This window comes from Tinamus guttatus, unplaced genomic scaffold (assembly GCF_059628265.1).
Source record: "Tinamus guttatus ecotype Peru unplaced genomic scaffold, ASM5962826v1 Tinamus_guttatus_pri_ptg000240l, whole genome shotgun sequence".
NCBI lineage: Eukaryota > Metazoa > Chordata > Aves > Tinamiformes > Tinamidae > Tinamus > Tinamus guttatus.
In genome coordinates, this window is record NW_028288774.1 from 6,631,024 (window position 1) to 6,756,818 (window position 125,795).

The following is a 125,795-nucleotide window of genomic DNA, read 5'->3' on the forward strand; positions in this document are numbered from 1 at the left end:
GAACAGATTCATCTAGGAAAACACTAAGCTGGAAATGCCAAGTTAATTAGCCCTCATGCATAATTTGTTTTTAAAAATACATTGCCATCTCCTTCTGGAGGAACAAAATCCTATCTTTCTCTACTGCTTGCCTGAAAAGTCAATCCTAAAAAATGTCCCTGGAGCCTAAATTGAGAGGCAATGTAGTGTTTTCAGTAGAGAAACTCTCTGTGAGTAAAAGGAGCTTAAAAATCTGCAAATTCCCTCTTTCAAGCTGGGGAGGCAGTAGCCTGGCAGGGCACTGCGCAGAGCCAACTGCTTCCCTGCCCCATTGAGTACCAGGAAGGGCCCCTGAAAAAAATCCCCATCATTATCCTGATGCCCTGATCCTCACGGGCCCAGGGTAACAGAGGCTGCAAGGCACTGGGGCTGGACTTCACATTGCAGTCAGGTATTCTGAAAGGTCTCTTGGATCAAGGCATGACCAGTGATTCATTCCGAACTGCATTTTTTTTCTCTCTAAATTAATAGCTGAAGCAGCCTGCTGTTTCTCAGATGGCACCTACCTGCCCTCGAGCTTCTGCGCGCTCTCCATGATACAGCGTGTGTGTTTGGCTGTTATTAAATGGCTGGTAGCACTCTGCTCCATCGGATGTGTTTGTGGAGGAAGGGAGCAGCTGCAGGGCCCAGGCAGCCCTGGGAGCTCCCATCTTCCGCAGAGATAACACCAAGTGTATATTCTATTTGCTGTACTCTTCTTTCTGTGCAAGGCCAGCTGCTTTATGGAGAGCTGATGCGCAGCGGGTTGCCCCAGGGGCAGCCCTGGCTTTGAAACGCGGCCGCAGTGAGACGCGGTGGTGGCGGCAGAGCGCGGCACGCGCGGCCCACGGCTCGGCCTGAGCGCGGTGGGGAGGCCCTGCGCCCGTTTCACCCCTCGTCCCGCGCGGGCGCCGAGCTGAAGCTGCCGCTCTCCTCACGGTGCAAAGGCAACCGCCGGCAGACGCAAAAGCTCCGCAGAGGCCAGTCAGGGCGCTGGTGAAAATGAACTCCAAGAGCTCGCTGCAAACAAGTAATTGGCATGTGCAGGATGCAAGCAAATAAACAGCAATAACGATTAAACTTTATTTAGATTTAATTTGATACTCAGCACAACAACAAGCACAGAAAGAATGAAGTGCCAAAATACCAAACTCATAGCATATAAAATAATCAAATATATTTCATATTTAGTAATATATTTCCACGACAAATTCATGGGATGCCGTAGGCAGCCCAACTCTGTGTGTATATAGCTATGATATATAAAATACTGTATGTAGAGAAAGCACTGGAACATATCACCAAAATAGAAAATAGCTCAAAATACGGATACTCCAGGTCTGCTAGTAATACCCAATACTGGAAAAGGGCTCAAACCCACAGCGGGAGGTCGAGCTCTGGCTGTGAAGCCGACGGAGGCGGGAGGCAGCTGCACGGGGTGTTACTGGCCGGGACTGGAAGCCCCAGTGCTCTGGCTAAGCAGCCGCGAGGGCTGCAGTCCTGGGCACGGGCCCTGGCAAAGCTCCCCGGGGCAGAGCTGCCGCACAGCACCCAGATGTTATTCCGGATTTTAAAGGTGCCACTGTATGAGTTGGTGGGAATCAATTCCCATTAGCTCCAACTGCACAGAGCTGCAGGGTTGCAACTGCTCTGGTCCTCAAGGGAGCTGCAGGCCAAGTGGAAACCCGCTGCCACAGGGCAGAAACGCAGCAGAAAACACTGCTCTTGGCAAAGCCTCCCACTCGTCCTGAGGGTGAGCAAGGTCCATCTTGTACTTACAGATCCCGGGCAACTTGTAACAAGATATAAAAATATGGCATTGCTTCACGACAGGCCTCGAAAGCTCTGCATCTCTTGCTTTCTGCCCTGTAAAATTTTGTGCTCTCTGTGGGGCTGCTCCCGCACCACTGAGGCACAGCTCAGCCCCGGATAACGCTGTGGCTGCCGCTCCGCACGGAGCCGCCGCTCTGCACGGAGCCACAGCTGCAGCCCTCGGGATACGGCAGCAGTGCTGTGGCAAAGAGCAGGAACTGAAACCCGCGGGTGGCATCAGCCCGGTTACGTTGCTACAAGTAACTGCCTGCTAACGGCCATGGGAGGGTGGCAGTACCAATTAAGTGAGTACAAATTCTTAGCTTCTGGAAAAATCATTAATAAAAATTTCATCCTGATAGCTGCTGATCACAGCTGAATACAACTACTCAGAGGAGACCATTAGAAAAAGTGTTTTTCTTATCAGAAGAAATTCGTAAGGTTTGTCTGAGTGTTCATAATAAAGAGGGCGCTATATAGAAAAGTCCAGAAAATAAGCACACGTTTGTTTCTCAAAACCCATAGATATACATGACAATATCTCTAAGTTACTGGCTACTGAAGAGGATTTCATTTAGCTAAACTCAAGCTGTAGCCTAGTTTAAGTGTTTCCAAAGCAGCACATTGTTGTTTCCTCTGGAACAGCTGCACAGAGGGTCTTTGATATCAAGCTCTCGTTTAGGGGCATTTCGATTTCTCCTTATGCCTCCGAAGCACTGAAATAGGATGGAAAAAAAAAAAAGACATTTCTTTTAGTAGGAGTTTGGTATGAGGAGGAATAAACGGCCTCGAAGGCAGGAGCAGCAGCAGCAAGAAATGCTGCTGCAGGAGTGCAGCCGTGGCAGAGCCGCAGGGCTCCCACGTCGCGTTTCAAAGGCGACGGCGCAGGCGGCGCTGGCCCACGCGGGGTCTTGCCCACGGCTCAAGCAAAGGCCTGTTCAGAGGCACTTCCCCGAGGCCGCTCCTGCAAACAGCTGCCTTTGCTCTCCCGTGGTGGCTGCAGAGAAAGCGGCAGCGCGGAGGACGCCGGACCGCGCAGGCTGGCGGGAAGGCTCCCGGTTTGGCCCGCTCGGCTCCGCGTTGCGAAGGACTCACCGCTCGGCCGCCGCCGCCGCGTCGCCCTCCGCAAAAGGGATCTCTGCCCTGCCGGCCTGCCCCAGGACCAGGTGCTGCTTCTCCATGTTGATGATACACTGTAAATAACAAAGCCCTTCATGTAAGAGAGAAAACTGCAATCTGCAGTGGCCCTGGTAAATGCCCTGGCGCAGGAACCTCCTCACCTTCAGAGACTTCAGCGTCTGCAGCCCCAAGGAAAAGGGTTTCTCATTGTCTTCTGAAAAACACGTGTATTCAGACTTGTACATGCAAAAGATCCCTGGTGCTCTTTGCAAGCATTGCCCCCCTTCCCAGATGGCTGCCTGCTAAACACTGAGCAGTTTACACAGGGACTGAGCTGCCCTGGAGGGGACAAGGCAGCCAGAGCAGGAGGGGGAAGGAGCCTGGTGGGGCAGCCGGCTCCTGCGAGCAGCTTCTCCCCTGCCCGGACCGGCCGCGCTTACCCACGACGAGGGCGGCGCACTCCACGGACACGGCTCCCAGCGCCAGCACCAGCCCGTCCACCCGGCCGATCGCCCGCACGTCGTGCGGCAGCGAAACCCTCTCCTCGTCGCTGCTGAAGGCCTTGAGGTGCTCCGATAACCTGCACAGTGAAAACGGAAACTGCCCACGTGCCGCCCATCTGGGAAGGGGCAAACTGCATCTGATGGGTCCTGTGTGCTCTGGGCCCCTGGCCTGCCCCTATTCCCTGCTGATCCCTGCTTTCCCGGTGAGTTATCTGCGGTGATCTGGCTACGGTCAGCAGCAGATAATCCACCTTGGATTGCAACAGACTTCCAAGGTATGGCCTTGGGGTTTGTGCAAGGATCAGACCGTGCACAAAGCAGAACTTGGATTGTACTTAACAACTCGCTGCTTCTCTTTATCCAGAGAATCCTTTCCTACGCTTCCTCAAGACTTGAGAAGTCGCTAATCTACAGTTTGTCTAGCGCAGGGCAGCGGGAGCAGCACCGCTCCGCCTGGACTTCCCTCACGGGGGCATTTTTGTGTCGGTGCCTCGCAGCCAGGGCAGCGCGCGGCTCGCGCCTACCAGCGGCCGTTGTCAGAGGAAGCGCTGACTTAAAAACCCTGTTGCATCCCCAAAGAGGAAGAAGGGATATCTCAAGTACAGTAACTTCTCCTATCTACTTTCCATGAGCTATTTTGCACTGATACAGTAGTACTGATGAATTCTTCAGCTTTAGTTTGTGTTTTAAATTGAACTAGAGCCCAATACAGTCAGAGGCAATAATTCCTCTCTCAGATGAAAGCTCCATTTATTCTTGTTTGCCTAAGCAGAGGTGAGGGGATGAGCCCGGAGGGCACCAGGACACGCTGCAAAACAAGTTGTAGAGAGAGGATGCGCCAGGCTCGCGCTGGCATGAGGCGCTGCCCGCGCCGCCGGCCTCCCTGCTCCCGCGGGATGGACCTGGGACGCAGGACAGAAATGCAGCGCCGGGAGCAGACACTCACCCCAGCCGGTCGAGGCAGGCAGACGAGATGAGGTTGAACTGCGAGCCGGTGTCCACCACGGCCTTCAGCTCCTTGCCGGCACACTGTGAGGAGCCAGAAAGCCACACATGGCGGGAGAGGAAGGAGAGGGACTCGGTTACGGGCCCGCACCCTGCGAACGCAGCCCTCCCCACGGCCCCAGGAGGGGTGTCCGAAAGCCCTTGTGCCGATAGCGGAGCAGGGACGGTAGCAGCACGCGGACGTGCCTGGGCGAGCAGCGCGGCACCCTGGCCACGCGCAGCCCCCACCGCTCTGCCTCGCGCCCCGCGGCGTGCGCGGGAGGACAGGGCTGCTCCAGTGCTGCGGGTGGCTACGTCGTTGTTAGAACCAGCTTTCTCTGCTGCAGCTAAACAGAGATTTGACCAAACAACGTCTTTGTTGAAGATGTCCGTGGCTAACTAAGGGCTGTGTTAATATAACACATTACACTAGCATCCCAAGTGGGAAAACCAGGGAATCGGGCGCACCGCTCGAGCCTGTCAGAAATCCCCTGGACGTGAGGGAGGGAGCGTTACCTGGCAGCTCACCACGATGAGCTCCTCCTCCTCCGTCCTCCCGGGGCTGCCTGGCTGGGTCTGATTCGGCTTACCGGGGATATCGTTCTTGGGAGCCCAGGTGCCTCGGCCGCTTCGTAGTTTTGATAAGTTTGTTTCCATCAGGCGCCTCTGCAGGATACTATGCGGTTGCTTTAGGGACAAGCAGAAGAGACGGGAGGATGAAGCAAGCGGAGGGCAGCACGGCCGCGCTCCCGCCACCCGACCCTGCAGCTCTCACGCGGGCGCCGCCTCAGGCACCCGCTCGCCTCAGGATTAGGGGCTTGCGCCTCGTTCCTGACCAAGCGTGTTCCTCGTAGGCTAAGCCGCCTGGTTATTGCTTAAGTGCTGGCTTACCTGAGTTGAAACAAACAGAGCCACTTTGCATTGGCAAGGAAATAACCCTCAATGTTAACCAGGCTTTGGAGGATGGTTTTGCTTTTCCCACTTCAGATTCAACGTCTGATTTCTAAATAGGAATCAAAACAAGTCTGGGTTCTCAAAGGTGCCGTTTCAGCTGAAACCACCCCAAACTGTTGATAGGAATATCAGGAATTCTGCAACAACCTGAGAAGAAGTAACGAATTACCTTCCCGACTACACGCACCAGCTGATCATGAGAAGGGCCTCCTGACGTGGGGCCTGCACGCGGAGGCTGTCGCCAGCGCTGCTGACGCAGGACGCAGCCGAGGCCCATCCCGCCTCCGGCGACGCTCCTCGCGCAGAAGCCAGGAGGCCGAGCTGGGGTGCACAAGGCTACGATGGGGGCCAGCCCCCAAGGCACAGCTGCAAGAAGATGGCTAGAAATCCTCTTTATCGACAGACCCTGCATGGCCTTCAGACCAGGATCTGCTCTAATATAAGACTTTTGCTCTGCCTCTCTTGCCTCCACGTAGCAATGCAGCTGGCAGGAGTGAGCCCCGGGTGCTCAGCCTTGCCATGGGAGAGGAGGAGGAGAGAGAAAGTCCCCCGGGGAAAGGACGTGCCCGGGCATCCCCATATTCACAGGTCCTTTCCTTGCTGCTGATGTCGTTTTCACTGTCTCTGCGACACGCATGCCCCGCTCAATACCACCACCGACAGCTTGCCCAAAGCCTTTTTGTGTTTGACATTAGTCATGGACAGATGCATGTACCCTGCTGGGGGTGAAATGACTCTGCCTCACGATCTGCTTATTCCTCTGCCTGGCTAAGCTTCCCCCGTTACACTGCCCTTTCCTTATGATTTTAATTGGACGACAGCAAAACCTTCTTTTCTTCTCATTTGCGAGCATTTGCCTTCATATTAAATATTCCTGTGTACCTGCAAAGGTATCTGAAGCAATAAGCCTCCTAATTCTGAGGGAATTTCATTGGGATTAGGATCCTTCTGAAAACCCCAGGCTCTCGTTCTCTGAGCAGGCACCCTTGACCTGAATGCTTCATCTCTGAAATGTGCTGCGCAGCACGTTAAATAACAGCACTTACAGGAGACTAATGTAACCTGGCATCTTCCAAAAATAACTGAAGCAATACTGGTGCTTCAGAGTCTGCTGTGGGCACAACACTCATAGTCAAACCAGATGTGACCAAAGAGATCAGGCAGATGCAGTAGATACTAGTGGTCCCTGGAACATAATTTCCCCCCCACTTTTCACTGTTCTTACTTCTGTGACTTGGAAGGGAACAAGATTTCATCCTGATTTTCATTTGCAGATGCTCTGCCTGCCTGGCACTCCTGAGAGCAGGTACTGTGTAAAGGGGATAATGTACCTGTGCTCACAGCACCTGGAAGGAAATTCAGACCCTGCACTATGCCGCCTCCTCTACTTGCAAAAAATAACCAGGCAAACCACCACGCTGCTCAGGTGAACTCCCTTCTTCCCAATAAAATCAGTGAGACTAAACTACAGAAAATGCTATTACTGAGGTTGATTAAAAGTGGGCAGACTGGCTTCACTATTAATGGTGCAAATTCTGCACTGAAAGATGAAGAAAACCAGTTCAGAAATGAGTGCTCTCCTAGATGAAGCAGAAGCAAGACGTGCAAAACCAGAAATGCTAACACAAGAAAGGCTACACATGTGAGCAAAAAAGCCAGATGGGGTTTGCTGACAGTGGATGGTGTATCCTTATTATCCTTAATATTTTCCTGCAGTTCCAATACACATTTGGAAGGTTTATCCCTCACATTAAAAATAAATAAATAAATAAACATTAGAAGTTGGAGACATAGATGGATGAAGTTCCCAGCTGACTTGTTTGGTCACTGCCTCCATCCAGGCCCTATCAGCTGCGTTTGGGACTGACAGAAATTTTCGACCAGCTGTAATCCAGGGCAGCCTGGCTGCTCTGTTGATCTGCCTGGTCCAAAACGCAACGCCAAGGTTCTTTGCCAAGAACATGCTAGAGAAGAACAAGTCACCACATCCTCATCATTGCTGTTTTGACTGTGATTTATCATTGATCTCAACCTTAAAAAAAATAAAACAAACAAACAAACAAACACAGAAAACCCCACAACTTACCACAAGTTCTACAGGATATTAACCAGCTCCATTTATGGTTTCTCAAGTGAAAAGTAGAGATGCTCACAGCCTGAACTGTGGTGAGGGCCTGGTTTTACGAATCTTACATGGCACCCATCACTGAAAGAACAAAAATCCAGCAGCATTCAGCAAACAGGAGCTGCCGCCAGAAACGGGACCATCTTTTGTTGATGCTTGTTCTTGTGAAAGCCCCGGCGATTCCTGCCTTCAGGGGGAGAAATGTTGCTCACGTCATGCTCCAGTACATAAATAATGTAGCAAAATGGAGTTGAAATGATTCCCTGCAGCACCATTCTGTCCAAGACTGTGAATTAGTTTGCTTTAACTTGTATTTCCCTTGACTTCTGTGTGTAACAGAGCAAGGAATGTTAGTCACAGAGATGACTCAAATGATGGATTCGTGCTTCGGTAAACAGATAATGTGCCAGGGGACATTTGCAAATGCACATTTTGCTGAAAAACTGCAAGCAGACCGTGTATGAAAGGAAAAGCAGGAAAACCTCTCCATGGAGAGAGATCTCTATGTCAGTAGTGGTCCCTTTCAGTTTAGGTCGGCAGGTACCTAACGCTGGTAATGCTGGCACCAATGCTTAATGCAACCCAGATGATCATAGAATCACAGAATGCTTAAGGTTGGAAGGGACCTCTAGAGATCATCTAGTCCAACCCCCCTGCACACGCAGGGTCACCTAGAGCACGTGGCACAGGACTGCGTCCGAGCGGGTTCTGAAGATCTCCAGAGAAGGAGACTCCACAACCTCTCTGGGCAGCCTGTTCCTCTGTCACTCTCACTGTTAAGAAATTTTTGCTTAAGTTCCTGCAATGATCAAGCACTATCGCTCAAGAGCTTTATGAACAAAGTGCTATATGCCACTGTATATGCAAAAAAAAAAGTTATTTCCTGGCATTGTCTGGCACGATATAAACATCAATCATGAATGTTTTCCTAAAATATCCCCCTCTCCATCCCTGAGAACTTTGCAAAAAACAAAACAACCCTCTCCCCACCTCCCAAAAAAGAGTGGAAGCCTAAAATGAGTTCTTTTTTGTGTCCATCAAAACCAGAAATAACTCAACCCAATTCTGTTTCCCGCTAGCTCACACATAAACGAGCAGTCGCAACTCGCAGCACGTGTCTCCTGGGCCGGGTTTCCCATTGCTTTGGCTGGACCTCACAACAACAAGACCCTTCCAAGTGGTTTCTCGGAGGGCTCTCCCTTCCGAGAGCCTCACACCAGGTCTGTCATCTCCTTTGCACCTGAGCAGAATGGAGAAGTTTTAACACGCAAGAACCCATTGATCTCTCTGTTTCCCATCCCTCAGCCAAATCCACCTCTTCTTCCACCATCCTCCGCCTGAGCAGCACGAGTGGCTGTTTGGAGGCCTCGCTCCGTAGCGCGAGGGGACGGTGCCTGTCCCTGCTCGGTGCTGCTTTCAGCACGCGTTGCGCCGTGCGGAGCCGCGCGCCTGCGCGTGTCCGTGAGCCGCTAAGGCGACGCTAGCGACCGTACGGGTGCCCACGCGCTCCTGTATTCCCTGCAAGGTGACTGCCCCCGGGCTGCCAGCTTTGCCACGCAGATGCAAAGGGTGAAGCCTCCTACGTCAGAGCCAACCAGGGCCTCTCGGACCAGAAGTAAATGGGCCGTAAATCAGGAAATATTGATTGATACGCGCTAAAAGGGCAGAGAACAGAAAATTCAGCACAATGAGGCAGCAAAATAAATTATTCAAGGCCCTGCAAGAGCAGCTTTTCCTTCCCCTTGCTCTCCCTCACCTCTCCGCACCCTGTCCCTCTGCTCTTGCCACAGGCAGCGTCAGGAGTGAAGCTTGTGGTCGCGGCACCACGCGGGGCACCGTGAGCTGCTTGTCCAGCCCCTCTGCTCGCTCTTCACCACAGGCTCCAGGACACACAACCTGGGGGGCACTTCCCTAACTGCCAGGGAAGGCCAGACCTGGGCAAGGTCCCTGGGCTGCCCCTTTATGTTCCGTGTGGCCCCAGCCCAGTGCTGCAGTAAGTGCGGTAGTTCTCAGTGATTGGGAAGGAAGGGGACCTCTTTCTGCCCTTCTTGGAGGCTTTCACGCATTGCTTGGCACTAGGTACAGGAGATACGTCCTGACACGAGGAAGCGCTGCCAAGCAGGACGATTTTCCGCGCTGTGCTTTGTCGATGGGATACACAGGGCCTTCCCTGAGCACTCGGCCCCAGAGCGGGAGCTGGGGCATGGCCATGCCCAGAGCTGCTGCCTCCGCTCGGCACACACCAAGGACTTGCTCTCCACCTCGCTGGCCCGAGGGAAGTTTCACATAAAAGAGGCAGATCAGAAACGTGGTGCATGAAGACTCTAGTGAACGTGAAGAGCACCAACAAGCACAAGTGCTTCTGAGCCCTGCCTAGAAAACTGGAAGTCTGGTGGAGTGTGCTCTGCGACACTGCAGAGAACAGAAGTCTGTGAGAATGTGCTCTTATTTTATACAGATAGACACCAGACTTGGAGAGAGTTGGCAGCTGCAGGAGCACTGTGCTGACAAGCACCCAAGATCTAGCGCGAGTTATTGCAAAGACTCCCTGGGCACATGCACCCTGCACCCCCAAGGCTGCCCCACCTGCACGGGGAGCCGTGGGGATGCGCTGGTGCTGCAGCACAGAGAGGGCCCCGGTGCTCCCAGCAGGGCAGGGCAGGAGCCGGCGCAGGCGGGAAGGCCCCGGCAGGCGCTCGCCCCGGGCCTGCGCTCCCGCTCGCTCGCGTCCGGGACCCACGCGGGTTATTTGGCCTCTGTGCTCGTGCAAAGAACAGCAAGGAGGAGAGCCCTGCACCTGGACAGGGTGCAGCTGCAGCGGGGAAGGTCCGCGCGGCTCCTGCCAGGCCCTCCCTCCCGCAGCAGCCACTGCGGCCCAGGGATGCAAAACGTCTCCAGTGTGGAAAAGCACTGCCGTGAGCAACGCAGAGAACGCCAAACTCATCCCACGTATTGCACGTGGACGGAGCCAGGGCAGAGCCAGCTGAGCAGGAGGACAGTGTTAGAACAAAATGACCCTGCTACTAATAAAAAGCATCACCTTTTTCATTAAATCTACATCAAACCTTAAGAAAGGAGACTTACTCTTTGTCACCAGCAGCAAAATTGTGAAAGAATTGGTGGGGGGAGATAGGAGACTTCCCCCGTAGGGCATATTTCCTATAAAATATTTCCTAGGTTTTGCTCCTTTCCACTAGAATTTTTCATATCACACTTGGGCATTTGCCATTAGCGAAAGCTCAGACATTTGTGCACGTTAATATTTAGACAAGCTCCTAGCCCCTGGACATGATGGAGGATGTTACATACCAGCTACAGGATCACATGGATCATGACATGTGCATATATTTAAAAGCTAGAATCAAGTATCTCTGTTAAAAAATGCATAAGTTGTCATCAAATTGTAATTTTAGTAAATTCATATTTTGAATTACTAGTGACTGCATTAGACTGAACTTTAATGAATGTGCTGAGCATATTTATTATATGCACGCACCACAGAGAAATACATGTATGTATGTATGTATTATATGAAGCCATTTTGATTTACTGTGATTCGGGAGTATTGTGTGCTGAAAACAGCAGCCCCTTTTCTGACATTTGTGCAATGCAAACAAAAACAAAACAAAAAAGCATTTAGAGCTGAATGCAACTAGCCAAAAGCAGCATTGGTGATTCCTAACATGATATTTCTACTGCTTTTCTTCATACACAAAAGCCTCCTCCTTATGCCCATTTCCACAAGCAACAAACTTATAGCCTCAACAATAAACTGACATTAAGAACAAGGTGGGGGGAAAAAAGAAAACAAAACAGACGCTGACACACCAGCCTCTTCAATGCCTCGGGTTCCTTTCAGCAAACGGAATAAATCTTACGGTATCTTTCGAAGTGCCCAGCTTCTTCAGCCCGTCCAGAGGGAGGAGGTCTGCGGAGTCCTTGTGAATGAACTGCACCGCCTGCTTCATGCGCCGCTGCTGCCGCAGGGACGCGGCCTCCCGCAGCTCCACTTCTTTCCTGCTCGGCTCCGCCAGGACCCCGGAGCAGAACATGTTGCCGCGCGGGGCCCGCTCCGCGGCGGAGGCGCCTGTGCGGGGGGCGCGCGGGGAAGGGCTGCGTCGCGGCGCTTTATAGCGGCGCGCGGTGACGCGCGGGGCGCAGCAGGTGCTGCCGCCGGTGCCGCGCGGGAAGGAGGGGAGGGCGGCTGCGGCGCTGCACGGCGGCCGCCCCGCTGCAGGCGCCAGCGCCACGGGCACCTCCTGCGCCGCCCTGCAGCTCGCAGCGCTCTGGGGCGCCCGCTCTCCCCGGGCAGGAGGTGCCGACCCACGCGGGCACCTTCGGCCCTGCTTCCTGCGGGACCCGAGGCGCCTTCAGGACAGCAGCGAGTTCGCGCGGGCTGTGCCTTTCACCACAGATAAACAGCTTTGTTGTCAAAAGGAGCGGAGCGCTTTGAGTGCCGCAGCTTAGGGAGCGGACCCAGTCACTTGTGTGAACCTCTCCCATCCCCTAGCAAGGGAAAGGGAGCGGGGAGCCACCGCAAAACACTTCAGAAAGGACCAAGGTTAAGGTGGGTGAGAAGGGGACAAAAGCCATCTCTCTCTGAGGGCAGCAAGGGAAGGACGTTTCTCTCCTCTTGCAGGGCCTGAGCTGCTCCGGAAAGTTAAATACAGGCAAGTAATGAAAATGCCAGACTAGCAAAGTGGCTTTAAGGCGCAGAGCCACAAAGCCTCTGTCCTGTGGAGCTGCCCCGTCCCCCGCGCAGGGCTGCAGCTCGGAGCCGAGCGGGGAGCGGATGGGACAGGGCTGGATCCATCCCTGGGGCAGCTGGCCCAGCCCCGGCACCTGCGGCCCCGCTGCCGCCCGGCGCAGAGGCCCAGCCACCTGCCCCGGCTTCGTGACGCATCTCGGACACGGGGCTGCTCAGCGCGAGCGCCTTGGAGGAGCCTGCGCCAGGGCAGACCGAGAGCAGCAGCGCGGGGAGGCTGGGCAGGCAGCAGGGCTGCACGGGGCTCCCAGGAGGCCCCAGCTCCTCTGTGCGTGGCCTTGGAGAAAGAGGGAAACTCAGAGGAGGGCGCAGCAGAGTGGAAAACACGACCCCGTTGTCTCGCAGCCCCACGAAAGGCCGCAGTGCCTGAGTCAGCCAGCGCGCACGCCGGGTCCCTGACTGCAGGGCGACAGCGAGGCCGATGGCTCCAACAAGGACGCGGTTTTTCCTCCCTGCACTGACTTGGCTCATCACGCAACAGGGTCCTTGTTCCACCGCAAGGACACGTGTCCCAGGGGATAAGGGCACCTTATTCTTCACCTTGGGAACTGTTTGGCACTTGGCTAAACAAAGATGACCGTGACCACGCTCCCCCAAGGCAAAGGAAGGGAGAAGGAACAGAGCGACTTCTACCGAACCCAGAAGACAGTTTCTGATGCAAAGGCCCCTGGTGGAGGGGATCCTGTGGGGCCTCTCAGTGAACACTCAGTCCACTGGCAAAGCAGCCCCAAGCACGTAGAGCGCTGGAAGTGCTCTTCATACTCCAGCACCAACACGCAACCTACATTTTAATTTAGCAAACAAGCTTTTTTATCAGTCTTACAATTTCACTTCCACCATATGTTATAAATACACTCTATGCCAACAGATAAGAAAATCTACACAGTGCTTTAGAGTGTTATACGAGCAAAGGACTCTCATCCTGACGTTTAATCCTGGGAAGGAGGAAGAGCAGTAAATCATCTGCTCCAACTATGCAGGCTCCACACTGAAACACCAGGCCAGTGCGGACACTTTGAACACACAGGTTAACTTTCAGGTTAACTGCTGCTTGTGCCAGTTTAGGCAGGGATATCGCTCCCTCCCAACGTGCTGTGCCAAACGCAGAGCCGCCTTCAGCACCTCTCATTCCGCTCACTGGAGACAGGAGCATCCCCGGCCACTGCTCCTCGCTCCAGAACAGCCCCAGCGAGCAGGAAAGTCTTTGTTTCCCAGCTCTGAAGTGGCACGTGCGCTTCCTTCGCACAGTGTAACATGAGGACTCCAACCAGCCTCCAGGTAAGAAGTGCCCTGCGCAGCTTTGCGCCGCCCGCCTGGTACCGCAGCAGGACAACGCGGGAAGCGGCACTGAGCGCGGGAGGGAGCCCCCGGGCAGGGAGGACCTGGGGATGGAGCTGTGTGTCCTGCCCCCATGGGGAACCCAGCGAGCCAAACCGGCCATCGCAGAGCCGCTCCGGGGCCGCCCGGCCATGGGAGCCGCTCCGTGGCTCGTGCCCGCGCAGCACCCTGGCACACGTGTAGCTTGAGCAGCGTAAGGAAAGAAAAGCTGCATGGTTTTGCTCACAACTGTTTCATCACCTCTCTCAATGAAGAGAAACAGAGCAAGTAGACAAAGAAAGAAGTGGGTCAGCCCCTTTTCTCTCTCTTTTTTAATGATTTCTCATCTTTCTTTAAAAAGAAGTGTTTTGTTAGTACTTGCCATACTTTGAAGAGCTGTCCCAGAAAACTCAGAAGGAGAGGGCAGAGCAGGACAGTTCCACAGAAACAACAAAAGCAAGAGCTCCCAGAAAGAATAATTTTCCCCAGCACAAAGACAAAACTCCAGAGGAAGGAGTCGCTTTTAAAGGGAAGAATGTGAGGAGCCTGAAGAAATGAAACTACAATAGGTGGTACCAAAATAATAAACGATTCTGTCCATCAGAGCAGGATATAAGGGTCAGCTTCACCATATTCAGGCAAAAAAATGTAATAGTCTAGAGACAGAAAATGGAATAATCCAGAGACTTTTTTTTTCTCTAGAAGAGCGAGAGAGAAAACTCTAGAATGATTTAGAGAGTGCCTCAGTAATCATTTACAGAAAAGGCGCATTGGTAAAGATGGAAAAATCTCACAACGTGCAATCGTGCCGTGAGGCCGGGGTTCCCGGGAGCTTCCTGCCGCTGTGCCGGGTCGCTCTGCACCCGCCGCCCCCGAGCCGAGGGCGCTGGGGACCAGGGCCCCTGCGCAGCCTCTGGGGGCCGCGTCCCAGCACTGCGGCGCCGGCCCCTTCCGTGCTGCGGGGACCTGCTCGGAGGGACACGGCGGAGCCGGCGGCTGACGGGAACGAGACTGGGGCGCTGCGCAGCTCCCCGTAGGGGCTGCTCTTACTCTGCCTTTCCAGTCTGCTCCACGGGGAGCACCGGCAGATGGACGAGTCTCAGGAGTAGAAAATGTTGCGCGCACCAAAGCCAGAGCCCAGAATGGCAAGCCTTGCACGAGCTGCTCTGCCTGCGCTCCTCGCGGTGTGGGGAGGCTGAAAGACACTTCTGAAATGAGCGTGCAGGAATCCAGGGCCAGGGAACCAGCGTATCCCAGTGTCTCCTGGGAGGTTGATTGGACACTGTTAAAGCGGCCGCTGGGGACCTCAGCGATGGCCAGCTCAGGGCTACGAGCTGGTCCCCACGGGGCTCCCACGCAGCTAAAACGCCACCGAGAGCTGCTTTCCTTGTGCTTCCCACGCGGAGGGCGCTCCTGCCTCTTCCCGAGCTGCCCCCAGCCTGGCTTCCCTCAGGCGCTGCGCGGAGCCAGGGGGCAGGGGACACTCCTGCCCCACATGTATTACGCTGAGCTCTGCTTATTCTTTGCAATAATACCATTATGCCAGCATACCATTTTCATAATTATTCATTTTGAGAAACACTAATAGCTGCTATTCTCACCCTCCCACATGCACGCTCCAGCTAAAGCGCAAATATTTATTTTGAAGTTGGCTACACCTATATTCAAAGTGCCAACCATAACTGCATCATTCAGGCTTCCCGAGTCCCGGTGGACTTCACTTCCCTGCCTATCCCGCAAAAGGCAGCCTGTGTGCTGGAGGCTCCCTCCGATGCTGGGGCGCTCCACGCCATAAATTTTACATTCAGGTCATTAAAGACATAGGAGGGATCTTGTTAAAAGTTAAGTCAAAAACTGTGCGAGTCATGTCACGCTACCCAAACCTGGCTTCCCTTCTGCTTTTCTCTTTCCACAAGCCTCACACACGGCGAGGCCGAGGAGCAGCCCAGTGAGGGCAGCGAGGGAGCTCCAGGGCGGCTGAAGAAGGGAAGTTTCTGAGCTCTTAACTGCAGGAGGAAGAGGGCGCTCGGTCACTGCATTTCGGGTCTGCTCCTACTGTAGCGTGGCAGAAGCTGCCAAGGAGTAACAGGGAGCCTGTCCTGGCTCCGACAGGCAGGGTTGGGTGGTGGGATGCTGCCTCCGCCGGAGCAGCAGGTACTGCTGATACCAACAACCAGCCACTGCGGGAGCAAGAACTGCGCACACTGTTCCTCTAAAAACGTGATGCTGTTTTCGCCCTGCATCTCTTCCTTGCCTATTCAGCAACTCCCTCATCTTCTGCAGCCTGAGGGACACATATGCAGCGCACACCCGGTGCAAAGCGCCAGTAACGCCGGCAGGCCGCAGTGTTTCAGCTTTTGGTGGAGACAAGGAAGTCCATTCTGGACTAACTGCTCCGCTTCGACACATTTGGGCACCTGCTTAAACTCTTTGCTGAACAGGGGTTACAAGCAGCAGCTCTCTGGGCAAAACTGCTTCTTCCAGCGTGGTAAAAAGCACACTCCTCCGCACGTGAAACATCCACGCTCACGCAAAACCACACCGGATAGTTATAGCAGGGGTAGCTACAATGCTAAGGCCTTTGCCGTGCCTCATGGGCTCCAAGGGCTGTCTGCCCTTGGACACTTAAGAGATTTCTGAATCTCTATCTGCCCATGATAGAGCAAAGCCATTTCCCCGCGCCCGAGACGCGTCCTGCTGCCCGGTGGCTGCGGTGGTTTTCACTAACGCCATCTTCGCTGTGGGCCGGTGCCTTGGGCGCTGCCAAGGCTGCTGCTGCGGCAGCACCGCAGGCCAGCGGTGCCACATGGGGACAGCTCTGAACACAGGAGCAGGGTGCCGGGAGAAGCAAGGGATGCCCGAAGGGGAGGCTGGGCTGGCATGGAAGTGTCCCCGTGGTATTCCCCGCTCCAGGGACGCTCAGTGCTAAGTCCTCTAAGGAGTTATTCAGACCCTTTAAAAGCCTTCACATTGCAAAGCTCTCAAGACCATGTTTCTGGAACATGGCTAGGAAGGTCAGTGCTGAAACACTACTGCTTTTTGAAAGGTTCTTGTATGTCAGACTGTTTACCAGGTGATGGTGACAAAAATAATATGGCATCTCCAGTGACAAAAACTTGAGCAGTTTCCCAGCTCTTCTGCAAAAGCCCTGAAAACAAGTGCTATGTCAGCTTTGTGTCTGTGCAGGGTTCACCAAGGAACAACATCCTTACTGCATACCTTAAAAGACTGACTGCAAATTTCTTCTGCCTCTACCAGCATATTCATAGAGGGATTCAGGCTGACAAATATTTCCACTTCCTTATAGAGCCCCAACCTAAGGCAGCTTTGCATCCCTCCTTCAGAGGGCAGAGGAGGGACTAGATTGTTTTTCATCAACTCTTTACAGAGTTTGGAATTGTTCCGATTTCCCTTTGGAAAAAAATCAATTATTAAGTCAGGATTTGATTTGCTTTAACCTCCAAAATATCATTAATGCAAATTAAAATTTGAGTCTAACATATTTTACAGTATCCATTTAAGATAAAAATATGATTTATAACAACGTCAGAGGTCAGCACGGTGTTAGTCAAACACAGGATCTCTCACCTCTGTGGCGCTCCTGTGTGTATTTATGAAGCCAAGACTGCAACGCTCTCAAGTGCGGCCAGTCTAAGTGATGACCATTGTACCCCCTCCACACAGCACCCTCAGACCTGCAGCCACTCACAACCCATAAGACGTAACGAGACACGTTACTGGATACTCAGTGCTAATATTTGCTAACACACGGGACCATCAACAGTACTTCAGTGCAACTCTCCTAACAGAGAGGTTGTGTTTGCCAGCTTGTGGTTTGGTTAAATATCTCCACCTTCAAGTCCAGCGAACTGAGAGATACTTTAGCTCACGCTATTTCTGAAAAGGAGGCCCACTTTCCCGGGAGAGCGGGAGCACGCGCGCGGGGGGACAGATGGTGCTATTGATTACCTGTGCTCCGAGGCTCTCCTGCCCTCCCGGAGGCGCGACCGGCTGCGAGAGCGGCCGCTCGGCCGCTGCGCGGGTCAGGCTGCGACCGAGCCGAGCGGGAAAGCCGAGTTGCCCTGGAAAGATGGAGGAAAGCAGTTGCTGGTTACGCACGGCTTTATTTCCGAAAATCAGTGTTCAGAGGCCACTCTTGACAACGGCAAGACCTGAATAACTAGAAGATGGGGTTTGAAACAGGTCAGGCAGATCGCCAGAATCGCTCGCTGTTCTCAGAAGTAAATAACATCTGTGAATTTAGGCATTCACAGTCTGTTTCCTCCAGCTTCCTCTGTGGTTTATTCTGCCTGCAAGTCCTAACTCGCAACCTACACATTTCCTCACGGCGTCCAGTTCACGAGAGGGTTTCCTCCCACCGCATGCTGAATAGGAGTCAATACCTGGCCCAGTAGCATGGGCATTTCTAGACCTCAAGTCTGTATTTTGCAAGTACAAAATAATGCAAATTATGAGCAATGACATTTCACTCTTGGCTCCTGCAGTGGACCAGGCAATGCTCATTTAGACTGCACCGGAGCTGCAGAAGTCTGGGTAGCAGGAAACATTTCCTCAGTGCGTTCATGTGTCCGAGCAAGACGACAAAAACGCACTTGATCCATCTCTGGTAATGAAGCTCCCAGTTCCAGCAGACAGTTTTAAGCCTCCACTGCCAGAGATCTCAAACAAAACCCATCACTGTTTGTCAGCTTGGGCTGTAGGGGCTTTTTTTCCTGGGGGCCACACGCTGCCCTCTCGCAGGAAGCCTTGCAGATGGTGCCACCACAGCCTTGGCGCAGCCGCCTCACACGGTGCAGGCGACACAGGCAGCCCGGGAGCTGCCTCCTCGTGCGGCCCTGCGGCGCAGGGTCCCGCCGGGGCGTTGGGTCCCACCGGGCGCGTTGGGTGCCTCCTTGCACAGCCTCACAGCGCAGGGTCCTGCCGGGCGCGTTGGGTGCAGCGCTGCAGCCTGCTCATGCCACCCGCGCTGCCTTGGGCCCGGGGTGACGCGCTAGCCCACGGGGACGGCCGGGCCTGCAGAGCTGAACATTCAGCTCCCCGAGCTGAGCTTCCTTCTTCCGCTGAATGAAGTTTCTGTTCTCGGCATGGATAAGCCTTTTCAGGGGGTTGTTTTTGTAAGTTTATGGAGAGAATTAGCACCTAGAGGAGCAGGGGCGCAATGCTGCGCTGCATGAGCCAGCTAGGCCTCCTGAGCACTTTTCTGCCAGTCTTTTTCCCCCACTAACTGGTACCTCTCTGCTTTTCCACACAACCCCTCACATCAGCACTGCAGCAGCATAAGCAAACTGGGAGGCCATCCAAATCTATATGTAGGTTTGGGCCATACAATGGCTTGTTTTCTGAACATACACACGTTGAAATCCCAGTTTTTGGAGCATCTTTGTAATTTCCATATTCATCCCCAGAAGAATCATAATCCCCTCTCCTTGGGTACCCCCAGGCTTCTAGCTATGCCTTGCCTCTTTACACAAAGCTGTTCTGGATTTTGCCCTGAGCAGGACCATTCCCATCGCACACACTGAGGTGTATCTATGTGTTTCAGACACCTTTATCCTTCTCCATCTTCTGAATTTAATTCCAGACAAAGATTCTCCATCTACTCAGAAACTCATGCTCTGCACCATTCTTCCTAGCACAGCAAGTGGGAAGGCAGGCATGGAAAACAAACTCCAACCACCACTGCTCTACAGTGTCCAGGGCACAGAGGATAAAACTGTTACTCTAAGCATAGTCAAGCATAAACCTAACCTGGTACTTAACTTTTCGTGGATGTTTGTAGGGATCTGGGCCCGATATGAAACACTCGAACTACCAAACTACCGACACGCTTGTGTCTCGAGTGACTGCTTCAGAGCATTTCAGGGCTTCCAGTGCAACTTCTCTCCCTTAAAACCAAGAAACACTCATTTCCTGATCCCCAGAATGGTCACACATGGGAAAATTCAGAGATTATTAAAATCCAGGTTTGTAAGTCTACAGTGCCTACTGAAGCAAACCTACCATTGAAAAAAAGCAGGCTGCAGTTGTGCTGTCAAATTTAGTATTTGCCTGCATGGGGGAATTTCTTGAATGAATTCTGTATTTATACACACATTTCAGTGTGGAAAAAGATTTCAAGGTCTTTTTTCCAGTTTATTTTTCTTCATGTGTGCTAAATGGGCCTTGCTACATGGGCCTCAACAAACTTTATTACTATCCAAAATGTGTTTAATCGCAGCAACAGCTGCAGTAACAAATATTTATTAAAACCGGGAAAGTTTCTTCCTTTTTAACTATCTTATTAAATTTCCTTTAAATGTTAAAAGAAAGCGGTAACATGCAGAAAGTCATACATAATTTCTACTGACTTGAAGGGAACTGAATGACCTGACCTGCAGATGGAACCTGTGCCCTGAACACTCTTCAGCTCCTTCCATTTCTCTCCCTGTGGGTGCACTATCTTCATCATTGCTCAGGGGCCTTTTGCACTGGTGAGCACGACACACGTTGCAGTAAGCAGAGCTCCGAGCTACAGGGTGAAAGTCTGCCCTGCAAGAGAAAGGATTCAGCTTCAGCAGTGCCTAGAAACAAACCTGCTCGTACCATGCCTGGATTTGACTCTGGAGTTTTAAAAAGTACCTAGGTGTGCAAGGCCGCTGCTGGAAGAGATAGGCAAGGAGCAAGCGGAGCAGCATTAAGGAAACATAGGAGGTATTTTGCACATTTCAGTTGTGACAGGTTTCATATTCAGCATCTATTACATTTACTCAATGTCACCTACAAGGCCTGATAAGAAAGCATTTACACTTTAGTTTATTTAATTCAGAAACATTTGTGGGCCACTGCCCTTGCAGTCTGTTCCCAAGGATTATTGTAATACCAATTCTTCCGGCTTACTCACATTAGACCTCTCCTGATTCCTTGGATTTAAATGAGCCAGATTTTGCTCTTTGTGTTCCTCTCCTACTTATTCTTGTTGCACAACATCAAAAGGTCCCAAGCAGGATTTCTGCCCCTACTTTTCTGGAAATGTTGAAGATACTGCAAATTGATATTTCCTGTCCTAGAAGGTGCCCTGCAGCCTGGCACATGGCAGCATTCACAGCTTCAGGGAGAGTATTTGAATGACAGAGTTTGGGGCTGCCACTATCCTGTAGTCGTTACACTTTTCTGAAGTCCTGTACAGCATTTGCTTTGCTGTCTTTTCATACTGACCAGTGTCAGCTAACAACTGAATTACACCATTGCCTCTTCCAGAAGTTCTCCAAATGAACCTGGATGACTACATTCATTTTAATACAAATCAGTTCCCGTTACTGTGAACAAAGCAAGCCGAGAGTCATTCAGAAAGTAATAAAATACTTCACAGTTATTTTAGCTCTTTCATTCTGTCTTCATACAGCCCGTCAAGCTTGTTTATATCAGAATTATTTTTAGCACAATTACTACATTAACTGATAAGGATAATGTTGGTCTTACAGAGGCCAGAAACACGTGCATCACTAAATATACCAAAAAAAAAAAAAAGTGTCCATGTGCAGGCTGTATAGATGCAGGCTAACAGTATATTACATATAACAAAATATTATGGCAGGCAGATGTTCCCAGGATATTAAGACTACCTGATGTGAGGTATCTTGTAGCACAGCCCTTAATATGCACACAGAACTATTATTCAGCACAGCAAAGACAACTGAACATATTACCCAATGTTCTCATGCAACTAAAAGGTCACTGGTTTAGTTCTCTTATTAAAAGTCTGAAACATTTTACATTAATTTACAGTCATCAAAAAGATCCCTAAGAGTACTTCACATAGGTGACCCAGTTAACGCTAATTACTATTTCAAAAGTTAAATCCTGTTGTATAAGGCTAAACAGCTCTTGAATTATTTCTTGCCAAAATACAACATCAGTCTACAACAATGTAAAAATTTCTGAAGAGCAACTACCCTTGCTATGTAGGAACACCACCAAGCATTACAGCTTTCTGCCACAGCTGCCACTTCTTCCAGCGTTGAAGACTGCAGCATTCCCTCTTCGCTTTGGACTGCGCACACAGTATCTACTGTAAAAGGGGAAGCTTCATTCTTAATATTCAAATTAATGGTAACGGAAGAGCTTCCAAGACATTTACTTTTTATCAAAAAAAAAAAAAAAGGCCCCACTTGCTCAAACGACATCAAAACTGCCTCGTGCCATGGGGCAAGAGAGAGGCAAAGCTGAGATCCCGTGGGCAGGCCTAGGGTGAGATGCTGGTCCCAGAGGAGTCGCGCAGAGCTGGGACACCAGCGTGCCCAGGTGCAGCACAGCAAATCCTGTGCTCTCAACGTTTGGACGTTGCACAACTTTCTTCTCAAACATTTGTTGAAACCCATCACTCCAGTCTGTGTGATATTCAGCAACGCAAGAAGGAGCTGCCCAAAGCCAAAGCCTTGGCGTGAGGGAATTCAGTGGGAAGCGGCTCGCTTGCCTGGGGAGCGCAGCCAAGCCACCGCAGTGCCCGCACGCGGCTCGTGTGATCGCGCAGCACCAGGCCCTCGGGGCGACCGCTGTGGCCTTCGCCCGCGCTGAGGAGCTGCAGCACCGCACACGGGTGGCTGTGGGTCACCACAACCCACGGACACGCTGTGCCCGCCGCAGAGCCACAGGCAGCACTGGGGCTGGGCCCCGCAGACGCTAGGGCGGCCACCTCAAGGCGTCGCTGGGAGCTCGGCCCAGCGACATGTTCACCACAGGCATCGCATGCCCAAGCCACAGGCAGTGCCTGAGCCCAAGCAGAAGCCCCAGCACAGCGAGCCTGGACACATTTCTCCTCTGGGCAGCAGCATTAGCAGCTCCTCTCCTCCAGCCAGCCCATGGCAGCACTGTGGGGAACCCAGCACATGTCTCAAGGGGTCTCCTGCCCAGCGGTGGCCTGAGAGCTGCCCCTCCCCGTATGACAAGCTACAGTGTCTTGCATGCTGCAGAACAAGGCTCCCATAAGGTGACACCACAGCAAGGCTGCTTTTGGCGGCATTTATTTGCTTCTAGCAATGTATGGAACAGACTCAGACCCTGGTTCTGGATGGGTGTTTCATCTATAGCACTGCAAATGTGGTATTAATCACATACAACAGTTAAATACCACATGCCAGTTAAATACCACGTGCCAATGAAACCCAGAGCGCCCTCACTCCAAGCCATAGCAAGGGGCACAACCAGCCTGGCTGCACTGCAGAATTTTGCTACCTTTCCCAAAGGGGCACATGGAGGAAGTTTGACACCTGCTGTGTCACTCAGAACATTGCCCTGTTCAGAAAGAAACAGGTTGCAAGTCCAAGCAAGCAGTTTGAGGCCCTCTCCCTTCCAGACACAAGGTCCAGAGAGAGCACCCCACTGCAGAAACAGTTTGCAGGGCTGGAGGACAATGATGTAACATAAGCAGCCAGAAAAGCACTCAGACAACAAAAACATTTTGATCAATGTAGTTGTCCTTACAGATCCTTTCAGAATAACCTTCTCTCAAAAACAACTTGAGGAGAAGGACCCAAGCTCGAGCAACCAGGAACTGCTGTTTGCCCCAGACTTGCTCTATGACCTCAGTCTGGTAGAGTATCTTCACCCATCCACTCTCTCCAGCAAGGTGCTCAGACAAGATGAAGACTATGAAGACTGAGGCCCATATAAGAACTTTATACAGATTTAAACCATGATGTACAAGCGCATAATCTGCATGCAAAACCTGCATGTAAAATGAGGCTCATGAGTTCAGCTGTAGGTGCTCAGAAGACAGAGCTTTATAGTATTTTGAAGAGGCAGTGCCTCATTCTGACCCAGTTCTATGCACAGGGAAAGAGCACTGGGACTTCACAGAGGATCTGCTCCATCGCAGCGTTCACAGTCCGGCCAAAATGGAAGTATCCAGTAGGTCAGGATCTGTTGTCCATTACTGTGACACACAACTTTTACCCTGGTGTTATTCCATTTAAACCAATGTACCATCAGTGTGGATATGGAGAAACACAGTGTAATCCAGAGCATTCAATCTAATATTTCAACACTTTACTTATTTCTCCATATGCCACATACAACATAGTTAGAAGAAAATGACATCTTGTGCAATCCTTGGACTCACTGGTTTAGATTAAAAACATTTCCATCTTAGCTCTGAATTTTCTGCACAACAAAAGTTCACAGAGATATCAATCTTGTCCTCACTTTCAGTGAAGCTAAATGTGAACCTCACTTTGTCAAAGTAATGTGCATTTATGGCAACACACCCACTGCTTCGCCAGTCGGTCCTCAGTAGCTTTTAGAATTATTGATTAAGCACCAGAGCTCTACAGACTTCTGCTGGCACCATCCAATTACAGAAATTATAGTCAGTCTCTAATATGCACATCCATGAAGTATCATGGGTACCCAAAAGGTATCATCTGGAAAAGGAATCAAAATTCTGGTCATGAAAATATTTATATTAACTGGGAAAGCCAAACTCTGCCAAGAGCAGAACTGACTGGTAAGCTTTCCCAGAATTTCTCCACACCACTGAGCAAAACAGAAAGCAGCATCTCTGTGCATGCCCAGGGGTGGTTAGTACTTCAAGTACAGGACCAGCTATTTGTAAGGCCTCAAAAATCTGGAAACTTTAGAGCGCAGCAGCCGTATGAAGGATCTTGGGAACATCTCTCTTGATTCTTGGGCTGTGTACTTGAAGTAGTTTTGTGGATGTGCCAATACATCAAACAGTGCTTTTATCAGCTTCTTATCCTAGAAAAAGGAAAACAGATTTTCCAGTCATAACACAGAAAAGGTAAGGTAAGTATCAACAAAGCTAAATGACCAACTCCACTTCAGTTACAATAATTTTATTTTTCAAGCACTAGTTCTGTAACGTTTTGGAGGCTCCCAGATCTCTAGAGCGAGTTAGATGTTCAGTTCTTGCAGAAAGTCAGTTGAGTGTCACACTCAGCATTAGTGGTGCCAGGACTCTCTCCCTCCTCTTGCCTTCAAGAGCAGTGAAACTCCAAAAGCTGGGGCTAATATCCAGTGAAAGAAGGCTGACATCCCATAATTTGCCCATGCAATTGTCCCCTAACCCAGGGAGAGGAAATCTTTGCTAATCTACAGGCTATAGTAGCAGCAGCACTAGGCTCCACTCAATGAAATGAAATCCCATGTCCTTCAGTTTCTTCACTGATTCCTTTCTACAGAGAGACTTAAGAGGCTATCTTTACTATAAAGAATTACATATGTTCCTAATAGGTCTGACCCACCTTTAATCTCCCTAGACAAAGGGGCTGTTAATGACTGCCTTGCATAAGCAGAGCACATGCTGAGTTAGCACTTGCCTGAAGTAGTAACTTCTCTACTGCAGCAAGGAGCAAATCTAATACCATGCAGGAGGCAACCTCGCTGGCAAAAACTAGGGTCGTTCACAATCAAATGCGACACTTCAAGTGGAAGAAATTTACCTTAAGTATTTCTTGATGATTTTCAGATGCATAAAGTCTACCATCCCGAACAATATCTTCTATTAGCTCTTGATAATCCTCTATGACGAATGCACAGGACAGTCATTTGCAGGTTCATTTCAGTTACATATTCAATATCTCCCTTGGTTACATATGTAAATTCTACCCCCAACAGAATCAGTGGTACTTGGCTCTCGTATTAGCAGTTAAAGTATTTCAAATGCACTTTATTTACAGAAGAGCAAACACTGTTTACTATAAGGCTATAAAGTATATTCTGCCGAGCATTATCAATTGTCAAAAGTGAAGGAAACCATAGGGCACCTAAGACTGTAACACATACTGTAGCCATGTGACCTGCTCCAGTCCAACACCACTAACAAAAAATCTGCAGCTTTCCTATCTTTGTTTCAGTAGGGGAGGGAATGGGCTCTGAGTAGGATAAATCACAGAATGATTGAGGTTAGAAGGACCTCTGGAGATGATGTAGTCCAAAAGCCCCCTGCAAAAGCAGGGTCACCTAGAGCACATTGCACAGGACCATATCTGGCAGAGTGTTTAATATCTCCAGAGAAGGAGACTTCACAACCTCTCAGGAGGTTGCCCTGAGAGGGCAACCTGTTCCAAGGCTCTGCCACCTTCATGGTAAAAGTTTATCCTCATATTCAATTCAGATAGAACTTCCCATATCCCAGTTTGCACCTGTTGCCTCTTGTCCTATCACTGGCCACCACTGAAAATAATCTGGCCCCATCCTCTTGATACCCTTCCTTAATATATTAGTATACACTGAAAAGACCCTCCTCTCAGTCTTCTCCTTTTTTAGGCTAAACAGGCCCAGCTCTCTTAACCTGTCCTCATAAGAGAGATGCTCTAGTGCCCTACTCATCCTTGTAGCCCTACACAGGGTTCATTCCAGTAGTTCCATGTCTTTCTTGTATTGGGGAGCCCAAAACTCTGTCCTCTGCAGCACAGTCACCCACAACAATCACTTGCCGTTTCTCCTGGGCATTCCTGCATGGTAAAGAGTCTGTCAGCCCAGCTGCTTCCCTTGAAGCTATGCCCAGCTCCTCCTCAGTCTGGAGGAGGCTGGACCTGTTCCTCAATTGCAAGTCTTCATAAATAGGAAAAACCTTTCTTCTATAAGAAGTGAACAGTTCCCAGCCTTCTTCTACAGTGTTGCCATTACTGTTTCACACGGCACAAGAGCTCTCCAGAAATTCCACTGCAGCAGGTGGTTGCAGCTTCTGGAGCTGTACGGTCTCTGGAAATAACCCTTGTCTCCTGGTCATCCTCATGGATGCTCCACAGCCTACCGACCTCCTCCTGCAGCTCCTTTCCCTGATGACACACCTCGTCACCAGCAGCACACCGTCTGCAGGAGGGCTGACTGCCAGCCCCGAGACCTGTAGAGGGGAACTCCAAACACTCCCCGCCTGCAAAGCCGAGTAGGCGAGGGCCTCGAGCAGCCTGAGCTGAAAGGAGCACCTGCTGCCAGGTGACAGCCGGTAGCAGCAACACAGTAAGTCACAGCAGCACTTACGAGTGCCCCTAACTAGGGACACTGTGCCCCTGAAGCAACCTGGAATTAGAAAGGCTTAAAAAGACATAAAACACATTCAGGCTGAGTTCTACACTTTGCCTTTATGAGCTGCAGCCCAGAATCCCAGCTCTTGTTTAAGTCTGTGAAAGACTGGGTATATGATTGTACTTAACACCATGGCACAATTCGGAAACCCTTAAGATAGTTTTAAATGAAGACAGCGACTAGAAGCACTCTGATAATGACACTAGCAAGAGGGCTGAACTAGCAGGGTCAAGCAGCCCGCAAGGAGTTACGTGCTGCTGCAGCTGCACTAGTCCACACCACAGTCAGCTGCTCACATCCACCTACCATCATACGTTACGTAGGGAACTTGGAATCCTTTGGCACTGTTCCCTTCATTTGACTTGAACTGGATCCATAGCTTCTTAGACCTCGAAGTGAAAGCTATAGGGCGTTCATAGGTTTGACAGGTTTCATATGTGGTCACAGAATTGGAAGACGCTTTCAAAGAAAACACACAGTTGCCAGTTATCTGACAAAATTTCATGGTAATTGGCAATTAAAAAACAAAAAAAGCAAACAAAAACCAAATGTTCAACTGCCAAATCAATAAAAGCATTAATCTTGGTAGATAGATACCATCAGCTTCAGTATATATTTCAGACTTACAACTCTTGCGCATCACCAGGTAGTCTCCACACTCATCTTCTATTGGCAGAAATATTTCTGGCACCACAATCAGAATACGGCGCTTTGGCGGTGGGTTAATATTCCAAGTGCACTCAGCATTTGCAGGATAGTCCCCTGGATAGTTTGGGGATTCAATATAACCAGTGTAGTCTCCCAGTTCACCTCCGCACTGCCTGTCTGAAAAAGCAGTACAGCATGAAGCACCAGGCAGAGCAAGATCTTCCCGCGGCGCTCTGTACAGTCACTGGGTAATGGGCACACACACTTTGCTGTCTGCACCTAACGCAGCTAAAGCTTCTTTGCCAACTTCACTTCACCCTACTGCCTGCTTCTGCCTTTGTGGATTAATTAGCGTGGAGAAATAAAACACAGGTTTATCTCTGCTAACGTACAAGAGTTGCTAATGAGCAACCCACAGCCAAGCAGCAAGACAGTTGTAAGAGGACGCAAAAATGGTCAGGTGAGGATGCTTCCCTTACTCGTACCCGATAGAGCACTTCATGTAAATGTTCGAAGTCCAACTGGAAGCTGCTCCACACAGATGCCACGTCTGCAGCAGCGCAACAGGGAAGAGCACAGGCCTTCCCTCTGCACACATCAGCCCCTCAGCAAGGCTACAGCACTGTAGCCTTCAATAAGAAGGTAAGGCCCGGGGCAGATGCTTTGCCCAGACTGCCCGGCTTGGCGTGATCCCAACAGGCTGGGCACTGCAGAACCATAAAACACGAATGTGCAAGTGTGACATGCCCAGGGAGCACAGCTTCTGAGTGAGACACATGCAGTTCCAGAAACATGTTTATAAATATATGTATGTAGACATATATTGTTTACACAGGTAACTCCAGAGGTTTTTCTGAGTAGTCTCTTCTCTCCCCTCTGTTTTCTCTTCTTTAGTTTACCCTTGACTTCTCAAACTACAGCTATGATAATCTAGAACAATGTCTCTCTTTGTAAAAGCTTCTTTCAGGGGTTTTCATTAAGGAAAAAAAATGCTTACTAGAGCCAAGGTGATTATTTGAGCCAACTTCTGTTCCTTTCTATAGAAGTAAAAGAAATCATGATGCTGAGAACACAAACTCACTCTGCTATATCACGAGAGAAAAGATTCAATAACAAAACCCAGCGTGACCCTGCAGCCAATGGCAAGACACAACCCTCACTTGCCTCAAGAAGAATGGTGGAACCAGTCTGCAGAGGTGATCTCCTTCGGACCTCAGTAAGTCACTCCTGATGAGATGCAGGTAGGCAGCAAGAGGGGCACCACCACTGCCTTCTCTTCAACCTTCCTGCTGAAGCTCAGTTCAGCCCTTACAGCTACTCTGAATATTTATGACCCAACCTTTTTACTTGTAAGAGATTGTCAAAACATCTTGCTATACTTACTTTTGCATTGTGTTACATTAGTTGACCCATCAAAGTCAGTAGTAGTGTTTCCAGGGCATGAAATACAGTAATTTTGTCCAAACTCAGGCTGATATGTTCCAACTATGCAGCGAATACACCGATGAGTTGTAGTATTGTAAAAATGGCCAGGTGAACACTGAACTGGAAGGTATTTAAAGAGGCAGCATTGTTCAAAAATGAGGCAACAGCAATTTTTACACGCTTTTATAGAGCATATTCTAATTTCAGTGTCTGTGCTATATCCGTGAACTACAAAGCTCATAAAACAGAATTACATTTCCATATTTGAGTTTGCAAAATCACTTTGTCCAAGTTTTTTTAAAAAAATCCCATTTGTAGTATTATAGACCAGTGTGTGGAAGATGGAGTGAGGAAGTCCAGTATGATTTTGTTATGAGGACATTCACCTGAGGAGTGTGTTACCAAGTGTTGGACATAGAAGATGAACTTTGAATGCAAATGCTAAGTAAAACTTTCTGCCTTGCCAGCTTCTACTGAGCTGCATCCTCGAGAGGCCTGTGGTCAGCCCACCATAAGCAGAGATGAAAAGAGTTTGGCCCTCTACAATTTTACATTATACCAATATTAGTGGCTGAACAAGTATATTGCCCTCTTCTCCTCTCATAATCACACACTATCTAGCAATGACTCCTGGTACGGCCACCTTCACCAGATCTGCTATTATTTTATTTCATCATGTCACTCGCATTACCGGGAGACACAAGCAATAGCCCTAACTGAGGGTGCTGAGGGTACCTGCTGCATTACCAAAGCCAGCCCCCACCCTGACACACAAATCTTTTCATAATTCTAACATATTCTATGGAAGATGTAGACAGACAGAAAGGAGGTAAAAAAAATAAAAAGAGCCTATCAACTTCTTGTTCCTTTTATTTGGAATGCAGACAGGAAGATTTTCTTATCTCATTTCAATCTAAGAATATGAGATTCCAACGGCTTTGCTTACATCTCTAATATAATTGTTTTAGTTTGATTTTGCTTAGCTATCCTGCATCTATGCCCATCATCATGTACTGCAACCTGACAGAAAGCAGGCAACAGCGTGGGCCATGGATTATCTTAGCTCGTAACGCACCCCGGCCTTTTCCTTTGCCATTTCAAGTTTGTGTTACTGAGAATATTTTCCGATTCCTTTTGCCTCACTTGGCAAGTTTACCTCTCTTAGCTTGACTTTAAAAATAATTCACTACCTGGCCTTTCAAATGCAGTTTTCTGTGCTGCAGTCTCATTTTCTGTTGCTTTTAATCTTTGCTTGCTCCCGAGCCAACCTTTTCTTGATGAGGTTTTTATTCAGCTAACTCATTCTGGAGTGCTTCCCTACATGTTTTTTCCTCCTCTCCAAATGTTTCAGATACAAGTTCCAAGAAATTTTTGCACCTGTGATTTAAGCAGATTCAGTGTCTCATGTGGCTTTTCATACACGCAAGGCCCTGAGCTCTTCATTCCAGATGATATAAAAATCTCTATTTTAATTCAAAAATCAAGCCTCGTTTACAGACTATTTTCTAACCTGTTGTATTAAATAAATCTGAAATCAGTTCCTCTTATCTTGATCAGAGAGCTTTTTTTTTTCTATTTTTAAATGTATTTACTTTACAAAATTGAGTATGAAATAGCAATGTTTGTGGATTCAGCGTTTCTTCATTGAAGAAATCTGTTAACTATCACATATTACCACAAGCACTAGCTCCTCAACCATAGTGCAAGATTCTTCCATTATGTTGCAATTCCCAGTGTTCTCAACAGCATACATATCTTAAATGATACTGGAGAATTTTATCTGACTGAATTAGCAACAAATATTTGTACCAGAATCTGATTTCCATCTCTTATTTCAACTCTGTACCAACAGATTTTCTATTATCACTTTTTATTCATTGTGATTTTCATAAAAGTGATAGTCTTTTAACCATGCCTTAAGATATCAGGCAACTGTAGCTATTTCTTCTCTCTGTATGCACATGAGTTGTTACTGGTGTTTTCAAAGACAAGTTTAGCTTTTGTAATCTTTTTGTTGTTGTTGTTTAAGATTTTAAGATAACTGCTCACAGGATCTCCTTCCATTCTGAAAGGCACAATCCCACCTGTTTTTCACTTTTGTGAGCCAAACTTTAGGAGCTAATTGCATGACAGCTCCATTATGGTCAAGTTTAGATGGGATCTGTGAGTTACTGCAGAGTTAAGCTGAATTTTGGCTCTTCAAATATCTCCCAAGGCATCCAGGCCAGTTTCATTTAGAACATGAAGAAAACATTTTCTTATTTATCCTCTAGGTCTGCAATATCCTCCTTCACATTTTGAAGCAGGCTGCTGTGCTCAGAATTAAAATGTCATAGAATTGTTGATTTTCCCCGATACTTTTTTCCTCCAGAATTCCCTTCTGTAACTCAGATCAATGACTTGACCAGCCAACTTCTACCTATCTCCCAGCGCCTCCTTGAGTCTTGTATAAAAATCAGTTATGAAAAGACTCGAGGATCCATTGAGTTTCCATGCAGCCAGGCCAAGGCAACTGAGTGGCAGGAGAGATCCTTGAAGCCTTCCTGCTATGCCCATTGGCAGCCAAAGCCACAGCTTTGCCTCAGAGCAGTGCAGCTCATCGTGTCTTGAGCTTACCTTTGGTCTCACAGTCCTGAAACATGGATGCACCGTTGTGTCGCGTTGTGAGCCCTCCTCCGCAGGGAAAGCAGGACACCCGCCCGGCTTCCGGCTGGAATGTTCCAGCGGGGCACGGCAGACAGGGCTTGAAGCCATCAGGGGAGTATTCGCCGGGTGAGCACTGATCTGGAGGAGGAAGGACACACTTGCCTTAACCCCTACCTTAGGGCTGAAGGGAGCTTGCCACCCAGGGCCTGCAACTCCAACATGCAACAGCTCCTCTCTTCCCCAGGGAAGGGTGGGCCTGGGATTCAGAACCAAACACAGGCAACTCACAGGACTCGTTGCATATGCTGCACCCTGTCAAACTGAAATGGGCAACTTCTGGTGCTGCTCAACTCCTCTGTGAGCTGCTAGGGATCTTAGGCTTTGTTGCAAGGCTACCACAGGTGTGTCCAGCAATCTCTGCTAATCTGTATGGTGTGAGCACATAGTCAATCACTAACCCCTCTTTCCAGCTAAAGAGTCCTTGGACCCCTCCAAAATTAAACGATCAACATGGAAACTGAGATGCCAAAAAATGTACTTACCGTTTCCTAACAGCATTTTTTTAATATTAATGATTTTTGGAATATCATAAACACTGATGTTGCCAAATTACATGAGAACCTCAAGCACAATATAGACTTGTGCAAACTTACAAACCTAAGCAGAACACACTCAGACTCTAGCTAGAGAAATTCTCCTGACATTCCTCTGGTTCTGGGTCTCAGGTAGCATTATCTGTGCTCTGAATTGCTGTTTTCTATATGGTATGTAGATATCATTAACCTAAGTAGACTGAATTTACTTAAACGAACACCCTGATATTATGTAAGAAATTCAGGAATATTTATGGGTACCACAAAAAAAAAAGTTTTTCAAACTTTTCACAAAACAACTAAAATTTCCATGCCAGTACTCAGTAACCACTCTGCTTTGGAAGGCACAAAATACTGCTGCAATTCAGCTGCACTGAAAAATCCTTTCCTTTTAAAGAGCTGTTACAATAATAAACTGTTAGTTTTAGTTTATAGCTCCACTAAATCACTCACTGAATAGCTGTTTTGTTAGGAAGTTAAATTGGCCTTGGCTTCATTTCAGGATATACGACTAACAACAAGCATGGCATTAACTACCGGTCATGATCAATGATGAAGAATTTAGTTTATGGCTGATATACTTGGTGGAATAGTGAGCACTCCAGCACTCTTCTTCAGCTTAAAAATAAAATAGAGCTGGTTAAGCATTGCTCTGTAGCTCATCAGTGAAAGCTAACGGGGAAGGAGACCCTCTCAGCTCTTGGTTCCGATTTGTCCACCACATATCACTTCTGCTCTCATAAGGAAACACATTCATTTGCCCCCTAGCTTTTCAAATCTTTCTTGTTTTATAAACATTCCTACAGAATGCTCATCTCTGTACACTGTGCAGCTCAACAAATATGAATGAATTACAGCTTTCATTGCAACACTTCTAACAAGGCAGGGAGAGAGCACTGTTTTCATTTCAGTGACAATGAAAGACATCGAGGTTAGTAAAGGTGATTCTGAGAGGTGCCTACTGACTTCAGGAACCTAGAGTTAAGGAGAAGTCCAGAAATATAAAAATTACTCTGAGTAATACCTAAACCTGAATGCTTCAGGCCCTTAAATTTGCCACTTTCTCTACATGACTACAAAAAATCAAGCTTTCATAAGCTGCACAAGTGTCCAGACAGCTTGATGTGCAAACAGGTCTCCTGTGGATTGCGCCTAATTCCTCCCCATCTTCAATTCGGAGATCTTTCGAAAGGCTCTATAAACCCACTCCAGTACAAAGCAGAGACGATGAGGAAGGCTTGATGCAGAAACTCACAGCACTTACCTGGGCCAAATTTACCATAACAAACAGATCTGATTGACATTAAGCTCAATTATAGGCGCATTCATACAGAAAGAGCACATGAACACAGAAATCATCCCACGGAAATCCATAGGACTGTGCATGGAATTAGGATGGCACAAATGAGTCCCCTCTTAAGAAAACAAAACAAACAAACAAAAAGAATCCTCATCTAAGGCAAATTCAATTCTTGTCAGGGCATTTGCTTAAATAAAGCTACCAAGTTTATGAGCCTCATCTCACAAAAACAGAAACTGCACGGCCCCTTCTGATACAAGGGAGATGCCCACTCCGAAACAAGAGCTAAAGTCTTGCAAATAGCAACATTAAATCAGAGTTCCATGGCTGGCTTTGCTCTTTTTCAGCAACCTGCTTGCTTTGCTCCACATGAACAAAAGAACCAATTGCCTTCACTAGACTTCATTTCTGCAGCCACTTGCTTTGTCTGTCTTCAATGCCCATTAAAACCCTGGTCTCGAATCTCATGCAGCTGTTTTAGGAGAAAAAAAAAATATATATGTGAAAGCTTTTCTGATGCAAAAAACATGAAAGAAAAGAAAGGGGGGGGGTAAAAAAAAAAAAAAGAAAGAGGGAGGCCCACAGGGAACCAGGATTAATAGTTACAAAGACATTTAAAGGCTCTTCCCCTCTTTTCAACACATTAGCCTTTGAGCATTTGCTCCTATAGACAAATGCTGTAGTACTCAGTGGCTAAGAAGGTGAACCTCAAAGGAGGTCATGATCCACCATCTCACCATTTTCTTAAGAACCATGCCTGACTTTATAAGCAAAATCACAAACAATTGATGCAAACTTAGTGAAGCAGCATCCTTGAAGCTATTGTTTTTTAGCAGTACATGCACTTCAGTCACATGAGATTGTGATGTATCTTAAGGATTTATGCCTGAAATCTCTGATTGTGAGAGCAAGCAGGTTAGCAGGCAGAATAGCCATGTTTCTGCTATTTTATAATACACTGGATACACACAGGCAACCTACTTGGCATATTCAGAAAGATGAACTGCCTTGGAAATGATGCCTAATCTGTTTCTGGTGCCTCTCGAGTTTTTATTCTGCACTGTCTCCCACTGTGGACAGTAAGAGTTAAAACAAAGTAAATTGAGAGACCAACTGTAGTTTAGCTTAGTGCTGCAATTGCAGGCTGGTTTCGTAAAGAAAAAGCTGCTAGAGCAGGCACTGTGCTTTCCTTCTTACACAGATGCATCTAATGTTTCAGACAGTGCTCTGCCAAGAGGAATTTGTCACAGGAAGAGCACCAGGACAGGAACTGTCTGAATCAATAAAGCTATATCTAACCTTGTATGCAAGTTTTTTTTTTTAATATATATATATAATATATATATATATATATATATATATAGAGAGAGAGAGAGAGAGAGAGAGAGAGAGAGAGAGAGAGAGAGAGAGAGAACTGAATCCTGTACTCTTAATATCTGCATCATAGATGACTTGCAAGACCTTAAACTTGCTTTGTTCCCTCACTGCTTTCAGGCCAGACTAGGCAAAATCCTTTTCCAAAGTTCTCCACCCATCCTGAGATCACATCCACCAATCACACTGAATCCATCTGCTCACCTGATACCTCTTGCTATAGAGCCATCTTCTCCCTAGAATCATTACCATTCTTACATAAACAGGAGCTCAACCCTGTCCAGTTCTCAGCAGCTCTTCAAAACAATCAGATTCAACAAACAAATTTACTCTCTACCCGTATCTTTTTCCTCTTCTTCTACTCTATTTCCCTTCTGTTCTCTTCTTCCCACTCTGTTTTTTAGCTACTTCTGACTGATAGTGAAAGCAGCAGCAGCAGCTACCACTTCATGCTGCCTTTACCATACTTGCTGGGACAGTTTTCCTGAGAAAATGAAGTTTACATAATAACACTGCCCCTGAGTGCTTTGTGGCTCCTCAGCAACTAGTGAACTTTGTCAAACTTCCGGCAATTTGATGAAGAAGTCAGAGAGGTTTAAAAGATACTAAGTTTCTATAAATTTCATCAAAATACGTGTGGAACATGCAAATGAAGGACAGAGAATCCCATAGTATCCAAGGAAGAAAAAGGCTGAGGGGAAGTTTCATGCTCATATGACGTGACGAGGATATGGTTTTGACAGAGGTTTCAAACATCACCAGCTAATTCTTCTGTTACATGGATCCAAGTTTTTCAAGAATTATCAAAGCCAGGCAGGAAAATCTATTCCAAGGCTGAATGGGTTGCTGCTGGAAGATGTGCTAATTCAGTCTGACAACCATTTTAAAGGCTTGCTGATTCACTAAAGCACTTACATGCTGCATACTCTCTGCAGCCTGAATTAGCCGTCATGGCTGTTAGCGCCCTGTTAAGATAACATCTGACCCTTCTCCTTAACTTTTGTGCTTTGGAAGCATTTATCATGGGCTGCATTATGGTGGTGCCCTCCAGTCCCATGATAATTAAGATTTGCTCAGTGCTGGCCTATAAAACCCTCTATTCTCCATGAATTTATAACTCTGTCAGGAAGATTCTCCAGCACTTAAAGCTTAATCAACAAAGAGAATGCAACTAGCAAAACCTGCTCAGCCTTTTCTTTGGAACAAGGGAGAGAGAAAATGCTCGCAGGCCCAGAAACTGCTACGCTACATATTAAATGTGGTCTTTCATAAATTACATCAGTAATCTTAAGGCAATTGGTGTCTGATGTTAAACCAAATTTTCTACCTTGTAACTTACCATGGGCTGTGCATCATTTAGAAGAAAACACAAAGCACTGAGTTCTTGTTCTACTCTGTAATACGGCAATTACTAATAGTAAAAAAAGATAGAGAAGGGCTATTATCAGCACAAACAGCAGCCCCTACAACTCCACACAGCCATCTTCCTTCCCAGACAAGCTTCCCACTATCCCTTCACACTCATCAGACCTGAGCAAAACCAGCAAAACAGGCACGATGCTCTGTTCCCAATTTATGTTTACTCACCACATCTGTTACCCACATGCAACTGTCCTACGCCACATGATTCCTGTGGCTCCGATAGCTTGAGAGACTTTCTCGCCACTTCATGGTCCATTCCGGAGACGCGAACACGGAAGTGGTCCCTGCTGACCGTCTTCCGTAAGGTTCGGATGGTTTTACGGAACCTCTTTTCAGTCTTTTTTCGTGCACAGCGCACATCACACGTATCTGAAAAGCATCACAGGGGAAAGCTACAATAACTGACCATGCACAGAAATCCACCCAAACGAAAAGACCAGCTAGTGCATATCGCTGAGAAGGCAACTTCTGTGAACAAGTCTGACATCCTTAAGGACAACATCAGCAGCCCACGGAGAAGAAAAAAAAAATCCAAAAAACCCCACCAAACAAACAAAAAACAACAGAACAACAACAACAAAAACAAATCTTTAATCTACAGGCTTCTCTCTGATTTTAAAAACCATCACCATCCTTCATCCTTTTTGAAGCAGAAAAATTAGTTTTCAAAACAGGAGATACTTTTATTATTATTTTGCATAAAGATAGAAATGAAAAATACAGAAATTAAGGAGCAAATGGTAAGAAGCTTCAAACTGCACCTTGGATTATTTTCCAACCAACCTGTCACCTCCTTATGGCTTGTTTCAAGCTCAAAGTCCGCAGTGATAAAAATTTCTCTAGTTGCTGGCAGTCTACTGAAGGGTCCATGAACTTTCTTGCCAGAGCTGCATGTTAGGTTTACATAGCGGAAGCTCTCCATTACTGAATTATGTCTCTCTGTATGAACAAAATTAAAGGAAGCAAAAGCTTGGCCAGCTTATTATTGGACATTCACCAGTGCTCAAATATATTTTGTTTTAAAAATTTCAAGGGGAACAAATGATTAACTCCAGATACTGCTAAACGAAAAATATGGACAGTTTCTTAACTGGCATATTCTCATACAGGATCACTGCTAGGATCACTGCTAGCTGCAGTGCTCAGCCTTCTTCCCCTGGGTTTTGCTAGCAGGGTTCCAACAAACTGCCTCTGCTCCATGCAAAGCATCTTAAAACCATGACACTGCCTGCACCAAGCAGGCCACTCAAGGGGAGTTTTGTACTCAGGTGAAGCATATGAAAAACATGTTGGCTTATAATGGTGTGTCAACTAAGTAGTGCTTGCACATACAGGGCATTAGGAGACTATTATCAAGGTCTGCATGAGGAAACAAGATTTAACTAATGAAGTCTCCCAAATAAGCTTTGGTTTGGAACACATATTCATCACTGAGCATCTAGCATTATTCACTGCTGTTACTTTTTTAAGGACAAAGCAAATGATGTGCTGATTCAACTTATTATTTAGGGTTTTTCTGTTTATTGAGGGTTTTTTTCTGTTTGTTTGTTTTATTTTAACATGTGTGCTTCTCCTCATTTTCTGCTGACTTTTTAAGTTCCCAAACTATACTTTCTGCCTTGAAACAGATGGAAGAGCTGACCTCACTGTCCATCTGGGGCTCCCGAAGTATAAGAGGAAAAGAGGAATGATACTTTGGCACCTGAGTCAGGATAAGAGAAGAGGCCAGGGTCAGCTCCTCTGAGACATCAGACAGCAAGGAAGAGGGAGAAAAAGAAAAGAAGGAGAAAAAGAAGGGGTACAGAAAGAAAAGAAACTCATCAAAAGCATGAAAAGCATAGCTGGTTTTACTCAGAACACACTTTACTGGAAATGGTTCAAACAAAAAAGGAGGAGGACTTTCGTAGAGAGACCTCCCTATATAAACAACCTTTATGGTTGTCACAGGGAAATCCTGTCACTCCAAACTAGTGCTGTAATTCTGGCTGGGAAGGAGCATGGTTGACGAGGTCAGTAGAGAGCAGAAATGTTACAGCCCCTCTAGTGCTTTTCCTATGGTACACTTCCTACCAGTAAGGCACTTGACCCTAAGCTATGACTCTAATCTTACCTGCATTTTTATGCTCATACCTGTTATCATCTGTTCCAGACCTTCTTGAAACATCTCAGTCTTTTTCAAACTACATTTGCCTTCAGATAACTTAAAGGTTACGCTTATCTTGATGGCTGAGGTATCTTCAGGAAGAAATAATGGCATGTTATTATCAAAAATTACTGAAAACTTTGGATAAGCCTAATGTCACATCATAATGATGACTTCAAAAATGCTGATATAAAGTGCAAAATGGTCACCATAGGAGACCTAAAGAAATGCCAGCCTCTTTCTGTTGTGAAGCTGGTTCAGAACTGGAATTGGAGGAAAGTGCTTTGTTTTGTTTTTCAAACTGAGATCAAGTCCAGGCCTGCTACTGGGTAAATTGTGCAAAGGTTGGGTGAAATCAAAGGAAATACTTTAATTCATTTAAAAACTGGCTTATTTTCATATAAAATAGAACTTTTATCCATCTAGCTTCAAATGCCTTCTAAACTTCACTGTCCAGTATCTCAACCTCTATATATAACACACACATTGTTTGTTGCCAGTTGTCCAATTTGGGTATCTAAAAACAAGCATGACACTCCAAGGCCCAGCTGTTCATTTCCTTACTGATCCTTTTCACCTTTCTTGGTTTTAAGTCTTAGTTTAGGTGATGCTGATGAAGCAGTACAAGGAATATCAGAATTTCCTGCTGTAATCAGAAAGTGTTTTCACTTTCTTACAAAAGAAGAGGGAAAAAAAACAGAGTGAGTAACACAGAAAGGAAAAACAGGCAGAAAGTTACTACACCCCTATCATTGTCTATTAAAATTATCCAGACAGATCGTGCAACAGGTAAGTCTAATAATTACCCAGCCAAGTGGATGCATTTGTATTTTGCTGCTTTTTCTTAAGCTGAGAAGAGCTGCCACAGGTAAGGGTGTAGGCATCCTGTGTTCCTAACAGACAGACCATACACACAGTAAAGACACAGGCACCATGCGGACAGCGTGATACACAAGACTTTCTAAATTTGCTCATCTGATTCATCCTCTCCATGTTGTTCAGTTCATCCTCTCCATGTTTTTCAGTTATGCTACCCATCAGATACCACAAATTAGTTTGCCTCTCGCCACGCCACAGAGGGGCTCAGGCGGGAAAGCAGCCCGTGTCCCGCAGCGAGCGCTCAAGGCCGCGCGCCGGCTCCACCGCACGCAGGCCTGGAAGGCCCTCCTGCCACTCAGGCCACTACGCAGTGGTCCAGGGAGCACAGAGAATCCTGCCCTGTCCCCTCCAGTTGTCAGAAGGGAATCTGAGGGTAAAGGGGTTATAAAAGACAGGGAAAGGGGGCCTTCTGGCGACACTGACAGAGATATAGCCCTTCATCTATGGTGAAAGAGGAAAGGTCCCTGCTGATCACCTGCTTCTTGAGGCTTCCACAGGGGTTAGGAGGTTTGCTACTCTTATACTCTCTACACAATCATATGCTGAATTTTGTTCTTCTTGACTTACCAGTAACTACCCGGACATCCGACGAGCAGCTTAAGAAGCATCTATCACTCCCACCACTCTTAATGCAGCGCAGCAATACTTTGGCTGACATATTATCAGGCAGGGGCTCCTTTATTTCTAAACAGGATAAAACAGACACTCACGGGAAAAGTAAAACATCTGCATACGCTCTAAGAAACAGGTGTGCAGCTGCTCATATAGCTACAATCAGAGAGAACCCATGCAATTCGGTATACAATAAATTCTGTGTGGAGAAAGGAGGGAAGGCAGAACAAAAATCACAGGTGGGCCACACAACCTAAGCCATTTTCTTTCAGGTAAAGTTATCATCAGCAAATTTTCTCATGCAGGGAAACAAAAGAAGATAGAAAGAGGAGCTAGATAAAAAGCACAGGAAAGAAAGCATCAAAAACCCTCAAAGTATCTCCTGTTTTTTTTTTTTTTTTTCTTTTGCTTTGTTTACTTGTTTCTTACCAGTTTCAAATTCAGTATCACCATGCTTCATAAAACAGTAAAGCAGAATACAGGGAATGGTGATCCATGCCACTTCACTGGAGAGATCAAGATTTTCAGATTTGACCATAACTGCATGGCTGTCAGACACATCAGAAGTAGAAACATATACTTGCTATGCACCTTACCAACACAATCCTTTTTATTCCAGTGTAATTTGTAGTTAGAGTGACACAGGCATTCATAGTCTCCTGCTGTATTAACACATATCTGTTGGCAACCACCGTTGTTGATGCTACATTCATTAATATCTATAGAGGAAAGGTAAAAATAGTCTTTAAAAAGTAATTCTTGCTAAAGTTCTTCATTCCAACAAAGACCACAAGATGTGCACAAACATTGTTTCGTGTGATCTGGGAAAGATTCTGGGAATTCCATCTGGAATCCCCCCTTGAAATAGTTATGCTTTCCTGGAAATGCTTTGCTAAATGTCAAAATAGCTCAAATGTTGCGGGAAGGGAGATGGCAGGTAGCAAAAACTGCAACACACTATGTTCCTTTCCTGAAGTCTTGCTTGCTGATACAGAATATACCTGACATGATGCCCCAAACTCTGCTACAACAGAAAAACGGGCAGTTCCCTCCTTTACTACCTCTAAAAACCCTTTGGGAACTCTGCCTGAATTTCTGGTTTTAAAGGTTTGTAAGCAGAAGCGTAAAGTCCAGCTGGGAGTCAGGCCCCAGTGGTACCATTGGGGTCGATCTTGAGGCTGATGCTGTTCAATGTCTTCAGCAACACCTACCTCATGGAATAGAGTGCACTTGCAAGAAGTCTGCTCTGCCAGCACAGCCTAGAGCATCTTTTTAACTCACCTCCACAATGCGTGAAGCCATAGAGGGCATATCCTTTGTTGCAAGTACATTCAAAGGTGCCTGGATGATTGATGCACGTGTGGTCACATGTCCGCTCAAAAGAACATTCATCAATGTCTGCAAGTTTTAAAGGGACACATGAGTATCTTGGGGGCTGTCAAGGCAGGACTTCCCAGCTAAAGACAGCACTTCCCAGCTAGCCAAGCTAGATGCACAAATGTGCAGATTTATGTAAACTAAGCAAATAGTCTAGCATAATGAAATAACTTTTAAGAAAAGATTTAGTTTGTCAAACAAGCTTTTTTTTTTTTTTTTTTTTGGCAAATCGGAAAATTGATGTGATATTTTTAACAATTAAAGTAAATTCTCTCTCTCCTATGGGGAAAAAATGTGCCATCAGAAAGTCATTTCTTAAAACAATATCTGGGCAAGGTCTGCAGGAAATAGATTTACAAAACAACAAAAACAACCAACTGAACAAACAAAAACCCCATACTTTCTTTTTTTCCCCATCAAAAACATGGTGCCAAATTTCTAACCCAACAATAATATGCAGTGCCTGAAGCAAGTCTGCTGAAAAGCACTCATTCCTGATACACACCTGAAAACAGAAGACTGGAATAATTTGGTGATTCTTTTTTCCATTAATTTATTACACTGTATACTTCTTCAATACTATGTCTAAAACTTGCTGAAATATCTGTTTCTACCAGTGATTTGCTGGCATTTGAGGCATTATAGTCATTTTACATGCATCTTCTTTGTAAAGTATAATTAGTATAAAAAGCTGATCTTCATCTCGGTGAACTGAACAGTAAAATGACGAAATTCCCATTATTTTCTCCCTAAATGTTTATTACACTGTCAGTCCTTCTCAGCCTGATCCGAAAAGGATGAGAAAGCAAACACTAAGGTGAAATTTCTTATTTGTTAAATCTGTTCAACTTTCTGAAATGCACCAGTAAATGTCAGCTGATTATCTAGCAGATTCACTTGCCCAAGTGACTGTTACATACTAGAGCTCTGACAAAACCACAAAGATCATTTTGATAATTAATGTACTTCAACCGTCTAAACAAGTTTGCTCGCTCTATATGTACAAATCATTATATGGAAAAATACGCTTTGTAAGCCTCATGGAAAAATCCATTATCAGATGTTTCCGCAGTATTTTTAGGGAATAGTGAATCTAGTCCATAGGCCTATGATTTATGAAAGCACATTTTAAAATATATATATATATTATATATATATGTTATATATATATAAATAATAAAGCCATGTCTTTTAAATGTCCCATAAAAAAAGCAATTTCACAGCAAATGGTGAACTAGGCAATAAGAGAGATAATGTTGCTATTTCTCCCTGTAAGTTATTTTAGGATCATTAATAGATGGAAAAAAAATGCGTCATCCTCTTGAAGAGCTTTCTAACATGATGCTGTCTGTATTGCCTCCAGATAATAGTTCACTGTGTCAATGAAACATACCTTGTACCATAGTGTCAAGCCAACATAATTTACTCCACAGCTGCTTTAGAAAAAAAAAAAAAGAAGAAAAAAAAAGAAAAAAAACACTGAAGCATGGAAATTATTCTGGAGTCCATTATCACTTCATCATTGTAGTAAGTATCCAAGCCAAGATGATTTGTCCTACTTTTATGGCTTCCCCAGTGTACATACCTTGACAAGATTTCTCATCTGTTAATAATTTAAATCCTTTTCTGCAGCTGCAATCAAAACTGCCAACCGTGTTTTTACAGAAATGATCGCAGCCTCCATTATTGGACTGGCATTCATCAATATCTGTAACAAAAGCAGCATTTCAGTAAGTTGACAGAGGGCATTCAAGACAGTTTCACTGCCAGATCCAGAAGACCGTCACATCCAATTGGTTGGAGAAATGAGACCGAGCAAGACAACTAGGAAGTTCAGACCCAGCTCCAAGAAGCACCTCGCCCATTCAGCCCCATGACGGTGCTATTTGCTTTAACATATTGCACTCAACTCTGTTTGGGCAAGCGTATTCATAGAAGAACACCTCCCTAAATTCTGTTCAGAAATATGTCGACATCCAACAAATTAGGCATGAAGAGTCCAACCTTTTTTGCCTGATAGAACAGCCTAACATGTAATTATTTGAAAACATGCTAACATATTACCTCCAAGTCTCTTTGTTCATTTCCAATACTCTAATCATCCTTAGAGCTGCTTGGACCAGCATAGATAATTCCACTCCTACTTCCATGTTTGCACTCTCATGTTCACTTACAAACTTTTGTAGTACCCAGCTGCCTATAGGAAGCATAAAGACCGTGGGACTATGTGCTTATAAAACCATGTGTGACTACATCTCCCAATACTCACCTCTGTCACATGCTGCCCTCTTACCAGCTCCCCAAAATGAGGCCACAAATGAGGCAGGGAAACGAGGAGGGGCAGAACAGCAGAGATGCTCTGCATACAATGCGTTTGACACAGCAGAAGGTCCTCACAAGGAAACGGTGCAGTCTGACCTGGCTGCAGTGCACTCTCATATCTCATCATGCACCCCAGCTTTCCGCAGGACACCGGTGATAAATGCACTTAGAGCAAGGGTAGCTACACGCTTGTCCATAAGCACTGAACTCACCTTTACATGTCTTCCCATCAAACTGGAGTGCGAATCCAACAGGACAGCTGCAGTGAACTCCGGTCGATGTATCTTTACAAGTACGATCACAGCCACCGTTATTTACTGCACATGTTTCTAACAGACAAAATATGGCTAAAGTTCGCTCAGGAATATTATAAGGGAAACAAGAAATATCATATGATACAAGGCAGGCTTCCAGGCATAGTGGTATTTGGCCACATTTAGCCTAGCACACACGAGCAAATACTAAATACATGTGTTGGCAAAATCTCTCCCTCAGCTATTCCCATTTTTTTGTGGGAACTCTACAAGTTTGCACATTCTTTTTGGATAGTCTTGTCCTTAAATGCAAATTAAACTCCCACCTCCCTGATGATGAACATTAGTCTATCCCCTTAGGCCCATCCTCAATCCTGGTCTGTTCTTCTGACACTTCCTACCAGTTCTTGGACAGCTGGTTACACTCAGCATTATTAAACCATGCATCTTAAATTCTTTCCTGCCCACTATTGCACGCATTGTGCTCTCACTGAGGGTCACGTCCGTACAGTATCATCCTTCAGCCTTGCAGCCCAGGTGCCATCTTAAATTCAAAGATTTTTCTAACTTCCTATACACAAACTGTGTCTAAATCCTGCCAATCCTCTCCAGGGAACCCTAAATGCAGCCCTCGCTTTCCAACCAAACAGAAATAGCTCACACTTCGGCATTCCTCCTCTTGCGCCTCAGTCAGTCTAACAACCATTTCTCTGGCTGGACAAATACAATTTTATCCAGTACATGTTGATTCTAAAAGCTGCTATCAAGTTAAAGATTATTGTTTATTTTTTTAAAAATCCTCTCTTTGTACTTGTTTTCTGTCCACTTGCTCTCTGCTGCATCAAGCATATGCTACTTATTCTCAAGTTCTGAGACCTGCAGGTTTATTCCATCTTTTCTCTATCATCTCATGCTCAGTATTGGGGGACTGCTTCCAACCTCCATTTGAAGAGAGAGTGCCTCAATTTATTCCTCTTTCCCCTGCCCCTTTCTTTTTTTAGCCACAAAAAAAACTTAATGCTCTTGAAAATAAGACTGTTGGTTTACATGTGTAAATACAGATATAGCAGCCTGGTGCTAGGCCTATACTTTTGGCATTCTCTTCTTCAACCTCCATGCTCTCTGCACCTCTTGCAGTAAGCACAGTAAGTCACCCTAAATAAGGGCTTTTGAGAGAAAAATACCCACTGACCCAGCTGCCCTGAGACCACAGCCGTCTGTTTCGCATGCCAGTGTTTTCCCAGCAGCAACAGACCTTGGCATTCAGGGACAGATATGAAAAGCCCAGCGAGCAGTGAAATGGCCATGTAACCCAACATGCCTCCCCAGACAGAGCCAGCCACTGGGCCTAGTTCTCTTCCTCCTTGCAGAAGTAAACTTTCAGCTGAAGAAAAGCAGCTAAAACCCTGCATCCCTCACCATTAGTTGGCCAATGCAGGAATTCACAGGGGATGCTATTGCATTCCCCAGAAATACATGGTAATTTGAAAGCATTTTGTATTGACAGCCACAACAGTTGATATGGCTTCTTAGACATCTTAGAATAATATTTTTCCTTAAAAAGGAAGTGGTGCATCTTCCAGGCAGAATTCAGCCCAGAGCCATGCTGGCTACACTAAAAAGCAATTCTTCAATATAGAAGGTTTTAGCAAACAGTAAAGTTATTTCAGATAGGCACTTTTACCCATGAGCAATCGTCGCTTTACCCTCTTGTCCACATCAGCTCCTGCTGTAGTGTTACCCTCAGAAATTTCAAGGGCAGCCTCCTCCCTCTCTGTAAAAAAGACAGAAGGAGCGAATGGGTAAAGGTGCCTCAAGAAACCTCATCTAATATCCATGAAAGACAAAGGAGGAGATAGGAGAAAAAGGAGCATAAAAACCCTTCAGTCAAATCCTTCAGTCAAAACCATGAGAACATTTTGCTTTCATTTGCTTCTTAATGACTTATGTGTTTGCCCCAGTATTCGTAAGCTTGACAAAGCAGAAAATATACTCCAGATGTGGTGAAGAGTAGCAAGTTAAAAGAATAGCCATGAATTGCTATGTAAGAACACAGCCTTTATCTAGCAGAGACTAATGCAAGGACTGGCCAGTTATGCCTGAGCATTGATTTCCATCAGCAGGCAACATAGTCTTGCAGAGACTGGAAAAGCTGCAAGTCTTATGCTTTTTCTTAAATGCTGAGTTTATTACAAGCACTGCTTGGTTACATGCTCTGGCCTGTGTTATAGAAGAAACTAATTCTAAAGTATCCTAGAGGAGAAAGGAATCTTCTCTGATTACTGATGGGCCTGCTAGTGATTCAGAGAAACCAGCTCTAATTACAAGCAACAGTATCACTCTGTAGCTGCTTTGACAAAGAAATATTTTTCCTTCCAGGCCTCAGCACAGCTCAAGCAGAGAGCAGCTCCTAAGGGCAGCCTGGGACTCCCCGGTGTGAAGGTATCATCTCAAATTAACACGACCAGCTGTCCCCTGCTGTAAGCCTTTTGAATACCTCGTTCTTTTTTGCATGCTCTGGATTGGCCCATCCAGTCATCAAAACAGTTCACACCACCTTCATTGCTGGAGATGGTGACAGAGGCCAAACAACACTTTTGGCTCCCTCAACTCAGAGGGTACAAGCAGCATGACCAGAGTCACCTTCCTTTTACACTGACATCCTGTAGCAAGCACAGATTGCCTGGACCCAGTGAACTCACTTGTGCCCAAGCAGGTTTCTTAATTCCAAGTTCCTTAATGCTTTCTGCCCATACTATTTATTTGGAGAAGTATCTATCATGCAACACAGCAATGCCACAACACTCTGGTCATCAACAGAAAAGCCCTTCTCTCCACTGTATACTGACCCAGGCAGGTTTTCCCATCCACGTGCATGACATACTTGGGGTGGCATCCACAAACAGGCCCATTATCAGCATCATCGCATGTATGTTGACAGCCACCATTTCCATGATTACATGTTACTAGGAAGAAATTACATATTACATCACACAAGTACTTCCAGCATCTTTGAAAGACTATGTCCAACTTAGTCCATGTTTGGCCATCCTAACATGCCTCTTTCTCTCAAGGATCCTATGGGACTGAAACAGTGCAGAACTCTGCACTGCTGAACCAGGAATTATGGTGTAGCTCCCAAATTACAGATACTTTTGCAACCAACAGATTGCTGCATTAGTGTCCTGCATAGTCACCAGTTATGGTTTAATTCAAATGTACACCATTCAGGTATCCTCCCAGTTTATCTATGATATACCAAATCCCATAGCACTGCAAATAGAACACTGTACAGTTTGGGAAACCATAGGAATATGCAGAACGTTACATACAAATGCAGCTCCTCTGGTTCTTGGACAGCTCGAATCCCGGTCGGCACTCACAGGCAACCCCTCCTTTGGGCGTTTCTCTGCAGATGTGGGCACAGCCATGATCTTTGTTCATGCAGCTCATACCTTCTGCAAAACAGGACAAGCACAACACCATCTGCATCTTCAGCATCTCTATGTGTAGGCAGCAGCCAGATAAAAACATGAATCCCATACAGACACAGCAAACAACCTGTTACTTCTGGGAAAGCTGTACGATGATGGGACAAAAAGCATTGGCTCAGAGACAGGTAACTTGAAAAGCCCAATCCTGCAAAGCCAGTACCCTCCCCAGCCTCATCGGCTCTGATCTTTTATATTCCAATGTGCTTTGATTACAGAATCGAAATAAATCCATTCTCATCCATTTTTCTCATTCAATAATCTCACTATTTATAAAATCTCCCAATTCCTTCTATGATAACTGCAAGGTGGCAGGCAGCTGGCAAGGTCCTTTTCCATAAAGTGAAGTTCTTAACTCTCTGCTTAAAGGAGCTGCCACCCAGCATGGGATGCCTAGAACAGAGGCTCAGAAATCATCCCCGTTTCAATTACTGGAGCTACAGAGCAGATGCCCCAGCAGTGACCAAGTGACTAGACAGACATGCAGGTTGTACCTATGTTGCATCTTATCTCTCTTTTGTTTGTACCACTACATTTTCTTTTTCTTTTTTCCTCCAGTTTCAACAAATACCTCTCGAAATAATCCTACTAGGGGTTATCACACATTTCTGTATTTCTGCATGCTTCCCTAGCTAGCTAGAATGCAATGCAAACTTGTGCACTACAGATACGCTCGGGTATATTGAGGGCACACCTTTACCATTAAATGCACCAAGACTGAACATTTGGCTTTTACAAGACAACATGTTACACCAAAACACTCTTTCTTCTTGGCAAGAACACTTGATGTGAGTGGACTCAGATGTGCTGTACTTAGGCTACGAGGGTTTAACCCATATAATGTCTGATACTGCCTTAACTGAATTAACTTTCACTCAGTTGGGCAGAAGTAGGATCAGATGGAGAATGAACACGGTCACCACTCTGCTAAAAACGGACCACACGAACAATTTCACATCCTACATGTTTTTAAAAAACATGCATAGTCCCTTTTGGAGCCCAATACTAACCGAAACAAAATGCTGTTTTGGCAAGCAGAGGTCAGCTCCTCACCATTATTCCGTGACACTTTGGCTCGGCCCTTGCTCTGCACACAGCTATTCTCACCGTCCCAAGCACGGGCTGCAACAGCACTCTCCCCATAGGAAGGGAGCCTTAAGCAACAAAGGAATGGAAGTTGCAGAGCCCGGATTATTCTGCTCTAGTGGCTTTTTGATTCCTTTCCCACAGTGGGAACTCTGTCGAGGACTCACAAGACAATGACACTTGAAATCCCACAGCACACAGGCACAGCCCGAGGAGCCCACATGAAAGCTGGATGCCATTATCGCGCTGTCAGTCAAAGAACAGGGCAAGCCATAAAGATCACAAATTAGCCTTATTAACTCCTGTGTTTTTGTGACATTTCTGCCTTAAACATGCAATACGATCTGGTCTGTTAATTCAAAGGTGTTAGGAAGTATTAAGAGAATTAGCAGCTTAGTTTCTGTTAACAAAGTTTTTTTTTTGTCTTTGTTGAGCTACCAAAAGGAAAACTGTTCAAAGCAGGTACTTTGGTAAAGTTCACTGACACCGCACAAACGGTTCAAATGCTGCATTGGGGATTGTTCAGTTTTGAGTGAGCAGGATTCAATCACTGCTCCACAGAAAGCTACAAATCCACTTTCAAAAATAGGGCCCATTGTAATAACAAAGCACACACTGCATTACAAGATACATGATGGAAAGCACCAAAACCTAGCTGACCAAAGAGAGAGCATTTGACAGAGAGAGGCATTGCAGGTTCTAACATTTCCTGAGGAGATGCTGCATGTTTCTAAAGGTAAGAGAAGATTCTTTTATTTCTTTCAGCCCCATTTTATAAGTTTGCTTTACAGAAATGTTGGGGCAACTGTAAATGCTGCAGGGCTGCAAACTTCTTCACGGACACAGAATCTCCCAGGTCACACTGTTCCAATGGCAGATTGTGGTCTTAACCCAAAGCACAAGTAAATGTTTTTTGGAAGCCAACAGACACACAACTTCTCAAGCTGGAGATCCTGCCCTGCTGAAACACAAGTCCCCTGAGAAGGACAAGTCTCTTGATGCATCTTTCCTGGCCAAGAGAGCAGAGCGCAGATGCTCTCTGGCCTAGCAATCCACTGAGAACATTAAAGCTCCAGTCAGGGCACCTCTGGATAGGTGCTCAGTAGGACAGAGGACGAGGACACGGGAGGACACCAGAGACTCTCAGAGGCGGCCCCTGCCAGCCCCAGGTCAAGGAGGACACAGTAAAGCCGGGCATCGCAGAAGCGCGGTAGCCTTTTTGCATGCTCTCTACAGCCCCCTGCAACATTTTTTGCAAAAAGCTTTCTGACTGCCACAGTTCATCACAGACACGAGTTCAATAGCAACAGCTGAGAGGGTGCCCTGTGTACCAGTCTGTGCAGCGATTTCAAGTGAGGCCTTCGTTTTGCAGGTCCAAATCACTCCCACCACCTCAGCCCAAAAAGTAAATAGCTATAACCCTGTGACATTTACCAGGAGAGAGTGGCAAGATTTGTCATGAATAGCAATAGCAGTTGCAAGATGTGGGGCATATTTAATAGTGAAAACTCTCATGTGTTCTTTTAAATTTTCATACTTTCTAACAGGCAGGAAGTTAAATAAACATGGATACAAGCTGCACATGCACAGCTGACCTGTCGGCAGGAGCAGCAACCTCCCATAATAAATCCTCACGTGTATAAATGAAGAAAAGCTAACGGAGAGCAGGCAGACAAGGAAAAATTAGGATTGTGCAAAAGACACGAAGACATGGAGTTCATGTGGTCTAAGCACATGAACTCTAGGCAGAACCATCAAACCTTTTTCAAGCATCTCTATGTTTTCGACCAACACAACCAAATTAAGATCAACTTTAATTATTAAACTCACCTCTGATAGCTACCTGATCTCGAGTCCGAGTCCCCTGCCACGGACCTGAAATGGGTGACCAGGAACCCAGAGGATACAAGCAAATGGACTTGGAAAGGTAGGTGAGCCTGAGACATGTGACACCAACCACCCGGATGAATACAGTTGCCTCAAGCCTCCACATTTTTCCTATCTCAACTCTGGCTCTGTAGATGAAGGCCAATATTTCAGACCACTAGGAAGGACCTCTCATCAAGCATGCCCTCTCAACACAGTTGGAAAATAAGGAAGGACATATTCCCTTACATTACAGATAACAAGTGTAACTGTGTAGTGATGGGTTGGATGTAGGTGCCAAATGCAGTTTAAATCAATGCTGTGAGGTCAGCAAAAGAGGACTAAAAAGGCTGTACTCTATGAGGGGCTTATACACTGCAGAGGAAGGAAGAGACCTAGAGATGAGCTGGAGAGGGGAGGAGACCAAAGTGAGAGGAGAGACAGAGCAATGAGATTTGGCTCAAAACAAACCTGTCTAACCAAGAGAAGAAAGGGAGCCCAGTTGAGTATGAGAAGAGTCATGGAAAAAGAACAGGAATAAGGTAAGAACCTTAAAAATAAAAACAACACTTCTGTGTTCTGGTATCAAGACAGACTTTTTTTTTTCCCCATAAAAATATCTTTTTATTTACTTCTTAGAAGAACATGCATTTTATTTCCCTCTTAATTTAGACTCTTTTTTTTTTTGGATAAATAAAAGCAAATGGATAAAACTCTCTTTTGCTCAAAAGCAGAACAGAGGTAGAAGCTCAAATAGACAATTTAGGAAACAAAAAGCAAATCAAAGAAATTCTTTTCTTCTCAAGTGAGAAGAGATACTAGAGTGTACGTAAGAAGAGGCAAAGGAAAAAGAATTGGAAGATTTCCTCTCATGGCATCAGACAAGACAAAGAGTTCGAGCAACCAACTTTTACCCTTAGAATCACCATCCACAAATGCACATAAACAAAACCTGCTGCTAGGAAGGAAGCATGAAAGGGAAAAGCATCGCCCCACCATTGCAGCCTGCTCACATATTGCCTCTCCTGCCTCAGCTCCTGCAGTATCAACCTGGCCTGACAGATCATGAAGTGTCAGAGCAGGTCCCCAGGCAATCAAACCCAGTACCAGAGAGGCTGAGAACACAAATTCTTAATTCAAACAAAAGATCAATTCAGACATGTCAGATGACAACCACTTTGGCACAGTCATCTCTGGATGGCCATATATGTCTCTAAATACCAATCTTTTTACCATGGGGATTTTTAAAATGAGATTTGTTTATTCACGCTCAGATTCCTCTTATAGTCATGCCAGCGATAAGCCTTAGATTAAAGAAAACTTTTCAGCTTTAAATACTTCTTCATATGATACTCACCATATAGTTCAATGGGCAACTCCCTGATCTGAGCAACCACTTTAAAGCATTCCCTAAGGGCCTCCAAAATAATTTTGTTCAACCCAATATCTAATTAGGCATCCAAAGCTCTCTGATCTCTCAAAGGTTGGTTCATAAAGACTTCACTCAAAACAAAGAACCAGATTTGAATACCCTTGGGGCTGACATATAATAAATCTCCTTACTGAAACCTAAATGGAGTACAGGGAGTCTAAAAGGTACCTGAAAGTACAGAAGGTTATTTCCCTGTCACTGAAGTCAATGGAAACAGTCAGAACTTCATTCTCTGAATCAGAAGTTAGCCAGCTACACAACAGAGCACATGAGTACACTGGGAGCACAGCAGCGCAGCTGTTAACGGAAGCACAACACTACAGACATTAGGGTGGGATCAAAGGGGCAGGAGGGATGTGAAGAGTTTTTCAAGTCACTTAGAAGATACAGACACATAGTTGCTTTTAAAATGAGGGAAGACTTCAAGATCCCTCCCCATCTGCGAATAACCTAAACTAAAAATACTTTTGAAGTTGCTTTAGAGATTTTTCAAGATTCTGTGGGAGGGGGGGGGGCGGGGGGAAGCCCTGCTTTGTGTCCAGAAGAAAGCAGCCCATACCTTCTGAGCGGTGAATGCAGGTGTGCTGGTTGTCACTGAGGAAGAACCCTTCCTTACAGCGGCATTCATAGCTCCCCACGGTGTTGACACAAACATGCTGGCAACCCCCGTTGTTGAACGTGCATTCATCTGTATCTGAGAGAAAGAGGGAGAGAGAGATCAGCTTTGTATCTGCCCCACCACAATGGAAGTCACCACCAACAAATTAACACCAAGCCCTCGCCCTGGCAGAGGCTGAACAACATGCAGGAGACCGATTTGCTCGGCACGTAGCCAGCCTGACAGACCAGACGTCCTGAGCCAGACTGCCCTTTTTTCTTTTTTTTTTTTAAACCACCTTTGGAAATGTATTTTTGTTGCTTCTCTTCCCCTCAGTCACAGGGCTCCAAGGAAATCTAGACAATTAACCAGGAAGGTGGAGAAATAACATGGAGGGAGCCAGACACAGCTGCCCTGGCTGCCCCCTCCACCTAGGGGAAGGTGCCATCCTTGCAGGGCACGTGGAGACTGCAGCCACCAGCCAGCAAGCACCTTCACACGCGGGCTCAGCAGCCCCACGCGGCTCTGGCAGGGCTCAGTGTCTCAGGGATACGCATTTGGGCTTCGGATCCATCGAGGCAACAAAAAGTGTTTTTTTGGGTAAGCTCTGAATTCTGAGGCTAAAATAGAACAAGAAAAATACCAACCTCAACATCAGTTTGGATTAAGTAAAAAACACTCATCTTCCTTCTGACTTTCACTGTAGATACAAAGACACACCACATCTGTTCTGATGCTTGGGTTGATTTATTATCTTCCTCCCTCAGCTCTAGCTCATCGCTACTTATGTTAAGGCTGCTGCTGTGCTGCTTAATTGTAGTCAAGGACAAAACCAGAAATGCTTGAAATAGTTTAAGTAGTGCTGATTTTGCAATATTCAGAACTTCACTAAAACCAGAGAATATAGGAAGTCTCTGCTTGCAATATAATCAAGAGAATGAAAAGCAGAAAAATTTCAGCTAAGCTTCTGAATGACACATTCATCCCAGTCTCTAGTTCTTCTGAATTTCATCCCTTAGTAATGGCAGATTTTTGTAACCTCTGCCAGCAAAGAATTTTCCTACCACAATTTTATGAAATGGCAATCTGAAAAGGAAGCAGAAATGCTTAGTACCTTAAAAGCACGATAAAAAACTGCTGAGGCAAAGAACTGGTCTCATTTGCAAGTTCAGATGGAATGCCACATTTGCTCTCTCTTCTGTTCATTGTTTCTGTGCTAATAGTACAGTGTTTTTAAGTTAATGCTTATGCAATTCTGGCATAAAACAGCTGTCAAAGAAAGAAAGAAAGAGAAAGAAAGAAAGAGAGAAAGCCTTTAGAGAAGCATAATGTAGCATTATAACAGATTTAATTTCTACTGAAGGCAATGAGTAAGCCAATTGGATGCAAAAGAACGTGACCTACCATAGCAACGAAAGGAGGACATATCTCCACCACAGAGAAGTGGAGTATTTGAGCTCTACAGTGATGTGAATGTGCAAACAATCATGAATAAACAGCCACCATAAGTCTTCAGTGCAACAGATCTGAACTCCAGCAGATGTTTCTGTCTTGCAGCCCTTGGAAAGCTTACAGAACACCATCTCTTTCCAACAAGTAATTGTCTATTTGGCTAAAACCCAGGCCCACAGCTGAGATCTTCAAAAATCAGGGTTAGAGGAGGGCAACCATGGTGTGAACAAAGTAAATAAACAGATTAAGAGAGGATGTGATCCAATTTGCTCTATGCCATAATATTTATTTAAAGTTTACATCACATCTCAAAATTAGCTGGTCAATGATAAAACTTCATTTTACTGTCAGCAACATTTTTATTTTTAAGTCTGTCATGCAATATTGAGCGGCTTCACAGGAACAGGACTAGGTTGTATCTGTATCTGACTGCAAACCATTCAGCAGAATTATGTTCTAGAGTAGCTACAGGATGGAAAGAGAACACAGCCTTGGGCGGCATTGCAAGAGGCTCATGTTTAGCCCTTCATGCTAACCTCAGCTGAACTCCACTGTATGTTTACACAAAGAAATACAAGATCCCTTTTCCAGGATTTTGAAGCATCAGCAGATATTTTGCTCATCTCTGGGCACTTTTTCTAGTGAAATACTTGATGACTTCACCCTCTCTTCCGCTTGTGCCATGGAACCTGCACCCTGCTGCACTAGGTGCTGGACAGTACCATCACGGTAAAGCCACAAGACCTTACTACCCATTTCTAAAGACTTACACCTGCTGGTCCACAAAAGGAAAGAAACTATCAATGCCTCAAAAATAAACACGCAAAAACAAGCAACAAACAAACAACCTCTGTCTCAGTCCCTTAGCACTTCCATGATGCTCTACCACACAAAGCTACTACACTACAAGTCTCATGTCCCTTCCTCACAGCTTACATCTCATGAAAAGTTCTCATACAATAGAAGTGAAAAGGCCACATGTTCTAGACCTGAAAGAAAAGATTTCTATGCTTAAAAACAAACCTGAGAGCTGACCTTAAAATTTGGAATGGAAAAATGCAATGATACCACATGTTCCTTTCTAGAAACATATTTAGCATAATAATAGGTAACGCTTTACACATTTTAATCTGAAACACTTAGCGGAAACTAGCACAATTACCCAGATGAAGAAAGAGATTCACTAAATAGTCACCCTGAGGTGGCACATCAGCACCTGAAATTCCTTAATTCCAGGGGTAACTTTCTTCTCTAGCTAAGCTGATTCAGCCCAGCCTTTTCCATGGATATGGTTAAAGGATGAAGTTAGCGTGCTTACTCACAGTGTTCATGAGCACGCTTCTTACCCAGGCAGTTGTGGCCATCGTGAGCCAACATGAAGCCATCGTAGCAAGTGCAGCGATAATTTCCAGGGATGTTGAAACACTCGTGCACGCAGCCGCCATTGAGATCGTTATCGCATTCATCAATGTCTACAGGATAAAGCAAAAGTCAATATGATGGATGCCTGCTCAAGCATTATGGACAGTTTGTGATGCAAAAAGGTAAATGTTAACAGCAACCGCTGTCTTAAACCATCATTGTCTTGCAAAAAGGCTATACTTGACATACTATTTGTTGAATGTTTCTAAAAAGTAAGAATTCCTTAAGATCCTCATTTAGCTCTATGTTACAATTTAGTCTTTCTAAAGCTGCAAAAACCTACAAACTAATTACTAGATCAAGTAATCTACTAGATGAAAACAATGCAGTTGGGTCTCCTCTGTTTTTGCAAAAGAGGAATCAATCAGGTGGTGAGACAAATATCTTGTTCAAAATCAGCCTAGGAAATCAATCATCTTCCATATTTTAAACCATTGCTTTTAAATTTCCTTCGTCTCAACAGAAACATTTCATGCCTTCACATGTAATATTGCATGCATTTTTAGTGATCCCATCTTGAAAATGCAGCCACGTGATGAAGAGGATTCAAACACACAAACAAACAAGAAGAGGGGCAAGAGGTGTTAATGAAAAAGCTCCTATATAAAGGCACACTACTCAATGGACAAATGTAAAGGGACACAATCAAAGGGTGATGTGGTAAAAGTATCACACAAGCAATTGATCTGTGGAACTCACTGCTGTGAGATATCACTCGTACCAAACACCTTCATTAAAAAAAAAAAAAAAAAAAAAAAAAGTCTACCTGGCTGGAAACTTCTGTGGTTACAGCATCACTCAATGGGCATACTGCAATATTTCTTTCTCCCTCCTCATTCAACTGATCAGATTTTGGTAAAAAACAAACAAACAAAACCTATAGCTGCTTTGATCTTGTAAACTATCCCGTGTTCCTTCAGCAAACAGTTACGTGTTGAGCAGCTACCAGCCCTGAACCTTTACTTATACCTGTTACACTTATGAAGGGGGAACTGGCAAGAGACGACACCAAGGACTATGGTAAACCATCAAGTCTCCTATTTCTGGGTACTAGTCCAACGATGTGCAATTAGATGTGGATGGACACACATCTGTTTTAATATAACTGGCCAAGCTAAGTATCCTTGGTGCTGACCAGGATTTTTCTAGCCCAGGAGCACATAGAACCTTCTCCCTCATTTATGGAAATGAGATTTTTTTTGTTGGAATCTGTGGCTGACATTTGTGTTCCGCTTAGAGAGCAAAAACTCTGCTTCTGTCTGGCAACTGCCCTCCACTTTGGCTTGCTCACTGCACCAGTCCTACAAAGCACTTGAGGACCTTTCAGGAAGAAAAGGACAGGCACAGCTCCTGGCAGAGGCAGTGTCATGCTTGCATCACTTTACCTTCACATTTCTTCCCTTCACCAGTGTAACCCACTTTGCACATGCACTTGTAGAGCTTCAGGGTGTTTTGGCAAATAGCATCTGGATGACAGTCATCAAGTCCAAGGGCACACTCATCCACATCTGTAGAAAGACACCAGACTCAGAAGGGACATCAGCCAGGGCAAAGCAGGGGTGCCTGGGCACATCGCTGACAAGGTGCTGCAAGGCCCTGCGTGCACGTGCATGCAGCGAGAAAGGTCTGTTAATCTTTATGGTTAACAAAAATAGTCATGGGAAAAGTTCTTGGACACAGCCATGATGTAAGGAAGCATCATCACTTTTAAACTGGCAAGGGAGTTTACAAAAATGTACTTTCATAATCACTACTTCTCCCAAACATGTTAAAAAATGACTTACCATTAAGCAGATGGTTAAATTATTAGTAATTCCTTTTCTTAATATTAAAATAGTATCAGATGAGCAACACTGCCAAAGCGGCTGGCCAGACACCACAACACACAGCATATTGAAGCAAAATATCCACTTGGAAACTCCAGAGTAGAGGAAAGGGGGAGAAAGAGAAACACCAAGAGGAGGAAGTCCTGGAAATGAAGAAGCAAAGACAGAAAAAGAAGAGGAGTTATAGGCAGCAGAAGACATCAGCAGGAGCTTCTCATAATGCAGAGGAGGACTCAGACACAGAAAGAGGAAGACTTCCAGTGACTGGTTAGGAGGAAGAGTTGCAGAAGAAACACCTGCATCAGTTTAAAAAAAGAAAAAAAAAAGCTAAAATGACAAAATGAAATGAAGAGGTATCAGCAGAAAGTGACTCCTGGAATAGTCAACATTTTTATTTTATTCTATTTATTTATTTATTTGGTGAGATCACTTTCTAACTGGGAATTTCAGCCAGCATCTCTCCCACTTACAATCACAGCATTCATCTCTTTTTCCATCTGCAATCACAAAACCCGCCTGTAGGTACCGTACTGGTTGCCAGCTCGGAAAGTATTCAGGTAGTTTGAACTCCTCATGGGGCTTGGCAGCAGGCAGCGCGGCAGCAAGCCAGTGTTATATAAGCAGTGGCACTTTCCTGATGCTCAGGTGCCTGCAGAAGTGATAACTGTGATGGGGGCCTCTCAGAAAGGCAAAAACCACCTGGCAGAATGTGCCTCTAGCGAGAAAAGATGAGCATTAGAAGGAGCAGCGAGCTGAGGGGACATCACATGGGGAGGGTGGAGGGAATTGCTGAGGGGTCTCCAGCCAGCAGGATTCAGGAGAACGGTGCAGGAGGGAAGAATAGATAAGGAAGAAAGGAACTGTTACGTGGGAGCTAGGTGAAAAGCAGCACTAACTGCATGCACGCAGCTTCCGCAGCCTTGCAGAGCGATCTCCCCTCCACAGCCTGGGGAGAGGGGATGCACCTGCCTGCAGCGAGGCAGCTCCCAGGCAAGGACATCGGGAAGGGGGCTCTGCCAGGGCCACGCACAGCGCAAAGGCATCGTCTCGGTCTGGCACGGCACCTGTTCTGCAGCTGCAACTTACTTTTTACATGAAATCCTTGTGATCCACAGCACGTCGCAAAGGACACCGAAAAGCAGCATTAACGCGTACAGCAGCGTACACTAGGGCACGCAGAGAAGAGAAAAACGCCCCCACAGGGACAGTAGCCTGAGCTGAGGAGTTACCCTAGGAAAGGGAGACCGCGAGCAAATATCGCAGTCTTAAACTTGGCAGAGAGGTGGATGCGGAGGAGGCTGCAGAAAGAGTTACTGGGTTTATTCCTCAGCGACCGAACGCAGATTAAGCCCTGATATACGCAGAGTTTGTGTCCCCGCTGCTTCTGCAGAGATGAGACGTTAACCAGCTGCCCTGCCCCGGGCTCAACCCGCTCCGGGGCGGCCCCAGGTAGGAGCCGAAGTGCCCGCAGCCGCCTCGGCAGGCATCCCCCGCCCCCGGCTAACGGCCGCTGCTCCCCAACGGCCGCCACCCCGCCTGCAGCTCCCCCTCTTCCAACGGCCGCTGCTCCTCAACGGCCGCCACCCCGCCTGCAGCTCCCCCTCTTCCAACGGCCGCCGCGTTCCAACGGCCGCCGCCCCGGCCGCAGCTCCCCGAGCTGCAAGGGCCGCCCGCGCGCCCGCAGCTGCTCCCCAGCGGCCGCCACGGAGCCCAGGGCGCCCCGCGCGCAGCGGCCGCGCCGCCCCCAGCCCGCCCGGGTGCCGCCGCCGCGGCGCCTCGGGAGCCGCCCGCGCGCAGACGCCCGCAGCGCCGGGCACCCCGCGCCGCCGAGCGCCGCTCCGGCCGCGGCTCCGCGAGCGCGGCCGCTGTCCAGGGCTGAAGGGGCGGCCCGCGGTCACGCACTCCCTCTCACTCACCGGCGAGGGGCAGGGCGGCAGCGGCGGCGCCCGGCGCGGGCAGCAGCAGGAGCAGCAGCGGCAGCGCCCGCGCCCCCGCCGCAGCGCGGCGGCCGCCGGACCCCATGGCTGGCGCTGCGGCGGTGGCGGCGGCGGCCGCCGCCGGGCGGGAGGAGGCGGCGGAGGGAGGTGTCTGCGGGCGCCCGGCCCGCCTCGCACTGACAGCGGGGCCCGCGCGGGCCGCACCGCCTCCCCGGGCCCGCCCGCCCGCGCCCCCCGCGGAGCCCCCGCCCCGCTCCCGGCGCGGCGCACATGAAAGCGGCCGCGCAGCGCCGGGCGCCGGCACCTGCGCCGCCCCGCGCCGAGCGCGCGGCAAGTGCGTCTGAAGCGGCCGCCCCCGGGGCGCGACAGGCCCCGCGGAGCCCCGGGAGCAGCGCAGCCCGCCCGCCCCGCGGCGCCCGAGGGGGGCAGCCCCGCGCCCGCAGGTAAAGGGGGCCCCGCGGCAAGCGCCGCACCAAGGAGCGCCGGGCAGCGCGCACTGCTCAGCTCCGGAGCTCCCTCCCTTCCCCCCTGCCCCCCGTGCCTTCTTCTCGCTTTTGTTTTGCTCTGTGAGAAATACCAAGCCGTTTCTGCTCCTCGAAGGGGTTTATACACATTAGTAAATCTTCAGAGTGAAACTTTCCCCTCAGCCTTTGTCTTCATTGCCTTAATGGCAGCTATAAATTACCGCTTTCCTTTCTCACTGGAGCATCAGGCTTCATTGCTTTTGAAATGATCAAAGTTATTCTTCCTTTAAAATCCAGTGAGAAACTGCCTATTGTGGGGCAGGGACATTTTCTGCCCAAGTCAAACTCCTCCATAAATGCATAAAGCTGCTCCCTGAACACTCCTCAGCATGGCACCCCAGGCCCAGGCTCCTCTTGCCACAAGAAAGTAATCAAAAATTAACACTTCAATCATTTCTATGATTTTGTGACTAAACAACCACAGCTACAGTGGAAATTCTCCCATCCACAGCGCTTTCCACTGCTGGACATCAGGGTGTCCTTACAAACAACTGTTCTAAATCACCAGAGGAGCAGTTACCCATCAAAGCTCATAACTATGAACTATCTGAAAAGCTGTTTAATATTTCTGGCACTTTCCATTCAAGATTTCTTGGAAGGAACTCAACCAACATTACTTTGATTAAAATTTCTATTGCTATCAGATACAACAACAGATAAAATCCCCTCAAAAAAAAATAAAAAAGGCAAGAAACTAGTACAAGTCACTTACCTGATTCACCAATGATTTCTATAACACAGTAAGAGCAAAGGTTTGTAAAACACAGCACAAAGCTTGTTTAAAAGCTGGAAGCTGCCAACTTTTCACTACCACCAGTGCCACTAGCATCTTATTTGGAAATGCCTGAGCTGGATCAAAAGATCTCAATAGGCAGCTCTGAAAATAAACAGGACAAATATCAAATATTAAATTTATGTTAGTTAATGAATTTTTTCCCGATACATAAGTCTTAGAGTGCTTTGTGAAGGTTAAGTATTGGATGCTAAATTTTAGTTTTGATTATGATGAGGAATTGCCATTAACATCTCTCCCTACAGACAGAAAACAGATAGAGCTTAGACTTGAGTGCAGACATCTTTTGACAGCGTTCTTTAATGGGACTATTTCTATGAAACTGCAGTCACAGTCAGACATGAAGAACAGAGCACAAAGGTCAGTACTGGTACTAGGATCTCGATGCTTGTACAGCGAAGCTAAAGTGGTTGAAGCTGTGCCTTAGAAAAAAAAACTATGATTAAAAAAAAACCCCAAACCCATAGGCAGTCCAGCAAGAAGTCACATAATTTTATTGAGAGGGGAACAGCTTACAGTACTGTAAGCTTGTACAGCTTACGAACCTTTGCAAGCAGTATATGTAAGCAAGATACCCACACAATTATACATACTGACCCCTCCTCCCCAAAACAAAAATAGAAAAAAAAGAAAGCAAAAACACAATAGAGAGTTTTACTTATAGTACTATACAACTTAAGTCTTGGACTGCAAGGGATGCTTTATGCTCTGTATCCCGTGTTAAATTTTGTAACTATAAACAAACATTTAGATGAGGAAATCTACATTGCTATTTCATTCCTACTTGAATCTTGTGAGATCTAGTGGGTCTGCAAGGCTGAGTAACAGGGCACCACACTGACCCAAAATGTAATACAACTGAGGAGACACAAGTGTTTGTGACAGAAGCCAAAACCTCAGCAGTGGCAGAAAACAAAACCAACCAACTAACCAAAAATAGCAGTACTAAGAAAGGGAAAAGAGAAAGGAAAAGACAGAAAAGTGAAAGAATACTTTAGCATGCCTATCAAGTCTTGAACATTGCTTTTCTCTGAGATGAATCACTCTGATCTTAGTATCCAAGAGGCTAATCAGATTGTGGGGATCAACACAAAATAACACAGCTTTAGCAATCAGCATTAAATTTGGCAATTTAACAGTTGCTTTCAGTGGGAGCAGGACCAGCACAAGCATATGGCTTATCTCAAGCACAGATGTGATCTTGAGTAATTTTTCCACAAGAACCTCTCATGTAATTTATACTCCTTGTTTAAGTCTTTCTACGCCACTGGCAGAAAATCTTTTCTGAAATAAACATCACATTCCTTGACTATATTTTAAATGTGGTTGGATCTTTATCTTGGAATACCACTGTCACTGAACTGAGCTAAGAACTTTGTTTATTTCAGGGCTGAATATAAAATGTTTCATGAATGAATATACATTTTTGAGTTAATAGAAACGCTCCCCCCGCCATAAAACTTTTTAGACAGAGCCTGAGGTGATGCAGCAATCTGAGATCTAGGCTTCTCTAATAAAAAGAACTTTTCAGTCACCAGTTATAAGTACCTTTCTAGACACTGTGTGCTGAGACCAGTCAATAGACAAATGTTAGCCTGACTTGTGCTCAAATTGTGCTCACTGAGGCTAATAAACATTATCATTTATCAAATTACCTCAGACCTGACATATGGAAGAACGCTGTGAAGCCAGCAGTTGCTTAACACACTTTACTTACCAAGACCTGTTTTTTTCTTTGCTCCTTCCACTTGCAGGAAATTACAAAGATTCGAGACCATCAGTGACAAAATAAATGCTTTTCGGAAATCACATTTACCTCAGCTTCATCCACATCTCGATGATGCCCACCAGCCATCCTTGGAGAGCCCTTGCAGTAGAGCTACGATGAGCAGACCTAATAAAACCAGAAAAGGAAAAAGACGGCCTGTTCCCTAGAGATCCCAGCTTGGCGTTTTGCACGAGCGCCGCACACCTGGCAGCGGGCATCAAGGCGACCCCTTCACAAGGCCCAGTCTGGCCAAGCCTCAGGTCAACAGCGCCATCTAGGCCGAGCGCGGCGGGCGGGGGCCCGGGCCGCAGGGCGCCCGCTCCGCTCCGCACGAGGGGAACAGGAGCCGGGAAAATAACCCTCCAACACAGACCAGGGCAGAGGAGACTGAAAATATCTCTGTGTAATCAAACTCCTTGCTATTTTTCCCCCTTTTTTAATAAAACATCCAGTGATGATCTCAGACAGATTGACACCAGGTAAACCCCAGCAATCTCAGGCTAGCCCTAACTTGATCGCTGCTCCTATGCGGAGAAAATTGTTTTGTATTCATCAGCCTCAGAACAAAAATTGTCAGAGCCACTGCTCAAAAGCAGGTCAGAATAAGCTAGTGTCTCTGGCTACAGCTAGAGACAGAGACTGCTTGGAACAATGGTATGCTGGGCAGGGAGAGGGGCCCACTGAGCAGATGCATAGAGAACAAAAAACATAGAAAGTAAAAAAAAAAAAATAGTTTCTTGGATAGTTGGATCCCTTTGATCCATTCTGTAGAGATCGTTTTACTAAACATATCTACAAAGACATTTTTGCCTACCAATGTGAACTAGGGCTTATATTTCTAGCTATACATATTACCTCAAGTCAGAAGATGCAAAGGAGATGGGAAGAAATACGTTTATGATCATCCGATCCATCTGATGCCCATTCAAAATGCAAATGATATACTAACTTCAAAGCTACTCATCCACTAAACAAAAGGAGATACTTAAATCTATGAGTCAGGCTTCAAGAATGGATACTGTAAGGAAAAAATACCATATCCACAGCCAGGCCAAAAAAAAAAAAAAAAAGGTAATTAGTCCAATTACAGTTAGAGGCTTTTGAAAATAGCATATTAATGCTATTTCTCATATTAAAAGTTGTATTTTATTGCAATTCAGCACATGTACTATACCCAAGACTGTTCCATATGTCCAAGTTACACTTAGCATCCAATGGACTGGTAGCTTCATCACCATGCATGATCCACCTACCACTCAGGAGTCACCAAACCCCAACTTGTGTCCAACCATTCTAGGTATCTCCAATACCAAAACCCAAACATAATCAAGCCAGTCTTATCTTGCATATTAGGTGAGCGTGTTATATAAAGTACTGAGCATTAGTTCAGGGTGAGCTACCCCATCCAAACTAAAATTTAAATATTTAATAGTAAGAAAGGATTTTAATAGGATCAACTAATCTAATGAGGTCAAAAAGGTTAAATCTGACCCTCTAACACAGACATCCTCTGTGAAATGTCCAGAGGAAAGAAAGTGGTCTTAAATATAATGGAGAGCGCTATAAATGCTTTTTCATTACTATACAATTCAGCAATTTGGGGCCAGAAGAATAAGATGTACTCTGCATCTTTTAAGTTAAATACATGAAAATTTCAGAACAAAGTACATGTGCTTCATTTTCCCCTTCCAAGATTAGGGAAGGTGTACACACACACACACACACACACACACACTCACTCTCACACTCTGCAGACTGAAAGGACACAGGCCAGCCCAGCATGAGTGGCGGTCTGGGTATCACCTTACAGTTTTCTAGCACTACTATGAGACCAAAACAGAATCTTGTTCTGATAAAAAGTAGTGACAAAGGTACGTCTCAGTTTAATAATGAAATAAATAGGACAAAAGTAAAAATAGTCAAAAATTTAATACATGTGCTATGCTTATAAATTATGGAAATAAAACTAATCACAAGATGTCACTAAGTTGTAGGTAATAAAGAAAAGGTGCTACAACATTGTATGAACTCAAAAAAAACTTTGACTCAGCTTCTCATTAGAAGAGAGACAATACCGAGATAAGCTTATACAGTGAAGACCTCTTAAATACATAGCCCTGAACGTCATATGGTAATTTGTGACAATTACAAATTGGCCTGTTAAGTCACATATGCACTTCAAAGTGATTTCACCAGAGGTTTCAAATGAACAGAGATGCCTCTTGGTATTGCCAATTTCCAGCTCTGCAATAAATTAAACTTTCCAAATGCTTGTGTTTTATTGTACAAGTGGACTAAAATTTTCTATGGAAAAACAGAAGCATCCCAAATGAAGCTGATTACAATAACAAGGACCCAAGGTGTTATTGATTCAAAAGAAAAAGGACAAAAATACTTCTTTCTGTCTCTTTAGAAAAGTTAAATCCTGAAATCCCAGTATTTGTTAGCAAGGCTTGTCATTATTCCACTGTGGCAGGGCTATCTTTATTCAGTCATCTGGCCTTCGGGATCCCAGGTCCACCTCTAGTTGCAGTTAGGAGAAATACTACCAGCAACCATATAATAAATTTTGAAATGTTGGTTCAAGTGGAAATATTTTTGCATTATAAACAGTTATTCTAGGTTTTTCATTTAAGCGGGCTGCACTGTAACTTCTAAATTGCAACATAATATAGCCAGTTATATCATAGAAGATTTTTTAAAGACAAACTTACAAAACACAACAATAGGTTAAATAAATAAAAATATCAGTTAAAAAACACACTTAATTTTCTCTGTGCAATTACGTACCAATATGAAAAATATTACTTTGATCTCTGCACATTTCACGGTTCAGTCTCCTGGAATTCACTAAAAATAATACTGACAACAAAAATAAAGGAAAAAGCGATTTGTTGACAAATCAGTGCTTTGGAGCTATTAAAAAAAAAAGCACAAAGAATTTGTAGTTCCCTTGCAGTAGAACAGTGACCCAACATGTTACAAATTAAACATTGGTAATAATGTTAATATATAAAATATTAGTTTAAAAACTATAGAATGACCTTCTTAGCAGAAATGGAGTGTATACATTGGGGTCTATGACATACAGCATATCTGAAGGCAAGTTCACAGAATGCTGAAAGGCTCACTGCACATTTTCTATGGCAAGGAAATATTGCAGCTTTAAAATAAGCTGCACAATACTCATCTCTATCTCTTTCACATGAAAGTGTGTAAAAAGCAAATCAGCAAATAAACTCTAAAATAGATTTATACCAAAATCCTCTTTTTTACATTGAGTTTACAGCTTCTATCCTTTTGCCTGTACTACTATTGGAGTTTCCTTCAAGAAAAGTCAAAGTTGCATTTTGGGGCCATGAACAAGTTCACGATACAACATACTGGCAGACAGAACTTTGCATACTAATGAGATCCACTCCTCACTGCCTCTCCCCACCCTCATTTTTAATTATAAGATATTCATCTATGGGACAAGAGGTCAAATATCAATGCCTTTCACAAGGGATGCCTCCAACGTGATGTTGAACTCCTGCAAGGTCTGCAGCACCCGAATCAAAGAGTTCACAAGCGTATGGTCCTTAATCAGTGCTACTTCTTCATACATCTGTGCTGTGATCGGGCAGTCTGCAAGCAGGGCGATCCAGTGGTGCAAAAGGTGGTCTCTGACAGAGTTACATTTTGCAAATTGGAAAGAAAAATAAAGCAGAGTTAATTTTTTAATCTTTATTTATTTGCATTCTAAATAGGTCTATTGTCTTCTCCATATACTTTAAGGTGGGGAAACAGGAACAATTATGTGTGAGACTTGTTCAAGGAGAAAGCATCCTCATGCGAGAAGCATTTCTAGGTTTTTCCTATTTCACATCAAAAGGAACAGTTCCCAGGAGGTCTGGAAGCCCTAAACAGACCCAAATTCACTGTCCTGTTCTACTCTTTTCATGTCAGAGGCTTCCTACATAGTTCCAATCTCTCTTATACTTCTCCTATAATTAAGAGGGAGCAGGCAGGGAATTCATAAAGGCAGGGAAGAGGAAAGCCTCACTGACTGCTGTTTTTCTGTTCTTTTCACAGATCTTGCTATAGAAGAAGGAAGCTATTAACACTAATTCCTGAATCTTCTCTCCCCACCCAGCTGTTCAGTGCTCTGTGTTGCCTCCTTTCACAGTTCCAAACTTCTCACACTTCAAGTGAATAACAGCTCAAATTGAAAGATGATGTGAACTGTTCTGACTAAGACCATTAAAAGTAATTGTCAAACTTCAGAAACCACCAGTTGAGTGGCTTAATTTTACTAATAGGCAACATCCTTTGCATTTTATTAAAATAATCATAATACAAAAATACCTGGCTCCAAGACACACCAGCATCTGAAACTTCCCATCCTTCCCAATGTTCCTAGGTGTGTTGTTGATAGCAGTGATAAAGCGGCAGAAATTCCTGGCCCTTGTCTGCCAGTTCTCTTCAGAGACCATTTCATTCTGCTCAAGAGTCTCATAATATGTTTGTGCTTTTTCTTAAAAGAATGATCGGAAATGAAATTTCATCAGTGCGTGCAACAGTCCTAGATCTCTGCAATATCATTCTCCAGCATTTGGAATACAATAATTAGAGCGTATACACCTTCAAATCCAGATTAAGTTTTGTATTACCTCAGCATAAAGTTTTCCCCATTAACTGTCTTTCAAACCCATAAAGCTATCCCGATGCCCACATCTGACAGTTGCCAAGTCAGCAGGAACGTTTGTATCATGGAGAGGACAATTGCAATCAAAAGACCTAGATTCAAAGCTTGTCCATGAGTTCCCCAAGTAATCACATTTTTTCCCCTGTTCTCCTGTGTTCCCCACTTCTAAGAGAGGGATTCTACTTTCATTCCTCAGAACAGTGCTAAAATGTAAAATCTATTGCATTTTGACAAGACACAGTAATACGATGAAATAAGAATGATATCAAAATACTTACTCATAACACAGCAATGCTATTAAAGGTAAGTCCTTTTCTAAGAGATGAGTTTCTGTACTCAGATGAGTTATTCAGCTCTAAGTCAAATAAACTAGGCCTCTGTGTTAAAAAATATGTTTATAATCCCTTTTTAATAATGTCTAGTAAGTACCAAGAGCGTTAGATTCATGACTTCTTGTGCTTTACGAGGGAACTCAACTTCTTAGTTATTTTACTGCTTTCACAATCTTCAGTTAAAAAACAGGTTGCCATATTACAATTTACCACCTAATTTAAATCATTCTTTATCACTAGAGAAGCTTGCTTTACACTACTTCTGCTAGCAGAATATAGTGCAATTACAGTACAAGTACAGTGTCAAGTCTGGCAGAAGACAGATGCTCTTTCAACAATAACAGGAGGTAAGAGCCTTTATGTTAATTCAGTTGCTGAAATACCTTCAGCAACTATGCTATTCGCACCAACAGAGACAGTGGCAATGACAAAAGGGAACACAGATGGATCTGTTTTACTCACACTTACCTAAAAAGTCCCAAATAAAGACATTTTTGAAGAGTCTGGGTGATTTAAATCCATGTTGAAACACTTGCTCAAGAGCTGAAACAAGTCCACTTTCTCCACAGAGCAACAGTGTGAGACTGCCTCTCTACCAAGCACACACAGAAAGCACAAACATTTAGCTCACTTTGGCAGCTTGGACACAAACTTGACATAAGCGTTTATTACTGAAACCAGTTTTTAAGTAAATAGATGCTCAAAGTCACAGTTCAGTGCCAAAAAAACAGTCCGAGAAAGGATGGCTCTGTTCTCAACAGTCCTGAGCCTCCAGAAATTTGTTAACTTCCCCAAAAATGAAGCTGAAGAAAGCAGTTTTAGGGACTCCAATAGATTTGTCTTGAAAAGAAGTCACAAAAAGGTCCAATAAAAAGATCATGACCAAGTATTACCACAAAAATGACCACTGTGCAGGAAATTTTAAGAAATATTTTCCACTGTAGCACATCTCAAACTGTTTGCTTGTTGACAAAACAAAATTTAATCCAAACTTTGAATTTTAAGAAAACAACAAATTTGTCTACAGACCATGGTAAATTCTGTTTTGCAAGAACACATTCATTGCATCATGTCTTGGGATTATTCTTTAAATCCCCACATCAACAGAAACTAGACTGCCCATAAATTTGCCACATAACCCCAATCTTTGAAATGGTAGATGCAAAAAGTGGCAGGACATACATGTAAGAATTAATAACTTTCAAGGGATCTCCACCACAGCTCACCAGGACTGAACTGACAGAGAACTTACTGACCTGAAAAACGCACTTCTCTTCCCTGCTCCCACCCGTGAAATAACTGCTATAACAGTTAAGAAAGTCACCTTTACACTACAACAAGCATAGCTTCAAAGTGTTCTGGGAGTCTTTGAGAGCATTATGTTATGAGCAGCCAAGGTGACGCAAAATGTGTAAACAAGCAAATCCACACCTTTGCAGTACTCAGTGCAGATGACAGTGTCAGCTAATCCAAAATACACTAAATAGGTGCCACACTCTTGTCAGTAGAATCCTAATCCTAAGAAGAATTTGACTCATAATACTGAATTAAATTAACATTAAAAACTAGGTACTTGAAGATGTACATCAGTAATTTCAACACTTCAGTTTTGTTCCGTTTAAGGAACAAAAGAGCTTTAGTTTAGCGCTTTCCAGTATGTATTCTCCAATGCTTATTAAATATGATTTGTATGACTGGAGGGCCATTACACAGCACTGTACCTCTTTCTCCGGCTTGTGAAAATGCTTGACAATGCCATTGACAGCTTCACCAATAGCTTCTTGTATCTGACCAGTATTTAATTCTGCAAAACACAAAATATTTTCATTCACTTTAACAGCTTTAGATACAGCACCCGTGGCGCATGAGGCATAATGCACATTACAAGGAAGATGACCACCAGGCGCTGGTATAATCTATGCTTTGACAAAAGTGTGCTGGATTATTGACAATAAAAATACCATTCTATTTTCCTTCACTGTGAAGGCGAAAGTGGAATGGTTTGTTGATATGCTAAAATTGAAACACTACAGCTTTAACATGGCAATAAGAGAAAAGGCTTTTGAGCACCATGTGATTTTTTTTTTTTTTTGCACAGTTTTGGGTCCTTGTCTGAAAGATGCATTTTAATTAGGACCACAAAAATCTGGGAATCCTAGAAATGCTCTGCTGTAAATTCAAGCATGTTTGGGAGCAAAGTAACCAGCTGATTTATCAAAAACCAGATAACCTCAACAGCGAGCTTCACAAGTTCTCTGTGAACTATTGCCCTAAAATACAAAAACCCTACAATTCTGTTTGCAAGCAGCTTTCCACAAAAGATGAGGCAAAGCACTTCCAGCCACCACTCACTTGGCTTGTTGTTTGGCGATATCGCGACCAGCCTCCTGATCATGCTTGGCGACTGCTGCAGCGGAGGAGTCCGGCACTGCCGCTCATCAGCCTCCATGTGGGAAGTCAACAACTCTCCCACAAGGATCCTCTCTAAGCTGCCGTCATCCATGCCCTTTCCAAGCCACCTTCCACAGGGAAACCTGAAAACAGAGCAGGTGTTTGGATGAAGTCCTTCAACCCAGATTCAATTTCATGCCAAAGATCTTCAAGCATAATTGTCAACAACCCCATTCCAGTAGCACAGTTACAAGACACTTTGCTCTCGTCTAGCAGTTAACACTTCTGCCAGCAGAGGGAGCACAAACAAAACCGGTTTTCAGGTCAGTTTTGTACTAATGCTGCAGTAGTTGATGCAAGGATCAAACAGTAAAGGATTTTGTCTTATGTCCCACACAACTTGAAGGCTGCAGAGGGACATGAGCTAGAAGGCAAAAGCCCACGGTATACTGCAGGTGGATGGTGAGATAGAGCTGTGCTTTTATCGAGTATGTTACATTGCAGGCCAAGCATAAAAGAAACGACGTACACTTACACTCCCAAACAGCAGCACACCTACTGAAAGGGGGACACTCAGTCTGCCACTAAGAAGTGCTCATGCTCAGCTTCTCCTTATCACTTTCTCTGAACCAGTGTTGGTAGCAACTTAACTAACTCAAAACTGAACAGCATCCAAACATTGAATTGCCTCATTTAACTACAAACAAGCTGGCACAGGGAACAAAGTGGATGTGTCCACCAATTCCTCATCAACATGAGCATGACAGTTCCTCTAGACAAAGAAAAGGTCAAATCATGTTGTATTTAATATGAATCAATTAATTCTTACTATAATCTTGTTTTGCTTAGTATTTTCATTCTGCAAATAATGAATTCTAACACTCATAAGGCCTTTTATTCCTGCTTGCGTCTAAAGTTCTCTTTATAGCACTTAGTGCCTTAGTATAAAATACCACCTATGTTTTGTGAGCAACACGCTTTAAATAATCATTTTTTTCTTGGTCTCAAGGCAAATTCTTTTTAGGATGCTTAACTGTGAATTCATGTTTTTCACCAGTGTTTGGAGATCAGAAATAACCATCTGCAAACTGAAAATTCTGCTTAGTTTTTATTTACAGTGTCATGACTTGTTTAATGACAGAAGCCAAACTACCTTTCTATGCCTCCAGGTAAAGATATCTGTAACTACAGAAGCCCAGGAGATAAGACCTTTATGATCAAACAAGTCCTGCTATGCCAGCTCCCTGCAGAAGTTCTGCTTACCCAACAACAAAGGTCAGGATGATACTTACTTGTAAGTATGTCCTGTTATTTCATTTCTGACCATAACATATTCCACTAGCCACTTGGCATACAGTCCCGAATTATCATGTCCTATTTGTACTGTGGTCAGTTTTCCCAGGTTTTGGCACTGCAAAATAAACAAAGATTTTGTCAGAGCAAAGAGTGGTATATGTTGAAGGAATGCACTACTGGACAATCTGCAGAGATGGGAAATCAAATGTGGAGCTCATCTCCTGCTCCGATTGTGTGACTGGTTCTGGGTTTTTTTATATTAGGGAGCTGGAGATTTTTCTGCCCTTTTTTTTTTTTTTTTTCTCTTCCCATGCCTTTTTTTGCCTTTGCCTTTTTTTTGGTGGGGAGGGAGGAATAGCTTGCTTTTATTTTAGTTCTGTTTCGATCGCAAACAAAGAATTAGATTTTTAATCTAGTTTATCCAAGTTGACTCTTGGAAGTTTATCCAAGAGTCAAAAAAAAAAAAAAAGAATCTTTTCTGTCTTCACATGCCATAAATGGAGGATATGATACATTTTGTGACGTAAAGATAGAAGTCTTGTCCTACATTGCCCAAAGGATTTGTCAGTAGTTCTGCTCTCCATGTTATTAAACACAAATAATAATTGCTATGCGCCAGCATAGTTAGTATTTGAGACTAATCTCACAGAACACACATCTGAAATGTAACACAAGGTGCTACAGCAAGAGGATAATTTAAAATTGAACAAGTGGAATATGCAGCAAAGCATTGCTTGTATCAAGCAATACAAACCTCAAATGTCATTTCTAGTATATTCCTGGGAACCTGCAGGACACCTGTTTCACCCAGTTCTCCTGAGATACAGATCCAAGGATTGGCTGTAAACATTGAACCACCAAGCTTCTTACTAGGAACAATCAGTATATGGTACGGTATCACTGCAAACACAAGACAAATAAACCTTAACAATGAAAAAGGGTAACTATGTAACCTCTTTTACAAAGAGAGAAAACGATAAGTCATAATAATAGTGCACTATCATGAAATGTTCAAAAAGCTATTTAATCACTCTGGCACTGACTGACAATCAGAAATGCACAAACATGCTAGTATACACACAGTAACCATTAAGAGGTAGACTTGATAGTAAAACATTGTTAAATGACCAAAGAAATATATGGAGCAATGTCTTTAAATGGGTGCAAGCTTTTTTTTTTTGGTCTGTCAGTCTCAAAATGTGATGGTCAACCAAACCTAAGTTTACAGGCAAGGAAGTAGAGAGGTTCGTTCACGTACCCACCACTATGCTGTAGCTCAGTGTGCTACTCAAAGATCAGCCCTATCCAGTGTTTACAGGTGTGTGTATACACACACACACCCTTCTTCCTAACTTTAATTCACATTCAATTACAATGTGAAGCATCTAGTTGTAGGGCTTACTTGTTGCAAGCCCCAGCTTTGACTCAGGAGGCAGAAGGAAATACACATGCTCTCAAATTGCCTAGCATCTCATGCATGGTTTCCTATTAAACAAACTGCTTTTATAACAAAATCCAATTATCTGAATGCTCACAGTGCTTCTTTGCAATATACCCTTTTTTACAGTGCCTAAGTGGGTTATAGTTAAAGCTTTTCAGCCGAGGCATTTAATACATTGCTTCCTAAATGTCTCTTCAGCTGACAGTGGCCTCAGGAAAGCATTCAGTGGTTGGATTTTCTTAAAAGCTTGATGCACATGGCCTTTAAAATGAATTAAAATGTTTCCTTTTTTATTTTCTGTGATGATAGTCTTAAAGTGACAGTTTAACAGAATCTAGAAGACCAGATCTTAGCACTATCCACAAAACTCACCCTCAACAAGGTGTGTTGCATGGAGTCATTTCTCATTTCTCTGCCTATACTTTTGGCTGAGAAATGATTATATGGATAGCCATTCCTCAAGCAAAGATTTGGCTAGAATTATTCTGTAATTCATTTACAGAGCAAATATATGTACTCTATGTTACAAAGAGGCAATGAAGAATGTTTTGCTTAGATCTCTGCTTCCTTTCTCTTTTATACACACAATTAGGGACATAATATACCAAGGATAGCTTTTACCTTGGGGTCAGAGGCAACCATCTACCCTTACCTAGCAATTTGAAAAGTGTTATCAGTCTTTCTTATCCTGAGCTAGTAAAGCAAAAATGCTTGAAAACTCCATAGCATATTAAAGTGTTAGGAATAAGGAACAACATGCAAAAAGTTTTAACGGAGTGCTTCATCCCACACCCGTCTTTTAAGCTACCACTTAAAGGTGTTAAGAGTTCTGGTGCAGTCTTCAGTAGGCAACTTCACTGGCTATCCCTGACTCAGAGATATGTGGCAAATTGAGCTGAGCATTAAAAGAGGAAAATAAAGTACTAGTACATACTAGGAATTGAAAAAAGGCTAACATCCTTATTTTGTTATTTTTTTTTAAATGAATAACCTATACTGGTCTTTCAGAAATCCAAAACAAAAATTGCTCAAGTGTCCTCACTTCATCCAGCTAAAAGAATCAAAGCTGCCACTAATGCACATTTTGTCAGGGTAGAAATAAAAGCCTTCAGTCACACACAGAGAAACATTACTTGTCTCCAGAAAGGATATAAGAAATAGTTACATAGCACATACAGAAGAACACTAGGAAGAAAGTAGAAGCAGGACAAGGAGGGACGTGCTCAAAGGTGCTTAGAAATCTGTATGAAGAACTGTCTCCGGTAAATAGAATTCCAGAAAAAGCAAATACTTACAGACTGTTGTGAAAACATTGGTAAAACAAAAGTAATCAACTGCATTGAATGACAGGAGATGATACAAGAATTGTTCTTTCTCATCATCACAGCGGAGGAATGCATAACGCTTGTAGAGTTTCCTGACAAAGCAAAACAAATAATCTGTCATAGCAACATGACTCTTTCAGTGAAATGTTTTCTATTATGCATATTTATTAAGTAAACTATGAAGAATGTGCAGCAATTACAAGGGACAAGCGATATTTGCAGAGCCAACGGAATTTAATTTGCCAAGAAATGTAGAGATACTGCAAGTCTGAAGTCTGAGTGCATCAGTTCAATAACTTACACTATTTTCCACTACTTAAAACCAAGGTTTGCGTTCATCTAAGGGTTCCCCCTCCTGCCCAAAGAACTTTTAGACTTTCTTGGATAAGATTCTCTGACTTCTTTCTAACATGTGAAGCCTCTGAAGTAAAAAGTTCTCGCAAGCTGCTTCTAAACAGGTAGCCTTGGGGGCAAATGCTCTAGCAATACATGTCACAGAAGAGTTAACACTATTTTTAAAGGATAACATGGCAAACTGGGACAATCTACTTGTATCAGGTTATAGGTGACATCCTAGGGCCTACAGCAACCAACATATTATGATAGGCTATAGATTCAATGTAGATACTAGACAGTTCCTGAAATAATCATAATCAAAAGCATGCAAAGGTGGCCTAATGTCTTCCTATGCCCTTTTTCCAAGATAACAAACTCTCTGCTAGACCTTTAGCATCACACAGAACCCTAAATATTTTTACATGGAGATACCAAAAAAGGCAGCTCCAGTGGCTGCTCACAGGAGTGGAGAGGCTAGCAAATATAAAAGATTGTTTGCAGCTCATTCTTTTATAGTTACCAACATCATTCAAGTACATTAGAGAGCTTAACCCTAACAAGACCTGCAGCAGAAAAACCTTGACAAGAGGGTACCATCTCAGCCTTAAAGTGAAAAACTTGACTGAAAGATATTCCTACTCACTTGCATGCTAGCAACATACACTATTTTTGCTACTTATTGCAACGAATTAACAACAGTGTTGGTGAATAATCCTAAAAGGAGGATGACAAGATGCATCAAAATGAGGCCAGAGGAATCCAAAACACTAAAAAAACAGATAAATGGGTGTTTGCAATGCTGATGCAGCCACGGACAGATTGTTCCTGTCAGGAGGACATGTCAATAATTCCTCCTCATTTCAGTTATCAAATATGTAAAAGACAGCAAGTGGCTCACAAGCCAGAAATTTGCAAAAACAAATCAATGATTCACACACACACAGATATTCTCACTTGCATAACAAATGTAACACCAGAGATTAACATTCAGCACATCTAAAGAGAGAGCCTAAAAACAACATAGCCTGCCTGTAGCCACACAAGTAGCAAATCCACCAGAGTCCTGAGGGTCACCGAGTCTATGTTGCATTTGAACACTCTGAAACACATACTTAGATAGCCTGCCCACGAGACTGTGTGCTCTCCTGCCTTTTCAAACCACACGTGTTTTCCGCTGATCATCACACATTTTTGTGGCTTTTCTGTATGCAGTGTTTCCTAATTCTTTATAGGAACCTAGCAGTGCCAAGTCTTTTTGACTGTCAGAATCCATGCTACCCATTCCAGCTACCTCTATCTTTTGACAATGACTATGAATTTGCAAGATGATCAATAATCAAGAGTCCTTAAGGACACAATTTTAAATGATTGCTATTTGACTGGATCCTTGTGTGTATGTGGATGCACTTATCTTTTCTATCACCTAAACAAGGTAACAGGAGGATGGATAGGCAAGTGAAAAGAATTCCACTTTAGATGCTCTGAGGTCTCACTAGTTTCACAATCCATTCATTGGCTTTTTAACTGGTGTGATCCCACTGCATTTTTTGGACTCTGCAGAGATTATTAGAATGACCCAAGTTACAATGATCATAAAGTATCTGCCACATTCAGAAATGCATCCTCAAGAGCTTCTGCATGAACTCCATAGCAGCAAAGCCGCAAGATTAGCTTAACAGTAAAGCAAAGGCTGTTTCCCCATATATAGATATATAATAACTGAGGTGCACATCAAAACACCAGGGATCTGAAGCCCGAAGTTCCTTCTCTTCCCCAATGCTAGTCCCTTTACAGACTAGAAAGAAACATGTACTTCAATTTTCTTCTATTTTTAGCAAAAGTCAAGAGAATGGGTTAGCTACAATGTCTAACAGTTAGTTACTTCAACAAAAGCTATCAAGTTAACTGTAAAATAACAAACATGATTATTCTTAGAACTTCATTGAGCTTAGCGCTAATGTCTCCACAGATACTTAATGGAACACACTTTTAATTCATGCTGCATAGAATGCCATAATCTTTAACTAGATTATCTCAATAGGCAGTACAAAATTCAGGATTACATAGAATCAGTGTCATTTCTATGCAAGTTGCCCCTTTGCTTGTCACTTTCATTTAAATACATATGTATTTACTGCTGCCTCTCACTGACATGTTTAAGTCTGTTCTAGAAAACCAGAATCTGTCTGACTGATGAATGATGCATTGACAAGTATTGAGAACTTTCTTTTTTTAGTTTTCCTTTTTGGAATGTCCTCTTACATCATTTGTTCTGTATGGGCAAGCACTACCAAATTTAACCTGATCTAGATGTTTCACTCCACTGGAAAGGCCCAACTTCAACTTAGAGATAAAGGCAGGCTTATTAGGTGTCCTCACTCTGTCCCTCAGCTTTTCCTTGCTCACTGTTGGAAAGAAAACAGGAAGGCCGTAGCAACATCAGCAACTTCAACATAATAACAAGACAAGTAAACCTCAAATAAATAGCAATTAGGGGGTCCAGCAGACAAGGCAAAGCCATTTATTAGAAGGTGGTGCGACGGGGACAAGAAGCAAACAAAAGCAGGCAGTGTAGGTGAAGTTGTCTTCAGAAAGCAATCTTTGATTCAAGCTACTGACAATGACCAGGGCCCCCCAAAAGAAACCCCTTAATTCTCAAAGAATAATGCAGTGAACAGTATTCCTCACCTTCTCAACCAGATTTTTGAAAACAACTTGTTCAGATTTTCCCTGAACAAGTTGTTTTCCTAAACATTACTAAATAAATCTCAGATAGTTATTCATAAATAATACTGTTATTACTAAATATGTCCTGAAATATGATTTGCGAAACTATTGACAACAGAATTATTCATGCTTACAAAGTTGTTTTAATGACCACGTTCTTTGGACATCAGCATGGTAATTCTGTTCCTGTGACAAACATTTCCTTTTGCCTTTCAAAGACACATACCGATAAGAAACACTAGGCACAGAGAACTTCAGACAGAATTTAAGCCAGCAGAATCTGGGACTCCTCCAGGTTCAAGCCTTCAGTTTTAAATTTCTGTCCAGTCATTCTCTGTACATCATATAGTCCTCAACTTCTGTCTACAGCAATTACTCTAAATAATTTTGTTCGCCAGCCAAACTCGGGGTTTCAGTCTTCTCATAGCATAAAGATATTTGACTTCATATATGAGCAATAAGTCAAATTTTGAAATGTCTACAAGAATTAACAAGAACAGCAGCTTCATAGTCAAGATTACTTGACTACTACAAAACCATTTCAACCATATGTTTTTAAGCAGGTTATAAACGCAAAAACTTGACAGTTGAGGACAGAGCAAACGAAGCTGAGATACTGTCAATCTTATTTAGTAACAGACAATCATGCTCTAGCATTTTTAGATGGAAATAATTAAAATATGACCAGACTTCGTCTTGAACTTGCTGCCCCAAAATGGGACGCAAAAAGAGACCATCACAGCATTTCTGGCACCCTTCACGGTACTGCATGTACAACATTTATCTGCTCTCTTAAAAATCAGTTTTTGCTGTGGTTTATTTATATGATTTTACATAGCACTGAAAGGGGTTAAGAAAAGATAATCAGCAAATATCTCAGCTGTAGAGACAAAAGTAAATTAACAGACATTTTTTAAGTCACACTAACCAAAACCATGGAAGCAGATCTGGATGTGCCTTCACACTTTTTGCATTGTGATAGAACTACAACCACAATCTAAGCTGCTCTTTTCTATGTATTGTGAAAACACAAGCAAACCAAGGAAAACAAAACAGTTTCTCACAGTTACAGAAAGGGGACCAAGATAAAACATTTGACTCAGCAAAGAATTAAGCCCCACTGGACTTAATCCCTAGCAATTTTTGAAGATCTCAACCTAAAGTTGAATGCCTCCGGCTGACACAGAACTGATTCTGTATCTTAAGAACCCTAACACAGGATCAGAATCACCAAATTGCTCATATGTGGATATGGAGACACCTGGAAGGCCAGTGTGTTCTGTTCCTTTTGCACACTGCTACTCTGATGAAAAAGTCACTTTGCTTTTCAAGCTAGATGGCTAAACAGGCTTAACTTTCATAAGCTGTATTCAAGATAAACCATCTTACTTGGTGAGTTCGTGATCTGAAAGCAGCTGCTTTAGATGCCTAGAGAGCAACTTCTTTTCCATAGACAGCCGAACCCAGGCTCTGGCCTTGCCAACATCTGTTTTGATCTCACTGATGTTCTGTATGTGCCTGAAAGACGACAAAAACAAGACAAAGATGTTTCCCAGTGTTTTCAAAAACTAAGATTTCCTTGAAGCACACTAGCCTACAAAATGAATTTTACCAAAAATGAAAAATAAGGCAAACTATTGTAAAAAGATACAGCAGTCACTTAAGCACTTGTCGGTATCTAAATTCCTTGCATAACTAGTTGAAAAAGAACAAGAGATTGAAAAGAAAACATCTGCAATGCAGTGTCCTATTTACAAAATTCTAAACCAGTCCCAATGGCTACATGACTTAAGAATCATTCTGTACCTTATCACTGCAATATTTACGGCTAAGCACTTTGGAAAATTAAATTCTGTCTTTGTATGCTCAGTAGCAGCTATTCTAACAAACAAGTCAAACGGTGTATTCAAAAAGAACAAGTGTGCCCCTTCAAAATCCTCAATCCACTCCTTCCTACTCCCAAAAAATAGATGTCAAGCAAGAAAAGGGAGAAAAAAACTTTCAAAATGAATTAAGAAATGGTAGGTTGCTGTTTTTATATATTGAAAAAAGCAAACCTAAAAGTTTGTTACACGTACTTTTTCATGCTATAACACCCAGTGTCAGGCAAACCCAGTCTTTAAAATAGTAAGTTCTTTAAACAGCCTTCCTCATTGAGAAGCAAGAATGAGCTCAAAGCTACGTAACCATCTTGGCAATGACGAAGGAAACATTTCCAGGAGGAAGGTGTGGGTGTAGCTTATAAGGCAATACAAAATACTTTATTAAAAAAAAAAAAGTGTCAGGCTATTTCTATCAGCTTAAACTGTGACAATTTAAAATCTGCTCAGGATATAACAGTTTCCAAAAAGGTCAGTGAAAGAATTCATACTGCATCTTTTAAGATGATTTCCCACCCCTCATATGAAACACATATGAGTGTTTCTGTATGAGTTTCTGTATGGTATACCCACATTATGCATAGAAATAAATGTGCAAATCTCATAGGTTTATGTTTTCAAACAAACCTCATATCCTGGACGAGAGAAATTCTAAGAGGTGACATAGCTGGGCTGGCATCTGACTTTCTCCTTTCTGAATCAAGAAGTATTCCTAAATTTAGACAAAAAAAGAAGTTTCTTGTTAGCAGGAATCCATCTAGAGATTAAGTCAACAATTTTTTAAAAAAATAAAAAAAAAGATAAATTATCATCAAATTGCATGTAGAAAGGGGATTTATTATAAAAGGATTTTAGAACCATGCAAGTTGCAGCCCATGCAGCACTCTTCTGCTACTGGTAGCTCACACTTTCTATCCCAGTAGATACTGTGGCATACTTCTATTTCAAACACATAATCCAATATGCTGCTAAACAGACAGTGATGCAGATCTACCCACACTGAGCATTAACACATTAATGAGATTGTTTCATCTGGAACTGGTATGACACCAAATGGCTTAAGATATATACTAATCTGCTATTATTTTTAGAAAATGACCTTATTCTAGCCACTTGAAAAAAACATATAGCACTGATAGAATATGGTGTTCAAAAAGATAGATTACTTAGTACGTTACACATCAGATCTACCACTCTGCACACTTCTACAACACCACTATTATATAAATGAACACATTTTGTATTTATCTATTTTAGGAATTATAATAGATTGTAAGTGAAATTTTTTACTTCAATACCTAATATAAGACATCAATGTGATCCTGAAGAGCTCTGAGGCATTAATGTGATCACGAACAGTTCTGAATCACTTTCTACCACAGCAAGCCTACTGGCACAGCTGGCTTTTAAGACGGTGTAACTAACTTCAGAACATAGCAGACAACTCGGTATGCCTAGGTGTATTCCCCTAGCCACCCGCCTCTGGCGATGAGGGGAAGCTCTGGCACAGCTGAACCTCTGGAGACTCTTAGCGAGCCACGCAGTAACTACGTGTCACAGGGAGGATGACCTATGACAGCAGATCCATTTTAAGGCTTGGGTTTGAATCATCAGCTTTAACCATTGCAGTAGTCTGGTAACAGTGGTGAACAAGTGGGCTCAATCTCAGCAGGTTTATTTTGCAGAAAATATCTTATGACAATACAGCAGATCCACATTAACTCTGAAAGGAATAGAATATCTTATCCAGTTACAGAGGAATGGTATTTTCAGGTAAACAGTTCTTGCATGGTGCAAATTTGCAGAGATCATAGTTGCAGTTTTAAAATCAACTTCTACTAGAAGACAACCTTACCTGAGGAACTGAAACTGCCCGATGTAGCTCTTCTCTGCCTGTTTTCTAGGTAATGTAACAGATGAGACCACAAAGCAGATTTTCCCTAAAATTAAAAGTATATTAGCTGCTATTAAACACAAGATTCCAATTGAAAAGAAATCTTTCAGCTACATATCATATCTGAAAGCACCAGCCATAACAAAAGCTTGCTTTAAGGTATGCTTTCCCCTATTAAAGTCATTGCTAAAAACAGAAGTGAGAAACTAAAGTTGCAGGTGCTCAGGAGCTACCAAAGAGGATGAAATTGCAGAAAGGAAAGCAGTCAAAGCTCTTGGAGTCTAATGATTCGGGTAACAGAACAGCCAGCTAAAGAAAGGGAGCAGGGGAGTTGGACTAGATGATCTCTAGAAGTCCCTTCCAAACTCTACCATTCTGCAAGTATGAGCTACGCTTCATTTCTCATAAAGAGTCAAGATGACCCAAAAAAAAAAAAGAAAAGAAACCCAAAACCCCACACATTTAAAGCCTTGTGAGGCCGTACATGTGAGTGGAGCTTTCAGTCCAATATTGTAACCCAGACCACATGTTTCCTTCTCCCTGTTATCTCCAGCAACAAACTGGCAAAAGATACAGAACCAGTCTGAATAAGCCACCTTAGACCAAGGCGTGCACACCTACTCCCTTCAGGGTGATTCAGGGCTACAGATGCATGTTAACCATTCTCAAAACCTCAAAAAAAAAAAAAAAAACCCCAAAAAAACCACACCCACCCACACACAAAAAAAACACCCACACACCGCACACCCACAGATACACACACCACAGACAGGACAATGCAAGTTTATCAGTAGTAATATTCTACCTTATTAAGACAACTTACAAGTTAAAATTTTGAGTTAATTATTTAGGACTTGATAAGTCTGCAAAGGTTCAAGTCTCACCAATTATGTTGCTTTCTTAAAGATCTGATGCTTTAGCAGAAAATGAGGAGAGTGTTCTCTGGTATGCTAAAAAGATTATTGAATTCACCCTAAAGCCACGGAATACCTTCTGTACTTCAGTACTTGCACAGGGGCTCTCCAGCACATCAATTGCTATTACTTACTCATGAAATTCATCCATATTAATTATCATGTTCCTAAGCTATTTTGTTTTTACATTATTGGAAATCCCAAAAAAAATTAAGAACTGCATTTTATCCTATTACAAGCCCATATCTGTATCTATAACTTTATGCAAAAAGAAACTATGATTGTAAAGCAAGAGCTGTCAATTCAATACTCTCAATTTCATTTAAAAACATCAACATATTTCTTCCTGGAAGTGCAGTAATTACAGTTCAACTCTGCAAGTTAAAAACAAATAAACAAACCACCACCACCCTTAAAAAAATAAAAAATAAAAATCTAATGAGTTCAACTGTGCAATCCACAGTTAACATGAAGAACTAACGGCCATAGGGCCATTAGGCCAAGATATTAGACCTACCCAAATGAAGGGGCCTATCTCCAGAATATAAAATGAAAGCATCTGTTATATTTGTGTTGCAATAATTTTATCAAAAATATGCATTTTGTGGCAGAGCTAAAAATATATACACACAGAGAAGCTCTATATCTTATATATATATCTTACAGATCTAACATGGAAAGCTGAAACACAAGTCTTAAAATCATGAAGATATCCACCAGGGTTGCTTACAGCCAAAATGTCATTTCTGGGAAGACACACACGTACACACACAGTCTAGTGTTCAGCAGTTTGTGGCTGTGGCAAGAACTGCAACAGATCACATAAAAGAGCAAACAAAAGATCCTGCAGCAAACAGATGTCAACAATCAGGACAAACGTAAGAACTCATGCAGCATTTATCTGTCCATTTCCTTGAACATTATGTTACCCTCCTTTAACTTCACCACATAGGAATAATGATGCCAGCCACACCTAAGAGGGAAAGGAAGACAGACCAAGGAAAGCAGTGGGACAGAACAGTCAAGGGAACAACCAAGACTCTCTGAAAGTTCAGACTACTTTGGCCATCAGACCCTACTTTCTACAACTGCACTGCTGCAGTCTGGGCAAAGAAAGGGTGTCAATTCACATAGCTAACGTAGGAGCAACAGGGTTCATCAGCAGGGAAGAGCTAAAAGCATGGATTGGTGGAAGGGAAGCCATCTTCATTACTATGGTCGATCGAAAAAGAAGAGTCTTCCATGGCTCGTTATTGAAAGATAAATATCAATGTAAAGGACAGCAGGCTTTTGCATATTTAATAAAGGCCAGAGTACACAGAGAATTAGTAGCACATTTTTACTGTGGATCATAGTATTAGATGCACTGCACTTCCTCCGTCGGGCCTCTCTTTATTCTACCACAACAGACCATTCAGCACTGCTTGCCAACATCTGCAATCAATCCAAAGCATTAACCTTATGTAGGGTTGACCGTCTGCTGGTCTGAAAGGCCCAAATGTGAGTTGAAGCAGAGTATACTGATGCTCTGTCTTCTAAGATGAAAGCAGTACAGCTTCTATCCTAAGTGATATACAAGAGGGAAGGGAGAGAATCAGACGATAAATCTTTGCATAGAGAAACTACTGCTATACAATTTGAAGGACAATTTGATGGGTGCTTGGGTGCTGGAAATAGATATTGAACTACATCTACCTAGATTATGTACATTTACTTTTTGTTATTCCTTTGTACAAACAAGTAGGAAAGGATATAAGCCTCCCACACTCCATGGAATCCCACAAGCAACTCCAAACAGAGGAGCAAGAGAAACAATCATTCCTTTCATATGTAAAGCAATACCTCTACCTAGTGATCTTGCAAACATCACACAGCTATCTCGCATCATCCAGGAAGAACAGCAAAACAGCAAAAGTTTTACTTTTGGAGATGAAGTTATCTTTCATGAGAATAAATACCCCACACCATATTCCATCAGCTGCACCTTTACTGTACACTATCTTAAAGCCTATGCACCTACAACAGCAAAAGTACTGAGAATACAGAAACAGGTTTAAAAACAACAACAGTAGCAGCAGCCACGGCTAAACGGAATGCAAATAGTTTAAATAGTTTACCTGTTAGACACATCTACATGTAAATCTGCATATACCCCTGTGCAAAAGGCAGAGACAGACAAGGAGACTAACTGACATATAAAAGGCTGGGGACATACAGGTAGTATTTAACACACATTCATATACACACACTAACTTCTGGAAGCAGAGGCAGGAAGGACATACCCTGACTTTTTTAAAAAAAGGTATGTTCTGTAATACACAGGAACATGTGCTCCTTACCTGTTTAACCTGCAGACCATGGCTCCATATCCTTTCCAAGAGATCACACAGACTGGCTATCAGGGTATTCTCTTCCACACCTGTGATATTCACCTCACCATGACCTAGTTCCACTGCTTCTCGACCCATTTTTTCAACCAGCATCCTCTTGGTCTCAAAAAGGACAAGAGAAAAGAGTGTTTTTTTTTTTTTTTTTTAATAAAATGTCCAAGATGATTCACACTTTTTAAACAAACAAAAAAGCATACAACAGTAACTACTTGGCAGAACAACTGTGTATATGTATGCCAACCCCTGTATCTGGTGTAAACAGGCACATTAGCCTGGAGTAATCCAAAAAACATGGACTAGCAGGTCGCTCTGACAAGCCAGAGGCTTAAGCAGCAAGGTCCTGCATCAAAGGCCTTGGGTGACCTCCCATAAGTCAAGCTGCAGGCACAGAATTCATACACTTTAGTGTTAGCCGAAAAACCTCTCGCCAACCCTCACCAATCTCCCAGTCACAATATACACATCATACAGCTACCTGAAGGGAAAAAATGACAAAAGGAGCACTTTTAATTTCTCACTGTCCATGACACTTCATTTTTGATGCTATTTACAGCAAGTCTAAGAGGATTAACATCCCTTGGGCACTTATGCATAGACTTAGCTGGGACACTTTTAGTATTTTAATATTGATACTCCAAGTTGCTTCTTTCTGCCCTTCTCCTCCCTGGTGTTTTCATCTCTTTGTTAATGGGAAGCTCCCTATAGGCATTAGAACTGCATTCCTATAGTGAAAGTGTAAAGTTTATCTCCATAATTTTCATTGACATTAACTGAAGGACATTATTTGGATAACTCTATACACACAAAACTAAAGTGAAATCTAGAAGTGAATGTAAATATATGGTTTTACAAAACAGTTTTATACAATCACTATATTTTCTCTACTGTCTTCTGACAAGAAAACGAAAATGCGTCTATTTAAGAACGCACTCTTTAGTACATCAGTATAAACAGCATCACTTAATTCAGACAAACACATGCTCAAATATATGGTCAAATATATTGGTCTGCTTAATAAAATTCCAGCTCCTTGCAGATTTTTAAATACGTATCTCTTCACTAATATGTTACTACTAGGTAAGTAAATAGGATGCACCCATAAAGCAGAAATGAAAGTAGACAATATTCAACTATATTAGCCACAAAACAACTCAGCAAGGCTAGATATGAGGTGAAAGGTAGTGGTTTCTGCATATTACCTTATTTCGGCATTCTTTCAATAAACCTTCTACAAATTTGCAATTTGTTTGTGCAATTACTGAAGGAGAGAGGTTAGACAATTTGGGCTGCCGAATAGTGCTGCCCAGATTCCTGGCTTCTTGGATATACTTCTGTATGGGAGGAGAAAAGTTACAAACACAGATAAAAGCAAATGAAAATCTTTGTACATGGCTGAATTACAAAACACCTTTCCAGCCCTTTCTCATGGGGATCATGAGAAATGAATCACAGCATCTTCCAAAAGAGCTTCCCCTATCCGCCCCCACCCCCCTTTTTTTGTCCAAAAAAATATTGGGCCAAGATACTTTCACTGGAGTTCAAAGCCTTTTATATGGTTTGATTAGAATTAAAACACACGTTTCTGTACATCACAAACAACAGGATTGCTGCCATGGATATTTAGATGCATAGAGATTTAGTTACTCCCCCCATTGCTGATAATATTCTTGCTATTTTTTCATATAAAATAAAAGCTTGTAATAATCACCTAAACCAAAACTATTGAAACAGCTGACTCTGGTCTTCACGTGGACTGCAAAAACAACTTTGCCTAGACCTTGACAAAATCCAAGACCTGTGCTATGCTCTGCATTTCTGAGAATCTGCTGTTTCTTACCATTTTCACTGGCTCTCAGGAAGCAGCTGCAAAATGCTACTATAGCAGCTCTTAGCTGCAGACCATCTGCATTTTAGAGCAAGTGATTTCCTGATCTCGCAATATTTTGGAGAACTGGTTCTGCTTCTGCTTCTTCCATGAAAAAACTGCCACGATTTCTATCTCGGAGACAAGAACTTAAAAACATTTTGAAAAACCCAAGTCTCAATAGATTGGCTAGGGCGCAGCTAGTTATGAATAAAAGATAAAGGGAAAGGCCTGTACAGGCTCTGAAAAAATACTCGGTACGTGCTCCAGATTAGTAGGTTACTTCCCTAGCCAATACTGAAATAATCAGCAACTGAGAAATTTGTGAACAGGATTGCATTTATCAATTAGAATATGATTTTTGTCCAGAGGGGGAAAAAAAACATATTTTCTCCTTCAGTTTGGCACTAAATAGCTATTATGCTATTTACGCTATGCATCTTTATCCAGAACTATGATTATAATCATATTGTGCATTTGACATACCAGGTAATGCTCTGACATAGATTTTATAGATGGCCTGAAAGGCCAATCATGCTGGTCCCAGGCTAAATATAATTGCAACTGAAGTTCTGACATGAAAAAGTCCAGGTGCTGGCAGGACAGGTTGGTAGCAAAAAGCCAGACAGATCATGTTAAGTGAAAGCGGTAAGCACGTATGAAGTAATAAAAGCAGGCATGCAAAACAGAAAAGGAGAAGAGTGAAGACATGATACAGTACAGAATTCCCAAACATTCAAACATAAAAATTCATAAGTAATGAAGCTGAAAAAGAAAAAACACACAGAAAAACAAAAAACCCCACACACCCAAAGATGGCAGGAACTCTGCCCTTCATTGGGCACACAAAATTTGCAATTAAAAGCTGTCAAGCTTTAATGCCACAGACTTTTGTCAATTATCCCAAACTTTCAAATTGTCCAGAACTTGCAACACTGCATTTTGTGACTGCTGCCTCCTGCTCAAACTGATTTCCCATGTTTACTGGCCCATCAGAAGGGCTCCCTCCCAATTCTTTCAGGCTTAATAGGAAAGTTTCTGGTCCAGCTAGAGAGAAGGGACAATTACACAAACAACATTATGCAAAACCAAAATGGTACAAAATAAAACTCCAGATTCCAGCAGAGATTTGACAGTTGATACCCTCACCTGTGCACGTAATTGCAATTTTTATTCTTAAGAAATTATTTGCCTGGTGCGACAGAGTAACTCTATTAGTGAGCAGTCAGTTAAAAACAGACTAAAAATGTCTGCATTTGCAGACTTAATTGAAATCCTAGAGTTTATGGATACCAAGCATCAAAATTGTTAAAAAGTGGCCATTAGGTTATGAACGAACTGCTGCTCACTTCTGCTTCCAAGTTAAAAGTGCTTTTGAGTTATTGGAGCACAAGGAGCATGTAAAATCCACAAGCTACTTCAAAATCTTTAAATCAGATAGATGACACTTCAGTGCAATTTGCACAAACCAGGAAGAACACTGGAAAAAAAGTATACTGAAGTGCGGTTTAACTCACCATTACCAAAAAGAATAAATTATAATATTAGAGATACTTCATTTTGAAAATGTTATCTTATTTAGAAAAAGCCTAAAAGATGTGAAGATTAAGGTTCTCTCTCCCTCCTTTTTAATACTTGATTAAAAAAAAAAAAAAAAACACTTGGGATGAGACTTTTGTCCTGTGCTCATGTAAAATTGGCCTAACTTCTAGAATTAGGGAACTTTATTTTGGTCAATGAAGGACTAGGAACTTTGTCTTAAGTTCAAACAAGGGCAGGGCAGAAGTGAACTGCCGTTAACTGCCTGGGCTTTCCATAACGGTTAGAGAGCATTATGTATGCAATAAAAATAAGATTGCTGCAGTTGAACAGTTTTCACCTCTCTCTGGTCATTGTCAAGACGCAGATGCTCTGTATGTTGCTTCTGTCTGTCCTTCCGCCTCCACTGTGCAGGAGCGTTTCTTTTTGTCCACCTACGAAAGGAAGAATGTCGTTTAGCCAGCACCAAGTGTTAGGTGAAAAGTAATGGCAATGGGGGAAAATACAAAGTTTCTATTTCACAGTTTATTGAACTTGCCACATGTCCAGCACACCAGACAGCATTCGCTGCAAGCATACACACACATACACACAAAATACCTCAGCAGAGGCAGCTAACCTTAAACACCAAAGAACCCCACAGAAAATAATGTCACAACCACATGGTTTGTATTGTTCCCTCCTTTTATGATATCACGTTACGGTTTGCAACTTTCTCCTCTTTTTTAAGGATGCCCCTAACACATTTGCCAACTCTTAAATGAAGTTCAAGAGGTTGTGCTTTTAAATCAACTGTCCTTAAAAGTAACTTCAAACATAACTTCACACACAATACAGCTTTCTTAAGCAAATTTGCTTCTACAAGTAGAGATATTGAAAACATCTTTATGTTTTTTCAGTTTAAAAAAAAAAAAAAAAGCAGATTTGCTTTCTAGTATCTCAATTTTAACATTACTTTACAGATCTCACCAAGATGCCACACCAGACCTCCCAGCTTACTCACTTGTTGCTTGCTGGTCCAGTGGAAAGGACATCAGACTGAAGCTTGGGAAAAAATCCAAGTTCATATTTTCCTTGTCCAATTTTCATGTCCAGCAAGTGAGGGTGGACTGCAGTGTGGTCAATTTTTGCTAGCCTCAGTTCAATAGCTTTCTCTGAAATAAGACAATTAACTTCCTTGAATGTACTTCTTAAAATCAGAAGTCAACTATAGTCAAACATCCTCAACTAAAAGCATATTTTAAATTTATGAGAAGGAATTTTCTTACTAACCTTAACAGGGATACTTTTACCAGAACATGTTATACACCAAAGCACTGCCACCAAGAGGACAAAAAACATTCAACTCCGCATTAAATTCAAACTGTTCACTAAGCATGCAGAAAAATAGAGTTTAATTATCCTTTACATGAATTTCACCTCAGATTGCTATACACGACTTTCTCCATTATGATATTTAGTTCTCTACTTAAGCATCATACTTCAATACATTTTTGATGTATTAAAGAATTAGTTGATCTAATGCATACAACAGAACCAAGAAATACAGGTTTCTTCTCTTACGTGTCAAAGGAAATGGCTTATCCTTACCAGCCTCATCAATGGTTGTGCATTTCTGATACATAGATGTGCGTAGAGTTGGTGTCCTAACATTTAGCAGCCTAATTTTATCCACTCTAGAATCAAACACTCTCAAAACTGGGTCTTTTTCATCTTCATCATGGCACATAATCTTGTTGTCAATAAAAGATGCAAACATTTGGGTCTCCAGGAATCTTGAGAGGAAAGGTAAGTATGGTTCAGGCTGGTCCGACAAGAAAGATGCCTAGCAGACAAGAGATAAAAGTATGTTTGGGAGTCTGCAGAGATATGGCCAAAACTCAACATTTTTTCTAGTCAAGCATATATTGAAATGCTTTGGAGCCATTCAAAGCCTAGTTTCACTGCACACACTAATTCCACCTCTGAAACAGTCTACAAGAACCCCTTAGCTTGAATTACTACCGCACAGTAACTCTGAAGTTGCAATATTAGCATTCCCTTGATTTTAATAACTATTTTCACAGAATTCCAGCAAACAGCAAAAACAATATTGCATAATATGTGGATACTTGTGGTTGGGTTTAAAACTTAAGTTTCCTGAAATCTTTTCATACAATTTCAAGGCAATCTGATTAGCTTTTTAGCATGCCATGCTGCAAACATGGTCCACAGCCACATTGACTATTCTTCTGTTGTTTTATCTCCAGTAATCCACTCTTACTCCAGTAAAGATATAAATAAAATTTGAAGGAATTGGATCTTGTGTTCCCCTAAGGGATAATGTTTGCTACATTATGTACAGAAATATTCTGTGGGATCACAGTTTTAGTTTCTGAACTGCCCTAGGTTGTCTTATTTCAACCTACTTTATCAAAGTTTTGCATCTGCTCCCGGTTGGTAAACCAAGATTCCTTGTCCTGGCTGGGCTGAATGACAAACACTTCATAATCTGCAAACATCTGCGTGAAGCGGTTGGCAAAAACTTCACGAATCTGAATGTTCAGCTGGTAAATCTTGAACTCTTCTTCATCACACTGAATTTTAAGATCCTTTTTGCTACTGGTCTCTTCTCGCACCTCCAGCTAAATGAGTAAGGAAACAAAAACTGTGTTGTTGCATGGTTGGGTTGGGTATGCAAGATCTAATCTGCCATTAAGGTGCTACTCCTTGAATCAATATTTTAACACCCACCCGCCCCTCCACCATATTTTACAATTTCAAGCACTACAATAAAAATAGCAATATCAAAGAAACTAGAAAAAAAAGCTTGTGTAAGTCATATCCTACCTTAGTACTGGTTGCACTGGATACTCTCAACAATAAAAAACCCACAACCATACAAATAACCACACATATCACATAATTTATTTTACCCTTTAGTCATCTGCATAACTATCTCTGTTTTCTACCATCTCTAGGTAAGGGGTATGGATGTATTTCTTTGTGTAATAAAAATCCTGATTTAGTATTGTTAACATTTAACACATACCAGTTCCCAAATTAAGAGATGCACAGTCAAAAGCAGTTATATACCTAGCAGCCAATTTACCAAGACCCAAGTCCTTAGCAGCATAACACACAATTCATTACTACATAGTTCAGTAATCTTTAATGAGAGAAAAAGCATTTGCAGCTATGTGGGTCAAGATTAAAAAAAAAAACACACCCACAGAAATACAAGATTCAGATATTCAATCATCAACCTTGACTAGAACTGGGTGTCTAGAAAGAGGAATAAAAAAAAGCCACAAGCACTCACAAGCCCACAGAGATGCTGCAGAAAGTGAGATTTAAACTTCATGATTAACTGAATGGCAAGTTTCCCCAATGAAGAGAACCCCATCTTTGGGCCATGACCTCAGGCAACTTGTTACTGCAGCTCCAGAGAAGATGAGAAGAATTTCTTAGCTTACCTTTTCTAGACTCACACCTGTTCTTTTCACGAGGGCCTGGAGTCTTGCAATAGTCTCATTTTCCTTTAGAAGCTCACAGGAGTTCAAAGGTGATCCCGCTATGTTCCCATTTCTTTTATCAGAAACTATGTCGCATGCTCTAAGGCTCTTCATCTTGGAGGCACTCTCACTACAGTGAAGGTTTCCCTCGGGTGGGATTCCAAAAGTCATCAGTATCTCTGATATTTCCTGAATGAACTCAAGTTTATTTGGAAACTGGGGCAAGTCTTCTGGCAACTCAATGAAATGGTTGTCTACATCCACAAAGCACAAGTTCGCCTTGAATTAAATGTAGAAGGAAATACCATTAGAACCAAGCACAAATACCATGTTTTATCTGTGTTTGGGCTTTGTTTCTTCTCCTCTTTTGTTTTTGGCATTGCAAAATCTCTACCAAGTGCTTTCATAATATTAAATATACCACAGCAAGAATCCCATTAATACATGAATTATGTTTGGAAAATTAAGTGTGCAGAAGAAACAATTTTCTGTAGAAACAGCAAAGTTTTTCTTCACTAAAGAATTAAGGTAACTGCCACACTGCTGTTTAGTTTGTCCCTCTCTAAAATCCTTTCACCCACATTAGACAGTACTTCCAATGGAGTCAACAGGTTATTCTAGTGGGCACACCTGAACTCAGGTTCCACTACAGCTTTGCAGCAACAACACAGACCAAGGCACAACAGCTAACAGATACCCAGATATTTCTTATGGTTTCCCAGTAAGTCTAGAAGGATGAAAGGGCTGTCAATATTCAATAAGAAAGAAGGAAACTGAACAGGTTCGATCACATTGCATGAATGATGGGCAATCCTGGAAATCTGAGTGAAATGCACAAGCAGTAAGAGGACAAATAACTTCGGCAGGATTTCATTGCGAGACTAAATCATGGGCAGAGTAGGATAAGCTGCACCAGCTGAGACCCTTTCATGTAAGTAATCTGCTGCTGCAAAAAAATGTCCGTGTTCCCCCCCCCAAATATTTGTGACACTCAGCCTCTCAGCATTTCCACAGAATTAGGATGTCAGTTCTTGTTAAACATGTATCTATTGTGCTCCATTGCTTGAATTTCAACGTTAAAAGAAAAAGATGCAGTACAGACATGGCAAGTGTTGCATGCGCCTGGCAAGGCGGCTCAAGCAGCAGGCTGGGGCTGCGGCTGTCCGTCATCGCTCCTCCTCAAAAGCAGCACCGAGCACACTAGGGTAGCTTCTAAAATGAGGAGAGCTCTGGTGCTTGGGGAAAACACATGAATGCAGGACCCTGCTATAGGCATGAGTTAAATCATCAAAAAACTGAGCCAGCAAATGTTATCCCAGACACCAAGACAATAGAGCCTTGAAGGCAGGCAGGATGTCTGCCAATCCATGCTAAGGGGAAAACAACAACTTTTTAACTGGCCACAAGCTCTCTGAGAAATAGCAGGACAGACAAAAGAAACTCTTCCAGGAAGTAAACTGTGGGATTTATTTATTTATTTTTAGGTCATTCAACTTCTTTCTCTAGAACACTCAAATACCTTTTTATTTGGTGCTCAGGTACTGCTTTTCTCACTAAGAGAAAACCTCCGACCACTACATTCCAAAAAATCAATCACAGATTGTTGAGAGAGACAACATTGTGTGAGAGGCATCTCACACAATGGAATAATCCTCCTGGGACACTATGCTAAGGAACAAGGCTGTCATATGGCAAGTTTAAACACTTTTTTTCTCATATGGAAGCTTATATAATCACAAATAACAGTGTGCACAAGGTACAAGTGTTATAGACTTTAGAAATGTGTATGCAAGTGTTCCTATATCAGATGCTAAAGCCTGATGCTGAGGTCAACAGCAAACCTTTCAGCTGGTTCAGTGGGCTCCAGACTACACACACACCCATCACCTCCAAAGCCTGAAAACAACTGTATTCCTTTAGTTTGACCTCCAGCATAAGGGTCCAAATCCCATACACATTCAGCAATGCCTGAACGGGGCCCATATCCTTCCTTTCAGCTCCACTTAAAATACAGAGGAAATGATCTGGGTTCTACCCAAAGGATATCTAGATAGAAACAGCTTATTCACCGAACAATGAGTACGCTCCCCACCCCACTGACATCCTACAGAGGAAATACTTTCTAATTTAAGCATTAATCCATAACTACATTGTACACAGACGGCTGCCTGCAACGACACAGAGTAGTCAGCTCCCATACCACAATCGTCACTGGCCAAGCTCTGTTGGCCCACGTGCTCTGGCTACAGGTTGCCTACAGGCTTTCAGTTCCCCTCCTGGGCAGATTGAAACATGATTCCAACCATTTTTTTTCCTGCTCAAAAAGTGCTGAAAGACCCAAAGCCATTCAACCACAGCATTCCTACAGTACTTATCACTGTTGTGCTTCATGTCCTGTCTTGCAAATAACCATGCACTTAATGCATATAAGTCATCTACCTATGGGTACATATGTGTTTTTTATTTTTATTTTAAGCATATACAAGGTCACAAGGCTTATGGAAGAAGTGCTGACAGCGGTCCTAAATTCTGCGGAAAGCTCTTGTGCCATTCCTGCAAGCACATGGTGACCTTCTGCATTTGTTAGCACTAGTGCTCTCAAGACAAACCAGAATCTGCAACAGCTACAGCTAAGAGCTGTTTTTCAACAAAAACATGAATTTAACTACCCAAGCTGTTGTTTAAGTTTTCCTCCACTTCAATATTAAAAATGAAGTCAATAAATCTGCCATATTATCAAGGCTTGTCACACAAGCAGATAGTATGAACACACATACAAAAGCAGTCATTATAATTATCATCCTGATCAGGCTGATCTAGACGTAAGATGTGTTGACATCTAGATAAAAAAAGACTTTTCAAAAGATTTCTCTTCTCTAAAACACACAAAAAATAAAGATAACATGTATTATATTATTAGGTTAGAATGGACTAAAATATTTTAAATGGTTAGAATAAGAATACTGAGAATTCATATTTTTATTATGTTAGCAGAGAAATGAATTTTGTTTCAATGTCAAAAAAAAAATCCATCTTTTATCTTTTCCTCAAGGAAAAGGCAATATCCTTGGAATCACTTAATTAAAAACAAGCTTTTAAACAAGATACTATTTTTGTTTAATTTAAAAAGTGCTGGAAGATTCAATTTCACTCAAATTAAGATTAATTTTCACCATTCTCTTGAATAGCAAGAATAGCAAGTAGCTAGATGCACATGAGTAGCAAAATGCACATATGCAAATCCAGAAGCATGAAATGGCCCAGATTAACTTGCCTACTTAGATTATATTGCAAAGCAATTGCAAAAGTTTTATAGGGGAATTCAAAGAAACATCAAAAAACTGTGTCACCTTAGTATTTGCTATGTTTGTGATCTGCAAGAGAGCTAATTTAACCACTTTTGATCAGCCTTACCGATAAACTAGCCACACGTCTGCCAGCAACATCTGAAACAGCGACACGCTCCTCCCTTTCTCTTCCATTTCTGCAGAATCTTATTCTAGTGCTACTTCTACTTACCCTCTTTCTCCTCCAAGTTCCTCAGTGGCCTCAGATGCCGCTACTAGTGAAACCACAATGACAGCCACACATACCGAAAGAGCCCTCAGCAAAAGAGAAGTGCATAAGAGCACAAGTTTAACTTGAAGCATGCTGTATTGCAGATACGTACAAGAAGCTCAAACCTACAGCAAGTCCTGATCTTCATTTTCAAATTTACTGGGCCACAAGCAAACCCTTGGTGAACATCAAAGAATTTCCCATCAGGTACTCTTTCCTGAGGCATTCAAGGATTAGCCAAAACTTGAATTTTGCATTAACTTTGCTAATTTGCTAAAGACTTTAATCTACATCTGCAAAAATGTGAAGTTCAAGGATACAGCTGGGGTTCCTATGGGGTGGTGGAGGGGAAGGAAGGAAGAAAAAAAAAAAAAAAAATCAAGATTCCCATGGTAAAGCATGTCTTCAAGCTCCACCCGAGACATTCTTGGTGTGTTAGACAGACACATGTTCTTCCACAATGCCTTTCAACCAAGAAATGATATTTTCTGTTCAAGCTCACTTTTCTGCTGCTTGTCCAAATTAGACACTATTGTGGTCTCAGATGTCTCATCTACTCATGTAAGTGTATTAGCAACAGAAAGATACCATTTAGGTAATTTCAAGACAAAGACAAAAAACTCTTATTTTTTTTTCCTGCAAAATTCTGAATAAATTTGAAAGAGCAGCTCTTTATATATGCTTTGCAACAAGAGAGGAAAATTCTGATACCTACTGTATCAAGCACCTAGATGCAGGACTTGGATATTAACTCTTCACATAAGCTGGAAAACTACATACAGTTTCAAATATATGCCAAATGTTGGCAATAGCCATCATTATGTATTAATATTCCTTTTGATACTAATACTAAATCTGTCTAAGCACAAATAATGGAATCCACATGTTTTACTGCTGCATGGTGGCACATTTTACGTACTTTCCTTGTCAGTTTCTACATCAGGAATGATGCATTGAGTTTATTTGACTCTTTAAGGTTATCCGAGGGTCTAATGATAGCAACGGTAGATTTGAAATAGTAAAGAATCCATCCCTTCACCTTCCAAATCAATCTATTTTTATACGTTAAAAAACAACTACCTTTATTTAAACCTCCAGGGCAAGCCAATAAAGGTCTTCAAAGACATTTACCTTTCATATAGTTGGGACATCTACTCAAAAATTAAAAACATTAGTTGGAAGCTTTACTGTCATTTTAAAATGAGAAAGCTCTCTTTAGAGAAGGAGTACAATCTTTAAAATATTTTATAATAATAAAAACATCTATGGCACATTAATATTATGTATACTCCACCATTTGCCCTCTATATAAAACTAAAAACCAAACAAAACAAACATCCACAAATTTGTTAGCCTTGTCACAGCACCCAACATTTCATAACATGTAGTCAACCAAAGCAACAGACTGTTTTCATGGCAAGAGTATAAGAGTATACATTAATTTGTTATTAATAATGCCAGTGCATAAAGAGGGTTTTTTATTTATATATATATATATATATATATAAATAAAAGGAGACTAATAAAGGCTTTAGCAGAATAACAACAACAACTTGAAGAGCATTTTTCCTCTGAAATTGCCAGGATAAACAAATGAAAACTATCAGTATATCAGCATGTGGCTTTAAGTAAAAAGAGCAATGTTGGCATGGTGACCAGACTGGAGGTTTACAAAATAATCTTTAGTTTCACAGAGTTTTATAGAGAAGTTTTCTCTGCTAAGCTAAGTTGCAGCACCGCTTGATGTTGAAAAAAAAATGTTTTTTTCTACCTTCTCCTCCAACATATTCCTGCCTCTCCGGTAATATAAATGACACTAGAAGAAAAGGGATGACCAGATGAAGTGACAGAGATCCCAGCACTAACAGGATGCTGTAATCAGCAGCATGTCCCCATTACTTGCCTATATGCCCCTCTGGGAAGCTACACCTACTTCCATGTCATGTACTGCCTACATGTCATGCTGCCACAGATAGTGCTCTAACTGCTCTTGGTTCCCTGACCATTGCAACCCGCCGTTAAATTCTCTCCTGCTAGGTCCATGAAAAGGGTATTTTTGATGTGAGTAGGGATAAAATACCTCTACATAGCCTTAATGTAGCCCCAGTCCCATGGTACGAGTTGCAGAGCCTTTAGGGACCATTTGCTCAGCTAACGCATTATCTGGCGTTAACAGAGCCGCGCTCCAAGGGAGGACTTCCTGAGCACTACCACATTTAACAGGAGCTTGCCCAAACAGATGCTAACATTTTGCTGGCTGAGGTATTCATTTCAGAAGAAAACCCCAGACACGTGTCCAACTGGCTCCCAGTAAACCAGCCCCATCTCAGAAACGCAGTGTAGAGAAACGCAGCCTACTGCTGTGCAGCCAGGAAGCAGCCAAGCAGAGCACTGCAAGTGTTGACCACTCGCCCCACACAGAAGCAGCTGTGTGGCTGCACCACACTTCGCTGCACTTGCTAGCATGACTGGGCTAAATAAATTCTCACTCTGTGGTGACTCAACCAGTCTCTTCTGAAGCACAAAAATGTAATTTCTGTAACCTGCAAGAACACCTAGGAAAATCATTTAAGTTTAATCTTATCATAACACACAATTTCCAGAAGAAGGTTTTTTTTTTTTTTAAATCAACTTCAGCAGATTTTCTCCAGCATTTCCAATCAATAAAACTTTCTCAAATGACAATGAGAACTTTGCAACGGCTGTTAAAGGTATCATTAATTCTTCAGCTCATTTCTCACTTTCCCCAAAGTCACGTACACCACCAAGCTCCTCTCACCTCTTGAGGCAGCTCCAGCTTGGACCTGTCATCCAGCCCATTGGAGTGCAATCCCATCAGGTAAGGGACAGGAGCATCTAGAAAATGAAGGAGGGAGGCTGGAAGAATAGGAACATACACATGCTGCCATTGAAATGGAAACATTAGTGCTGTGATGGTCTCTGCCACAGTCATCAGTCTCTGATAATCTGAAAAAGAGTAAGAAAAATATTCATTTCACAAACATATTTAAGTGAATGTAAGCTAAAGAAATGAGAGGCTGCCTTAAAACAAAAAACCACAAAACCCAGAGCTAGCTGAGCAGCATCTTTAATGAAAGCCCAGACTTGTGTGCCGAAGCCCAGCCTGCTGAAGCAATGAAGAGCTGAACACAAAGTAGGTCATTCCACAAGTCATATGGAAATGAGCAAATTAATTCTTGGCATTCATTAAGTCACTCTCTGCTACTTACACAAGGGTTATACAGGAACACCATTTTGAGCAAGGAAGCAGTATTGTAGGAGGCTAAGAAATAAATTGGAAATGCATTATATTCTCTGTTCTTCTATCTTTCTATGTAAGCCTTGGAAGAGACCCAAGGCATCTGGTATCTCTCAAACGTTTTTTAAATGAGAGTTTAGACTTCTATAAAGAATACTGCATAGGAGGCAACCGAGGACTGGGACTGAAATAACTGTAAAGAAAAAGGTTCAGCTTTATGCTTTGCATTGTATGACTAAAGTCGCAGTTTCAGTTTTTCTCAAAAGTTAAAATGTGGAAACACCTAACTTCTTTGGAGCACTAACTGCACCTGTACAAGATGCATACCAAAAGGTTTACCCTTTCTTTTATTAATTCAGCAGCTGGTGTCTAGAGCTGGGCCAAAATCTCCACCTCCTCTTTTATACTACAGAATCTCTTATGATTTGTGATAATACATATACATGCATCATATAGGATGCAACCCCATAAGCACTCAGGAGTGTGTGGTCTAAATCAAACAAGTGCTAAATTATTCAAATGGTTTTCTTGCAGTCAGGCTTGAAGGACTGTAAAGAATGCTCACAAGACTAAAACAATTCCTACCTTGAGTCATGCTATAAAATACAGTTCAAGCTGTAAATACAGGATGCATTTCTCATGATATTGCAGAAGTATTTAATTCTAATAAAAAACAGAAGGAATAAAGGAAAAAGAAAAAAACAGAAGAAATATTACAAAGAAAAGTTAAGCTCAATTATGCACTGTTTCAGTTATGACTTTAATTCGCTCCTTGCCATCCTCCACTCCTATTTCAGGTGGCAGAAAGGAAAGGCCAAGAAATTAAGTTCCTAGCATTTCATGACATATTTTTTTGGGGAAAAAAAAAAAAAAAAGCTGTAGTCCTTGGGGTATGCACCAGCAAGAACTCAGTACAATTTTTACTAGCTCCAGTCACAACTTTGCAATCCACGTTTTTGAATTTTCCTTTCAGATTAGTCTGTGCCAGTGAAAAATGTTGCTTCACAGAGGTATTTGCCACTGCTCCACACCAGAGCTACTGTTATGGTGATCCTTCAGTCAAAAGGAGTTTGGGCAGCTTAAATGATTTAAAGTCTTTGCTAGCAGCTCTCTTGAACCCAGTAACCACCACAAACAGCAATCTGGAGGAGACAATCATCAGCAAGGGTGGGCCAGTAGGTGGTAACCACTTTCAGTAGTCAAGTTGTTGGTGAAGTGCACGTCTACATCCCTCTTCTGCATGGACCTACGGATCTGCCCACAGTTACTCACTGGCTTGCAGATTTAATCACAGCCTGACTGCAAGGAAGTGATGAATTAATTATAAGCTTTGGGAAGAAGAATCTTATTCCATACTCTATTTTCCTCAGCTTTAAAAGGAACTTTAAAAGTAGCCATAGATGCACAAACATTTCAGCTGGTTCATATTCAGCTTGTTTATCTGAAAGAACAAGTCTCAGAATAGAAACAGTGATTTCCCACTGCACAAAAACCCCTGTCTAATCCTGCTGGCTGATTTAAACACTAATTTTCCTCTCTTTATCATTATGCTAACTTCAGTATTAGCCTTTCAAATTAATTACTAAGCAACATCAATAATTCAGATTTCTCTCCACTTAGTTACCTCCTGCAACCGAGTTATCTGAAAATGCAGGTCTTTGATGCTGGACAGCTACATGACTTGAGTTATTCCAAACTTTTTGGGCTGCACTGTGACAGCCTTCCAGTAACAATAACTACATTCTGCAGCTTTAGGCAGCTTATGAGCTATTGGCAAAAGGACAAAAGCAAGAAGTCTGTGAGCGTGAATCAAAACAACTGAAATTTTTCCTATTTTGTAACTATCCAGAGAGAGTGTGGGGTTTTGCCTTAAAGGCAGCAGCACATTTCTGGTACCAAAGCAATAGAAAGAATTTAAAAATAAAGAGAAGGAAGAAGCATTTCTGCAGTAGTGCTGCTCTTATTTTGAAACTGGGCTATGCTTAGCTATGGAAAGTTTTCTGGCACAAATGAAACTTTGGTACTTTGCCTTGTGTTGGACAAGAGCACCAATAGGAGAAGCTCACCTATGACAAGCATGCTATTTGCATGAAAACTACTTAACTCCTCAATACACAAGAAGTAAAATCTGCTACTTCTTATACATGGCCACATGCTTTAAGACATGGCTGATTTGTTCTTCTAATTGCTGTGTGTAGTTATTTGGTCCTTACTTTGCCTATGAGAAGCAATTTTCATCAGTTATTTGTCTCTAACTACAGTATTTGTCTCTAGTATATCTGGACATTTCTGCTGCTCTGTAAAAAGCAAGCAAGTCCAGAGAAGACAAGCAGAAGGGAGGGATGTTGGTCTAGGACAGGAGCAGTGACGACGAAGGCAGCAATTGTAATTTCTACAAAAACACCAGGACCCACCGCTCCCCACCTCCACTTTCACATGACTGCAAAGTAGTATGTTGGAGCTGATGTTTTATTTTTCATTTCATTGTTGTTAGCTGCTATGAAACATCTGCTCCAAGCAGACTGCACAGCTGTTGGAGCTCTGCATGCGCTTTCCCAAAGAGCTCTTCCTGATCTACAGAGAGCTATGGAATACAATTCACAGATAAAACAGCCATGACATTTCTGGGAATGCCACCCAGAACTGCCTCGTGAGGGCACGACTCCAGCCCTCCCTCACTCAGTGCCACTATCTGCAAGTATTTCTGCCCAATTCCTTGGCCCTGGCTCAGCACTAGCAAGTTGCATAAAAAGTGGTTATTAAGAAACACCCTTGGAAAAAAAATATTTTAAAAAGTCAGAAATTACCTTCCTTAGAAGGTAGATATTTAAGAGAATAAAAGTTCAAAAAGACATAGCTAACATTGCTAGGAATGCATTAAACACACCTGGAGTTTGCCAAAACTGAATGCCCAAAGACAGGAAACAAATTTTTTTTCTACTGAAAAAAGATTTTTCATATAGAAACTACTTGTGAAAAGTTATTGACTGACACTGAACTCTCCTGTCAGGTGTATAGCAGCCCAACTCAGGCAACATTTGGTGCAAGACAAGGGGAATAGCAGAAACAAACTGTCAAAAAGATCCAAACCTACAGGCCTTACATCACATTAATCCTTTCCCTTTGATTTCTAGATATCTGAGCGTATGCGACAGAAATAAATGTGTTCATGACCTATTTAAGCTACTTTCCAAGACTCTGAGCAGCAGCTAATTTAAGAAGTGCCAAGGAAAAGGTTGAACCTTTTAATACAATGTGGAAACAGAACTTAGTAACTAATCCCCAGGTGAAACGAGTACATATAATGCGGTGGCCTGAGAGTAGATCAAGGGACCCTATTTCAATAGCTACATACTGCTTTTTCTGTAGTGCTTCCAACAGGCTAGGCAAAGGCTTTCTCATCCTTTGGTGGGGCAGAGAAATCCACATAAACAAACTCTCTAAACCCCAACCACACAATGTCTAGCCCATTTCTGGAAGAAAAGGAAAAAAAAAAAAAAAAAAAAAAAAAAAGACACACACAGAAAATAAGTTTGTTTCCTAGGCAAGTATTTGTAGTTATTTCAAGGAATAATGAACAAGGCAATTTGACTCTTAAATCCAAAATAGTAATCTTTTCAGAGGTGCAATATGTTTTTTTGCTTGTTTTAATATTTGTATTTCAATAACTACAGTTTTCCTCTGGTGGTTATAAAATTGTGTTTATACAGTGGAACACAGACAAAATGCTTTATTGCAAACACCTTGCTATCACCCTGACCCTACAAGCAAAATCCCTCTTTGACTTCAGTCTATGCACTCATCCCAACAGGCGAACACATCTGTATTTCAGATACAGACGCAGTGAATACTGATAACTACAGATTATACTTTATAAATAGTTTCCATTTGTATTCTGCATATATTTAATAACTCAGTAGAAGAAAATATTGAAAAATATTGAAAACTAACAGATGGAAGTAACACTATGGGCTATCTTAGAATTAATCTTAGGATATTCTAGGGTTCTAGGTTTCTTTATCACTACTGTACAATATAGTGATCAAATTGTAGATAATCTGTCTACTTTAATCCACACCATTATGGATGTGTGGATTTGCACTAACATTAACCAACTGGACAGGAGGAAAAAAAAAAAAAATCTTCTGGCATAACTCTGCATCCTCTGGCTGTGCTAGAGTAACAGGATATAAAACAAGCCAAGGGGTCTCAACAGCCGCAGAATGATTGGGGTTGGAAGGTTTTCTGGAGATCATCTAGACCACCTCCCCCCATGCACAGAGTCACCTAGAACACACTGCACAGGACCACATCCAGGCAGGCTTCAAGTATCTCCAGATAAGGAGACATTCCCAAATCAACACAGATTACTACCACTACCATACTGACTGAAAAAACAGATGCTAACTCACCTTAATTGCTTCCCAACCTCTTTAAAAAAGCACTTAGTTACTTGATTTCAGCAGTACCTGTTTAAGACCTTAATAGAGGCTTGGAATTTAAATTCATTCAAACTAAACCTTTACACATGTTTTTCTTCTGAAGTAAAAACTGTAGTGCAACAAATGAAAGATTATATTTGCCTCATTATTTATTCTTTCAAACCATCTATAAACAGCTATATATCTCTTCAAAGTAAACATGTTGTTTGGCAAAGATAGAGGAAGAACTCAGCTAAGCAGCTGGAGAGAAAACAAGAGAAAGCATGATGCTCTGTCCAAAAGTATAACTTTTTCGAGAGATAACAAAGAGGAAAGGTTTTCTTTTTCTCTTTTCAGTTCATGAATATGTGTCTATATGAAAGCCCAAAACTTTAAATTTAGGGACTAAAAACAGAATCCAAAGCAAGGATCTCTTGGCAGCTACAGAAATTTTCTTAATATCAAAATCTGCAGGCAGATCCATCTGACTGTATTAATACACCAATGTCAAAAAAAAAAAAAAAAAACACACACACACTCTTTAGTAAAGCACCATTCAAGAAATGAGAGAAATATTCCCCCTTGTACCATTACAACTACAAGACAAAAAACAGAAAGCAAGTACTCACGCTGTGAATAAAGTAGTATCTGAAATTCCAAGAGGGCACAGGTAAAGAGCTGAACCACATTTTCTACTCCAAGCAATTCAAAAACTTCTTTAACAGGAAAATCAAACAACGGAAGTTCATTGGTGCTCGGCCTCTGGCAAATAATCGGTCCATAAACACCTGAAAACTTTAACGATCTTCCTGCTGGAGGAAGAGGAACCTCATAGAGAATATTATAGATGTAGCTTTCTAAAGGTAGAGGTGGTGGCTGAGGTGAAGTCACAGCTTGGTAAAGTTGTTCTAGTACTTTCTTACAGGCTTTCATGAAAGACATGGGTGCAATCAGACAGATGCACTTTGAGACATACAGTGTGTCTCTGCTGATGTCATACGAGTTAAAGCGCTGTAGCTTTGAAACAGAAGTGCCATTGCAGTCTCCTGTGCTGCTGCAGCTATCTCTGTCATTTGGGGGTGGAGTATGAAAAATGTCATACTCGGCATTGTGCATATGATACAAGGTCTGCATTGCACTGCAGATCTGCTTGCTAGTGACTTCCTCAAAAAACGTGAGAGAAAATCCAAATGTCCGTGAGCCATCTTCACGAGTAATAATGAAAGAGTGGAACTGAGGTTCTCTGGAATCTGCTTGCGTCTTGAAAGCGAGCCCTTTTGGCATACACAGCTACAACAAGAAAGGGGGTGAGGGGAGAATACTATTAGTTAAAACACTTTTCTCTCCACTTGCCTCCAGAAACATTGGTTAAAATAGGATATAGAATCCACAGGTTGCCCTCACATTTCATTTTAAAATTCCATTGAGCACTACATTACTGCACAGCACAATACTGCCAGAGTTATAAAAGCTAAAGGAATACATTTAAAGTGCTGTATTTGGTTTCTACTGGAACTTGAGTACTTTGTTACTAAACTCAATAGCAACGAAACAGCAAAACTCAAACCTGCCTGAAGAAAAGTATTTTGATCACCAGGACTAGAAACACAACAAAACGGTTACATATTCAGTCTGAATTAAGAAATCACATTGTATTCCAATTAGCAGGAAGAATCTGTGCAAATAAGATTCACTAATCACAAACCAATTTCTCTGGCTGATTTCTAGGCTATAATAAAAGAAGTCATAAGAGAACAAAAGATTGTCCTCAGTTTTAACTTAAATTTCTTCTTCTTTAAAAAGCACTATCCCAAATATACGAAAAGATCTTTTCAACCTACACAATTTAGAATAATTCATCGATGTTTGCCCAGTCCACACTAGGCTTTGCACTGCAGCCTTTTTGTCATGAGAAACACAGACACCTGCACCTGCTAAGGCGCCTTAAGAACAAGCGCCACCGTGCTAGCGATACTGACCATTCCCACGGCGTCCTGGTCGAAGGGGTTCCATTCCACATTCTCAGGATAACGAGCAAGAACTTTGGACTTAAATGTGCGTCTTAAAGGCGTCTGTTCAAAATTTTCCCCTGTAGGTAAAAGAAAAATAGAGGTAAATATTTCATTCACTTTCTAAACACATTCAAACAAAGCCAAGAAGACAGACATCAGTAGGTAGGTGTGATGAAAAGTGAATTAAGCGCGCACAATTCCTTCAAGAGAAACAGAAAATGCAGGAGAGTTAGTTAAGCATGTAATCAAACTGCAGATATTAGCAAGGATTAGCATTGTAATTTTTCTCTGTCATTACATATCCGTGCTTTCCTGAGGTGTGACTATATTGAGCTTGTAGTTATTACAGTAATTCTCCAAGCAACACTTTATATATTTCGGATTCCTGTTAAATGATAGCTAAAGCTTAAGTTTCAGAGGAATCTCCATTTGTTACTGAAGAAAAGGATAAACAGACAAGATGCAAAGAGGATGCAAGTTTAAAATAGTCATACAGGTGGCATTTAATTTCTTCTTTGAGATTTAGAAAAAAAGTGGGTATCCATCATATGTTACAAGAGTTAGCTGCAAAGAGAGAAAGTCCAGGAGGTTAAAAGATTAAGAAACATGTAAACGCCCAGGAAGACAGGGTACCAGAAGAACCAGAAAAATTGTGCTTTTTTCCCCCAACACCTTTTCTTTTACCTTCTGTTGCACTTGAAATGAAACAGCCGGCACCATCTCGGGTTTTAGAGGCCTGTATATACTGGCATAAAGCTATATAACAAATAAAAACAACACTGCATTATAAATTTCATACTGTTGACTGTAATTATGTAGCTAGCACAAACAAGTAAACAGCATAAGTATTTTACATAGTATTAGCATACATACTAGTCTGCTCTCCTAATGTTTTTATACATGTTGGTTATTTTACTGCATGAGCTACAGAGATTTCACAGCAAACATTTCAGATTTAAAAAAAAAAAAAAAAACTTGAAGATCTATGTGTGTGAGAGAAGCTCATTGCTCCTGTATTTATAAATTTATAACCACAAAGCCATTTCAGCAATAGTAATTAGCTACATAGCAAATGATGAAGGTTTTAGAAGTTAAACTACAAAACATTCCCTAAGAGCGGATGATGAATAAATCCCAGGGACAAGATCATTCCAGGACCTATAGAATTATATTCAAGTAGTAGTGGCAGAGATTTTCACTGAAGAGCAGATCTTGTCTATATGCTTGAAAGGTAGGTTCAGCCTCAGTTTACCTCCTCAATTTCCTCAAGAGCAATGGTCACCCACAGTGATAGCACAGAACTTTCTACAGGACCTCCTCTGAATGCGCAAAGTTGATTAAAAATAATAAAAAAAGAAGGGCCTATCTTAAAATAATCTCCGCTATGTTACTGGAATACAATTAGCAAAACGAACATGCAGCTGTTGACAGCTGCACTAACAATCAGGCGGAATTGCATGAAATCACAAGCTCTAAATAAATCAAACTATTTCAGCAACACCTGCAAAGAGGAAAACATACACTTCAACTCCTCACTTATTATCTTGCACATAGCAATTACACAGCAATAGAAGTTGATTTCAAAATTGGTTGGGTTTGTTCCATACTTTTACAGTAACATTTCAAATTCAATTTCTAAACCAGCTTAGTATCCTTATTCTGTACAAGATTGACTTGCACAAAGTAGCCATATGTAGAGACAGCTATAACACCAGCTACAGACAATAAAGAACCTATCAAAAGCAGTAAACTAGAGGAAACAAAAATGTGTTCCCAGGGAATTCTTAAAAAAAAAAAAAAATTCAACAGTTGAGGTAACTGTAGATTTTGTTTAAAGACCATACCTGAAATATTGCATCCAAAGAGAACTTCACCTCAGTCAGGACCTAGGACAGGTCTTGCAATATATAAAATAGATGTATTTTGTTAATGTCCTCTTTTAAAGCACTGAAATTAAAAGCAGCGATTTTTTTGTTGTTGCCACTTTCAGGAAAATTTGCAAAAAAAAATTAAAAATGTATTGAGGGGAATGTTCAGGGAAAATAAATAGAGCACTACTTCACTGAAATATAATCATCCTTGGAAAGATCAAAGTCAGTAATAGAAAATACTTAGCAATAACAGCACTTATGCAAAGGTAAATAACTAAATAAATTTTCAAAAGATGACAATAAGCAATCAAAGAAGCTTCCAACCTCCCCAAAAGGAGAAAACAAACAAACAAAAACCACCACACTTCTTACTGACACAAGCACACACTCATTAAAAACAAGTCCTCTGCAGAACAGGCTTTAAAAATAAGTCAGGAGATTTAACACACCTACTATTTTCTATATTTAGATCTGTGCAGATGATGCAATGTCAGCTTTTAGATAATTGAGGAAGGAAGTTCTCTCCTGAATTTGGAAACCACCCACCATAACTGCTGAGTTCATATATATGTATATATCTAATAATATATTATATGTATGCATATATGTAACTATGTATGTAGCTATCTAATAAGAGTTTGCGGGATGTGGAACAAGGCACTGACAGACTTCCAGGTCTAGCATTAGCTGCAACACCTGAAATGACTCCAGCCCACGGGTCTGTAATTTGGGCTTCCCAGTGGTAAATGCCCTGGAACAGTTGTTATGTGCACACCTCTATGCTCACAACTGCACCTCATTTCAATGCAGTGACACTTCAGTGAGTTGCTTAACACTGAAGGTTAAGTCATGGCACGAGGCAGATTTGTAGAGTGTGCTGGTGTTTCTCTGGCTCACTCGACCTCAAAAACAAGATACTATACGGAGTTTCAAAGTTGTGGGACACAACATTTCTTTGGAAATGTCTGCATGAAACTATCCATATCAATGAATATTGATTTATAAAGCGGATACTGATTTTTTAAAAACTTTACAGAAAGTAAAGCAAAATATACTTCAGCAATCTAAAAACCATTAACCAAGCCTTCCTCAACTTTGATGGGGGTGGGGGAGAGGGGAGTGGTGGGAAGGGAAGAGAATCTGAAAACCCTACTTTCAGCTCTTTCCCAATTTACCAAGAGAAAAGTCTCAGGAACTGCCTTCCATATTCTTCTTGAGGAAAAGATGGTCTTCCCAACATGCTAAAATAAAAAAAAAATGTTTCCAGTTCTACAACTTATATATTGAATTACTTATGACCTATATCCCACTAAGACAGAAACTTTTCTACAAGTTTTAGCTGAAAAGTGGATTTACAGTAGAAGAGTAGAAAAGATGTTGTTTTGACACATCAAAATAAAGACAAGCCCCTTTGAAAAGAAGGGCTGGATATTCAGAGTTACAATTACCACTATTGACACTGCACCCACTTCTCCCTCCATTTCCTTCTCTTTTTAAGTTTATGCCATTTTTAGACTTGTATTTACCACCTCAAACAGAGCAGAGCAGTTTTTGGCAGGTGTCACTATTAATAACTGCCTCCAACCATAGTAACTGAGAACATATTCACGACAAATAGTGCTGTGTGGTCATGAAATACGACCAATGCTGAAACTCTTAGCATATACACCGTAAATTCAACGTATGTCTGCCAATCTTATATATATCCATATCCATGCAGGTAGCTTATGGTAACAAAAGCAAAACAAAACCCACAAACACACACTGACTGTCCACGCAACACTGATTTTTAAAGAACTGTTAATACTGCCACCTTCATTTGTTCACCAAGTCTGCTGATCTGCCCAATATAATTACTAGACAAAAGACATCCAGAAAACCTATTGATTCTGATTAAGTGGTTCATTGCTTTCATGCTGCCAAGCAGCCTCTTCCTCTAAATTCCTGTGAGAGAGTCTGTTATTCATCCAGTTCATTCATTCCTGAGATCAATTTATTGTATACATAACATTTTTGAATGAAAAATTGTATTGAAAATAGCAAGCAACCAAAATATTAAGTCTAAATTTTCCAGACACACACTTAAAAGCATCTTTTAATCATGCAGAGGCTGTATATGCAATTCCTTCTGCCACCAAAATGAATAATGTCTTATGACTTAATAAAGTAAATATAAAACAGCTCAGGCACAAAACAATCATAGTGCTGTAACGAAACAAATAAGAACTTTGTACCAGCAACACAAATTACGAGCCACGTACTCAGCTTTCCTGTGCCACACAGTCTACTAGAGAAACTGCATTCGGATTCACATTCCCCTATGCAAACCTAGAGAGTCCCTTTACCTCTGCACTTTCCATACCATGGTTCAGCACAGGATGGAGCTTGAGAATGGGTTGACCACGGCAGCCCAGGAGCAGGGGGTTTCCAAGTGTGGTTTGCAAGTCAGAAGTCAGTCAGTCAGCAGAAGGGTTTGAACAGAGCAGTTACAATGAACATCACCCAGAGAGCAGCCCTGTCGCCTCATCCTGCACCTGTACTATGCTTTGACAGGCTGAATAGCAAACCAGATCGGAGGAGGGATCTACTGAAAAATTTATAGCCAGGCAGATGGAAGGTCTTTTCCAGCCATAATGATTCTATGGATATAAATGTATGTAGATATATACTGATAGACTGATGCATTTTTCTTCCTACTTTGCAGAATTTCTTTCCCAAATGGATCAGTTCTCCCACCTGGTTCGGGATGCTCCTTATACAGAAGTTTCCATCAAAACAGCACAAGGGTAGGAACAAAAAGACAGGACTTCTTGAACTCACATTACCAAAGAAATTCACACATACTGTCTAGGAAGAAAGTGTCATAGGTGGTGTCATGCATGAAGGGAGATGACCCCAAACAGAGGCAGTGCCTACAAAATCTCAAACGTTGCTGCCTCAACAGAGCACAAGTATTCCAGACACCATAATTCAGAGTCCATGAGAGGCCACTCAGAACTACAAGGTTTCAAATATAGATGTTATTTTATTGTGTTCTACTAATCCTTCCCTGCTTTCAACAAAAAACATTGTAAAGCACAGAACGCAGTACTGAGGTGAAAGCAGATGTCGTAGGACAGTTTGAAAATAGTATTGTTCATTCTTGGGCTTTAGGTGAAGGCAAAATAACTGCAATAACCCACTTAAAGGGTATAACACCAGAAAGTCTGAACTATTTCCAAAGGTGCAAAAGTGGCAACTATCTGCAACTCAGACAAAAGTCTAATTCAACACCAGCTAGTGCCTGAAACCCTAGTGGTAGCCCCATTCTGCCAGAAATCATGTTCACAATATGCACAGTAAGGATACAGATATTAAGATAAGTAATTTTCTCAAAAAAATTTACATTCCTTACAGATTACATTTACTGCATATGAAATTGTTCAAGCCTAAAATCCATAATTCAAGTAAAAAATAGATACCTGGCAAAGCAAACAGTGCATGTGGTTCCAGAATCTACACCATAGAAAGAATGAAAAAGCGAGTTGGAAATGACAGCAAGCCATGAGGGAGTGGTGCAGCTAGCGGAAATAGATGATATATTCCGAGACAGACTTTGATTAGCAAAGCTGACAGAACACCAATAACTGGCCTCATTAAATTTTGAAAGGAAATACAGGTGCTAAAGATACACACAGGAAGACAGTCATGCCAAGGATCAATGCCTTGAAATCAAAGCCAAAATAGTTCTGTTAAAAATAAGACATCTGCTTGCCAGTAGAAGCAGGCAAGTGTTCTATTTCTGAAAGTCCTAAGAGCAAAACCCAGATAACCAAAGTAGTAATTCAATTATACAACTTTCAAAATATCAGATGAAATGGCAACTTTTTGATTTATTATAGCCCTTAAAAATCAGGACCAAAAGACTAACCCAGGTAAGCACTAGGCTGTCATTTGAGTGAACTGCATTTTAATGGATGCAGCTATAATTATTATACAAAACTGAAATCAGGTTTGCACATCAAATAAATGAACACTGGCTACATCTGGAAGCCAGCTAGCTCGAGAGCCCCTATAATATTAGCAACAATTATGAAATAGTGCCATTTTTATTGTAAAATCAGTCAAATACTACAATAGCCTAGTCCCACAAAACAGAGGTTTCTATCTCTGTCCTGGATTTGAACATTTTGTTACATATGCAGAATTAGGTCAAGTCAAATGTCTCAATCACTAATCAGTCCTATACATACCAATAAAAGGCTCAGCAACATACATGCAACTTGATGAGAGGTACTGTGCTAAAGATTACTTAAACCCAAAAGAATTCCAATAATTTTGTAACTACTGAAAAGTACTTATGTTTATTAAAACAAATATTTTCAAAAGATGATTCATCATTACAATAACAGTTTAACCCATTTAAACTGTCAAATGAACTTGCATGTCCCATGCTAAGAAACAAATTTACAAGTCAGCCAACTGCCAACAAGCAAAAGCAGCTCCTGCTTACACTGGCTGCAAAAACCTATGTTAGGCACATTAGTTAACCAGAGTTTTGAGGAACCTGTGATGTAAAGACAAGTCCTTTCACTACATAGCCAGACAGTTTTTAATATACTAATAATTCACCAAAATTCATTTCTGAAGAAAATAAGCTCCTTTGCTTCTTTAAGAAATGTAGAATGCACATAACAGGAAAAGAAAAAAAAAAAGAAAGAAAAAAAAATCTCTACTACATAGGAAACGAGCATTCAAAGTCTGGCAGAGACGAAGGTAAGAAACTCACTAAACAAGAATTCTTGGAACAAAACCCCTGATTCAAGGAAAGCTGCAGCTGCCAGAACCATAAGCAAACGGCCACTCCATCAATGGACAAATGCCTTCAAATTATGACTTGTTTCCTCCCTTCCAATTCCTCCTGCTGAAGCAGGAGCGCACGTAGCTCTCATTAGAAAATTCTCTTCCCCAGCCAACCTCTTCCCAGGGTATACACAAAAAGGGAATTCTTCCCTTTCATCCGGTAGTACATTAATGCCCTATCCTGTGCTTCTATGCCCAACCCACTGCTCCTTTGGGCAAGACCATCAGGCCTAGTACGAACTGGTGGTAGGACCAGGGATATTTTTAAAAGCAAGTTCCTCTTCTACTTTCCCTGACAACGGAATCCCAAATCAAGCCCAAGCAAACACGGGCGAGTTAAATCTAATGTGTTCATTGTAAAGTTCTGCTATTTTCTTGCTACATTTTTCTTTTCATCTCTTTAGCAACTGCAGCATGAAAAACCTCACTGTGAATTGAAATAAAGAATATGAGTTCAATTGTGAAACTGGACATTCAATTTAAATTCTAATGGATAGCAGCAATATCTTCACCAGCCATTGCTTCAGTGGAGAAAATTCTTATAAACTCTCTCTGGCAAATGAAATTTATAAATGGACATGATTAGATTTCTTAAAAATAAGGTTTCAGTGGTCATCCCATTGATAAGGAAATATATTGCCACACACACTTGAGTAATTTCAGATGTGCAGTGATGAATTTAAAGCACCACAGAACAATAGCTCAGAAAATACATCCACATTCTCCAGTTGTAAGCTCATGCAACCCAAGGCTTTTGTTTTTATTTTTCTGCTGCAGTTTTAAGGAAGCGGGGAACAGGTGGGGCAGGAAAGAGGAAGCAGAAACTGTCAAGAATCTAAAGCAGCTGACAAGGCAAAAAAACAAAACCCTCAGTTTTTGTTTTTTTAAAGCATCCTAAACCCATTTACTCTTTTTCACTACTTTGCATGAAACACAGGATAGCAGATGGGCACAGTATATGTAAATCAGTATTCCCTATAAATTTTTTTTCAATGAAGCATTTAAAATATATGTATATTTTTTAGAACAGTATTTTTCTGTTTAAACCACAGTAATAGAGATTTATAACAAGATATTTAGGTCTGTCACTAGTTAAACAGAAGCAGCATTCACAGCAGGCACATTCTCAGTCACAGTGGTGGGGGGAAAGCATTTGTATTATAGAACAAATCCGAAATATGTGCAAAGTAGGACACTAAGAAAAGGGGTGCCTATCTTCCAAACAGAACATAATTCTTCTGTGTGCACTAGAAATGTAAAATGGAAGTGGAGGAGAACATATATTAAGTATACATTATACAGAAACTCACCGTTCTCATGCTCATCTCTTGATGAGCACCAGGCCCTGTGACACCCCTCAGCAGAGCAACAGCAGCACAGATCGTTGTGGGCAGCCCCCCCTGGAACCAGTGAATCCCCTTGTGCACTGAAGCATCGCACACAACTGAAGGTCTCCACTTTTTACATTCCCACCACCCTCTAGCCCCAGCTGAGAGAACTGATAGAAGCACATGCGTGGAAAAACACAAGGAGTAAATGCTCTTACCTAAGCATCTGGACAGTCCCGTAACCAAGCACTTACACTTCTAGAGTACCACTAAAGATTTACACACAAGAGAAAAATCTTTTTTAAACATAAATGAAGTCTTCCAAGCAGATTTTAAACACTGTTCAAACCGCCTACAAAAGTCAGCAAAATTCAGCAAATATAGCTGTGCCACTGCATCAGCACACAAGTACTGTCCAGTATGCTTCACTTCATTATTTTCACCTTTTGCAGAAAGGCAGAAGAGTGTTTTGCAGCAACTTGCCCTAATAAAGACCCCAAACAAAATGCCCTATCAGAAAATCACCAAATCACCAAAAGAGGCAATTTTTAGTATACTAATTCAAACTAGCTGACAGTTTGATCTAAAGATATGGCAGACTCAGGTTTATCTTGGCTCTTACAGATACCTTTCATTATGAGTCCTAAATAAAACAAGCCCAGGTTTGAGACACCCCCTTATTATTATATAGCACCACTTTGTGTAGAACCAGCTTTCAGTCTACAGCACCAAGATGATGAGTTAAATCCCTTACCTGGTTGGGCTGGAGGAAAATAAAACACTGGGATTGTAAAGGTATGTCTGGATATCCTAAGTTTTCAAGGCAAGATCAGGCCATGTTTATAGGGGATTATCTGCAAAACATCAGCCATTCTAAAGGCCATTAACATGTGCAAGGGCAGACTTCTGTGCGTCTTCTATGGGAGTGATGAACGCTGAGACCCATCGTACAACACATAGAACAAACTCAATACATTAAAGCATTCTCAGAGAACAAGAAAGTTATCTGGAGCACAAAATCCCTTACAGGTCAAGTTGGTGTTCTGCAGACCATTGACATGGATTTCAGTGTCCAATGAACTTTTTGAATATGGCCCCCAAAGAAGCTGTGGTTCACAGCACCTATGCCAATGTAGTCAGTGGCAGCACAATGACCACAGGAAGGAGAGAGAATGGGAGACCATGACAACCTACAATTCAGTTGGCTTGGGTTGTTAATAAATCCTCAGCCAGTTTCATTCGCAGAAGTGACCAAGATACTAATGAGCTGAAATTTTAATCAGTCCTCAGTGAAACTTCAGAATAAGAAATTTCACATTTCAGTCTCCGAGACTACACACATAAACAAGCCACAAAAGGAGATGCTAGAACCATCACAGACCTTGTTAACTTAAGGTTTTTTTTTTTTTTTCCTCTCCTTTCTCCCGTGTAATTCTTATGACAGCTCAGTAGGGCAGCACCGGACTGGGGGAGCAAAATCATGAGACAATAGCTGCTGGTGAGGGAGTTGGCTAAAAATAGCAAGCAAGGGAGGAACAAGTGATGTATACAAATAATAGAACAGCTCACAAAAATTTCTTTGCAGAGGACAGAAGCAATACACTTACCAGCACACTGCAGCAAGCCCAGGATCCCTACCCATATCATTCTGCAGAGTGTGTAAGCATAGGCAGCAGAAACTACCTTTACAAGAAGGCTTTTCTAAAATCATCCCAAACAGCAATGAACAAGGCTCTATAACTTTCCCCTCCCCGCACACTCAATTGAACATCAAACTGTTGCCACACCTGAAAATGTGAAGGTTGTATGTTACTTAACTGCATAGCCATGAAATGCTATCAAGTTTCTTTCTCAAGATCCTTCAGTATCAGTTTGTAAATGACTCAGAGGTACATACTGATTATGGTTGATCATACCAGTCACAGTTAGCAAATACAAAAAGTAAAGCAAAGAAAGGCAATGCTCTATTACGGCAGAATTTGAAGCTAAAAATTTCTTGCCTATCAAAACCTAAGAAAAATAGCATTTTCCTGGATAGACTTAAAAACTAACTCTGAATGAAAGTACTCCAAATAAACTCATCGGTTTGTGTTGGAATGCTTGACAATTTCTCTATACAGTATTATTTTTTGCCTCACAAGATTAATATTCCATTTCATCTAAAATTTGACAAGCCTTTTGGATTTGTGTTTTGTAGTCAAGAAGTTTGGAGAGGATTATTGCTGCACACCATACACTGATAAGTGAGTGCTTCTGACATTGTCACTTCCCATGTATTATTTCTGTCACATGAGCAGAACCTGCCAGTTAGAGGGATTTCAAAGGATAAATACAAAAAAAAAAAAACCATCAATAACACTCAAGTAGGACAGTATTAATCCAAAAATTAGATAATAAAACATTCATATTTTGGAATTGCAGAATCAATAGTTTGAAGTTTTAGGCAAATGATAGCTTTATTATTGGCAAATGGCACCATTTCCATAAAACCCATTTAAGAGGTTTTCTTTCCATAGTTTCTCTTGCAAAAGAAACTGCAAAGAAAAAGAACATGAACTACCCATGTTTGTACAGTTTGCTTAAATTCTTATGACTTTTTAAAAAAGGCTTTGCAAGTTAAAATTTAGATTTTACTTCTTTAGAAATCATTTAGGCATCTTAAAGCCATTGTTTAACCAAGAACAAAAGCATAACTTCTCCTTTCCCCAAAAAGCTTTTCCAAATAAACACCATATGTAACTGAATAGTGGAGGGGGAAGGAATGAAGAGCTCTGGTGGGAAAGAGCACTGAGCCCACAGTTAAATCTAAAATACAGATACAGCAATCACAAGATCGTCACTATAAAAGCCTTACCTAATAACTGTGCTTTGAATGCAGTTTAGTGAAGCACAGCTGCTTCGCCCTTACATCAGCCCTCTCGTTCTTTATTCTACATATCAGCTACCCTAGCACGTCTGTCTCAATCCCCAAAGAGACAAAGGATCTTTTTGGCACTCAAACATGGCAAACAACTCAGGCTTCTTGGGGAAAGATGGAGGGGGTAGGGAGAGTGGAATAAACTATTAACCAGATTAAAACGTTTCACACGTGCCAGTACAAGCCCAGCCAAAAGTTTTTGCTGTCTAATGCCCATTCGTGGTGACCTTTGCTAAAACAGTGCACGGTTTCAGGCTCGGGGCTACTGGAGAGGCCTCCCACGTAGGGTCAACACCTTGAGGTTGCAGAGTGACAGAGCTCCCCTCCAGTCACAGCCCAAGTCCGCCAGGAAAACAGCACACCCTTAGGAAACTGCAGGAAGTTTCCACTCATACTACCCAAAATAAGGACAACGTTACTTTCAGGTAGAATCTGAAAGTCAGCCACCATTTTATATCTGAAGCCAACAAAAATAGAGACATTTCATTACAGACTGAGAAATGAGGTGAGAGTACACTTCTATTTTACTTCTGAGGAGAAACAGTCATTGTAATATTGGTTTGGGAAATTAAATAGAGCTCCACCCTTAAAAAGGTTAATTAAGGCAATTTTTAAATAGAGCTTTCCCCCCCACACATTTCACATTAACTTTTTTAAACACGTCCCCTCCCCATGTCATTCCTTGGGATTAGCTAATTGAATATTTTTCAACAGAAGATAAAAAAACAGGTCTTTCAAAACATTTAAGACATCTTCCTTTAAAAATTCATACATCAGTCCTAATAAAGTCTCCAGTAAAGCATCTATATTTTCTCCTATCAGGTCCATTATTCTTATAGTATGTACAAAACAGAGACGCTTTCTCAACACCATTAAAAACAAAATGCAAATAGAAGTAGGGAATACTAAGAATAATTAAAACCATATCACATGATCATACACTGGAGTGAATGGATATTTAATATGGATTCTGAAAAGGCACAAGAAGGGCATACACAGGAAGGGCATTTCCTGGATACGTGGGCTTCACCTAACACCCGTTTCCACTCTCTGTAAGTTTGTGATCAGAGGGACAACTCAAAGCACCATAATATGAACCTTGCCAAAAAGAACAAGAGTCCATCTATTGAATTAATTAAATCTTTGAGCCAAACCTTGAAACACCAACTCAGATTAAAGGCATTAAGAAAGGCAGGTGACAGATGGATCACTGGCCTTGGTCTTCCAGAATTAGATTACATTTTAACAGTCCTATTACTAAACCATCTATCATTTCTTCATCGATTATAAGCATTTTCATTTTTGACTAATTCTTTGCATGCTGTGTTTCCTGAAACACCTACCAACTTTATAATACAGCATTCAAGACTATTGATGTCTAGAACATGTGCAACATGGACAATATTTAATTAGAAGATGGTGCCCAAGCATTTGGGTCTGGAGCCTCCCATTATATACCAGCAACTTCCAGACTACATTTACATATACATGTACTGCAATGTCAAGTTCATCCTTTCTTTGCCACTACATAGTAAACAAATAACATTAAAAAGTGATTGCCAAAGACTGATGTAACAAAAGAAGAAAACCAAATATTTAGTGAAAAAGAAGGTAGAATAAAAACTCCAACAGTTCCATACAGCAAACGTACTATTTTCACCATTACTAAGATCGCATTTAACCAATTCGGCTCATAAGAGAGTCTAGCCAAAAGATGAGGCACCACATCTTTCTCATCACCTTCTCAGGGCACAGTCATACAACCCACATTAAGAAATCCTCTCACACTGTTGCAGCATTATGGTGAACAATATTATACACAGAAGCATTTTGGGACCTGAGGTACTTCATTTCCTCTGTGAAGTAAGAATTTCTGTAACAGATTATTGCAAAGCACCTATGGAAATTTCTACCATCTTTTCACCATCTGCGGAAACACACCTCTGTTCCTGTTCGGCTTATCAGATATCACCAGATGAAGTTCAACAATACCAAAAAGGGATATTTTTGTTGTTACTGTTGTTAGTTTTTTTTTTTTTTTCTTTAAACTACAAACTAGAAAAAAAAAATCTAACTTGAGTAAGACATTCAGTGAGAGCACAATCATCAAAATAATAAACTCCCAGGTAGCCAGGATATATAAAATCCCCAAATTCATGTATGTTTGTGTGTGTGTCTATATATTTACACATATATATATTTATATATTATTACACTACAGTGATATATATTACACTACAGTGATATAGTATATAAAATATATTTTTAACTATATATAAAATAACAGAGAACATAAGGGATTTGTGGTTAGCATAGATTACAGATGTTAATAGGGTATTTTTCACAAAAAGTTAGGGCTGTGCTATTTAGTAAGCTTCCCATACACATAGGGAAAACACTAACCAGAGATCTCTGATTAAAAAGTAATGTAACCAGACTGAGCACCAGCTCATAATCTTGTGCTTCCTTTACAGACGTGCAGAAAAGCCTGCATCGCCCCTCTTACAGTTGAACACCTGAGAGGCATTGCCTCCAGCCCGAGGAGAGCAATGCACCCCGATAGCGTCCCGGGGGGAGCTGGCAGCAAGGGGCAGGCTGTGGTGACGGTGACATCCTGCGAGGCCGGGCTCTGGCACAGGAGCCCCAGGGGCGTCCCCGGCCCCCTCAGCACTGCACGCCGCTGAAGGGCCAGTGTTTCTCCCCAGCAATGGGCACTTATGCAACAATTTGATCCAACAGTACAAGGATTCAGAATGTATTTTTCAACACAGAAATAAGGAGGGAAAAAAAAAAAGAATAGAAAACCACACCACACCACAATAAGCTTTTTAGTCAAACATGAAAGCTTTGCGGGAAGTACAAAGTACTTCAAAGTCTGATGCAAAACTCACTGAAATCAACAGAGATTCTCTCCATTTATATCAGGAGATGCAGGAGGAGTCTATAACCCAGGATACAATTTAGAAACCATTATTAGCTGCACATTATTAATAGTGCAACAAACTCAACAAAATGCACTGGAATTCCAGCTAGCTCACAGACTGTGATGTTATCATAAATACATCATTCTCCCTCTTGTTTTAATGTGCTCCACGTTTTTTAAAATCCTTTCCTCAAAATAAGGAAAAAAAAAATCCAGTCTCCCCACAGATACTAAAACCTATCACCCCAAACCCCTCTTTCTCAAACATCACCACTGAGGGTATCGGAGTAGAACTGCTGCTCCAGGATATACTCCATATACATACGCTCTGGCTTTACACACTAGACAGACACTTGCTTGTCTTTGACAGAGCAAGTAAATAAGCAACATCACACCCCAGCCTTCAGAACTGAACATTTAACCACTATATGAAAAAAGTACCTGATCTCTCTTCCAGTATACTAAGTATTAAATAGGTAGTTCACAGTAATATACTGCTGTTGTTAGTTGTAAATGAGAGCTATTAGTACTTTTATCAAGATCAGGCAGTATTAAGGAATACACTTTGCACTGTCTTCCATAAATAGACATATAGCAGATTAATGTCAGGAAGCTTGAACTGTTTTCGACATAGAAAGTTTGGTTACATTATTTTAACTAAGAAAAAAAACTCATATATTCTTCAATGGAATTATATTGCATATTCATCTCTTGTATTTAAACCTGCAGCACAAATGTAATGTTAAAAATAACACATTACGCCTTATCCACTCTTCGAGTGTCATACCTTAGTCTACAGTCATTTTTAAAACACTAAGACAAAATTAAACACAATTTCTCATAGAGTAAGACAGTATTCAGCACGAGAAAAAGATGAAAAAAATGTTAAAGTGATTAATAGAAAAAAGTTTCCGTCATAGTCCAAACTGTGAAAGTGCTATGTAAGGACCGAGTTCAATATGAATCTCACACTGCAGGAAAGAAATGACCATTTCAGAATTGGTGCTCTTTTGCTGCAAAACAAACAATCAAGAAAAATCATTTTAAAGCCTCCAAACTTATGACATATTAGTGTGCTACTTTAGGGGGAAAAAAAAGAAAAAAAAAAGAAAAAAAAAGAAAAGCACATCATGGATTTGGTTCTCATGTACACAGGTGTAACACAGATATCAGGCCAGGGACTTGCCACCCCAGTGCTGTACCCTTCTGAACAGATGAAGATACTAAACAACAGCAATCTAATCCAATTGAAACCAGTGCAGGGGAACTACAGAGGAAATAAGATGCAAGTAAAACAAAGAATCTTAAAACACCGTTTTGAGTTGCTGCTGTAAGCCAGACTCTTTACACAGCTAAGCTGCATTATTCTCACCTAACAGATTAACTACATGCTTATTAACACGATTTGTCCTCAGCTATTCTTATCTGAGGCTACAGCAAGGTTTAACACAGAACAAGAAGAAGTATCTTTACATTCTCTCCGATAGGTCCAAAAAACATCTGTTTTCTAAGTGCCCAGCAAAAGTTGATGTGCGCAGCCAGGAATGGAAGAGTGCAATATAAAGCCCGCTACTTCAGCGACCAGGCGATATCACCATTAGGGCAGTTTTGATTTCTGAAAACATCGTTTAAAGCATTTAAAATAAATAAATAAAGCACAAATAAATAAAGTTACGCACAGCCCCGCACGCCCATGGTGACTTGCAGACAGGCACGTCCCTAGGACAGAGACCCAGGGCACCGGGACAGCCCCGCGGCGCCGCTGCCGGCACCGGGGCCCCCGCGAGCGGCTCCGCCCGCCTCTCCACACCCGGCCCGGGGAAGGGGCTGAACGCGGGGCGCTCAGAGCTCCCGGGAGGCGGCGGGGCCGGGACCCGCAGCGCGTCAACGGCCGTTAACGGCCGCAGGGCAGGGCGCGCCCCCCCGGAACCGCCAGGCTGCCCAAGCTCCTCTCACCACTTACCGGAGAGCTCGTCCGGCTCCAACCCCGTCTCGGTGTCCAGCCCGCAGATGACGAAGTAGTCGGCGAAGCGGCCGGGTGGCGGGGAGCCGCCGCCGCCGCCGCTCATGCTGGAGCGCGAGGGGTGCGCGGCGCTCAGGGGCTGCGGGGCCGCGAGGCGGCGGCGGCCGCCGGGGCTGCGGCGGCAGCGCCGGCTGCGCCCGCGCTCCCCATGACGGCGCGGAGCGGGCAGCGCCGCGCGGCATTGTGGGAACGGCCCCCAGCTGTTCCCGCAGGGGGGCGGCGGGCTGGGCAGGGAAACCGCAATGCTGCGCATGCGCCCTGCGCCCCGGGGATGACGTGATGCTGCCGGTCCGGCTGGGCCGGGGGAGGGGGAGAAGGAGCGGAGCGCGCGCACGCAGGGGCGGGGGGGCTCTCGCTCGCTCGCTCGCGCGCAGCGGCCGTTGGTTGACGGGTAGGGCGCAGTTCGAGCCCCGCAGCGGCCGTTAGGGCGAGCGGCGCGGGGCCGCCTGGAAGAGGCGTTAGTGACATCTGGGCCAAGCGTCGCCCCGAGTTGTGCCCCCGCCCTCCTCCCCCGGGGAGCAGCCAGGACCCGGAGCCGCTATGGCAACCAGCTGTGGCTACCGCCTGGGGCGGGACTTTTTGCTGTTTGAGTAATGTCAGCAGTGCAACTGCCAACGGCTGGGGTGAAATGGCCCCTCCAGCAAGGAAACAAGCCCCGGGGGACGGAGGTGGGGAGGAAGAAGGGGAGTGATGTTGCCTTAAACCAAGAGCCGTCCCCAGGGGCCAATAACATGTAGCCCTCCTCGGCACGGCGCGGTTCCCTATTTCCCCTGACCAGAGAGGGCTCGGCTCACATTAGTTCGGTGAGTAGTTCCTCTTCCTTTCCTCCACAGCCTAGCTTTCGCATCAGACTTCTTCCCTGAGAGAATTACAGAAAGAGAAATTCAAAAAGTCTCAGTCTTTCAAGATGATTATCACTGACTGCCCGAGCAGTTAAGGTTGCATCTGTAATAAGGATTTAGTCAAGTTCTGAAAATACCTGAAACTTCACATATCTGAACTGACACTACAGACTTGAGTTCCTCCTTTCTTGTGGGGAGTAAGACTTCTCCATCAGTCCACAGGACAGTAACTGCATACTCCTAAGTTTCCCCAAGTTGCTTTTCCTTCCCTAGAAACAGAAAAGCTGGAGAAGTTGATGGTGCTCTTCTTTTTCACCTCATTAAGAATAGGGGCTGCAGAATGTGTTATCAATAAATGGAAACCTTACTTAAGCTTGCATGACAACAGTTTAACTCAATTTTAAGCGACTACTGAACTTCAGGGTGGATAATTAATAGCAAAACTAGAGTGAAAGTCTCAGGTTAACGCTGCAGTAAACATATTTAGATTATATAGAACCTACCTGGTGGCTTGTGGCAGACAGCAGAGAACAGCAGCAGGTAGAACCGACTGCTCCTCACGCGATACACACATTTCAAACACCACCGAAATGCTGCCACTCTGCTATGCTGTCTAGCACTTTCCTGCAGGTTTTGCTTCTCCCTCTGCTTCTTTCAGAGTGGGTGAAGGGCAAACGGTTCAGCAGATGGTAATTTTTGAGTAAGATGAACCACAGTTTAACCATCATAAACAAAAGTCATAGCCTGAGGGACTTAAGAGAAGTTGCCAGAAAGTCCCATGTGTAGATTAGGAAGTAGGACAGATTCTGTTTTGTCAAATAGTGAAATTGGGGAAATAACACTTTCTTTAGACTTTAACTACTACAACCATAACTAACCCTATATTTAGCAGATTTTACAAATAAAGTTAGGAGGAACAGAAAGAAAGTGGAAAATTATTACAATTACTGAACAGCAGTACCTAACAGGAGACATGCCTTGCTGCACAATATGATAAGGGAACAGTTTCAGAAAAGGAGATTATTTAATGTACTATCAAAACATTCACATAAAAACTAAGTAAAAATCCAATCTGTTGAATGGATATAATTCATAATAACCAAATTACATCTATTTTCTTGGTACATCCCAAAAGAGCCTATATAGCTTACCCTCAATATTTATGAGTGTTTTCATTATTGCATTGGTCTATATATTTTTTTTTCAAAGATTACCTAATTTATTATTTTTCCCTTGCTACATTCCTTGCTAAAGTTGTTGGACATTTTAAAGACTTCCTTGCATTTTATAATCCAATAGATACAAAATTACTGTAATTAAATCCTATATATATTTGGGGCATAGGGGATGCTATATTTTATCTTTGTATTTATGATCAGTCTTTCAGGGAATATACTGCTCTTGCTGCGAACACACATGGGTAGGTGTCAACGTGCTTTGCAGGCAACCTAGCTTCAAGAATCACATAAGTTTATTCAAGTAAGGTATTTTCCAGTGCCAGTCTCTCTCTCAACACTTCCTACACTCTTTAGTGCTGCATCTTTTTAGAGTATTATATCTTGCCCATTTGTGGCCGGAGGATTTGATAACAGTTCTACTCCATGGCAATGAGATTTATGTCAAGCTGCCCAGTAAGCACCTTTCTCAACAGCACTGCTGCAGTCTGTTCTTTAGAGGCAACATTAAGTACTGCAGCAGTTGCCTTACTCTATACTACATTCAAACTTAATATTTTTAGCTACACTATACAACATAACTGAAATATAATTAAGCTAGACCAATTAATACCGCTTCTTTTACACCAGCAGTACTTCACATAACAGAACTTATTGACAATTTAATGACCACTTATAACAAAGTAGAGTTATAATATCTGCTCAAATTCATCATAAAAATCAAAAAACCCTATGCACACCGATGGCGCTGTATTCAGCCAAGGCAAGTATGTCAGCTCACCCTTTCTAAATGTTTTAGGCATTAATTCTCCAGTCTACACTATATTATGTTTAGTGGACCAACTTAATATAATGCCTTCTGGAAGCAAATACATTCCTGTGTAAGTTGTATGTGCCAAACCTAACAGCAAAGGAGAAAGAATTTATAACAACATCTTTTACTGACTGAAAAGCAAATGCAAATGTGAGGAAAGAAACTGACTAGAATAATAAGAGTGGAATTTACTCTGAGCTATGTGGGAAAATAGGCTGTAAATAAACCTATAGTAGGTACTTCACATTCAATCCAGCAGATAGGTTAAAACCTAAGCATCCCTCAAAGGTTTGACAACTACATTTGAATAGCCCATTTCCTTCCCAGTTTGGGGCAGAAGGTATATTCCCATTCCAGCATCAGTTGTTACTCACGGAATGATGTCCCATCTGTAGTGACAGTTCACATACACCAAGTGACATTCCCTGCCCCAAGTCACCAATCCCGTATTTGCAACTCTAGAATTCAGACTGAGTTAAAAGTTGCAGTAACCTTTTAACAAAATATCACCAAATCATCACAGGAAAATACAGCAGCATTGCCCCTACTGTATGTAATTCAGAGTAATAATTTCCAGGGCAGAAGGGAAGCCTTCCTTTGTTCTGCAGGCTAAAAAAGGTATAACTTGAGCATACATTAACATGTTAAAATCAATGCAAAATTTGCAGGTAAATACATGTTTTATTGCTTCTAGCATATTTAGGAAATAGCATTTTTTTTTTAATGACAATGGTGGAAAAATACAAATTATTCTTCAGGCCTGAAATGCAAGTATCCAAAGTCACAGGTAAATACAATGCCATCTAATTAGACATTTATCATTCAAATATGTAGGGGAAAGAATGTTAATAGTGATGAAAGACGACAGTAGGATGCCAAGACAGAGAATTTAGTAGAACATAGTAAAGCCAGCAAGATCATAGAAAAACTGGTCTTAAGACTTATCTCAGAAAATTCCCTAGCTTTCTGTATGTTGTAGTCTGAAAAAGTTTGGTTCCCATGCTCTTTATAAGATGTTTTGTAGGATCAGGAAAGAGATAAGGGATGAAGTGGCTGATATTTCTTGTAAGAAACATTGTTGCAGTAGCAGCTGGATTTTTCGGTCCTTGATCAGTTACCTGGTTGAGTTCATTCTGCTGTTTCTTCAGTTTAATCCAGAATAAATAATTTTATGATATGATGCAGGCAGCCTACTTCAAATTTAATACAAAGCAGAGCATTTCATCCACGTTGCATTTTCTTGCAATAAAAATAGTTTATGTGCTTTCAGAGAAACTACACATGATAAATATTCCCTGGAAAAGTATAATTAAAATAAAATCTCTAAGGTATATGCCAAAAAAAAAAAAAATCACATAGTTGACTTTATATACTTGCATATGCTAAAGAAGTACTTTTCAGACAGAGGAGGAAGCTGTGCTTACGTAGGTGTTCTGGAAGAGCAAAAACACAAGTAGAATGAATCTCATCTACAAATGTAATCATCAGATCATTAGTTTAAGTTACCATGCAAGAAGAACTCGTCCCTTGTAAACAGATTAATCAAAAAAAAATAGCCTAGGGGAAAGACCAGGATATTTCACTCAAAACACACCAGATTTCAAATTTCATACAGTAGTTTTATTATCAAATGGTAAAAGACACTTAGTAATGATGCTATGCAGTTTTCACCAACAAAAAAAGAATGTAAAAGATGAACAGGTTACCTAACATCTCAAAGTTCTTCGCAATTAAGAAAAATTTACGTGTTCCCAATTTCTCTTTTTGCTTCATGGTAAACATTATTTTCCTGTCTGAAAGTTATGGCTCTCCCTTAGATCTTGTCAGATTCCCATGAAGGAAAGGATGGGCTAATACAATATTCCCCAGCAGAGCTCTAATCTGTATTTTTTTTTGCCTTTTGCACAAGGCCTTCCTTATTCTTCAGGAATAAGGAAGTTCTTGTAAGTAGTTCTCATGTGGTAAGAAACTGCCTACGGCAGTTGGCAGCCAAAGATAAAAGACAGAAAAGATGGGTTTAAAAAGAAGTTACACACACAAAATCCCTAAGATTTTGCAAAAGAAAGTCTTATTTGTGACAACAAAAGCCCCTGTGCTGGGAAGGTAGCCTGAGCAACTGAAACAGAACTTTTATTTCCCCACAGCATAACCTGATCCCATCCACACAATGAAATGCAACTAAAGGAAAGTCTGAAGAAATGGCATGATTTATGGGAAAATCAAAAAACTTAATTCAGTTCCTTCTTTAATGCCAAAGTTACACCAAAATATCAGTTTTACAGAGTATAGAAGGAATTTTATAATAGCATCTATTATTGACTGAAAAAAGTGAGAATCTTTGAGAAAAGGACTACAATAATAAGAGTGCATTTTTTTCCCGTAGAAAAGTAGGCCATAAATATGTCTTCAGCTACATCTCATTCAATAATCCAGTGGATATGCAGCTCTCCACAGCTAAATTCATACCCTAGTTTAGTATGGAGTAAATTTCACAGGTAAATGAGCTCTGAGATTAGAATTACAGCAATGTGATCACCATTCAGTTCTAAAAGCCAATAAAGCACAGGTTTAGAGTCAATTCTAAATAAGAAACTAATTCGCAAAACTAAGTGATCTTATAATACACTTGTAAACAGAGGTAAGTTATAATAATTCCTTTATCTACCAACACAAAAATACCATTTATTGTGTAGGCCAGATTTAAATAAAAGACAAAAATAGCATATCAATAATATTTACTATATATTTACATGTAATACTGTGATAAAATGAAGTCAATCAACATTATGTTACAAGAAGAAGAAAAAAAAACTCTAAGGTACAAGTACCTTTCACATTATCACATTTATGTTCTCTTACATCCGAAGTGATCCATCATACAACGAGTTAACACAAGCACGTAGTCCAGTAAAACCCTTGAGCTCGAGCACATGCTAATGTGCTAACTCCCATTTTCAAAGACACTCTGGGGCACAGAAACTTAAAGCATATAAGCAGGATTGCTTTCAGTAGGATAAACTTAAAATTGCACCCAAGTTCTTTGTTGATCAGGACCTAATTTTATGGGATGCCAGGGACAATACAAACTGCAAGAGTTATGACCATACAGCAGGAGGGGGTATCATATACCCTTATTCAGTGAATATATGTATTTATATTTTTCATTAAGAGTGAATCATAGCCATCTGCCCAGCACCAGTTACTGACTTACCAGAAAAAGGGAATAATCTTTAAAGTTTATATACACTGACATGCTAGATTTTTCTTACGTGATTCATTGAACAGCATATGAAATCTGCTCTTGTTAAAGAATTGTACCAACCTGTGTACCAGATATTTCTTCTAGCCAATCAAGCTGCAATGGAAGATTTTATACAATTTAAACATTGTTTGAAAAATTGTAGTAATACACTGCTTAAAGTTATATATGTTTAAATCAGTTGCAAAATGAAGGGTTTTTTTCTTTTTA

General features: G+C 42.5%; 3 protein-coding genes across 6 annotated transcripts; all 3 read right to left on the reverse strand.

The window, feature by feature from the left end:
- Positions 1-2,157: 2,157 nt before the first annotated feature.
- Positions 2,158-11,567, reverse strand: NRIP3 (nuclear receptor interacting protein 3). Its single transcript, XM_088525763.1, has 7 exons — positions 11,394-11,567; positions 4,953-5,123; positions 4,399-4,481; positions 3,390-3,529; positions 3,111-3,163; positions 2,926-3,023; positions 2,158-2,546 (listed from the first exon to the last, which is right to left on the reverse strand). Exons 1-7 carry the CDS (start codon positions 11,565-11,567, stop codon positions 2,531-2,533), a joined length of 735 nt encoding a protein of 244 aa, XP_088381889.1. The 3' UTR covers positions 2,158-2,530.
- A 12,589-nt stretch (positions 11,568-24,156) lies between these two features.
- Positions 24,157-58,831, reverse strand: SCUBE2 (signal peptide, CUB domain and EGF like domain containing 2). Its single transcript, XM_088525779.1, has 22 exons — positions 58,726-58,831; positions 56,369-56,491; positions 54,908-55,033; positions 52,071-52,205; positions 46,969-47,094; positions 46,486-46,602; positions 45,321-45,410; positions 43,595-43,711; positions 42,646-42,768; positions 40,965-41,081; positions 40,280-40,402; positions 39,639-39,755; positions 38,999-39,085; positions 38,180-38,284; positions 36,833-36,988; positions 36,215-36,418; positions 31,331-31,498; positions 28,673-28,834; positions 27,269-27,466; positions 26,948-27,100; positions 25,054-25,133; positions 24,157-24,349 (listed from the first exon to the last, which is right to left on the reverse strand). Exons 1-22 carry the CDS (start codon positions 58,829-58,831, stop codon positions 24,197-24,199), a joined length of 2,886 nt encoding a protein of 961 aa, XP_088381905.1. The 3' UTR covers positions 24,157-24,196.
- Positions 58,832-64,328: 5,497 nt separating this feature from the next.
- On the reverse strand, positions 64,329-119,584 carry DENND5A (DENN domain containing 5A). Of its 4 annotated transcripts, XM_088525775.1 has the most exons (24): positions 119,436-119,582; positions 104,276-104,347; positions 103,559-103,668; positions 102,209-102,869; positions 96,679-96,866; positions 90,303-90,620; positions 89,256-89,471; positions 88,438-88,672; positions 87,851-88,001; positions 87,188-87,281; positions 84,644-84,775; positions 83,394-83,546; positions 82,513-82,617; positions 80,102-80,186; positions 78,874-78,958; positions 77,756-77,884; positions 73,274-73,395; positions 71,292-71,437; positions 70,534-70,652; positions 69,203-69,384; positions 68,572-68,654; positions 67,319-67,442; positions 66,179-66,347; positions 64,329-65,496 (listed from the first exon to the last, which is right to left on the reverse strand). In XM_088525775.1, the coding sequence occupies exons 1-24, from the start codon at positions 119,539-119,541 to the stop codon at positions 65,313-65,315; spliced, it is 3,969 nt and encodes a 1,322-aa protein (XP_088381901.1). In that variant the 5' UTR covers positions 119,542-119,582; the 3' UTR covers positions 64,329-65,312. The 4 variants fall into 4 exon arrangements, with proteins under 4 accessions (XP_088381901.1, XP_088381902.1, XP_088381903.1 ...); XM_088525776.1 differs by lacking the exon at positions 104,276-104,347 and having other exon boundaries at positions 119,436-119,584; XM_088525777.1 differs by lacking the exon at positions 82,513-82,617.
- Between the last annotated feature and the right edge of the window lie 6,211 nt (positions 119,585-125,795).

Excerpts from the sequence above, each read along its gene's own strand:
- NRIP3 (XM_088525763.1), bottom strand. The coding sequence starts at position 11,567 with ATGTTCTGCTCCGGGGTCCTGGCGGAGCCGAGCAGGAAAGAAGTGGAG. Across the intron at positions 5,124-11,393 it reads TGGGCACTTCGAAAGATACC|CAACCGCATAGTATCCTGCA; the intron begins GTAAGATTTATT and ends TTGTCCCTAAAG. Across the intron at positions 3,530-4,398 it reads GCCTGCCTCGACCGGCTGGG|GTTATCGGAGCACCTCAAGG; the intron begins GTGAGTGTCTGC and ends TTCACTGTGCAG.
- SCUBE2 (XM_088525779.1), bottom strand. The coding sequence starts at position 58,831 with ATGGGGTCCGGCGGCCGCCGCGCTGCGGCGGGGGCGCGGGCGCTGCCG. Across the intron at positions 25,134-26,947 it reads TCCCTACGTAACGTATGATG|AGGATTATCAAGAGCTAATA; the intron begins GTAGGTGGATGT and ends CATTCGTCATAG. Across the intron at positions 24,350-25,053 it reads ATCATCAAGAAATACTTAAG|GATAAGAAGCTGATAAAAGC; the intron begins GTAAATTTCTTC and ends TCCTTTTTCTAG.
- DENND5A (XM_088525775.1), bottom strand. The coding sequence starts at position 119,541 with ATGAGCGGCGGCGGCGGCGGCTCCCCGCCACCCGGCCGCTTCGCCGAC. Across the intron at positions 104,348-119,435 it reads GGAGCCGGACGAGCTCTCCG|CTTTATGCCAGTATATACAG; the intron begins GTAAGTGGTGAG and ends TTTGTTATATAG. Across the intron at positions 90,621-96,678 it reads AGCTGGAGCTGCCTCAAGAG|GCGAACTTGTGCTTTGTGGA; the intron begins GTGAGAGGAGCT and ends ATTTAATTCAAG.